This window comes from Trachemys scripta, chromosome 1, assembly GCF_013100865.1.
Source record: "Trachemys scripta elegans isolate TJP31775 chromosome 1, CAS_Tse_1.0, whole genome shotgun sequence".
Classification (NCBI taxonomy): domain Eukaryota; kingdom Metazoa; phylum Chordata; order Testudines; family Emydidae; genus Trachemys; species Trachemys scripta.
In genome coordinates this window covers 96383273-96527451 of record NC_048298.1, presented here as the reverse complement: position 1 = coordinate 96527451, position 144179 = coordinate 96383273, and the positions used below count along the sequence as shown (strand labels likewise).

Below are 144179 nucleotides of genomic sequence, written 5' to 3'. Positions count from 1 at the left end.
CACTCCTGCAGGTTTTTCCGCATTAAATGGGCGATCTGGTCCTATATCACACAGCCCTTTAAAATACAGCTACTTCAGGGGTGGATGGTAGCAACCAATCAGAGCAGATCACAGTACACACCAGGGATTGGAAAAGGAAAATTCTGGCCAAGGATGTCGGGGAAAACTTTCTTTTACAGGAAGTACATTTGGGTCTTTAAAAACAACAACGAGGAGTCTGGTGGCGCCTTAAAGACTAACAGATTTATTTGGGCATAAGCTTTAGTGGGTAAAAAAAACCACTTCTTCAGCTGCATGGAGACAGGCTTAGATGCTTCAGAATCAAGGTCTTTGTCCTTCAGAGCAGACAGGACTTTGGCTTTAAATGTCTCAGCGAGGAGTGAGTGTGAGAGAGAGAGATGCACATAGATGTACACATACACACACACACGGTACATTGCTTGGAACTACAGCTTATTTAAGTGAAAGTCTGGCACATTCTGAAAACGTAGCCCCTAGAAAGTGCAGGTGTGTTAGATGTTTTTTCTCATACCACTAACCTGCCCTTTCCAGACAGTATGTTAAAAAATCTATCAAGTTGCGTAAAAGGGAATCATACCGATTACAAGCAAAAGACTTGGTTCTCCTAGTCGACTAGTTTTACACTAGTGTAATTCCATGGGTTTTGCTGGAAAATACTTCCAATTTACACCCAACCATAAATGAAAGAAGAATTGGACCCAAAATGTTTACACAAAAACAAATATTTCAAGGCATCAGAATCAAATAGAGAAAAGAAATGAGAGGCTGTGAACAAGGGTGCAGTGCCTTCTGATGAGCCCTTGGTTACTTTTCACAAGCATCAGGAACAGTATCTTGGGGTATTGTCCAAATCCTGCCACTGTGGGACCCAGACACAGTTTCAGGATCTAAAGGCAGATGATTGACATGAACATTATTGATCAGTCAGTAGGGTGATGGTTAAAATAGAAAATCCAGTGATTTCTAAAGGAACAATCTAAGTTCGGGAAATTGCAAAGACATGTATATATTATTCAAAATCTGCTTTGCTTTTTAAGTTCTAGCTTAAAAGGGCAAGATTTGTTTTTAAAAGCATTGTTTCATGAGAAACTGTTGAACACACACCATCATGATCTCTGTCGTTCAGGTCCCTAACCAGGGTGCCATCTTTGACTCCTCCCTCTCCATCACCTCTCACTTCCAAGCCAAGTCCAAATGCTGCTGTTTCTAGCTAATCTGTATCTTTGTATATTGGTGCCCATCACCATAGTAACTTAGAGCCTTGTAAGAGTAAAAACATCCACAAATCTCTACCTTTCTTCATTCCCTCCCACAGAGAGGCCAGTTTAAGATTTTCTCCTGTGTGTAATTAAAGGGACACCATCTAACTTTCGGGACAAATTTGACAAAGTTGTGATGTGGGCAGTCATGAATTTTAAATGGCCGTTTTGCATAGTGACTTAGGCTTTATCCAGGCAGTAGCTGCACATTTCATCCCATGTTTCCTTTTAGGAAAAGCATTTCTGCCTTTAGATCGTCATGCCCCTCTGCAGAGCAGCAGCAGATTGTTGGAGGTTCATGGGATTTGGAGCAGGAATTGGTGACACAAAGTCAGGATATTTTCTTTGTCTAATTCGTTTATTTACAAACCACAGGAGTCCTCTTCTCGGAAGCAAGGGTGGTAAGGAGAAGCACACGGACAGCAGACAGAAACACCAGGCCTAGCATCTCTGCTCTCTCTCAAGAAATGTCTCTGTCTCTCTCACACAGATCCACAAGCCCAAACCATCTGCTTCTGTTTCTCTACAACTTCTACTATTCACTCCAGCTGCTTACGCACACATGGAGTCAGCCTCAACTTCTGTTGTGGCTGCATGGCTGGGAGTACCTGAGCCAAAGCCTCTCAGTACTCTCTTAGCATCCCTCTGGCTACCATTCTATAGAGCAGCTGTTTTCAAACTGGGGGTACATGTATCACTAGGGGTACACGAGCTCTTGTCAGGGGGCACGCGAGCAAAATCCGTAATGGCAAACAACACATTTTATTTAGTCAGACTTGGCAATCTAATCACAGGTATGTTATGACCCTATCTCAGATGGGGATATGCGGTAGACTACATTATTTGAAAAGGGTACGCAGCCTAAAAAGTTTGAAAACCACTGCTCTAGGGAATTCCTCCTACCTCAGTGACTTAATGGTGGGCCATGACAACACATTATATTTTATAATGATGTCATGCACTGGTGCAGAAAGAAGGCTAGTGGTCAGTCTTAGATCATCTAGCAGTGTGGTCTTCCTCCACATCTGTAAGAACAATAAATTTAGAGCCAAATTCTCTGCTGGTGTAAATCGGTATAATTCATGACGCTTCTCATCCATAAATCTTAACTGTTTCTGTCTATCCAGATTTCTTTTTGTCTTGATTCCTCTTCTCTGACACCCACATCATCCCTTCAGACCATTCAACATGGCGTTGATAAAATCATTTTCCTTGTTCATTAATCAATCTGATCATGTCAGCATCCCCTCCTTTGAATCGCTTCACTGCCTCCCTTTCTCCAATACACCAAGGTCAAACTACATGTCCTCGCCTTCCGTGCCCTCCATAAATACACCCCTCCACTTACCTGAGCTTGTAAGCGGAGGGTGGAAAAGGGTGTCTTAACTCCCACCCACTGTGACTAAGCAGCAGCTGCTAGTTGACTGCAGAGCTGTGTGAACCATTTATAACCGCACCCCAAACCATCAAGAAATCACCTACCAACTTCAGCCCAAGTTTGCCAAAAGAATCTTTATGGTCTGTGAATCTGGGCACATTTTCACAAAAACTCTGGCAAACTTTCTCTAGGAGAAGGCAGTGTCCTGGAGAGATGGATGGGTTCTGGTGAAAAACATAGCAAACTGTGGTCTGGTCTACACTACGGGGTTAGGTTGAATTTAGCCACGTTAGGTCGATTTAAAAATGACTGCATCCACACAACCAACCCCATTCCGTCGACCTAAAGAGCTCTTAAAATCGACTTCTGTACTCCTTCCCGGTGAGGGGAGTAGCACTAAAATCGACCTTGCTGGGTCAAATTTAGGTAGTGCTGATGCAAATCAACAGTATTGGCCTCCGGGAGCTATCCCAGAGTGCTCCATTGTGACTGCTCTGGACAGCATTTTGAACTCCGATGACTAGCCACGTACACAGGAAAAGCCCCGGGAACTTTTGAATTTCATTTCCTGTTTAGTCAGCATGGCGAACTCAGCAGCACAGGTGACCATGCAGTCCCCCCAGAATCGTAGAGCGTAGAATGTTTCTATGCTCCTCCTATCATCTCCGTCCCTGAGGTTATCGCAGATTAAAAGGCGAAAAAAAAGCACTCGCAATGACATGTTTTCCGAGCTCCTGGAGTCCTCCCACACTGCTAGGGCACAGCTTAATGCATGGAGGCATTCAGTGGCAGAGGCCAAGAAAGAATTAAGTGAGCGTGAAGAGCGGAGGCAGGACACAATGCTGAGGCTAATGGGGGAGCAAACGGACATGATGAAGCATCTGTTGTAGCTGCAGGAAAGCCAACAAGAGCACAGACCCCCGCTGCATCCACTGTATAACTGCCTACCCTCCTCCCCATGTTCCATAGCCTCCTCACCCAGACGCCCAAGAATGCAGGCGGGGAGGCTCCGGGCACCCAGACACTCCACTGCAGAGGATGGCCCAAACAACAGAAGGCTGTCATTCAAACAGTTTGATTTTTACTGTGGCTACAATAAGCAATGTGGCCTTGTCCTTCCCTCCTCCCCCACCCCACATGGGCTACCTTGTCTGTTATCTCATTTTTGTTTAATTAATAAAGAAAGAATGCATGGTTTCAAAACAATAGTTACTCTATTTCGAAGGGGGGAGGGAATTAAAATCAACAAAGGAGGTGGGTTTGCATCAAGGAGAAACACACACAACTGTCACACCAAAGCCTGGCCAGTCATGAAACTGGTTTTCAAAGCCTCTCTGATGCTCCTTGCTGTGCTCTTCTAATCGCCCTGGTGTCTGGCTGCTCAAAACCGGACGCCAGGCAATTTGTCTTAACCTCCCACCCCGCCATAAACATCTCCCCCTTACTCTCACAGATATTATGGAGCACACAGCAAGCTCAATAACAATGGGAATGTTGGTTGCGCTGAGATCTGACCAACAGTGCCAGCGAGCTTTTAAATGTCCAAAGGCATGTTCTCCCACCATTCTGCATTTGCTCAGCCTATAGTTGAATTGCTCCTTACTACCGTCCAGGCTTCATGAATGGATCCCCCGAGCAGGAGAGCACAATTGCAGCGTAAGTGGTGGACGAGGACGGTTAGCAGTTCTACTGCACCGTCTGCTGCCAGCAGCACCCAGGAGGACCAGAACGGATCCCCTGAGCTCGTCGCTGGGGAGCAGGAGAGCAGAGTTGCAGGAGAGCAGAGTTGCAGAGGAAGCGTGGGAGCCATACACCATGCCCTGGAGGTTGCTAGGAGCCGGGCAGGGAAGATGTTCCCAGAACCCCCGGCCAAGCTACATGTCCGACAAGGATGGGTACCAGTCCTACTGTACTGTCTGCTGCGAAGGCAAGGAGCTGCTGCTGTGTAGCAATGCCAGCGGCTGCAGGTGCTTCTGTGTCGAATGCTTGGAGGCCCAGGTGGGGCAAGGTACCTCGGCCAAGGCAAAAGAGCAAGAGCCCTGGAGCTGTTACATGTGTCAACCACAGAAGTGCTATGGTGTGTTACAGCACCGACCAGATTGGAATGTACGGCTGCAAGACTTCTTCATCAGTGACAAAGGACAGGAATATGATGCACCTAAAATCTAAAAAGGCCCGCACATTTCCCAGAGTTACTACCCTCGATAACAGAACGTCAATGATTGCATTGGCTACTTGGATCACAGCAGCCCCCACAGTAGACTTGCCCACAACAACAGCAGTGATGGTGAGCTGAGCGGGCTCCTTGCTTGCCGTGGTATAGCGTCTGCACGGTAACCCAGGAAAAAAGACGCAAACAATTGTCTGCCATTGCTTTCACAGAGGGAGGGGCAACTGACGACATGTACCCAAAACCACCCGCGACAATGTTTTTGCCCCATCAGGCATTGGGAGCTTAACCCAGAATTCCAATGGGCGGTGGAGACTGCGGGAACTGTGGGATAGCTACCCACAGTGCACCGCTCCGTAAGTCGATGCTAGCCATGGTAGTGAGGACGCACTCCTCTGACTTAATGTGCTTAGGGTGGACATACGCAATCGACTGCATAAAATCGATTTCTAAAAATCGACTTCTATAAATTTGACCTAATTTTATAGTGTAGACATACCCTGTGTGTTTTCAGTTGCATTTCCCTTTTGAACGTAAAACTCACTAGATCTGAATTAACATATACTAAAAACAAGAAACAGGTTTTACCATAACCTCAGTGAACCCAAACTGCTATGTGCATTTAGGCATTAGGTGCTCTGTGGCTCCTAACTCTCATTGGGGGTTCAACAGGTGTTAAGCACCTAAATATCTTTGAGGCTCTGGGGTCAGATGACTTGCCCAAGCTCACACAGGAAGTCTGTGGCAGAGCAGGGTCTCCCAAGTCTGAGGCAAATACCTTAACCGCTGGACCATCCTTCCTCTCAAGACAAAGGACATGTGCTCATTGACATCAGCTGATGATCTGATGCAGCATTTTGCTAAGGTGCCACCAAATGAGGTAGATCTAGGGCCATGCACTCTGCTGTCTTTGCTATTCACAACCCAGCGCTTCTTGCAAAACCACTGCTAAATGATGTGACCCTATTCGTGCCATGGAAAAAGGTTCTCACTGGATTAATAGTTGTTGGGGAAAATATGAACTGATTATACTTTAGACACCTAACCTAGATGGCAATAAATTCAGCGCAGAGTTTTAGCATTTTAAAAAAGAAATTTAATCTGAAGAGTGACAGCATATGCAAAGAATAAAACCAAAAGCTTACTAGCTAAATACTGAACTCATGAAGCACTACACTGCTCTGTGTTATTAGCAAGGTGCCAAAACTGATAGCAAACTGGATTATCTTCTTCACAGTGTGGCCTGGTTAGCACAAAGATAAATGACAACTTTTAACAATGCAAGTTGCAATTGCAGTGAATCATAGAATCATAGGACTGGAAGGGACCTCGAGAGGTCATCTAGTCCAGTCCCCTGCACTCATGGCAGGACTAAGTATTATCTAGACCATCCCTGACAAGTGTTAGTCTAACCTGCTCTTAAAAATCTCCAATGACGGAGATTCCACCACCTCCCTAGGCAATTTATTCTGGTGCTTAACCACCCTGACAGTTAGGAAGTTTACAGTGAAGCAATATAGAGATCACAGGCAGTTATTAATGGAATTACTTTGGGATATGAAGCTACAGTTAACATTCTCCAGCTGGACGTGTTACCTCTGGTTCTTCTTATCCAAATGGTCTATTAATAAATCGTTATGAAAAACACAAAGGCCTGATTCAGCAGTGCATTACTCCCGGCTGACAGCACTGTAACTCCCCGTTGACGTCAATGGAATAACACTCGGGAGGAACTGGAGTAACCCAGCAATGAATCAGGCGCATAGTCTCTAGCTATGCTCATCACCATGGCTTCTCACTGCAGTGGTATTTCTATCAGACTTCCTACCCAAATCCTCCAGCAGAATATCACTGAAGTCAAAAATCTGATGCTTTCATATTGGACTGCAGGCAGCTTACAGCTCCGATACACACACAAAAGTATTGTTACAGCTGATGACTTATCTTGAATTGGTTGCTATGTATTGTTTTGCAAAGCCACTGCTTCATGTCTGATTTGACAGCTTTGATGTGACATTTCTCGGATTTAGTCTGGTTTGTGTGTGTGTGACAGCCTACTTTAACCTCATGTGTCTGCCAGATCTTATACTGTACCTATAATTATACAGCTTTACCCATATTAGGCTAACTAAGCCTATCCCACCTTATGCACTATATTCCAAACAGTGACAAGTTTACTGAAAGGAGATTAAAGGCCTGGCATACTCACCAGAGACGCTGGGATCCATAGCAAAGGAATCAGCTGGATACTGTAGCAAGTAGTGTTTTTAAAAAGTGTGTGTTGGGAGTGGGGTGAGTTGAAATGGTTTTTATATATCTTAAGTCTGATCCTCTGAGGTTACATCACGCAAGGTCCTGAGTGCCTTCAGCTCCTATTGGGGCAGATTCATCCCTGTACCAGTAGTGATGGACAGAGATGAGGTGGTCTGCGTCTCCCCTATTCAGAGGCTGCAAGGGACCAGTTCATTCACCCAAGCATCCCTGTTGCAATAGCTCCACTGGGCCATTGCAGAAGTGCAGAATCACCACTGTGAGTGAAGGACTCCTCTGGCCACGTCCCTTCCTTTCTCCCACCCTGCCTGCTCCCTCCCCAGAATTGCTCCAGGACTACTGTGGAGATGATGCAGAGGTGGCAGAGTTGACTCTGCATCTGGGGTAGGGCTCCCATGCAAAGAGATGTTCCTCATGGCCAGGCTTAAACCTGCTTTGTTGGTGCTAAGGGACCCTAGAGCAACAATGGACCTTGCCCAGTGGCTTGAGTGATTGTTGAGAACTTTAAGGCACAAGGGTTTTGCCTTGTTCTTGCAGCTTGGCACTTAATTACTCCTTGAGTGACACTGTCGGGTCATGAATCCTTATCCATGAATAAGGACTGACGGTAGTGACTAAACCAACGCTGTGTTAGAGAAGAGCCTCATGATGCAATAGCACACATACAGTGGCTGTGCAGCTAAAATTGCTCTATCCATTAGGCGCTGTCAGTGGTACAACACAGGCCCACGCAGCAACTAAAGAGGCGAGGAATTCAGTGTTGTTTTTCTTCCCAAGGGAAACCCTTCCAGTAAATAACCAGCTTTCTTTGAAGACCATAAACAATGCCGGTGGATTTACACTTTTAGGGAAACCAAATCTATGTTTTTCCCCGTGCACTTTGTGGGAAAGGCCAGACAGGCCTGTGCATGTAGGGTGGGCCATATGTTTGACTAACTTTTTGGCCTTTCAGCGGAGACAAAGTTCGCACGTAGGTGCTGTGTTTGTCAAGGAATCAGACTTTACATAGCATTGTACAGCTTTCTCTGGTGTAAGTGCTGACGGTGGCCTTGCCAAACACCCTCCATGGTGACAAGGCAGGCTTGGCGTGTGTGTGTGTGTGTGTGTGTGTGTGTGTGTGTGTGTGTGTGTGTGTGTGTGTGTGAATTTTGTGCATGCACACGCAAAGGAGTTATTACTGCACGTTCGAGGTTAGCCAAATGGCTATGGAGTATGTTCTAGTCACAAGGGAGCATTTGCCCACCAGGTTGGCGGTGTTCTGTTATTTACACAGCTGAGGTAAAAGTTGTTCAAGAGGAAGGGTGGTGTCATGGGTAAGGATTTGGAGTGGGACTCCAGCTTCAATTCCTGGCTCAGCCACAGATTTCTATATGATTTTGGGCAAGTCACTTAATCTCTCTGTGCCTCAGCTCACCATTTGTTACACAGGGATGATAATAATACTTCCTGCTCCCTCCCCCTTTGTCTGTCTTGCTGATTTAAATTGTAAGCTCTCCAGAGCGGACCCTCGAGCAATGGGTTGGGCCTTCTGGGCGCTACCTTAATACAAATAATAAATAATCCACAAAGCTACTTAGGCATCTAAACCCAGCTGTAGGTACCTATGTCCTCCACTGTGATCCACAAAAATCCCATTGAACCCAGGAGGCACCTGAACTCACTTGGCCTCCTATGTTTTTCGAAGTAAGAGTTCCCTAGGTATCCGCCTCTGAGCATGTGCACTATTGCCTCACTCTAGCCATCCAGATGCCTGACTCCCATGTAGGCCTCAGAGCAATCCACAAACCGGGGGAAGACAGGCATTCAGCCGCCTAACTTGCCCACAGGACCCGATCCAGTAGGCACCTGCTGAGCATGCTGACTGGGTTGGGCCCCATTTGAAAGCACGGTGATGACGCCACTCTTATTTCTTCTCCTACAGTGGTTAAAGTGCTTAGCTGGGTGGTGGGCAACACAGGTTCAGTTCCCCCCCTTTTCAGCCTGAGGGGGAGAAAGGATGTGAACAAGGGTCTCCTACCTCTCAGGAGAGTGCTCTAACCACTGAGCTGTTCTGCTGTAGGGCTCCCACCATCTCACCTGTGGAAGCTGTTCCCCTGTGATTGGAGTAGGAGGATGGGCCCAGGGGTCACCCACCTCCCAAGTGAGTGCCCTAACCACTGGACTACAGAGTCATTCCCATGCCCTTTTTTCTGGACCCATTGATTGTTTAAGTGTTGAGCCACAGTGGAACAGCTTCAACAGGAGAGACTGAGGGAGCCCACCTCAGAATAGCCCAGAGCTCAGTGGTTACAGCACTCTGCTGGGAGGTGGGAAACTCCTGTTCAAATCCTTCTGGCAGAGAGGGGAGAACTGAACCTGGGTCACTGACATCCCAGGTGAGTGCTCTAACCACTGGGCTAAAAGCTATGAGGTGGGCAGTAACACCACTTCCTCCTCTGGCCATTTTGTGTGGAGTGAGGCAGGTGCTTAACTCACACCCACCAGAAACGATGTAGGCGCCTAAGCCAGACGAGAGGTTCCTGTCCATGGATCACTAGTGGAGCTAGGTGCCTCCCTGCTGCCTGAACTTAGGTGCCCATCTCTGAGAAAGGGGCAGGGCTTAGCACATTGGCATCTCCCCTGGGCTAGCTTAGGTGGCTCCCTGCCTAGCACTCTGGCTTTTGTGGATCATGTTTTAGGGCACCTATCTCTTCCCATTCATTGTATAGGGAGACTAGGCACTTTACTCAAGCTTTGTGGATCACAGTGTTTCTATGCAGAGCCGTTGGCCATTATCTTTGAAAACTCATGGCGATCGGGGGAGGTCCCGGATGACTGGAAAAAGGCTAATGTAGTGCCCATCTTTTAAAAAGGGAAGGAGGAGGATCCGGAGAACTACAGGCCAGTCAGCCTCACCTCAGTCCCTGGAAAAATCATGGAGCGGGTCCTCAAGGAATCAATTTTGAAGCACTTTGAGCAGAGGAAAGTGATCAGGAACAGTCAGCATAGATTCACCAAGGGCAAGTCATGCCTGACTAACCTAATTGCCTTCTATGAGGAGATAACTGGCTCTGTGGATGAGGGGAAAGCAGTGGATGTGTTTATCCTTGACTTTAGCAAAGCTTTTGATACAGTCTCCCACAGTATTCTTGCCAGCGAGTTAAAGAAGTATGGGCTGGATGAATGGACTATAAGGTGGATAGAAAGCTGGCTAGATCATCGGGCTCAACGGGTAGTGATCAATGGCTCCATGTCTAGTTGGCAGCCGGTATCAAGCGGAGTGCCCCAAGGGTCGGTCCTGGAGCCAATTTTGTTCAATATCTTCATTAATGATCTGGACGATAGCGTGGAATGCACTCTGAGCAAGTTTGAAGATGACACTAAACTGGGAGGAGTGGTAGATACGCTGGAGGGTAGGGATAGGATACCGAGGGACCCAGACAAATTAGAGAATTGGGCCAAAAGAAATCTGATGAGGTTCAACAAGGACAAGTGCAGAGTCCTGCACTTAGGACGGAAGAATCCCATGCACTGCTACAGACTAGGGACTGAGTGGCTAGGCAGCAGTTCTGTAGAAAAGGACCTTGGGGTTACAGTGCACGAGAAGCTGGATATAAGTCAACAGTTTGCCCTTGTTGCAAAGAAGGCTAATGGCATTTTGGGCTGTATAAATAGGAACGTTGCTAGCAGATCAAGGGACGTGATCATTCTCTTCTATTCGGCATTGGTGAGGCCTCATCTGGAGTACTGTGTCCAGTTTTGGGCCCCACACTACAAGAAGGATGTGGAAAAATTTGAAAGAATCCAGCAGAGGGCAACAAAAATGATTAGGGGGCTGGAGCACATGACTTATGAGGAGAGGCTGAGGGAACTGGGATTATTTAGTCTGCAGAAGAGAAGAATGAGGCGGGATTTGATAGCTGCTTTCAACTACCTAAAAGGGGGTTCCAAAGAGGATGGATCTAGACTGTTCTCAGTGGTAGCAGATGACAAAACAAGGAGTAATGGTCTCAAGTTGCAGTGGGGGAGGTTTAGGTTGGATATTAGGAAAAACTTTTTCACTAGGAGGATGGTGAAGCACTGGAATGGGTTACCTAGGGAGGTGGTGGAATCTCCTTCCTTAGAGGTTTTTAAGGTCAGGCTTGACAAAGCCCTGGCTGGGATGATTTAGTTGGGATTAGGTCCTGCTTTGAGCAGGGGGTTGGACTAGATGACCTCCTGAGGTCCCTTCCAACCCTGATATTCTATGATTCTATGATTTTTCTAGGCACCTAGAAGTTAGGCGTTGCAATGCTGAGCATCGCAGTGCCTAAGTCTCTTAATAGATTCCACCATAAGTGACCATCTGGGGTCATATCTGGACTTTCTCTGCCTTGTGCTGATTGGCTGTTTGCTCCAACCCTTCCCATCACCTCCCTTGCAGTCTTGACGTCTCAGATTCACTCTACTACTGCTCCTCTTCTCCCCACCCCTGCCCTCCACACCTTCATTGCCTTCCCTTTTCTTTCCATGAGCTGATGCCTTCCTAAACAAAAACCCACCCACCCTCCAAAAAATCATGAAACTAACAAGACATTTACTGCCATCACACTGTTCACTCTGTCTGTGTGTTCTACCCTCCCCCTCTCTCCCCGCATCTGTCTCACCAGTTTAGACAGTAGCTCTTCAAGGCAGGGACTGTCTACTATTCTGTGTTTGTACAGTACCTAGCACAGTGGGGCCCCATTTTTTGGTTGGCCCTCAGGCACGACTGTAATAAACATGATTGTTATTAATAATAATGTAATTATTTTGGGTGGGAACAAAAATTGTTTTAGCAAAGGGATTCTCTGCTTTGCCTTTGGTAGAATTTCACTGGAGCAGAAATACCTTTAATAAAGTATTGCCAAAATAGGAAGCATTGCAATACATGAATTGGCCCCATTAAGGCATCAGCATTCACCCCTAGGTTATTACACAATGGTTTCCAAGTTATGGCAGTATCTCCCTAGATTTGGTATAGGGAATAACCATGGTGTCACAGATGGCTGTTCAGGTAAATACTGACTTTTTAATAGAGACCACTTAACAAATTTGGCATATTTAATATATAAGAGATCCAATGCAGTTTTGTGTTTATAATGCCTCCTACTCACTTGTCCTGTGCACCAGCTAAATTCCATTTAAGACCTACATGTTGCTGTACCCAGAGGAATTTCACCTTAAGATGTGGTATCTGTATACTGATTTGGCTGGAAGCTTTTCAATTTGAGGCCTTAATTCAGTAAGGTACTAAGCATGTGTCTAAATTTAAGCACTTGACTAGTCTTGTTGAAGTCTGAGAATGCTGAATGAGGGCCTGACTTCACAGAGGTTTATTTGCCCCTTTTCAGTTGTTTTCCTCCTTCTCCTTCAATACAGTCTTATCCATATGGATAACTAAGGTTTCTATTTATTTTTGTCAAGCCTGTCTGCAGTTTGCTATCACAAAACGAACACCCCGGTCCTTATGGCACATACACATGACAGTTTAGCTAAAGAGATGCTGTCCTGCTGTGCCACCACTCCCAGAAGGAAGAGTTACTGCAGTAGCTCACAAATGTAAAGAGCTGAAACATGGAGCTAAATAACAACAGGAGAGTACAGTTAGATTCGGATTCACTTCCAAGCTATTATACAGCACTGTAGCCTGCTTTACTACTAGACAATTTCCCCCTGGGACATTAACAGTGTTACATACTAGAGTGGGGGCCTGTAGATTTTTAATGTCAGATGCTAGTAGTATGATGGCTGCCATCTTGGCTGAGACACTGGGCATTAAACCAGGGACCTCGAGCTAAAAGCAGTGAGGTAAAGCTCTCTAGGTAGTACTGTAATGCATTCAGATCCTCTGCAGATCAGCACAGGGCCTGGAGGAGCTGCACCATTTTAGGATGGGCATAAAAAAACCTGCACCCCAAACAGTATCCACTTATAAGTTCATAACTAATGTGTTGAATGGATGTTAATTCTCTGTTGACACCAGCAGGGAGGATCATTGCACAAAGGGGGCACCAAGAAAAGTTTCTAAAGAGGGAGTGAGTCAAAGTTTGGTATTTTGTAGTGCAGAGCTGACTTGAGTTTTCTGCTACATAGACTGGGGGGAGGGAAATTGAGGATTTACCCGACATATTGAGCTGGAGGAATCGCAGCCAGGAGCTGAAGCAAATGCCTCGATTGTGACATCCTGGCAAGAAACTTGTTCTAACAAGTATCTATTTTGAGAAGAGAAAAAAGACAAAAGTTGGCAAGAGTCACTCACAGCTCTGCACTTTACACGGATATTTTCTTATGCTCTCCAGGCCACAGGGACCTTACCATGCTTCTCTGACTACAGTTTTCTGTGCTCCAATGGAGCCTCCCTCTTGATCTTCAAGGCCCTCCTGAACACCCATAGCCCTCTCTCTAGCTTTGTGCCTTTGCCTTTCAACATTCTTTTGTGCTCAGTTTTCCTCCAGCCTTTGGCACTCCCCTATTCTGCTTTTTGTGGTATGGTTACGTTTGACTCTACTTCTCCAGTTGCAGCTGCCTCAAATCTCCTCTGAACTGTCTTTTCAACTCACATTATGGCCAAAGTGTGTTTCCTCAGGTATCTGAGCTGTCAGGTAATACTGACTTTCAGTCACTACTAACCAGATTCACCCTAGGGCCTGATTCTCATCTGCCTGGGCCCTCGTGGTCATTGAGACCTGGGCAAAGTGAATGCAACGTGTCTGTAATATGCTACCAAACTAAAACGGTGGCATTTAACACCCACCATGGACCACTATAAATCGCAACATAAGGCCCATTTGTCACCATTATCAGTCCCTTGAGTAATATTGCCTCCAAATATTTGCAAATATTTCATGCATTTCAGTTATTTCTATTTTCTCATGAATAAAGATTCTGGCCTAATTCTGCTCTTACTTACATCACTCCTGAATTGAGCTATTGCCAAACAGTGTTATTCCTGACTCCCCCAGTAGGAGAAGGAAATCATGCCCTGTGTTATCTATTCTAGATGTACTAAATAGCATCCTAAACTAATCTGGTATTAATGACATTTTATAAACCAGCCCAGAAAACAGACCATGTTTAATCTTGAATTTTTCAGGAAGATTATACTCAATGTGGCGATGTTTTTCACTTAATCTCTTAATGCTATCTAACATCAATGGAAATACTTGATGGCATTATCCCGAATCAAGGCTACGTGACTAAGGGAACTGAGGAAAATGCAAAGCAATTTAGCCTGCAGGAGCCGCGGTGCCTCTTGTCACTAGTTGCAGGTTTACTAAGGATTTGTCTTCACTACCGGGGAGATAGATGCTGTAGCAATTGATGCAGCAGGTGTCGATTTAGCGGGCCTAGTGAAGACCCACTAAATCGACCGCACGGCGCTCTCCAGTCACCCCAGTGCTCCCCGAAAGGAGTAAGGGAAGTCGACTGGCGAGCGTCTCCCATCAAAGCAGTGCAGTGGGGTAAGTTGACCTAAACTATGTCAACTCCAGCTGCGTTATTCATGTAGCTGGAGTAGCGTAACTTAGGTCGATTTACCCCAGTAGTGAAGACAAGTGTCACATTCTGGTTCAACCTGGCAACACATTTCCAAATGAAATAACTAATATGGGCGGTTTAGCACTGATACATTATTGACATTGATAATGTTTATACAGAAGACTTTTGACAGGCAAGAATCAGTTAACATTGTTACAAATCTCTGGTTTGTTGGTGGGATCATGCAAAAAAAAGTGACCTTCTCTCCCAAGGTCGTATAGCATACATTTAAAGTAGAACTGGATCTGGCCTAATTAAAATTCCCTCAGAGATCCCTAGACAACAGAATATAAATGGGAGGAGGGAGGAAAAGTAGGTAATTGTTTCCTCAGATAAAGGGCTTCAGACTGAGGAAGCCAGACAAACACTGAATTGCAGTGACCCAGAGCCAGCTATGTAGCGACACAGAGAACATCAAGTTCTAACAATGCAGCGCAGCCACATCTACGAAAGGAATCAGAAACCCAAACATCAGGCACTTGGCAAAACAGTATTAAGGAAGCTGCCAGGATATGTCCTAGTAGGTGCCACCAAAAATGCTAACTCACAAAACTGGATACCAGCCCGTCAATACTGATGGACATTGATGTAAACAAGGGCAAGTTATAGTCCTGTGGAAAAACACTTAGCCAGAGAGTTAGGCTCACCAGCTAAACAGATAAGTGATTCTGATTTTCCTCATGTAGTGGCAACTGGCCAATTATTCACAATAGGAAAAAAACCAAAATAAACCAGGTTAACTTCAATCAAATGTTATGCCCATCACAATAAGGGGAATCCGGATGTGCTGAGGAGAACTCCCTGATGAGCCCAGACAGGAAGAAACAAAATAATCACTCAGTGCTGTAGATCCGCTGTGGAAAGAGGCTCCCGGAGCCTTGCTAAATAAAGAACAGCAAAGTTCAGTCCCACAGGTCTGGAGTTATTAGATGGATGACCACTGATTCTGATTCTTGTAATTATAATGATTCCTTTTCCCACTGGAAGGGGTTAACAGGTCATTAGAGCTTTGCAACTGGTAGAAGATGATGACTTTACAGAACAGGGGTGATTCTAGCAAAATATTTTTCTGGTTCACCACTCAAAGTGTACTCTAGAAATTCAAGAATATCCAAATATCCTATCCAATCCTGGCTCTTTGGTCTGCCTCTACCCCTGTTTTGCTATAAATAATGGCAGCAATCATAGGGCCTGTGTCAAATAATATTCCCAAGTAATTCACTCAGACATTCAGCCCAGAAATTGCCTCTACCTTCTTCCCTATAGGCACCCTGAAATTTTGGTCTGGTCCACACTAACAAGTTAAGTCGATCCAGCTACTTCACTCAGGAGTGTGAAAAATCCACACCCTTGAGCAACATAGTTAAGCTGACCAAACCCCCAGCATAGACAAAGCTAGGTTGATAGAAGAATTCTTCCGTCTCTCGGAGAGGTGGATTACTTATGCTGACGGGAGAACCCCTCCAGTGGGGGAAAGTAGTGTCTAGACTGAAGCGCTACAGCAGGGCAGCTGTGCTGCTGTCGCGTTACAAGCCATGCATAGATTAGATAGACTGTGGCACTTATGCCATTGCCATCATGAGGAATGAGGAGCATTGGGGAAGTTATGCCTCAGGCAGACACAATCTCTTTTGGGCCTCTGCTTGGTGCAGTGAGGTGAGCAGTTCCATAGTGCACCAGCCTTCCTCCAGCCACTGCAGAAGGGGCAGGGGGTGTGCTATATGATCTCCTCTCCTCCTCATCTTTCCCTGCCCCTCTCGCCTCTCTCCCAGTGTCTTGCATCCCAGGGGGAGCAGAAGTGAGCAGTGCCTGTGCTCCCTAGTGTACAGAGGTGGCTGTTGTGCAGGGCTTCCTGCACCTTCTGAGCACCCTCAGAAAGGCCACTTGGAATGTGGACTATAAGGTGCCAGATTTTGATCTCAGTCAGACCTGTATAAAACCAGAATAAGTCCATGGATGACAACAGACCCTAGACCAGGGGTCGGCAACGTTTGGCACGCGGCTCGCCAGGGTAAGCACCCTGGTGGGCCGGGCCAGTTTATTTACCTGCTGATGGGGCAGGTTCGGCCAATCGTGGCCCCCACTGGCCGCGGTTCGCCGTCCCAGGCCAATGGGGGCGGCGGGAAGCGGCGCGGGCGAGGGATGTGCTGGCCGCAGCTTCCCACCGCCCCCATTGGCCCGGGATGGCAAACCGCGGCGAGTGGGGGCCGCGATTGGCCGAACATGCCCCGTCAGCAGGTAAATAAACTGGCCCGGCCCGCTAGGGTGCTTACCCTGGCGAGCCGCATGCTGAACGTTGCCGACCCCTGCCCTAGACAATTACCCTAGAATCAGCTTGGCCTTAAACTCAATGAATCTATTACACCTGTGTGATACAGAGCACAATCTGGCCCAAAGAAACCCCACTGTCAGATGCAGCTAACTTTCCATTCCTATAAATACGGATTCCCAACTGCTCATAGATTCAGAGAGTTGAAAGCCAGAAAGGGACCTTAGATCATCTAGTCTGACCTGTTGTAGATCACAGGCCATAGAATTTCACTCAGTTTCCCTTGTGCCCAATAATTTGTGTTGGGCTAAAGTCTATCTTCCAGAAGGGCATCCAATCTTGATCAGGAGACATCAAGAGATGGAGAATCTATCTTTTCTCTCAGTAATTTGTTCCAATGGTTACTGTTAAAAATGTGTGCCATGTTTTCCATTTGACTTTGTCTGACTGTAATTTCCAGCTATTGATTCTTATTATGCCTGTCCCCACTAGATTAAAGAGCCATTTAGTACCTGCTGTTTTCTCCCCATGAAGGTCCTTACACACTGTAATCAAGTCACCTATTGCTATTCTTTCTGATAAACTAAGCAGATTGAGCGTCTTCAGTCTCTCCCCATAAGGCATATGTTCCACCCTTAAATCATGTTTGTGGCTCTTTTATGCACTCGCTCCGATTTTTTTCAATATCCTTTTTAAAATATGAACACCAGAAACTGGACACAATGGTTCAGCATCCTGCTCTCAGGAAAGGTGAAGACTGGAGAAGATGAAGTGTCATCTGGAGGGGCCATGGCTCCTTTGCTGAATTTGGTTGGCTCTTGGCATAACAAGGATCCAAGAGCAGAATTTGGACCATAAAGAGTAACTAAATACTCCTAGTGCAACTGCATCATAATTACATGCTTCTGCTGAATACAGTGCTTAGTAATTACACACAGCAGGCCCAAAAATATCATTTAACACGTATGCAGGTTTTTAAGGCAAAAATAATGATGAATTTACTTGGTGATTATATAGTACTTACCACATACATATTATGCCAATGCATGATACTCACCATGTCATTAAATGGTCAATAGTTGCTCTGGAAGTAAAGAATACTTGTAAAATTGTTTCCTGTAAAAGAAAGCATCGTTAAAAAATCATTAACATCTTCCCCATGACATTTTTCCTAGGGATAAATATGCAAGTCTTCTAGTTTGACTTTAGGCAGCCAACCGTCTGCTGGAGACATGTTTTGTTTTTATTGTGGAAGCGTATCAAGATGTTGCTTTCAAACTCTCTATCTTAGCTTTCTGTGATGCTTCCTTCCATTCCTTCCCCTCTCTTGGCCTCTTATTCCCCTGACCCTAAAAATATAAAATAGAGACTGATTGTAAATTTTAGCCAAACCTAGAAAAAAATGACTCTGCTCCAGTTGCAGGCAATGGACATGGCAAAGTTTCCATTGACTTCAGTGGGCAAATTCTGCCAAGTTACACCTGTGAAAACGTGGCGTAACTCCACTGAAGTGACTAGCGTGGGTGGATATGGGTGGGTGTAAATGACAGCTGAATATGGTCATAGTGGCAGCAGGATCTACTCCTCTTTTTTTAAGCCAAGGCACATACCAAAAAAGACTGGGGTTCATAATCTATTAGGTTTCTCTTTAGCTTTGCTGACAGGTTATGTGAGCTGATTGGGCTGCGGTGTTATTAAGATACAAGGGGGCGAGGGGGTTACAATGAGGGGACACTAGGAACAATACAAATTCTTCAGATGATGTGGCTCTTCCAGTGCTTAATCTGTGCCAGGGAATGCCAGGGTTGAGCCCTGCCATCTTTAGGCTTGGCGGTTCATAGCCCTGGCTTGGCTTGCTGCATCAGTTCTGAATGTAAAATAATTGCTTGAACCCCAGCACCTCTTTCATGACAAATTAAGCACTGGACTCTTCTCGTGGTTTCTCAGATGGCCAAATTCAGCTCTCACTTACATTGATGTCCATCTAGATTAATTCCACTGAAGTCAGGGGACCATAAGAATTAAGGAGAAAGCTCCATCAGTCGCCATTGCTAGAAACGACAATCGGGGCTTGTGGTGTGATATAGAGACATTTAATTGGAAGTACAGGAAATTTGGAGTTCTAAATGTTTAGCTCTTCTTTTGTTTTGCAGTTTGGTTGTTTGGGTTGTTTGGCATTTTGGAAGTAGACTGACAAGGAAAACTGGGAAAAAAAGATGCATGCTCATGTGGCACAAGTTAAGCTACAAGAGTGGAAATGACCCATCTGCAGAGGAGCAGCAGAAGGCGCATGCATCACTTAAGTCCTCAAAATAGGGCTTTGTGCTGGTCTCCTGCACAGGTTTGTATTTCACTCTAATTCTTTTACATATCAAGGCCCCATCATGGGAATATCGAGGACAAAAAATAACCAACATTAAACTATTAATGGTCTGATCCAACATCCATTGTAGTCAGTGGAAAGACACTGACTTCCATGGGTTGGATCAGGTCCAAGAGTATAAATGAAACCTGTCAGTTTGAGATGGCTCCTTCTGTATCATATTCTGAGGTCAGAGTAAGAAGATGAATGACCTTTGAGAAGTGCAGAGAGCTCAGTGAACAGTATGGGAGGAAAAAGAAGATGCAAACACAGCACCTTCAACCACAGGATTACTTGCTGACTGGCAGGTGCAACAAGTATTTTAATAGCTACAGGGCTGAACCACATGAAATATTTCAAGTAACAAATGCCAGACCTCAAAATCTTGTGTGGATTGCATTCTTTCTTTAATAATAATAAGGTTTGCCTCCTTTGAAAGCCACACATTTTCATTAGCCATGGCTCTGAGGAAAACCACCCTTTTTCAGATGTTTCTCAGCTGATGGATTGCTTTGGGGGCGTGTCTTCTGAGGATCCGAGGGACATGGCTTCATCTTCCTTGCATGTCTCATTAGGCTATGCATACCTGTGTCTGAAGATGAATTAAAGAAATGGAGTCATTTAAAGTAGCCATGTCTGTAAAAAATACATCTCAATTGTAAGACAATGCATATAGTTCAGGGATTTGAATACAATCATTCTTCACGGGATTTTTTTTGTTCCGGTGGATGTAATACATTAAACTAGCTTCCTTGGAACCTCTATTTTTATATCTACATGACACATGCAGTTTTTCTGGAGCCAAATAAGGCTGCAGAATTATGCTTACTTGTATTCTGTTATCCAGCTGAGGAAAACCTAGTCTTTCTGGCCTGCTATACTTTTAATAGAACTAGTACCTAAAAATATTCTGCTGACCTGTTGGTTTAAGATGATTTCCCTATCATAACATCCTGGTCCTTTCTGCTCTCCTGAAGAGACCAAAGGCTATCTATTTTAAAATGGTAAAAAGGCCAAAAAAGAACCACTCCGATCTAGGTGCAAGCAAAGGAGGCAGGTCTGCTCTAAAAACAGGAGCAGCAAGAGAGATGGATGGTGACTCAAGGCTTGATTCTGCTCTCAGTTATACTGTGTAAATCAAGAGTAATTCCCTTGAGCCAGTGACATTGCCACCAGTTTTAAATGGTGCTCCTTCTTGATCAGTTCGAGGCTTGTCTGCCTTCCATCCAGAAGGATGGAAATTCTAGTGTGCTCTAGAGAGTCGCACACTAACTGGCCTGTGTGGACTGTGCCAGTGTGCGCTAGAAGTTCCCTAATGCACTGTAGAGGGGTTTTGTTAGGGTCGCCCCCCTCTGGGGCAGCTGGGAGCCAGGCCGCCTCACTACTGAGGTCCGCTGAGTCAGGGAACTAGCCGGGTGAGACAGGAAATAGTCAAGGGCTCAGGCCCTTAGGCAGGGGCTGAGCAAATAGTTCCAGAACAAGCCCGGGCCCTGGGTCAGGGCGGGGAGGTAAACAAGCAGTCTAGCGCTCAGGCCTCAGGCAGGGGCTGAGCAAATAGTTCAATATCAGACCCCAGGCCAGGGCGGGGCAATACACAATCTGGAGCTCAGGCCCTCAGGCAGGGGCTGAGCAAAATAGTTCAATATCAGGCCCAGGCCCTGGGTCAGGGCGGGGCAGCAAACAAACAGGGGCTCAGACCCTCAGGCAGGGGCTGAGCAAATAGTTCAGGAATAAGCCCAGGCCCTGGGTCAGGGCGGGGCAACACACAGTCTGGAGCTCAGGCCCTCATGCAGGGGCTGAGCAAACTAGTTCAGTATCAAAAACCCAGACTCTTGGTTCTAAGCATCTGGGGCAAGGGGGGGACTGCTACCTGTAAGTGGGGTGGCAGGGGGGATGCAGGCCCGCCCACTCCACTGCGTCCCAGCCCAGGGCCCTAACAGCAGCAGGCAGCCTGCTGCTATGTCAGTGGGGATCCTGGCCACAACACACTGACATCGGCTTTGGGTGTGCAGCAGCCAGACTAGGGTCGGCTGCCCCCGGGCTGCTTCCTACCTCCCCCTCTAGCGGTACATGCATCTGGTCAGTGTCCTCCAGGGAATCAAGGACCATGGGCTCCTCAGGGTACTCGGCGAGCAGTAGGCTTGGCAGCTCCTTTGGGTCACTTCTCTCCGTAGGGTGGACAGCTTCTCCGGGGTCTGGTCGTCATCAGGCCTTGACTGGTATGGCCAGTCCTCGAGTCGGTCACAGGCTGCAGGAGTCTCCCCAGTGGGAGCTAGGCCCCCAGCATCTGGCTTCTCTGGCAGCCAGGCAGCTTCTGAGACCTGGGATGCGGCTTTTATACTTCCGGTTCTGTGCTTTGACCTTTGGGGGGTGGGCGCAGGCTCCAGTGGCTCCGCCCACTTTGGCAACCAGAGGGGCTCATCCCTCTCTGGGGCGGCTGGGAGCCAGGCCACCTCACTACATGCACATTAATGTAGCCCTGTATGAAATGGGACTGCATTAATGCACATTAGGGAACTTTTAGTGTGCACCACAGGTCAGTTACTGCATAACACCTAGTACCCACCTGAATTTACACCACTCTAGTGTGGACTAATGCACATTGTAGATTAGCCCTAGACTAGCCTATGTGGGATCAATATGATTCAGTCATGACAATGGATTAGTTTTTCATCTGGTGTGAATCAGATTTAAAACAGGTGGGGATCTGGCTCAGTATATAGAAAGAGAATTGATAGAGACCAACAATATAAACAAGTTTGGATTTAGTTTGGGGATAAATCGAGAGTAATGAATTATATTTCTGTGGCACACAGTACATGCTATATATTGGCTACAAAAATTCAGAAACACTGAGCACTAGAGTTGGTTGACTCTAGTAAAAATGGGGGTGGGGAGTTGTTGTCAACAATTTTTTTGTGGAAAATCTTTGATGAAAATGAGCATTTTTTCCATTTACACCAAACATTTTCAATGAGGGAAAAAGTTGTTTCCCAACCAGTTCTCCTGAGTTCTCTCAGTTCCCAGTGCACAGGCGCTGACTCACCAGAGCCTTTAGGGTCTTCCAGGAGTAAACCCTGGAAAAGAGAGATATTGCTTGAAAATCACACAAGGAGCCTTGGCAACAGAACTCTCCCTAGTGGAAATCTTTAAAAGGGTCTAAACAATGTGCAAATTGTTGGGATCTATGCTGTAGTTAAAACAGTATAAAGCCATAGGAGATATTCTGCTGACTCTGTACTGTACTTTGTTCTGGCTAGACCCCCCACTTAGAATACTGGGCCACCTCATTGCAAAGCAGAGGTGTGATCAGACATCACTTATTGTCCACCGAGGAGTGGAAATGAAAACAGTTTAACATCTGCTACTCCTCACAGCAACAGAACAACTCAAGTGTGCAACTCAACTATCTAGCTTTTATACAAACAAAATATCACATCAGCATTTACAATATTATAAATCAAGGTTACAACCCCGAATGATGTTAGTCACACTATAAATAAAGATAGGTAAATCAGAAAAAACATCTAAGCTAAAAAACCCCCATGTCTATTTAAATTTATGCTGCTGCTAAAACAAAAGGGATGGGATTCAATGGGAACAGATGTTCCTTGCATGCTGTTGCCTCCACCCATGCATTTTAAACAATATTCAGATTAAATTGAGCATTCATAATGATATTTTTTTTCCTAATGCTTTTGTAAGGTCTGGCTCTTTCCCCCACGCCCCCATTCCCTGACATTTTTATCTCCCAGCTGCTAATTTCATAGATACTTCAGACTGTATCACTCACAGGCGGTCTAAAGTCTTGACTCCTCTTTTGGATTCTGTAGACATTAAAGCTGATACGGCCGACGCTTAGCTGGTTGGTTGTACTATGTCTTGAAAATTAAATCTTTAAACAGGCCGAGTTGGACTGTGCCTTTGAGAACAGAGCTAAGCAATAGCTGAGTCCAGAAGTTTCAATACACCCTCCTCTTCCCCCCCACCCACACACATACAAAGAGCGGCCCAGGAAGGCACTGTGGCTCAGACACACAATTCAATGATTCTCAGGAATAATTCTCTCTCTGCTTCTGTCTTGCTCCTTGGTGTATGTGTGCAGTAATTTGCTGCCAGCAGAAAATTAGGACACACACCCAACAGCTGCATTGGCTAGTGCATTGGGGGGCCAGAGCCAATGTTCCACCCACCCCCTGTGCTTTGGGGTTGGGAGTAGCATTCCCCCACTTACTCCTACAGTCCTGGACCAGAGGCATGGTAGCCCATGCAGGGATACAAGGGATGGCCCTACTACTGCTGACTCCACTGTTTGGCTGTGCAGTCCAAGTCACAGTACAGCCCTTAGAGAATATCATTCAACAAGTAAGAAGGAGGACACATAAGGTTTCATGGCCAAAGCCGCGTAAAGAGGCCTTGGGATAAATGACAATCAGGTCCTCATTTGCATAATAACTTTCATTACTACTATTCTATTATACACAGGTTCTTCTTATACTACCCTCATCACTGTAATAGCTAAACACCTTCCAACAGGGTATTCAGCAACATACTGACAAAGTGGGGATTTAAGGTAATAGGAACACCCTATTCTATACAGGTTCTTTTGCTGCACTCGACACCATAGTGCAGAGGCCCCAGACTGTGGAAGTGCCCCCTGGGAAGGCGCAGAGGAACATTCCGGGGGGGCACAGTGGGGCCCAGGCCAGCCCCCACAGGGGGCGAGGAGGGAGCACCACCAAGCCCCGCTCTGCTCTGCTATGGCCATGTCCCCAGCTCCAAGCCCCATGCCCAGTCCTACCCCCAGCCTCAGTCCTCGACCAGGGCCCGGCCACGGCTCCACACCCAGCCCTCTCCTGGCACTGGCCCCGCCCCCAGCCTCAGCACCTGGCCACAGCTCCGTTCCCAGACCTGCCCCCAGCCTCAGTCCCACTACCCCTGTCTGCAGGGGGTGAGGGGCGCAGAGCTGAACAGTTTGGGGACCACTGCCATAGTGTCTGACAACCTTCCAGTAATTCATCAAGTAACATGACTAACATCTGCCACGAGTTTGTCCAAGGAAAAAATACTTTGACTTTTTAAAATGTGTTTTAAAATAAAAATGCAGATGTTTTCGAAGGTGTAGAATCAAAAGGAAATGTGTGACTATATCTGGTTAGATGGCATAGTTACCAAGGGACCACATTTTCTATGGCATTTATATCCTGACAATCCCGTTACCTGCAATGCAGATGCATGTGTGAAACTGGGTGCAGAATTTGGGGGTGCCTGGGTGTAACTGTGGGGAGAATTTGCCCCAGTGATTTCCTCTGAACTTCATTGTTCACTGCTAAACTGCAATTGCCACTGAGTTCTCCTTCATTTTGAACTACCCCAAACAGTTACAGACATCGGCATGGGACTAGGCACCTGACAAGGGGTATTTTTTAAACTCCCTTTTTAAGAAGACAAAAGAATGTAGCAAGGGTTTGAATTGGGTTGGGTTTTCTGGATCTAATTATGCACCAAAGTCTGTAAAGTGCTCAGTATCTCCTGGGTTGTGCTGTGCAGCCTCCACTCCTATTCACTTCCGTGGGATTGAGGCCTCTCTTTGCTCCTTGTAGGATGTGGTCAGAACCTAGAGGCTAGGGGCCTATGGTTCTGATTCAGGAAAGCATTTAAGCATATACTTAACTGTAAGCATATCAAGTAATCCCATCCCTAGTCAGCAAAGCTTTTAAATCCTTGCTTAACTTGAAGGATGTGCTTAAGTCCTATTGATTTCAATGGGATGTAAGCATATACGTAAGCCCTTTGTTTAATCAAAGCCTATATGGTTAAACAATCCTAAATGTAAAAGATTTTTTCTTTATTTTACATTTCCAGTATCCCGTTCTAGTAACACAATTTGCCAGACATTTGTTTGGATTTGTTATTTTCAAGGCACAATTTTGTGCACTTTTCCCTCTGTCATTAAAGCAACAAGCCAAGCAAATAAATAAACAGCAATAGTTCTAGTGTTCTATACAGATTAGTGTTGCAGCTGGAGTGAAATTCTTTTTTGTTGTTCACCGTGTCAGTGAATTGTTCTTCTCCAGATGTTTTTTTCTGATAATTAGTGCTCCACAAAATTCATTGTGGCATTTAAAGCTGGAGCAGGGAGAGGATTCAGTTTTGTTGTGTGTAACAGAAGGAGTTTTGTGAACTAAGTTCATTTTCAGTTTTCCCAGATAAACACAAATCTTACGATTTAACTGTGGTCCTCATCCTGCAGTGCTGTATTCCTTCTTCACTCAAATATCCCACTGAAGTCTATGGGACTAATTGACTAAGAAAAGATTGCACAGTTGGACTCTATATATGTAACCTGCATTAAAAAATCAGTTTATGAAAATCCAAGCAAAAATCAAAACTTGCACCCAATCCTGCACCTTTTAAGTCAATAGAAGTTTTGCCACATAGTTTTGCCTCATACTGGGTCAGACCAATGGTCCATCTAGCCAATATCTTATTTTCTGACACTGGCCAGTACCAGATGTTCCAGAAGGAAAGAACAGAACAGGGCAATGTTGAGTGCTCCATCCCCTGTCGTGCAGTCCCAGTTTCTGACAGTTGGAGGCTTAAGGACACCTGGAGCACGGGATTGCATCCCTGACCATCTTGACTAATATGGTTCATGTACCTGTCCTCCATGAATTTATCTAATTCTTTTGTTTTTAACCTAGTTACACTTCCACCATCACAACATCCCCTGGCAACAACTGTCACGGGTTGACTGTGCATTGTGTAAAGTATTTCCTGTTGTTTGTTTTAAACCTGCTGGCTATTAATTTCATCAGGTGACCCCTGGTTCTTGTTCTGTGAAGGAGTAAATAACACTTCCCTATTCACTTTCTCCACACCAGTCATGATTTTATAGACTTCTATTATAACCTTCCCTTAAGTCATCTTTTTTCCAAGCTGAACAGTCCCAGTCTTTGCAATCTCTTCTCATATGGAAGCTGTTCCATACCACTAATCATTTTCATTGCCTTTCTCTGTACCTTTTCCAATTCCAATATATCATTTTTGAGGTGGGGCAACCAGAATTGCACACATTATTCAAGGTGTGGGCATACCATGGATTCTTCAAAGTGATATTCTGATATTTTCTGTTTTATTATCTATCCCTTTCTATTAGCGTTTTTGACTGCCACTGCACACTGAAGGTATGTTTTCAGAAAACTATCCACAATGACTCGAAGATCTCTTTCTTGAGTGATAACAGCTAATTTGGACCCCATCTTTTTGTATGTATAGTTAGGATTATTTTTCCATTGTGCATTATTATTTCATCTGCCATTTTGTCACCCAGTTTTGTCAGATCCCTTTGTAATTCTTCAGTCATTTTTGAATTTAACTATGTAGAGTAGTTTTGTATCATCTGCAAATTTTGCCACCTTACTCTTCACACCCTTTTCCATATCATTTATGGATGTGTTGAACAGCACAGGACTCAGTACAGATCCTTGTGAGGAGAGCTGTTTAACTCTCTATTGTGAAAACTGACCATTTATTCCTACCCTTTGCTTCCTATCTTTTAACCAGTTACTGATGCATGAGAGGACCTTCCCTCTTATCCCACAACTACGTAGTTTGCTTAAGAGCCTTTGATGAAGGACCTTGTCAAAGGCTTTCCGAAAGTCCGAGTACACTATATTGACTGCTTGTTAACTCGCTCAAAGAATTCTAATAGATTGGTGAGACTTGATTTCCCTTTACAAAAACCATGTTGTCTCTTCCTCAACAGACTGTGTTCATCTATGTATTTGATAAGTTTGTTGTTTATTATAGTTTCAACCAATTTGCCTGGTTCTGAAGTTAGGCTTGCTGGCCTATAATTGCCAGGATTGCCTCTAGGGCCTTTAAAAAAAAAATAGGCATTACATCAGCTACCCTCCAGTCATCTGAAACTGAGGCTGATTGAAGCAATAGGTTACATAGCACAGTTAGCAGTTCTACAATTTCATATATGAGTTCCTTCAGAACTCTTGGGTGAATACCATCTGGTCCTGGTGACTTATTACTGTTTAATTGATCAGTTAGTTCCAAAGTTTTCTACTGACACCTCAATCTGGGACAGTTCCTCAGATTTGTCACCTAAAAATAATGCCTCAGGTGTGGGGCTCCCCACCATATCCTTGAAGACCAATACAAAAAATTCATTTAGCTTTCTCCACAACTGCCTTGTTTTCCTTGACTACTGCTTTAGCATCTTGATTATCCAGTGGCTCCACTGACGGTTTGCTAGGCTTCCTGTTTCTGATGTACTTAAGAAAAATTGCTTTTAGTTTTTGTGTCCTTAGCTAGGTGTTCTTCAAATTTTTTCTTGGCTTGTCTTATTATTTGTTTACCCTTGACTTGCCAGAGTTTATGCTCCTTTCTATTTTCCTCACTAGGATTTGATTTCCAATTTTCAAATGATGCTTTTTTTTTTTTTACCTCTAGCCACCTCTTTTACTAGGCTTTTTAGTCAGGCTTGCATTCTTTGGTTCTCTTGCTGACTTTTTATTATTATTTGGGTTATACATTTAATTTGAACTTTTATGGTGGTGTTTTTAAATAGTTTCTGTGAAGTTTGTAGGCATTTAAGCCCTGTGACTGTTCCTTTTAATTTCTGTTTAACTCATTTCCTCATCGTTGTGTAGTTCCCCTTTTTGTAGTTAAATGCTATTGTGGTGGGTTTCTCTGGCATTTCTGTCCACACAAATACACACCCCACATGGATGCAAAATTTCATTGCATTATGGTCACTATTACCAAGCGATTCAGCTATATTCACCTCTTGGACCAGATCCTGTGCTCCACTTAGGACTGAATCAAGAATTGCCTCTCCTCTTGTGGGTTCCAGGACCAGCTGCTCCAAGAAGCGGTCATTAATGGTGTCTAAAAATGTTATCTCTGCATCCTGTCCTGAAGGGACATGTACCCAGTCAAATATGAAGATAGTGAAAGAAAGCATAGTCAAATAAAGCAAAAATCTTAAATCAAACTGTACCACGGATGGATGCTATGGAAAGAAATTCCATGCTTGAACAATAAAAATATAGCAGTAGGAATATACTACTGACCACGTGACCAGGATGGTGACAGTGATTGTGAAATGCTCAGGCAGATTAGAGAGGCTACAAAGGCAAGAAATACAATAATAATGGGGGATTTCAACTGATAGTGCCACTCCTCCACCAGTGCAATCTACTCTATCATTCCTATATACACTTCTACCCCGATATAACGCTGTCCTCGGGAGCCAAAAAATCTTACCGCGTTATAGGTGAAACCGCGTTATATCGAACTTGCTTTGATCCGCCGGAGTGCGCAGCCCTGCCCCCCCAGAGCACTGCTTTACCACATTATATTTGAATTTGTGTTATATTGGGTCGCGTTATATCGCGGTAGAGGTGTATTATGTACCCAGGTATCATCATGACCCATTGATTATCCTCATTCCATCAAGTTTCAGCAATGCCTATGATATCAATGTCTTCAGGCACTCTAGTTAACCCATCTTAGTATTTAGACTTCTAACATTTGGATATAAGCACTTGTATATATTGTCAATATTCCATTGTTTGCCTTCATGTGTGTGACGGGTTGGATCACAGAAACCCCCTTGGGGCTGCCAACTGATGTGCTAAGACTGCCCCTGCTTTCCTTGCCAGCTTGGGACTCCAGAACCCTGCCTGGTTGTGCCAGACACACTTGCTGGCCACAAACACAGACCCAGGTCTGAACCACGTTACACAAACTGCAAGCTTAACTGAAAGCAGCTTAAGAAGTGTTCCTGTCTCTAACACTCAGATGCCCAACTCCCAATGGGGTCCAAACCCCAAATAAATCCGTTTTACCCTGTATAAAGCTTATGCAGGGTAAACTCATAAATTGTTCGCCCTCTATAACACTGATAGAGAGATATGCACTGCTGTTTGCCTCCCCCACCCCCAGGTATTAATACATACTCTAGGTTAATTAATAAATACAAATGATTTTATTAAATATAAAAAGTAGGATTTAAGTGGTTCCAAGTAGTAACAGACAGAACAAAGTGAATTACCAAGCAAAATAAAATAAAACATGCAAGTCTATGCCTAATACAGTAAGAAAACTGAATACAGATAAAACCTCACCCTCAGATGTTTCAATAAGCTTCTATCACAGACTGGACACCTTCCTAGCTGGGCACAATCCTTTCCCCTTGTACAGCCTTTGTTCCAGCTCAGGTGGTAGTTAGGGGATTTCTTGTCATTGCCCCCATTTGTTTTGTTCCACCCATTTATAAATCTTTTGCATAAGGCAGGAATCCTTTGTCCCTCTCTGGGTTCCCACCCTCCCCTTCTCAATGGAAAAGCACCAGGTTAAAGATGGATTCCAATTCAGGTGACATGATCACATGTCACTGTAAGACTTCATTACCCACTTGACAGCACACACGTATATAGGAAGACTTACAAGTAAAACAGAGCCATCTACCGACAATTGTCCTGGTTAATGGGAGTCATCAAGATTCCAAACCACCATTACTGGCCCACACTTTGCATAATTACAATAGGTCCTCAGAGTTATATTTCATATCTCTAGTTTCAGATACAAGAATGATACATTCATACAAATAGGATGACCACACTCAGTAAATTATAAGCTTTGTAATGATACCTTACAAGAGACCTTTTGCATGAAGCATATTCCAGTTACATTATATTCACACTCATTAGCATATTTTCATAAAATCATATAGGGTGCAATGTCACAATGTGTTTTATTTAAATGGGATTTTTTTTTACATTTGACTGTTCCTCACTAACTCCAACCTGTACTTTACCAACTCATTTCCTATTCTCTTTACTAGGACATAGAGTTCCCCCTTTAATAAATTCATCCCTAAGGGATGTCTCCACTTGAACTGGGGGCTCCTCCACACCTGTCGGTTCCCCAAGCCCTAAGTTTAAAAACTCCTCTCCAACCTTTTTAATGATAAGTGCCAGCAAGCTGGTTCCATTTTGGTTTAGGGGGAGCCCATCCTTATAGGCTCCTCCTTTCCCAAAAGGTTCCCCAGTTCCCAATAAGCCTATATGCCTCCTCCCTACACAATTGTCTCATCCATGCCTTGATACCCAGCAGTTCTGCCTGTCTAACTGGCCCTTCATGTGGAACTGGAAGCATTTCAGAGAATGCCTCTATGGAGGTCCTGGACTTTAATCTCTTACCTAACAGCATACATTTGGCCACCAGGACCTCTCTCTTACTTTCCCTATGTCATTGGTACCTATATGTATCATAATCACTGGCTCTTCCCAGATCTGCAACCATCTGGCAGGCAATTTACCATGTAGTTCTCCCAGCCATCACAAACCCAGTTGTCTATATTTCTGTTAATCAGATCTCCCATTACTATTATCTGGCTTTTCCTAGTAATTGGGGTTCCCTCCCGAGAAGGGTTGTCCTCAATGCGAGGACATCATCTGGAAGGAAAATCCTGAGTATGCGATTCTTTCCCTGTGCTCCAGCTTGATACTCTCTTTCCCTGAGACTTTCAGCCTCCTTAACAGCATAGAGGCTGTCAGACAGGGAGTGGGATCTGCTCTATTGTGTCCCTGAAAGTCTCCTCTGTGTACCTCTATCTCCCTTAGCTCCTCCAGTTCAGTCACTCTGGCCTCAGCAGCCTGAACCATATCTCTCAGGGCCAAGAGCTGCTTGCACTGAATGCATACATACGCCACCTGCCCACAAGGCAGGTAATTGTACACGCTGCATTGAGTGTGCTAAACTGGAGAGCCCCTACTCTGCTGCGGGACTTTTGTCTGCATTATTTTTACTCTTGAAGGTTTGTTTGCTTGTTTTGGGGGGATGGATTTATTGGCCTAAGTTTACAGTATGTATGTTCGGTGTATCTGCCTCTCACACTCCCTCTCTAAAGTCCCTTGCAAAAAGGCTAGATCCTCTGGTCGTTTAGGAGCTGACTTTTTAAACCACTGTTCAACCTGAGTTAGCCCTGCCCCCTTGTCAATATAAGCAGAATCAGGACCTAAATAAGATGGCAAAATGCTTGACTGCTGTGCTGTCCATTGTGTGCAGCATATAACTTCAACAAACAGTAAGACTGCTTCATAATCATAATCATAAAATTTCAATTGGCCCAAATAAAATGAAATGAAAGCTAGAGAAGGCTGATATTGCCTAGCTTTGAAGAAATAAGTAGACTAGCACCTGAAAAACACAGGGAAGAACTTTAGGTTCAACTCATAAAACAAGTTTTGGGCTGCAGAATTCTTGCACAGCAGAAAGCATACAGATGTCCAGCTTATGCACCAGTTCTGTATGTAAGTGTTTCATTAGCCCTGCCCTTATTAATCCTCTGTTGTCTGTGCCCCTTTAGTAGAAACAACCTTATATTGAGAATTAGCCACATGAAAAAGGTGGGAAATGCATCCTAATTTCTCATTCATAAAAATGAATGGCTCTATTTACAAAAACATAGGATGATGTTGAAATTACAGGGAAACCAGAATACCATGACAAGCTCAGTGAGTTCAGCATTTACGGTGCTTACTCCATTGTCTCTTGTGAGCAGAGCAATGTCATGAATAAAGTCCTGGTACTGAGAGTTTTAAAGGGGAGGGGTGTGCCTCATCAGAAGTGCAAATTTAAGAGGAGATGAGAGCATTCTGAAGAATAAAGCCAAAAGAAGAGAGAAAGATGCACCAGGAACAAGAAACATTAAACCAGGTTTGGACTAGAGAAATTTAGTCCACCACAAGAGTGAAAATGAGACGGATTTACGGATTTTGGTGATCTTGAGGCAGTGGGATCAATTTGTACAGAAGAATAGAGGAAAACACACACAACTTACCACCAGGTGCTTCTTCCAGGAGTGCCTCTTGGAAGAGAGCACTCAGATACTTTAGAAATCAGCACATTATAAATGGATGGATGTGGATAGAGAGAGATCAGGCAGAAGAGAAGAGAAAAGTTTCCTTTTGGCTTGAGAGGATTTTTTTCTCTCTCTCTCTCTCCATGTAGTTGGTCAGCAACACAAAGCAACCTCTACAAGAGGAAGGATAGGCTTGAGGTTAGGCTCTGGGTTTGGACTCAGGAGATCTGAATTCCATTCCTGGCTTGGCCACAGACTTTCTGTGTGACCTTAGATAAATAAGGGATTTGAGGCACAGTGAGATTGTTTTATGTAACGGGATAGTTCTTTTTTTCTCCTCTCTGTCTTGTCTATTTTGACTGTGAACTCTCCAGAGTGCAAGCAAGGGTAGCTCCAGGTACCAGAGCAGCAAGCGCATGTCTGGGGTGGCAAGCCACGGGGGGCAGCCTGCTGCTCCCTGTGAGGGCGGCAGTCAGACTGCCTTCGGCGGCATGCCTGCGGGAGGTCCGCCGGTCCTGTGGACTCGGTGGCAATTCGGCAGCGGGTACGCCAAAGCTGCGGGACCGGCAGACCTCCCGCAGAAATGCCGCCGAATCGGCGTGACCAGCGGACTGCCCGCAGGCACGCTGCCAAAAGCCGCCTGACTGCTGTGCTTCGGGCGGCAAAAGACATAGAGCCGCCCCTGGGTGCAAGCACTATCCCTCTATATATATGGACAGCACCTCCCTGATCTCAGGTAGGGGATCTCTAGCTGCTTCTGCTCCTGCAATATAAATAACAATACTGTCTCTGAAATCAATGAGAGTTTTGCTCTTGGCTTGGATGGGAGCAGGACCAGACACCAGTTATATTTATGACAATACAAGTGATATCATTTAGAGCAAAATTTTCAAAGGGCCTCTAGAATTTGCTTGCAGTATTTGAAAGCTCATCTGTTGCCACAAAAACACTTCAGGCCTTGTCTACACTACGAGAGTAGTTCGATTTTACTTAAATCGAATATTTGGAATCGATATTGCAAAGTCGAACGTGTGTGTCCACACTAAGGACAGTAATTCGACTTTGTGAGTCCACACTAACGGGGAAAGCGTCGACATTGGAAGCGGTGCACTGTGGGCAGCTATCCCACAGTTCCCGCAGTCCCCGCTGCCCATTGGAATTCTGGGTCGAGCCAGCAATGCCTTCTGGGTAAAAAAATGTGTCGAGGGTGCTTTTGGGTAACTGTCGTCATCCATCCATCACTCACTCCCGCCCTCCCTCCCTCCCTGAAAGCGCCGGCGGGAAATCATTTCGCGCACTTTTCAAGTCATTGACAGCGCGGACGCCACAGCACTGTGAGCATGGAGCCCGCTGCAACCATCGCTGCAGTTGTGGCCGCTCTCAACGCCTCGCAGCTTATCATACAGGTTGCCCTGAGGCAGATGCAGAAAAGTCAGGCGAGGAGGCTACGTCAACGCGGTGATGGCCTGAAGTCTGAGAGTAGCACAGACCTCTCAGAAAGCAGGGGACCCAGCGCCGAGGACATCACGGTGGCAATGGGTCATGTTGATGCCGTGGAACGGCGATTCTGGGCCCGGGAAACAAGCACTGAGTGGTGGGACCGCATAGTGCTGCAGGTCTGGGATGAATCACAGTGGCTGCGAAACTTCCGCATGCGGAAGGGAACTTTCCTTGAACTTTGTGAGTTGCTGTCCCCTGCCCTGAAGCGCAATGACACCCGGATGCGACCAGCCCTGACTGTCCAGAAGCGAGTGGCCATAGCCCTCTGGAAGCTTGCAACGCCTGACTGCTACCGGTCAGTCGCGAGCCAGTTTGGGGTGGGCAAATCTACCGTGGGGGTTGTTGTGATGCAAGTAGCCAAGGCAATCGTTGATGTACTGCTGCCAAAGGTAGTGACCCTGGGAAACTTGGAGGCGATCATAGATGGCTTCGCAGCGATGGGATTCCCAAACTGCGGTGGGGCCATAGATGGAACTCACATCCCTATCCTGGCACCGGACCACCAGGCCAGCCAGTACATTAACAGAAAGGGCTACTTTTCCATGGTGCTGCAAGCACTGGTGGACCACAGGGGACGTTTTACCAACATCTACGTGGGATGGCCGGGCAAGGTTCATGACGCTCGTGTTTTCAGGAACTCTGGTCTGTTTAGACGGCTGCAGCAAGGTATTTACTTCCCGGACCACAAAATAACTGTTGGGGATGTGGAGATGCCTATAGTCATCCTCGGGGACCCAGCCTACCCGCTAATGCCCTGGCTCATGAAGCCCTATACAGGTGCCCTGGACACTGAAAAAGAACTCTTCAACTACCGGCTGAGCAAGTGCAGAATGGTGGTGGAGTGTGCTTTTGGACGTCTCAAGGGGAGATGGAGAAGCTTGCTGACTCGCTGTGATCTCAGCGAAACCAATATCCCCATTGTTATAGCAGCTTGCTGTGTGCTCCACAATCTCTGTGAGAGCAAGGGGGAGACCTTTATGGCGGGGTGGGAGGTTGAGGAAATTAGCCTGGCTGCTGATTACTCACAGCCAGACAGCCGGGCGATTAGAAGAGACCAGCGGGAAGCGCTGTGCATCCGGGAGGCTTTGAAAGCAAAGTTCCTGAGTGAGCAGGGTAACCTGTGACTTTCTAATTTTGTGTACAGAGAAGCCTTCACCCCACTTCCAACACACGTTTCAAAATAAAAATAGTTCAACTTTGTTAAAGCACACCGTTTTCTTTAATACTGTTTTCGCGGGAATTTTTAAAAACTGGGACGCAGACTGTGGTGCGGAGCGGGTGTAGTGTAGTCGCGCGAATGCAGCTTCTAAACTCAAGGACTGACAGGCTCCGCTGCGGTGGGATGGTTCTTTCAACGGAGCCTGTCACCCCTCCTGATAGGGACTGTGTGTATGGGGGGTCTATGTGACTTTGTGGCAGGGGGGGGACGGTTACAGATCCCCTGCTGTGTGGCTCTGTGATCCTGCCTAAGGACCGCCGCTTAAGATCTCTAACTGCCCTCCCCTGCCACAAAGTCACAGAGCAACCCACCCCCCACCACATAACATGAAAAGAACCTCCCAGACTAACCAGGGTAAGTAGTCACTGCATCACTGCACTATGTATGTGCCTTGCTGCTGTGCCTGCCCCCGACTATGTACCCTGCCAAAGGTGACTGTCCTGTCCAATTACCAACCCCCTTTCCCCCCCTCCTCCAAAAGAACATGATGGAAACAGTAGTTAACAGAAACATATTTTTTATTATCAACTACACATGGGACTGGGAAGTGAAACTTGGACGGGGGCTTGTGTCAGGCGGGAAGGAAAGTACTTGTCAAACTTTGGGGAATGAGAGCCTTCTGCTGCTCGAGCTCTCTGCAGGGGTGGAGTGAGAGTTAGCAGGGACTCTGCCGCCTCTCCTTCTGTGCACTTTGGGTGAAGGGAGTATGGGACTTGGTGGCGGGGGAGGGCGGTTAGAGATGGACTGCAGCGGGGCTCTGTCCTCCTGCCTCCGTTCCTGCAGAACATCCACAAGGCGCCGGAGCGTGTCCGTTTGCTCCCTCAGTAGTCCAAGCAGGGTTTGAGTCGCCTGCTGGTCTTCCTGACGCCACCTCTCCTCCCGATCCATGTTTGCTTGGTGCATTCGGGTCAAGTTTTCCCGCCACTGGGTCTGCTGTGCTGCCTGGGCTCGGGAGCAGGCTATAAGCTCTGAGAACATGTCCTCCCGTGTCCTCTTCTTCTTATGCCTAATCCTCCCTAGCCTCTGGGAGTGTGATGACAGGCTAGGTTGTGAGACAGTCGCAGATGGGGCTGTGGGAATGGGAAAAAGGGAGTGAATTCCTCAGAAAGCTAAATGTACTTGTGAACAAAGAACATAGTCTTTCTCTGTGAACAGGACCATGCACAGCACCTATCACATGCGCACTCAGCACAAGGTCGAATTCTCGGCCTTCGCATTCAGTGTCTGGGGTTTTGCAGAGCACTTTCGAGAACCCTGTCAGGACAACGGAATTGCTCTTGCACGCAGACATGGTAAGCCGTAGATTCGTGGCAGCTTAAAACTTTAATATTAGCAATGGCCTCATTTCACATTGAAATCAATGTCGGTCCCTGCTGCCAGCAATCCGGCAAGCAGGAAGTCTGCTCCTGTCCCACACCCTCGCGGCTGTCCCCGGGAACGATCCCTTTCGGCTGACCCTCTCCCGCCTCCACCGCGTGGCTGCAAACCAGCGGTTACAGTTCTGTAAAGGAACGGTAAAGCAGTCCCAACACTAACATTCCCCTACCTCATTCAAAGCAGGTCGTCATGAGCGACATCACCCTCATGAGGATCTCTGAGAGCGACAGACAGAGAATGCTCCGGGAAAGCCTTCAAAGACCAGGGCCGTATGCCGCCATGCTGTGCCAAGCAATGATTCCGGAGTACTTGCTAGTCTCGTGGCGCGGCAACGTGTCCTACAACGGAGGACCCAATAAGGCCGCTCTCCCCAAGAACCTAATGCAGCGGATTTCAAATTACCTGCAGGAGAGCTTCCTTGAGATGTCCCCGGAGGATTTCTGCTCCATCCCCGGACATATAGACCGCATCTTACTGTAGCTGCAGTAGCAGGGACTAAACAGTAGAGCGGCTTGGGCAGGACAATCATGCAAAACCGGACATTGCTAGATTTTTTTCAAATAGTTGCACTGCCCATGACTGAACCGTTAAGTTAATCAAACTAATCATGAGAAACCCATTTTTTAAATTGTTAATAATCATGTTCTGTTACAAATAAATGTTTAGATGTTTACAACACTTACTGGATGATCCTTCACCAGATTCTGTGTCCGGGGTAACGGCTGGGGAGGGTTGGTAGGGGATCTCTGTAAGGGTGATGAAGAGATCCTGGCTGTCGGGGAAATCAGCGTTGTGAGCGCTGTCGACTGCCTCGTCCTCCTCATCTCCTTCCTCATCTTCCCCGTCCACTAACATGTCCGAGGATCCGGCCGTGGACACTATCCCATCCTCAGAGTCCACAGTCAGTGGTGGGGTAGTGGTGGCGGCCGCACCGAGGATGGAATGCAGTGCCTCGTAGAAACGGGATGTCTGGGGATGGGATCCGGAGCGTCCGTTTGCCTCTTTGGTCTTCTGGTAGCCTTGCCTCAGCTCCTTGATTTTCACGCGGCACTGCGTTACATCCCGGCTGTATCCTCTCTCTGCCATGTCTTTAGAGATCTTCTCATAGATCTTTGCATTCCGTCTTTTGGATCGCAGCTCGGAAAGCACGGACTCATCGCCCCACACAGCGATGAGATCCAAGACTTCCCGATCAGTCCATGCTGGGGCCCTCTTTCTATTCTGAGATTGCACTGCCATCAGTGCTGGAGAGCTCTGCATCGTTGCCAGTGCTGCTGAGCTCGCCACGATGTCCAGACAGGAAATGAGATTCAAACTGGCCAGACAGGAAAAGGAATTCCAATTCAAATTTTCCCGGGGCTTTTCCTGTGTGGCAGTTCAGAACATCCGAGCTCTTACTGCTGTCCAGAGCGTCAACAGAGTGGTGCACTGTGGGATAGCTCCTGGAGCTATTAGCGTCGATTTCCATCCACACCTAGCCTAATTCGACATGGCCATGTCGAATTTAGCGCTACTCCCCTCGTCGGGGAGGAGTACAGAAGTCGAATTAAAGAGACCTCTATGTCGAACTAAATACCTTCGCGGTGTGGACAGGTGCAGGGTTAATTCGATGTAACGGCGCTAACTTCGACATAAACGTCTAGTGTAGACCAGGCCTTACACTTGCCCACCTTGCACAACGGATTATTATGCAGGACAGGTATTACGTTTGCAAACAAGTGCAGCTGCAAATATTGAGGACACATTACAGACACCCCAACCAACCTGTGTTTGTTTAGAGGCACTTTGAAAATATGGAACTTGAAATACCTTTAGCGATGCCTCACTGTGTAATCCACAGTCATTATTAGGAGTGTGCTACTATTTTTGAACATACTAAAATCTGACATCATGTCCATGAGGAGTCCATGGAATTAATTTTAAACAATAGCAAAAAAAAAAGACCTGAAAACTTCAAATCATGAGTGAAAGTGGATGCCAGGTTTTTTGCGTGCCAAACGTACAGAAAATGCAATTCACTATTTTCATAGGCATGGGTTTTCCTGAGTGGAATTTCCATGAAAACAGTTATTCCAAATTATACTCCGGGCATTTTTTACAGAAAGATCCACTTTCCTTGCAGTCATCTCTTTTTTTTAACACCAAACTCAACCACAAAGCAAACCATCCATCCCCACAGCCTAAACTACCTGCGTTTAATATTTATTTAAGATGCTGAAATCTGCTAAGCCACTTCCCCCAGTCAACCTCACCTGCTACAGGTGTGTTTCGTTCCTCTCATCTGCTGAAGTAACAATGTCACCCAAACGCTGGGTTTTGTTGGGTGGCGGGTTTGGCTTTTAAAACAAGAACAAAAATGCAGCTTCTAAAATCAACTAGCATGTATATGGAAAAGCTTAAGAATGAGATTTTAATATTTCTGAACAGTTAACACAGATATGTTAACCAGTTTTTCCCCTCACTAAACACGAAGATCCAGCATTTTTTATATTCACTCCTTTGTGGGGGGGGACGGGGAAATCCTTCAGCTCCATGTGTTTTCACAAATGAGACATATTATCCTCTCCCTGCCTTCCAGGAAGAGGAGGGAGTGACTGGTGTGAGAACAGCTCACTTTTCAAGTGTACTGTAGTGTTAACACATATACAGCAATGTTGTCTAGTGATCTGATCACACACCTGGGAACCAAGCACTCCTGCATATTAACCCCAGCTCTGCCACTTACTTCCTTTGTTGCCTTGAATGAGTCACTTGCAGGGCCTAATTTTCAGAAATGCTGAACACCCTCAAATCCTGTTGAAGTATGTGGGAGCACCTCCAAAAATCAGGCACCTTAACTTTTCTGTCATATCTGTAAAATGTGGCTGATGACACTTCCCTTCTTCACAGAATTGTTGTGACTGGATTATGTAGTGCTCATGAAGTGTGAGGTAAAGCCCTAAGTAGTAGTATTACTATTAACAGAGGACAGTTTTTATGCAATACCAGTCCCAAGGCAGAACACATTAATGTCTGCAAATGATTCACTCAAACACGTGTGGCCATGAAATATACTGATGGTTTACACAGGACTGTGCTGGCACTTGATGACGGAACTTCAGTGTGCATCGGAGACACAACTATAAATAAACCTCCATACCATACTGCAGAACCAGCTTTCATTCTCACCTGGGTCCTTCCGAGGACCCAGGAGTAACAAGCTTTTGGGATTGTACTTCTACGTCCGAGTCACTTTCTACTGCAGTTGGCGGTTCCATTTCACCTCTGGTGAGCTGAGAACATCCTTAACTGTGCACCAAACCTTGCAGCGGTCGTTAGCACGTCTCCTGTTTTAATAATCCACATTCAATAGCCTGACATTCTGCACAGCTTACAGCATGTCTCAGAAGCAGCTGACTTCCTTAAGTACTGAAGCAGGGTACCTTACATAACCTTGGTGAAGGAAACACCAACATTTCCCCCTCACCGCCTTTGTTTTCGGTTGCTAATCTAGGAAACACACGTCCTTTCTATTTACTGAGAAAATAATTAATACGAACCTCGTTGTGCCTGGATCCCACTGCTCCTCGCTATTAAAATGGAAACCCTTGTGCTGCAGACATGGCTAGGCTGCTAGAGCACTTAAGCAACACACCGTGAGTTGCCACCATTTACTACGTGCAATTGTTTCTATGAGACCTAATAGTTCTACCATTGTTATTATAACACTGTGCACTAATATAAATGAGCCTGTAAATGGGGAGGCAGATAAACTAAAACCATTATAATCACAGCCTGGGTTGTAAATCACAGGCCAGCGTGTTGTGCTGTGGTTTGACTGAGAGCCAGGCAATAGTCAAATAATCAAACTGCAGATGTCGGGATAGCAAATTTAAACAGTGGCAAAGAGCCAAGCAAGGGCGGGGGGAGGCAGGGCTTTGCACAATGCAGGAATTCCCCCTTTCCCCTTTGTTGTTAACTGGGGTCTATGAAATAACCAGACATGTTAACCAATGATAGCATTGTTCCTTGGAAGTGTGTGTGCCAGCAGGGGCTCATGGGCTCAGCCAACCTCATTCAGCGCAGCACTAAATATCTGCAATAGTACTAATAATTAGCAGGAGTTTCCTGGCTTCTGAAGTTCCCCCCTCCCTCCCTCTGCAAATGGTGAGTTAGAGCTTCGGCCCTGAGTGAGAGGAATCCAGGTGTTTCAAAGAGTTTGAAAATGCTGGCCGAATTCCGATGTCCTTAACATGGGCGTAAATCCAAAGGAACTTCACAGATTTCGGTGCAGTCACCCCCAAATGTATGCTCGTGTCACTAACATCCGAATCAGGCCCTCGACTTTGAACAAAACACCCTCCTGTGTTGTTCTAACCTTGCTCTGATTTTCCCTTTGCCCCATTGCTTATTTCTGTCTCTGTGTTCTTATTTAATGACCACAACAATCCTGAGTAATCTAAAGTCTCTAACCACACAGCCCGGAACACAGCTACAATTCAGCGCCTAAGGCTACCCATTAATAGCCTTGTGACAATTAATTAGTGCCTTATGCTGAGGGTGGTGCCAAGCTGCACGGTCCCACTCCCCTCCCCTCTCTGCACCCTAACCCCAACAAGCATCAGGGGGTACTGTGCCTCAGAGAGCCCTGTGTCCTACTGGCTCTTTTTGGGATGGCAATTAGCAGGGAGAAGGCCCTGTCTGTGAGTGCTCAGAGGCTGCACTTTTATTTGGTCCCTGAGCAGTTGACACCAAGGAGGGAAGGTTCCTGGCACCCACATTCTCACAGCTGGCACATTTCTGTGCAGAAGCCAGCTAGAATCTGGCCTGAATTGTGTTGTCCATTGAGAGAATAGTGATTGTTGTTACATTGGTGTGGGGTTAGGCAATGAGAACCCTGAGAGAAAGGAAGTGAAGGACCAGAAGTGGCACTGCAGGAATTATAAGCTGCATGTTCAGACAGTAAATGTGTTTAGCTGAGGACATGAGGGGGAAATTCACCCTGTGCAAAGGACCAGCACAAGGCCTATGCAAAATTTAAGCCCAATAGGGCCTTGTGCTGGATACAATAAATATCACTTTATCTTTTTTCATCACCTGGCAAACCTGAGAACTCACGCGCTACGTGAACCTAGCCATTACCCTCCATAACGGTCTCAGAATGTAAACGGGGATGAGGAGTCCAAAAAAACAAACAAATGGAGGCGGAGATGACCAGAAGTATGAATGAAATCCATAACAAGGGGGGGACCAGACTGGAAAAGTAGGCTTGAAAGGCAGGGCAGGGGAGCTACCTCCTTAGCAGGTGTCGATCGTCTTAGCACCACTAAAAGTCAGTGCATTTGAGCTGAGAATTCTTGCAATGATTGTGACTGTGGTAACAATGACAGGACACTCCTGAATGCTCGGGCTGTGTTCACTGTTTCCACAGTTGTGAGAGATGCAATGTGGTTGCTTTTCACTTCCAGTCAGAAGCCAGACTCTGTATCAGTAGTATATAAACAAAGGAAGTATGTTTTCATTTGGCGAATATACAACCCCAAGCCACTGCCCCATGACATTTGAAGTGATATTATAAGCTTCTTTTAGGAAAGTACATTTCCATTTGTTTCTCTGACAACCCAAGGCAAACAAAATGGCTGGATTTCAGTTTTCTATTTAATACACATCAGCACGCTGTCATGGGAGGTGACAGGAGGGCAGTAAAATATGAGAGCCTCCTTCATGTTATTTTAAAATGACCATGGAGGAATTTTTGTAACTGTTTTGTTTTTTTCCAAATGTAACATTTAAAGGCTGTCAGCGAGTGGTAAGAGCAGTCGCTCATCAGGCACCATGGAAATGTTTTGCTGAAGCAAGTAGCAGATACTATCGTGCAGGAGATAAGAGTGGCCTGGCTGGAGATAGTCATGACCTGAGTTTGCCAGCGGTAGATGAAGAGTTGATGGATAACAAATTGGTTTATAATTATATTCTAGAACTCTCTCCTTCCCCAGACTGTGATGCTGACACAGCAGCAGTGAATGGTACTGTCATTTCCCTGAAATTCAGAGATTCATGCCACCAGCAGGACAGTTTCCCCTTCCTGCTCTGGAAGTGTTTGCAGCTGAAGTGTCCTGAAGGTTATGTGAACTCTCCCTACTCCAGCTCCAAGCACAAGGACCATAGGCATTGGGTGGCTAGGGCCAGACGGGGGCACTGCTCCCCCCACCCCAAATTTATGTCTGCTGCAGAAGTGCAGTGCTCCCAGAGTGGTCTGGAGCATTGCTCCTGCATCTGCAATACAGGACAGAGCTACACTCCAGCACTTCATAAATACCCACAGCGAGTTTCTTGCCTGCCAGCTCTGCTCTGCTCCCAGCCTCCCCTCCTCCCCCCACACACAAACACCTGCCAATTCTGTCTGGGACTTGTAGTCCAGCTGGGGGGCTGGGCTCCCTGCCTCTGTGCCACTGGCTCTGGGCTCTGCACAATACAGCTCCCACAAGGCCAGGAGGGAGGCTAGGGCAATGCACTGGAGAAGCAGCGATGTGTGCAAGCCAGGCCTGCTGTGTCAATATCAACAGCAGCTGCCGGAGTTTCAAGGGTATCGGCTTGGCCCAGTTGGTATCAATACCTTTGCAAATTGCTCCCTCCTTCCAACAGGCTCCTTCTGGACACCCAGGACTACCCCTGCCCCTCCCACGCTCTGCTAAATCACAGGGAATTATTTATCCCATCCCACTCCTCAAAATAAATGCCTTATCTGCCACTCCTTTTATATGCACAATGTACTTCGTTTGGTTTGGCACTAAATGAACTAACTAGCCCTAACCTTGGCTCTAAGAAAGAAGAATGGCTCCAACCAAATACATGGAGGTTAGCTGAAGAGAGGAAAGAGTTAAAGAAGAGAATTCATCGAGAAGGAGACAGCAGTAAAAGAGATATTCTCAAACAAAAATATGTGGGCAAAGACAAGGAAGTTAAAAAATTATCCAGAAGAGATAAGAGAGAATGGACAGAAAATAAAGCAAGGGAAGCTGAGGAGATGTACAAGAGAGGGGAATTCCAAAAAGCTCTTTCAAATATCTAAACAGCTGACATCACAATTCTCAACTGTTGTGGCATTATGAAGGCTCAGGATGATACAGTTTTAACCACAGAGGAAGGACAGAAAGCCCAGTTGGATGGAACATTTTCAGGCGGTGCTCAGCCAGTCAGAATACTAACACACATTGAGAGATGTGAAGCATTGGCTGACTTTATCCCTAGAAGTAATAGCCTTTGCTGAAGTAGCTAAGACCATAAACCAACTGAAGAGTGGAAAAGCAGCAGGCTATGATAAGATTGATGCTGAAATGTTAAAAGCTGGAGAGGAAGTGATGGTCAATTACATAGGCAGGTTGTACAGGTTGGTTGGTGGAAAGGAGAGCTGTCCTAAAGATTGGAGAAGAGGTGTTATCTGCAAAATTCCTAAAAAGAGGAGCCACTTCTATCTGTACCTGGAAAAGGGTTTTGCACTATCATTTTGAATAGGATGAAAACTGCTGTTGATAAAGGACTCAGAGAAGAACAGGCTGGATTTCAAGCTGGTAGGTCATGTTCAGACCAGATTTTCACTCTGAGAAGACTTATTGTGAGAGGCTCAAAATACCAGTGGAAGATGAACATAACATAAGAACATAAGAATGGCCGTACTGGGTCAGACCAAAGGTCCATCTAGCCCAATATCCTGTCTATGGACAGTGGCCAATGCCAGGTGCCCCAGAGGGAGTGAACCTAACAGGCAATGATCAAGTGATCTCTCTCCTCTGCTCTCTCTCTGCCATCCATCTCCACCCTCTGACAAACAGAGGCTAGGGACACCCTTCCTTACCCATCCTGGCTAATATCCATTAATGGACTTAACCTCCATGAATTTATCCAGTTCTCTTTTAAACACTGTTATAGTCCTAGCCTTCACAACCTCCTCAGGCAAGGAGTTCCACAAGTTGACTGTGTGCTGTGTGAAGAAGAACTTCCTTTTATTTGTTTTAAACCTGCTGCCCATTAATTTCATTTGGTGGCCCCTAGTTCTTGTATTATGAGAATAAGTAAATAACTTTTCCTTATTTACTTTCTCTACATCATTCATGATTTTATATACCTCTATCGTATCCCCCTTCGTTTCCTCTTTTCCAAGCTGAAAAGTCCTAGCCTCTTTAATCTCTCCTCATATGGGACCCGTTCCAAACCCCAAATCATTTTAGTTGCCCTTCTCTGAACCTTTTCTAATGCCAGTATATCTTTTTTGAGATGAGGAGACCACATCTGTATGCAGTATTCAAGATGTGGGTGTACCATGGATTTATACAAGGGCAATAAGATACTCTCCATCTTATTTTCTATCCCCTTTTTAATGATTCCTAACATCCTGTTTGCTTTTTTGACCACCGCTGCACACTGTGTGGATGTCTTCAGAGAACTATCCACGATGACTCCAAGATCTTTTTCCTGATTCGTTGTAGCTAAATTAGCCCCCATCATATTGTATGTATAGTTGGGGTTATTTCTTCCAGTGTGCATTACTTTACATTTATCCTCTAAATTTCATTTGCCATTTTGTTGCCCAATCACTTAGTTTTGTGAGATCTTTTTGAAGTTCTTCACAGTCTGCTTTGGTCTTAACTATCCTGAGCAGTTTAGTATCATCTGCAAACTTTGCCACCACACTTTTTGCCCCTTTCTCCAGATCATTTATGAATAAGTTGAATAGTTGATGGTTTTTAACTTGCTTGATTTTATGAAAGCGTTTGATAGCATCCACAGAGAAGCCCCCTGGAAGCTCCTGGGACACTATGGAATTCCAGCAAAGACTGCTAATTTGATAAAAATGTGTATGATGAGTCTGCATGCTGCATCAGGACAGGGAGTGGACAGCCAGAGTGGTTTAAGATTTAAGATACCAGTGCAAGGCAATGTTGTGTGCTATCCCCACTTCTCCTCCACATTGTCATAGGCTTCCTGATGAGAACAGCGATGGTTGTTGTCAAGGACATTGGTTCTGTGTGGGCTGCAAGACTTAGATTTTGCAGATGATATAGTTATATTGGATACCAGCTTGGATGGAATGAAAAGACTCTTTATGAGCAGAAACTGCTAAAGTGGAACTTTGTATCAGTACGCAGAAGACCAAGACCAGGGAGGTAGGAGAGAAGGCTGTCAACACAGGTAGACATGTGATTGATGGAGAAGAGCACAAACAAGTTGATAACTTCATCTCTCTTGGAAGTACAATATCTGCTAGTGGTCAGCTCACTAATGAAGTGAAGGCAAGAATCAGTAAATCCAGTGGATCATTTCACTGTTTGTCAAACATCTGGAAGAATGAGAAGAGGCATCTACACACTTAAATGAGAATGTTCAACACTATTGTCCACCTCACTCTACTATATGACTCAGAAATGTCACAGATAGTGAATGTATACAACAGGAAGCTGAATGCATTCAACCACTGCTCGTTAAGAAGAATATTGGGAATTCATTGGACAGAATGTGGAACCAATGTGGAAGCACTGCACTGCAGGTGTCAGCAGACTGTGGACTCAGTAATTAGACACAGATGGCTACAGTGGTCTGGCCATGTCATCAGACTACCTTGTGGCAGAAGCACAAAGTACATCTTAGGCTGGATTCCACCTGGAGGGAAAAGAGGGCATGGAAGACAAATGAATGACCTATCACAGGATAAGCGAAAATGATGCTACCATCATAGAGAGAACTTATGATGGAGCCAAACATCTTGCTCTGGACAGACAGCAGTGAGGAAAGTGGGTTGCCTCAGGTGCCACTAGGCAGAGCTGATTCTAAGTAAAGAAATCTCGGTCCAGCCCCTTGGGACAAAAGTCGCCACTGTGGGGGTGAGTGCAGGTTGGGTTCGCTTTCCAATGCCCCACCCCCTGCGGCCTGCCCTCCATACCGGGCCTGGATAGAGACAGCAACCCCCCACATACACTGGGGAGTAGGGCCTGATACTCCCAAAGAGTGAGCTCTTCCCGCACACACACAGGGGTGGGGACCTACCCCCACTCTGTGCACCTAGCATCCCCCAACCCCCATGAAGATAATTTTCCTCAGCTGCTTAGGGTGAGGATACTGGCAAGGTGTTGTTTTAAAAAGCCCATTAGCAGATTGAAACCCGTTTACGGATTGTTCTCACCATATGAGGAGGCTGAAAGCCTCCTCCTTTCTGCCCTTTCTTCTTCTTCCTTTCTTTAAAAAAAATGTGTCTCTGAGACAGAGAGCTGATTCCGCCTGAAATTCCTGCTACAGCAAATACAACGTGAGAGCAGGAAACTGTGCCACTCAGAGCACTTCCTGTAAATGACGACTTTGATTTACACTGACTATAGATCCTCTCTCCTGGATTCCAAATTCCATGAGCCTTTCCTGCCTTTTCAGTCCAGCATACCATTTTTAAAACTGCCATTCTTTTGATCTCAGGCTTACCGTAAACCAGTGTTGCTCAGAGGAAACTTGTAGAGAAAATTCTACGTCCTCTCATGCATTCCTGCATTGCTTACTTGGTGAACAGAATTTTTTCTGGTATGTGATTCAGCCAAGCTTCCTCTGGTTGTCATCCAAAAGATAAAAACAACGCAACCTTGCATCGCTGATACATTGTGCTATGTGTGATATGAAAGACCTATTATTCTTTTGCTACATATAGGTGCTTTGCTGTAATGTACATAGATTAAATCAGTTCTGAAGGTCACAATGAACATTAAAAAATCATTAAAGAAATTGCAAGATTGTAACAAGCAACTTGGTGAATAATCAGATCATCCTGCTGGGAATGCTGATGACTGTACATAAAGGAAATTTCACCGTGAGGCTTATAAATTTAGTTGACTAAAGTAAGAACAAAAATACTAGACAGACTCAGCTTGATTCACCACGGTGTCACTCCAATTTATTAACACAATAGAGTTACGCCAGCATAAAAGTGGGGTAGCGCACTGGTAAATCGGGTCCATTTTGTTTTTAAAGGCTCAAGACTTGTTGCCATTGACTTCAGTAAAAACAAAGATTAGGTTGTACGTATACCCACCGGTGCCATACTCTAACTGTGCAAAAGGTGAATATGGTAGCTGATGCACCTGGAAAAATTATATGCTTGCGTTTCTGGTATACAAGTTGCACCCACTTATAGTGAACTCAGATTGAGTGACGGTCCACAGATGAACTGGAATAAAAGTCCAATATTGTTTTAGTGTGTGGCAGTGCAGTCATTTCAAGTCCATATATAGTGAAACTCTTCTTATTAGTTCAATTATTCTGTGAAAAGAGTGACTTCATCGCAGGAGAGGTCTTCTGTACTTGCTGCTATGAAAGCTGAGCTCTAAAGCTTCTGTAATAAAAATATCACTGAGAAGACTGTTTAAGATCCCATGCTATTGACAGTACCATAAACATTAGAGAAGGAAATGACCTGGTAGGTTATCTGTCCCATCACCCTGTTGATGCAGAGTTACTCTCTGTGGTGTATTGTTGTGGGTGTTGGCTAGTCTACTGCTAAATAGGGTGTCTACCAATTTCCTTGGGAAATTATTCTGTGGTTTGATTAGACCTTCCCAGGATTCTTTTCCTAATACCCAGCCTAAATTTTCCTTTACTCAGCTTCATCCTAAACCATTCCTCTCCCCACTTGGTGTGATTTGCATCCTTCAGATACTTCTAGACAGTTATTATACCCACCCCCCTTCAATTGTCATTTAGCCAAGTTAAACATAGTCAGCTCTTTTAATCTTTCTTCATAAATCCAATTTGCTTTCTTGAAATCTAATCCCCTTCTATTTCAATGTGCTATCCACCCATTCCTGGGAATGAAGAAGTCAAATACTTTATGGTTAATTCCATCAGCTATCCCCACTACTGACAGGAAGGAATCATTGTGAGGTTGTGAAGCAGATCCGGGATAGCTTCTATTCTGGTTGAATCCCCTGCTCTCTGGATCATGACCATGGCCTCAATGACCATCAAATTTTGGGATCTCTTTGAAGGTTAAAGTCATTGGAAATTTCTGAAGCTGAAACCCTATGCATCACTTTGCAAACTAACTCTGGAGGGTAACAAATTAGCCATTTTAATTCTTATTTTATATTCTGTGATATATAATAATAATATCTAGTTCTTAAATGTCAAAGCACTTTACAAACAAGGTTGGTGTCATTATCTCCACTTTGTAGAGGGGGAAACTGAGGCACTTCCCAAAGTCACCTAGCAGGCCAGTGGCAAAACCAGGAATGGAGTTCAGATCTCCCGAGTCCCAGTCCAGTGATCTGTTCCCTTGGACACATTATCTCAAAGACAGCAGTGTAACCAACATAGAGTACACTTGAGTGTTTTTTCACTTGCCTGCTGTGAAGGTATGTTAACATATAGGGTAAAATTTGACTTTCAAATGGGACTAGGATCCTAAGTGACTTAGGAGCTTATGAAAATGTTACCTACATTGTGATTGGTTTTCAATGAGTGACGCAAGCACCAATGTGGGACAGAACTTGTTCACATAGCTGGAAGAACATTTGTTATGCTTTCCCAGCACCAAATTTCATATAGCCTAAGGGCAGGCCTGTGTAAATAAGAAGCAAACATCCACTCCTGTGTGTTGTCAGCCACACGGGGTCAGGGGTTTGTTAAACTACATTTTTGCACCAAGCTAAGAGGTGTGTCAAGGAACATCCCTTTACTTATCTAGTTGTTGTTCATAGAGTTAACATATGTCACCAGATCATCAGATGGCATAAACTGGGAGAGGAAGGATGGCCTACAACTTGAGAGACTTGAGTGCAAGAATCTGATCTGCTACAAATTCTTTGTGTTACTTTGGGCAAGTCATTTAGCCTCTCAGAGACTCAGGTGGAGATAACACTCCCCTACCTCACAGGGATAATGTTTGGCTAAATATACAAAGGCACAGTACACTGAGACACTCGGATAGTGTGGCCAAAATAGATATGTACCTAAAATAGATAGATAGATAGATAAACTGGTGTAACTTTATTAATATCAGTCATGGGAGCTGGTTCATGACCTTTATGTAGATCATTGGAGGATACTAGAGCCAGAGGTGGCAGAGAAGGTATACCAACCCTGCTACTGACCTCTTGGTGAGATCTTGGGCAAGTCACTTAACCCCCTCTGTGCTTGACTTTCCATGTGTAGAAGGGCACAGTGATGCTTCCCTGCCTTTGTAAAGCATTTTGGAATTCTTAGATGAGAGAGGCAATATAAATCCAACTATTCTAATCACCAAACCTGTTTGTAAATTTCTCCTCAAGCTACAACAACTTTGTGGTACCGATAATGCTTTCCACCTCAGACCTGTTCCATAGGAGCTTTATTGTACAGATAAGGGAACACATTTAGGCGGAGATTTTCAAAACTGCCTTAGAGATTTGGATACTCAGTCTTCAAGGTATCTCTGAATAGATCAGCTTCGTATACTGGTGATAAACCATTGAAACAACTTACTAAAGGATGTGGTGGAGTCGCCATCCATTGGAAGCTTTAAATCCAGAGCAGATGACTTTGTAAAAGAGTTGCTGGAGCTCAACCAGAAGTTGATTCAGGAATCACTTGATAACATTCTATGTCTTGTGTTAGACAGGAGGGGCAGACTAGAGGTTCTTCCTTTCTGCCCTTAAAAGTATTTTAATAACCCAGAGTAATGGGGTTTACAAACCCCTCCCTAAGTCTGAGGCAGGGGATGTGCTGGAGCAGGACTGGGCCAGGAAAGTTCTGCCCTTCAGGCACAGCCGAGCATATTCCTGGGGCAAGGAGCAGTATTAAAAGAGCTCCAGCCACCCAGGCAGGGGGAGGAGAGAAGACATTTCCAGGAGGGGCACTGTCCTGAGACAGGAGGAGAAGAAGGAGCTCTTACCAAGACTGTGAGTCTTCCCTCTGTTCCTTTGAGACATCATCCCAGAGGGAGGGAGAACCACATGTGGGCCACCAGAAGGTCATGTGCATCAGCCCCGAGGTTCTGGGGGTTTGAAGCAAAGCACTATAATCGAACAGCAGCCACTTCCCAGGCTGAGACACTGGGAGGGGTAGGAGGTGGGCCAAGCACAGGCCAACCCATGCTGTCATATTGTCAGAGCCCTGAGCCTGGACACCACACACACCCCCCTATTCCCCTACCCCAGCCCTGGAATGGGCAAGACGAGCTGTTTCCAGTCAAGAAAGCTGACCCAGCTGCTCCCTGTTGAGGGGGTCCGTGACACACTGAACTGAAAGAGAATCTAGAGCAGCAGCCCCTGACTAGTAAATCTGCTGACTGAACAATCTTGCTACACCCACTTACATAACTGTATGTGGATAGTTTTTATATATTTTACATTGGGTGTTGGCCTCATTCAAGTGCAACACCTAAGAGAAAATGTCTAGAGAAGAACCAGGCTAGTTAGAACAGCTCTTGGGGAAAGCTGCAAATAATGAGGGAAAATCCCCAGTGCACATGATCTGAGTATACACCTTTTCCCATTTTTATTTCCTCGGGCCAGCATTTTTTGTTCATCTAGTATTTATTTACATGTTGCTGAATCTCCATCTAACTGCAGTTGCAGAGTGAGTGATCAGGAGAGCTGGTTGAAGGTTTTTGAAATTTTAGATGACATTTTTTCATGAAAAAATTCAAAAAAACTGTGAAAAATGTTTTCCGTTTTTCGACCAGCTCTGGTGATTGTATTGTTTTAATGGCATGTTTGATAAGGATGGGGAAAATACCTAATTTTGATCCATTCTTTTCTTTTTGCAAAAGCACTGATAGTGACGGCATTCCAAGCTGCTTGTGTTGGGTTCTTACACAAATGACATAATGGGCAGTCAGGTGATTCCATGATGATCCATCATGTTCTATCTACCAAGTACTGTGGCTGGTCTGTGAGTATTCATAGTCAACTAGACAGTATCAGGGGGTAGCCGTGTTAGTCTGTATCTACAAAAACAACGAAGAGTCTGGTGGCACCTTAAAGACTAACAGATTTATTTGGGCATAAGCTTTCGTGAGTAAAAACCTCACTTCTTCGGATGTTTCAACTAGACAGGCATTCCTATTGTGAGGACCTCCCGCAGGTTGCTTGGCTTAGAACACAATGAGCTCATAAGGATACACATGCGCAGCTGTTGGGGTAAGATCACAGTCCCAAGTTAATGGAAATACAATGGAGGGAACATTCTCTATATCTATCACAGTCCCAAATATCTCAAACAGCTGGGGAAAACAAAATTCTATCAGATTTCTAACTCTTTCTCTGGTCATGATATCTTTCCTATGAGATCTGGCCGACACTGTACCCTCTAGTCACCAAGAGAAACCTACAAGTCTACAGGAGATGTCTGGAGTAGTGACCAGTGACTTCAGTTAGAATTGTGCTTGGGGACTGCAGAGTTTGCCTCATTATTATTTAGACAGTGTCATAAGTGTACATGATGTTTCACAACCAAGCACAATATCAGGTCCCTACCCCAAGGAGTCTAAAATCTATATGATATTTTACATAGCCGGGAATGACAAGCAAACTAAGAAAACGTGGTCTAGATTAAATTACTATAAGGTGGGTGCACAACTGATTGACAGCGAACCATTCATAACTACTCTCCAGGTACATTTTTTCAAACTGGGAGGGCAGATCTAGTGGGGTCCAGCAGGGGTCAGTTGTGGGTCTGTTACTATTCAACATTTTCATTAATGACTAGGATTATAAAGTGGAGAGTATTACAAAATTTGCAGATGACACTAAACTGGGAGGGGTTGCAAGCACTTTGGGGGACAGGATTAGAATTCAAAATAACTTTGACAAATTGGGGAAACAGGTCTGAATACAACAAGATGAAATTCAGTGCATTGTACTTCATTTAGGAGGGAAAAAAATCAAATGCACAAATACAAAATGGGGAATAACTGGCTAGGTGGAAGTACTGCAGAAAGTACTGCAGGATTTGGAGATTATAGTGGACCACAAATTGAATACGAGTCAACAGTGTGATTCAGTCGTCCCCCCCCAAAAAATATATATATTCTGGGGTGTATTAACAGGAGTGCCATATGTAAGACATGGTAAGTAATTGTCCTGCTATACTTGGCACTGGTGAAGCCTCAACTGGAGTATTGTGTCCAGTTCTGGGTGCCACACTTTAAGAAAGATGTGAACAAATTTCAGAGTCCAGAGGAGAGCAACAAAAATGATAAGTTTTAGAAAACCTGTCATACGAGGAAAGGTTAAAAATCAGTGGGCATTTTTAGTCTTGACAAAAGAAGACTGAGGGGGACCTGATCACAGTCTTCAAATATGTTAAGGCCTGTTATACAGAGGACGAGGATCAACTAGTCTCAATGTCTACTGAAGATAGGACAAGAAGTAATGGGCTTAATCTGCAAAAATGGAGATGTAGGTTAGATATTAGGAAAAACTTTCTAACTATAAGGGTAGTTAAACTCTGGAATAGCTTCAAGGGAGGTTGTAGAATCCCCATCATTGGACATTTTTAAAAACAGGTTGGACAAACTCCTGCCATGGATGGGCTAGGTTTACTTGGTCCAGCCACAGCACAGGGGGCTGGATGTGATGACCTCTTGAGGTACTTTCCAGCCCTACATTTCTGTGATTCTATGACAAAAAACATGAGAGGCCAGGGGGGTCTGGGAAAGTGCAGCTCTCAACAGTGAATATCAAGTACATCATATTATGAATTCATTTTGTTAGCTCATCTTTGCCTTTGGGGAAAAAATGTAGGATCACATTACAAGGGTTTGTGGATGGAGAGAAGGCCAGGCTGGAATGGAAGGTTGACTGAAAAAGTGAGTCTTCAGGAAGAATTTGTGGGTGAGAGAAGCAACACAGATTCTAGGGAGTGGAGGAGTGGCACACTGGCTGTGGAGGCTACTGCTGGTCTGTCTCCAAAAGTGGCCACCAAGTGGCTTGTCTGTTGCTGCTCTGTGACCTGGAGAAGGGAGATACATCTCCTTGGCCATGAGGAAATCCTCATTCCACAACCCAGCAACTTTGACTGCTCCTGGATTCCAGTGTTTGGCCTCCTGACTTCAAAGAAAGTTGCATGCTTCTAGCCAAGGGCAAAATTTGCCCTATGTTAGGGGAGCCAAGGTGTACAAACCAATGGATTTGATGACCAACTAAAGCCAGATTCTGACCCAATTATCGCCTGTGCATCCCTGTTAATTAAGTTGACTTCAGTGGGATTAAGCTGGAAGTTAGTGAGGAAAGAACTTGGTCCGAAAGTAAGAGCCATCAATTAGACAATGAAAAGCAGCAGGCAAGCCCTTAATAACAAGAACAAAATTAAGGAACTAGTGTTACAAAGAAACCACAAAATGGATACCAGTAGCTATGAAGTACAACAGGTGTAAACAAAAGCCTACCGAAGGGACAAAGCAGCAAAAAAAAAAAAAAAAAAAAAAATCTGTAAGGCTACTGTGTGTGCAGAGATCCTGAGTGGGGAGCGAGGTTGGAAAAGAGCATTCTCCTAGAAGTGGACTGACACAGGCTGATAATTTTGACAAAGCTCCTAACATCTGATGAAATGTGACAGTGGCTGATGGGCACAGCGACACCCTCAGGAATGTAGAAGCTGAGAAAAAAGTAATCGGTAAAACTAACCATTTTTATTTGCCCTCTAGCTTTATGTCCTTTCTTTTCAGTTTGCTTTGCTTGGGCACTTTAAAAAAAAAACGAAACAGATTAAAGGTCACCTTACATTTTTCTAAAGTTTAAACTATGAGCAGAGGAGATTTTCAGTGTCACTTAGGAAAGAAAAATCTTCATGTAAAACCTGATTTGACGGCCCATTTTGAGTTGCAGCTGCAATCATACCGGATAACATGCAAATGAAAACACGCACAGTAGTTAATTCTGGGTAAGAGCCAAACAACAATAGCAGCTTTGATATTGGTATTGTTCATATTGTCTCTAAACATACCTATACCATACTTCTAAGATACAGTTATAATTAAAATGTCCTTATTTTGCAGTTTCCAAGGAAGGCAGTGGTGTATTTTCTGCATGCAATAAGCCCCATGTAGCACACCTCACACATTTTCATCAGTCTGAATTTAAGACAAAGACTTGACTTTTGAAGTCTTAACAGGGAAACTCCTCCAAAAATCGGGGAGGAGGTGGATTTTCCTAAGCACTGCTCTCTCTGTCGGCGCTAGAGCACCAACTGTGGATGCACTCCACCGACACAAGGAGTGTTGTGTGAACATGCACAAGCGATATAATTACAGTGGTTTATGAATGTCAACGTCAGTTAAATTGACTTAACTATAGTGTGGATATGGCCTAAGGTTCCTAAATACCTTTGAGGATCTGCCCCTTACACTGCTCTCATCAAGGTCAATGGAAGCTTTACCACTGACTTCAGAAGAAGCAATTAGACCACTACTGGGTACTTTTGAAAATCCCTCCTTTGGTTTATCTATTAATAGCACAATCATTGGTAGGACTGACCTCCTGAGGGCCATTTCTCCACTGAAAGAAATATTCAAAATAGAACATAGCAAGGCAAAACTACACTAGCTCTTGTTTTCCCTGGATGTTTGGGATTTGCTGAAAGACAGATCTGTAGTATTCCTCGGTCAATTCCAGAAAGCCACTTCTAAACAGTGTTTGCCAGACTCTTCGTTTATGTTTAAAAAAAGTGAAACTCTTCTCTCGCTCTTCCTATTTTAATCTTTGATATAGCTTATGAATAGCATTTCGTTGTAAGCTAGAAAACATGGCCCAGATTTAGCAAGGTACTTAAGCCTGTGCCTAACTTTAATCAGGTGAAGAGTCCCACTGGCTTTGAAGAGGATCTACTTGTGTTAAAGTTAGGCACCCGCTTAAGTACCTCACTGAATAAGGGCCCACCTGAGAAAGAGAAGATGGAGACTTCATAAGAAGCCTGACATAGTGAAAAGATCTGTAGCTGTTGAGTTTGGAACTTTAAATGCAGTCACATTTTTTCCTTTTTTTTAAAGGACACATCAGCTCTGGGTCAGCAACAGAACTCTACTTTATAAAGTAGTGGTTCTGCAGGGAGACAGACTAAACTTGGCACCTACCTTCCCAGTGTTCTTATAATAGACCTAAGTTATGATACATTATTTATTCTAGACAAAGCCACACAAAATAGCAGTCTTTAACAGGGGGCAGCCTTAATTTTGTAGGTGCTAGAAAATAAAATATACCCTGAAAGGAATCTACCATGGCCAAGATGTACAAAAGCAACTAGTGCTTTAGGGTCCTTTGATTTTTGGATGTCCAACATAAGACACCTTAAAGGGATCCCGATTTTCAGAAAGTACTGAGTCACTCACTCTCTGAAAATCAAGCCCCTTATAGGTTTCTCAATTGGACATCCAAGAATTGTGGCATGTAAAAATCAGTAGCCATTTTTGAAAGTCTTGGCTCATACCTATAAAGACTCTATTTTACTAATGAATAGGTCTGCAACAAAAACATGTTTGTCCTGCTGAAAGACAGTGCCTGTGATCACCTCTAAGAAGCCCACATTTCGTTATTTTTTGTCATTCTTCCCCACTCCTCAAAGCAAATTGATATGACCTTTTAACACTAGTTTATTTCTTCTCTGCTTGGTCTGAACAAAGGCTTTCTATTTCACATGGATCTGAATGCAAAGTGGATATTTTTGTGATGAAAGGTCAAACCTTTCTTTTGAACTTTGCAGTGCATGAGCTAATTGTAGCATCACTGCGGATTTTGCTGTCATTTCAGAAATCAACCAATGAAACGTTATACTAGGGGTGTGTACCCAAGTAGAGCTGAGAGAATAATTTAGAGTGGGTAATTTACTGAATTAATGTAGCCTCTTTGTCTGCTTTCAGGATGTTGGGGATCCAAATGCAATTTCCTCCAGTTTATTTGGGTTTTGAATTGCTTGAAAGTTTTTCTGTGGATTTTTTATACTATGAATTGATCATGAACAATTCGCTACTAACTATTCACTACTCAAAAATTGAGCTGCTTGGAAAAGTTGTGATTGCCCACATTAGTCACATGGTATTGTTTCAGTTCCCCAATAGGATGAGCATAACTTTAATAACTTTAGTGGCCTTGAAGCAGCTATTGACTGGGGCTTTGAATCTCTCTGGGAAAAGGAGCAGTTTAAGAAGTGGAGGCAGATGAACAGGATTAGGGCACGTTAAGACATTTTTAACCCTTTTCCTTCTGCAGTCCCACAGGCCTTGTCCAAGGTATGACTCCTAAGAAAATCAAACTCTTGTAAGATTTAATGGCTGGGTGCAGAGTTTTAATTTAATGTTGTCTCATCCACATTCATTAAATGTAATCAATTATGTATGTGCAGTTCTACTTACACAGGATGAGGTCGGACCCTTGGCTGCCTCTATGCAAGGATACTGGTGAGGGGTGTTGTGGCTCCCTGCTGGGTTAATAAGCAGCGTCCCATCCCATTTAAAATAGACTAAGTGCTTTATTGCATTTACTTGTCTGTAATTTTATGTCAGCACCACAAAGATCAGCAGAAAGTAATTGCATGTGCGTGCATGGTCCTAATTGTGAAGAGTGCAAGTCTCATCAGTGATGTGCTGCCAATACTTTAACAGGGAGCTCCCACAAAAATGTTCCTTCCCCCCTACTCCCCAGCTCAGCTTGTGCTATACCCTGTATACCAGGAATATTTCCTTTCCCAGGAAAATTGTTTTAGCATTTCTGCCATTTCAAGCAATTTGGTCCATTCCAGAGGCAAACATGCTCTTCAAAAGTATTTTTAGACTATCTCTGGCAAGGGTGACTTAGGAGAATTTCGAGAGGAGAGGAAGGCTGCCAAAGAGCAAAATCATCCAAACCATCCCTTCATTTGAGTGGCAGAATTTTAACAAGAGGCTCCCTGGAGTCTCCAAAAGCCCCTTTCAGCACACTACTGCTTCCAAGCCCTGTCTCACTTGGGCCAAGGTTCTGGTGAGGGATTTGGAGAACCCAGCCTGCTTCTGCTCTGAGCAGTGTCCCACATCCTGTAAACTATTGCACTTCTGGTGCCAATAGCCCAAGTGTGTGAATGAGGAGGACCCAGGTGAATGCTCTCAAACTTTAGAATGGGAAACTTGGCAGGGAAAGCCCATGGCCCTGGGAAAGCCCCCTTCCATTCCTCCAAGGAACTGAAGATGTAGGCCTCCATTCTGTGAACACATATTTCACTTCATGCACTGTGAGCCATCCCAGTGACTTCAGTAGTGGTTCCTGTTGCTCTCAGTGCATGATCAATGGCAGTGTGGGCATAAGTCTTTGCAGGATTAGGGCATTAATTTGATATGTTTCAAAAACTGCATTTTGTACTGGTGCAGTCTTGGTTTGCAGTCAACGCTTCGCTGAGCAGATACAGCATAGGTAGAAGTGTCGTGAGTTTCCCCCAGCTCTGGCCTATAGGGACCATCTCTACGCATGGGAAAGTAGTCTCAAGACCATCTAAGCCTGAGTGCCTCCACTGAAATCACCAGGAGGGGTTCTGATTGGGAGGGAGGTTATCATATGGATTCTTGTCCACTAGGAACTTAGCTGAGGCCACCAGTTCATTCCTACAGAACACCGAACAGTCTTGGAATGATGACTTTGGACCGCTAGCAATCTGGCAATCATTTGAACTGGAATTGCAGAGGTGAAAGGCTCTGCATCCCATTACCAGTACCCTCAGCCACCCAGTCCTGCTACTTGAAAGAGATTTATCATGATTTTTCTTATGCACCTGAAAAATTACTTAACTATCCAAAATCTTGGTGGAGGGAACTTATATAACCTACTGGAGCTCTCCTCCACTCTACTGTATAAATAATGTGAAGTGTTCCGCGAAGGATTCCTGAGCAGAGATGAGGTCTGTGACGCTGGCAGACCAGGTGCCAGCTCATGCCAAGGCCCTAGGCCTCCCTGAAACTGACAAATGCATATCTGGAAACCAGTCTGGCTCACCTGTGGGTTAGTATAGTTAAAATGAATATTAGTGTTATAAGAATGTGTTTAGTTTGTAGACTTTATGGAATGCCTGTAGGATACTGCATGTATTAATCCTACTTATATCTGTATCCCATGCTATAAGGTAATACTTAAGTGTTTGCTCTATAACTGTAAAATGTTTGTTATGAAACTCTATAATTCACAAAACAGGAAAAAATACACCTAATGCAAAATTCTGGATTGCTACAGAAGGTGTTATCTCCTGCCCCTCAGGAAGGACTATTGAATCCAAATGGGCCTTTGTGGAACAAAGACTTTGTTGATTGCTCCCCCTACTCATCCACAGTGAGGTTATGTGTGGAAGTGCTCATCCCATCAGCTTGGACTCTAGGGAGGGGAGGAATAAAAAATCTCTGACCAGAAGGAAATAGGGTCTTTTTATGCTGTTTGGACTCTATGGGACAAAGTTTCCGAAATATAAGCAGGAGATCCCCAAGATTAACCTGACTTTGCCCTCATGGACATATAGAGCTGGCATATTTCAGCTGCTCTGTCACCATCTGAAACCTAAGACTGCAACTTATTTGTGTGTGTGTGTTTATCTGTTTTAACCTTGTAAATAACTTTCACTTCTCTTTCCTAGTTAATACACCTTTAGTTAGTTTATTACATGATTGGCTACAAGTGTTGTCTTTGGGGTGAGAACTAAGGTGCAAATTGACCTGGGGTAAGTGACAGGACCTCTGGGACTGGGAATAACCTGAATATTTTGTGATCTGTGGTGTCAAGTGACCATCTATCACAGAGTCAAGCTTGCCTGGATGGCAAACTAGATTGGAATGCCCAAGGGGACTGTCTGTAACTCCATCTTAAGCCTGTATAGTGCCTGAGGAGTTTACACTTGGTTGGTGAAATCTAATTATAGAACTCACAACCAGTTGGGATTTGTGCCCTCTTCTTAAGAGTCTGCTCTGAGGCTAGTACTCATGTATTACTCGACAGTGTGACAGAGTCCACCTTTCAAGGAAGAGGAAGAGTATCTTTGGATGCAGACTGGCTAACCTAGCAAGGCAGGCTTTAAACTAGGTTTGATGAGGGCAGGAGCCAAAAGCCCACAGGTATGTCCAAAATATGGACACCTGGGTGAAGGGTCAGAATCTGGGGCGGAACATGGGCAATCGCAGCAAAAACAAAGGAGAGACAAAGAGGTAATATAGGAGCGAAATCTAATGAACATCTTAGATGTCTATATAATAATGCAAGAAGTATGGGGAATAAACAGGAAGAACTAAAAAGTAGTGAATGATCACAATTATGACGTAACTGTCATCACAGAAACTTGGTGGGATAGTTTACATGACTGGAATATTGATATAGAAGGGTACAGCTTGTTCAGAAGGACAGGCAGGAAAAAAAGGGAGGAGGTCTTGCTTTGTATATCAAAGATGTATACACTTGCACTGAAGCTGAGATAAAAGTGGGAGGCAGACCTGTTGAAAGTCTCTGGGTAAGGATAATAGGGGTAAAAAACAAGATTGATGTCATGGTAGGTGTCTACTATAGACCAGCTAACCAGGAAGAAGAGGTGGAGGTGGCTTTTTTTTAAACTAACAATATCATCCAAAGCATGGGACGTGGTGGTCATGGGGGACTTCAACTACCCAGAGGTCTGTTGGGAAAATAATACAGCAGGGCACAGATTATCCAAATTCTTTAATTGTATAGGAGACTTTTTATTACAGAAGGTGTAGAAAGGGAGTAGGGGAGAGGCTGTCCTCGATTTGATTCTGACAAAAAGGGAGGAACTGGTTGAGAATCTGAAGATGGAAGGCAGCTTGGGTGACAATGAAATGACAAGTTCGCGATGCTAAGGAATGGTTGGAGGGAAAACAGTAGAATAAAGACAATGGACTTCAAGAAGGCAGACTTCACCAAACTCAGAGAATCAGTAGGTAAGATCCCATGGGAAGCAAGTCTAAGGGAAAAGGAGTTCAGGAGAGTTGTCTCTTTAAAAACCTGCCCTTATTAAGAGAACAAGGGCAAATTATCCCAGTGCATAGGCAAGATAGAAGGCATAGTAAGAGATCACCCTCGCTTAACCAGGAGATCTTCAACAATCTGAAACTCAAAAAAGTCATATAAGCAGTGGAAACTAGGTCAGATTATGAAGGAAGAATATTAAAAACAAAAACCACAAACGTCTAGGGACAAGATTAGAAAGGTCAACACAAAAAATGAGATTAAACTAGCTAGGGACATAAAGGGTAACAAGAAAACATATTACAAGTACATTTGAAGAAAGAGGAAGACCAAGGACAGGGTCGGCACATTATTCAATGAGGAGGGAAAGCCAATAACAGATAATGCAGCAATGGCAGATGTGTTAAATGCCTTTTTATTTTCAGTTTTTACCAAAAAAGCAATGATTGGATGACTAACATAATGAACATCAGTATAAATAGAGTAGGAACCAAGGCTGAAATAGGAAAAGAACAAGTTAAGAATTACTTGGACAAGTTAGATGTCTTCAAGTCAGCAAGGCCTGATAAAATATATCCTACAATACATAAGGAACTGGCTGAAGAGATCTCTGAGCCATTAGTGGATATCTTTGAGAACTTGTGGAGGATGGGCGAGATCTCAGAGGACTGGAAAATGGCAAATATAATCACTGTCTATAAAAAGGGAAACAAGGACAACACAGGGAATTATAAACTAATCAGCTTAATGCCGGTACTTGGAAAGATAATGGGAGCAAATAATTAATTTGTAAGCATCTAGAAGAAAATAAGATAAGTAACAGTCAACATGGATTTGTCAAGAACAAATGTCAACCCAGCCTAACATCCTTCTCTGCCAGGGTAACCAGTCTTGTGAATGGGGGGGAAGCAGTTGATGTGGTATACCTTGACTTTAGTAAGGCTTTTGATACCAAAAAACTAGAGAAATATAGCCACCTAGACAATCCTACTATAAGGTGGGCGTGCAACTGATTGGAAAAGTGTACTAAGAGTAGTCATCAGTGGGTCACAATCCAGCTGGAAGGGCATATCAAGTGGGATCCCTCAGGGATCTGTCCTGGGTCCGATTCTATTCAATATCTTGATAATTGAATCAAGATTCAATTGATTTTGATAATGGCATAGAGAGTACACATATAAAGTTTGCGGACGATACCAAGCTGGGAGGGGTTGCGGGTGCTTTGGAGGATAGGATTAGAATTCAAAATGATCTGGACAAACTGGAGAAATGGTCTGAAGTAAATAGGATGAAATTCAAATGCAAAGTACTCCACTTAGGAAGGAACAATCAATTGCACAAATACAAAATGGGAAATAACTGCCTAGGAAGGAATGCTGCAGAAAAGGATCTGGGGGTCATAGTGGATCACAAGCTAAATATGAATCAACAATGATACTTTTGCAAAAAAAGTGATCATCATTCTGGGATGTATTAGCAGGAGTGTTGTAAGCAAGACACAAGAAGTAATGCTTCCACTCTACTCAGCATTGATAAGGGTTCAACTGTAGTGTCTCCAGTTCTGGGACCCACACTTTGGGAAAGATGTGGCCAAATTGGCAGAGGACAGCAACAAAAATGATTAAAGGTCTAGAATGCATGGCCTCAGAGGAAAGTCCTGCACTTAGGACGGAAGAATCCCATTCACTGTTACAGACTAGGGACCGAATGGCTAGGCAGCAGTTCTGCAGAAAAGGACCTAGGGGTTACAGTGGACGAGAAGCTGGATATGAGTCAACAGTGTGCCCTTGTTGCCAAGAAGGCTAACGACATTTTCGGCTGTATAAGTAGGGGCATTGCCAGCAGATCGAGGGAGGTGATTATTCCCCTCTATTCGACATTGGTGAGGCCTCATCTGGAATACTGTGTCCAGTTTTGGACCCCACACTACAAGAAGGATGTGGAAAAATTGGAAAGAGTCCAGCAGGGGGCAACAAAAATTATTAGGGTGCTGGAGTACATGACTTATGAGGAGAGGCTGAGGGAACTGGGATTGTTTAGTCTGCAGAAGAGAAGAATGAGGGGGGATTTGATAGCTGCTTTCAACTACCTGAAAGGGGGTTCCAAAGAGGATGGATCTACACTGTTCTCAGTGGTACCAGATGACAAAACAAGGAGTAATGGTTTCAGGTTGCAGTGGAGGAGGTTTAGGTTGGATATTAGGAAATACTTTTTCACTAAGAGGGTGGTGAAGCACTGGAATGGGTTACCTAGGGAGGTGGTGGAATCTCCTTCCTTAGAGGTTTTTAAGGTCAGGCTTGACAAAGTCCTGGCTAGGGTGATTTAGTTGGGAATTGGTCCTGCTTTGAGCAGGGGGTTGGACTAGATGACCTCCTTAGGTCCCTTCCAACCCTGATATTCTATTATTAGGAAAATTGTTTCTGTTTAGTCTGGAGAAGAGAAGACTTAGGGGCGGACATGATAGTCTTCAAGTAAATAGAAGGCTCTTATAAAGAGGAGGGTGATAAACTGTTCTCCTTAACCACTGAGGACAGGACAAGAAGCAATGGGCTTAAATTGCAGCAAGGGAGGTTTAGGTTAAACATTAGGAAGAACTTCCTAACTAAAAGGGTAGTTAAGCACTGGAACAAATTACCTAGGGAGGTTGTGGAATCTCCATCATTGGAGGATTTTAAGAACAGCTAAAATATCACATGCAGGGCCGGCACTTCCATTTAGGCAACCTAGGCGGTTGCCTAGGGCGCCAGGATTTGGGGGAGGGCGGCATTTTGCCACCCTTGACGGCAATTCTGCGGCAGGAGGGTCCTTCCGCGCTCCGGGTCTTCGGCAGCAATTCAGCGGCAGATCCTTCACTCACTCCGGGACCTGCTGCCGAAGTGCCCCAAAGACCGGGAGCGCAGAAGGACACCCCCCCCCCCGCCGCAGTATTGCCGATGACGACCGGGAGCGCGGAAGGACCCCCGCCTAGGGTGCCAAAAACCCTGGTGCCACTCCTGATCACGTCAGGGATCTTCTAGATAGTCCTACCTCAGTGCAGGGGACTGGACTAGCTGACCTATTGAGGTACTGTCCAGTGCTACATTTTTATGAGTCAGTGAAATTAAGGCCAACATTTCTCAAAGTGGTCACTGAGTTTGGGTACCTCAGTTTTGGCTGTCCTGTCCGACACACTTGGGACTTGATTTTCAGAGGTGCTGAGCCCTGCAGCTCTGACTGAAATCAAGAGGACCAGAAGGTGTTCAACACTCTGAAAATCAGGTCCAAGTTGTCTCAAACTGGACACCCAGAAACTGAGGTACCCAAAACAAGCGATCACTTGTGAAAATTTCGACCTATAGATGGGAATTTGCCAACCAACTCTTAGGGCATGCCCTGCTCCCATTCAACCCAAAAGACTTTTTACAATAGTATAATTATTATTGATATTTTAGGGCCAGATCCTCAGCTTGTGCAAATCAGCATAGCTCTATTGATGTCAATGGAGTGATGCCAATTTACCTCAGCGGGGGCACTCAATCACTACCCATTGCATTTACCACTGTGACATAAATTGCTCCTGGAAGTACAGGTGGAAGCTTCATACTATTGTATGGTTGGAGTAAGCCTGCAAACTACATGCAGCACCAGGTTATATTGGAACTTTGCAAACCATCTCCTCCCAGTGAGGCAGCAAGTTCTGCTGAAGAAGACTTCTGATTTACCTAGCAAGATCTGGTGCATGTCACTAAAGGAAACAGGGAACATAAAAAAAATTCAGCCTATCCAGGCTTCTTTCTTTGGTAAATCCCAGTGCACACAGAATGCTGTCATATGGCTAGTTCCAGCAAGCTTTCCCAGCAGGCCTTTACATGCAGTTACGGCATCTTGCAAACAAACAAACAAAAATTTCCTGGCATCTGGTTTCAATTTGTTCTCCTTTTGTTTCTATTTACAGTATGCCTTGTCCTATTATCTCTGAGGCTGAAAGTTGGAATGGGGGTGTGGGAGGTTAATAAACTGTATCATTGCAGTGCAATAGAATAAACTGTCTCCAGTCGCTCCTGCTTTCACTTACTAGCCAGTTCTCTTCTGGCAGCTCCTTGCTCAACTTTCTGTATTTTCCAAATGCAACAGTTTTGTCCCTATGTATGAAAAGAACATAGTTTTTCTAAGTGGACTCCTGCTGAGGATTGTAGAATCTCATAATAACTTCTGCAGAATTAGATTGTTGGTCTGTCTATCATTGCTGTCTAGCTTTTTAATTGCTCCTCCACGTGGTCTCATTTTTGGTAGAGAACAAGCCACTATTAGTGCAAGGTGTCTTCCAATTGTCCTCCCTAAGTTCAACATCCAGAAAGAAAAATTACCTGATACTGGCCACCAGAAATTGAGCCAAACTTGGCAGAGCAAAACGCTGCCATAGGCTAATGGTCTAAAGAGATGCCAGTTACTGAATCAATACCACAGCCATCCTGAGTACCCAAAAAGAATGTAGTTAGTAAAAGCCAGCCCAACATATGACAGGTGTCACTGAGTCCATGTTGGAAAACTAAAGGCTATAACAAGCTAGGTTTAAATAGAGAGGGAATGCCATTACTTGTGTAAATGATATAGTGTAATACACAGGGGGCGAGAGCCAAAAGAGAAGGGCAGCTAATGCCAAATTTTTCAAATAGCCTCTGCTATTGGATGCTTTAGTTTTGGATGTTCAACGTGGGCATGAACTTCAGAGGGGCAGAGCACCTAGTGTTGCTATTGGATGCTCCGTGGAATGAGCAGGGGGTTCAGTCTCATTATCCATGTAACCAGTCCCCAGAGGCACTCAGCTATGAGCAACGAGACCGATATAAGTACCTAGAGAGAGCTGGCGTTCGTGAAGGCTCCATCCTGTATTGGATAAAATGGCATCTTTAAATGTCAGCTCACGGAGCATGTATATGCATATGCAAATAGGAATGAGTATAATGTCCTTTATGCCAACGATATGCAGGATTATGTATGCCCTGCTGATATGTATGTCAACTATTGTATGTACTGAGGGAAAGTCGATACAATGTTTTAAAAAGGAGAATAGATCCTGATGGCCAGAAATAGAGCTAGGGAGGGAATCCAGAAAAGCTCTGGCCCAACCCAAGTTCAACTAGTTAGTTATTCATGACAAAGTTGTCTTGATTTGAGGCAGAAGCAGACAGCCCCTCATGGAGTACTAGAGCCAGTACATAGCTAGATAGTGAATGTCATTGTTCAAGGGAAGAAGTATCAGTAATTCTTCTATGTAACACCCTGAAATGGGGACTGCTGAAGATGTCAGGGGAGCCTGGGATGACACAATCAAACACATAGTTGTTCAAGAATTGTCATCCATCTGTAGTGATGGACCTGCACTTTTGCAACATTGCCTACAGAAACTATCTTTGCACATTAAAGAAGCACATTTGAACCACCAAGATATGTGTCTGCCTAAACTGAGTAGTCTTGCTATATATGTAGCCCAGGCCTTATTTGCCCCTCACGCTCTTTGGGGTGTGTTACATCCTCACTTGTGGGTCCATCATTTAGGCCCTGATCCTGAAAAAGCTTAGACACATGTTTACACTTTACTCATGTGAGTTGTCCTCTAGATGTTGGTAAGTAGTGACACTGAAATCATTGGGACTACACACATGAGCAGAGTTATGCACTCACTTTTGAGGCTCAGGGTGTTAGACTCTAAATTCCTCAGGGCAAGGACCTGTGCATACTAGGACACTCCAAGCATGGCTATGGACTCTATAAAATAAACAATAATCATGGGCACTTTGCCTGTGTGTTACGTATCTCCCAGGGCAGTAATTCCCTTCTCCTATCTTATCCACTCAGTGAAATGCCAATAGATATTTGGAAGCAATCTGATCCAGTAGATGAGGACTGGGACGAGTTGACCTGGGTTTTTATTCCTGGCTAAATCACAGATTTACTGCATGACCTTCAGCAAGTCACTCATCTTTTGTGACTCCATTTCCCCAGTTTTAAAATGGGGCTAAAATACCCATCTTTGTGAAGTGTACATGCTTGGAGATCTATAAACACACTTGCAATTAGTACTAAATGCTCTTCGCTTCCTTGCCCCACGGCCAAGCTGTTTAGATTTTGTCTTCCAAAAGTCAATAATTTAAAAAAAAAGTTGCCTAAACTTCCCTTTTTTTAGTGTGTGTGTGGCAGGGGGAACGGGGAAGGGAGGGAATCCAGACAAGGCTTCCCAAGTGCTGTCACAGCATAGTCTGCTTTCCTCTCATCATAACCACCTCCCCCACCACTTTATCGGTAAGGAGGCTCCAAGGCATGCCCTCTCCCTCACCACACAATTTAGTCCTTATCAGCATCAGGTACATTAATGTTATGACTGACTCTGAATATGCACTTAATACTTTCCTGTGTCAATTACTGTAAAGCTGGCTTAATTACTCCCTTTGTAGTGTAGTAATGTATGTTTGCTTTGGTGTTCTATTGGTTTGTGGTCACTATTACCCTGCTCTGTTGGGTAGTGTTGTGTTACTTAAGTCCTGCACCGAAATTCCTGAGTTCTAACCAGATCAGGGTAGAATTAATTAGAGAATGAATTCACATGGCACCCAAACCTCCTGTAAGTAAAAAACAAAAAAGGCACCTGGACTGACTAACTCAAGCAAGAGGTTTATGCAGCCTCACTCAGAGCCAATGGCAGGCCATTACCACCATTCCCTTTATTGAAATAGGTCCTTGACACCAATGGGAGACCCAGTCTCCGGCTTCCCTCACTGTGACCCCATATTGCCAAGACAAAACACCAAGATTTAATCTCTTAGCATCAAAAGCCTCCAATTTTCAAGTGGACTCCAACCAATTAAATCAAAAGGAAACTCCCTTTTTGTCTTCCACCAGCTGACTGCTCGGGTTCGGCCTGCTGAAAGCCGTATGACTAAAACCACAGCACATCTGATAGCAACATATGGCTGATAACCTTTTGTCCAAACAGGCCTTCAATTACATCAGCAGGAAGATTTAAAATAATAATACATTTCCTTCCCTGACCAGGGAGGGGAAGGGACTAGTGTTGGGGGTGTTGCTTGGCATAAATAAATTTGCTGTTGCCTGGCTGTGAGACAGCCTGTTCTGCCCTCACCTGCAACATACCTGGCTCATGGATCTCAATCTCGAAGAAAGAAGATCCCAGTTAGCTATTCTTCTCTGTGCTATTTTAATATAGATGAAAACCATGGCTTGTTCATGCCAAATCTCTCTTAGGGTATGTCTACACTACCTGCCAGATCGGCAGGTGGCGCTTGATCCAGTGGGGATCGATTTATCACATCTAGTCTAGATACAATAAATCAACCCCCAAGCGCTCTTCCGTTGACTCCTGTTCTCCAGTGCTGCGAGAGGCGCAGGCAGAGTCGATGGGGGAGCAGCAGCAGTCGACTCACCGCGGTGAAGACACCACGGTAAGTTAATCTAAGTACGTCGACTTCAACTATGTTATTCACATAGCTGAAGTTGTGTAACTTAGATCAATGCCCCCCCCCACCCCTCAGTGTAGACCAGGGCTCAGCATGCAAGTCTCAGTGGCCACCCATATTCTCTTCAAATACACAAATAAGCCAAAAGCTTTGAGTAAACAACTCAGTACAGTTTGCTGGAGATGCTGCTGTATTTTTGCATGAGAAGTTCATTGGTATTTGGCCACAGTTGATCTATATTTATTTAAAGAGAAAAAAAATCTTACATTCAGTTCATTTTATTTTTATTTAATAAAAAACAGTATCAGGTTAAAAATACAAACACTTTGGGTGATTATCCAGCGTTTTCCCTGTGTGCCTTCTAAAGCCAACCAATGAGTGGAAAACAAAACAAAACCATTTTGGCTGCAGCTGTAAAATAATGTTGCACCAATTAAATTACACCAAATATATTATTATACCTTTTTGAAATGGCTTTCAGACCAATAAATAAAAAAAGACAAATTCAAATAAAAAAGAAGTCAACTTTGTATTACAAAAAAATTAAATAAAAATCACAACACTAATAATAATGTGCAGTCAAGTTTTTTTTTTCTATTCTTCTAGGAATGATAACATGCCAGTAAATCCCTACATGACATTTCCAGTTTGGCAGCAAGCAGTCAATCATTCATTCACATTTGTACACAAGATGGCAGGCCTGGGCAAAAATCTAAGGAGATCTGAGCCTTTGGGGTGCTTCTCAGTTCCTCACAACAGCAAGCTGAGGTCCGTCTCCTTCATCTTGAAACCTGTATAAATCATTTACCCATTTAGAGCCAGATTCAAAGCTGGTATCAGTCAGTGTAGGTCTACTGAAGTCAAACGCCATTAGGTCAAGGGAAGTAGGCTGATTTACACCAGCTCAGGGTCTGGCATCTTAAACTCTAGGGCATATAGTTAAAAGAACATCGTTTGCCCAAGGCTGCAAAGCTCACCTGAATTGCTGAACCCATGTGGTCTCTAGTTCACATTTCCCTAAAATGGAATATGGCAAACCTGTCAACTTTGCACCCCTCAAAATAGTACATGGATTTTTGAAGAGGCAGAAACAACACATGTAAACCCTTGGGAGGACAGGCTGCCTCACTATCATACTGAAACCCCCCTTCTCAAGAGAACAGTGAGCATTTGCTTTGTGTGAGAACACCACCACGGATGCCTTTTACACCTGGGCTGAATTTTGGCCAAGTGTCTCCTGGAGGAAAAAACCTCTCCATTGAAACAGAGAAGGCGATTCAGGAAATTAAAACTCACCCACCTTTATGCCTGTTAATCCTGCTGATTTTAAGGAGGAGCTGACAGAGTGAAGTACTGTGACACACAAAATAAGGAGTTTGCAAGCTGGGAAGCAATGAGCAATAAAGCAGCTCTTTGTTCGATCTTAAATCTATTCACATTGCTATTCTGGATTCTCCGCTAATGCAAATGGAACTTGGTACTATTTCTCTATGGCTTTTAGGATTTTAGAGCATGCCCAGAGAGAGTGGGCCAAATTCTGCTCCCAGCTGAAGTCTTGGGGTAAAGATGAGAGCAGAATTTGGCCCATTAACCTCCAGTTGTTTGTGTGTTTGGACTGTTAGGGCTGTAGCCAATTTGACCTCACAGGCCAAATTCTGCCCCCAGTCACACCAGTGCAGCCCCAATGAAGCCCAGGGCCATATGTTCATGTAAATGAGATCTGAAACTGGCCATATGACTCCAGTTTGCCCAGGCCTGTCAAACGCATAGTGCCTTGCTAACTGAGGCTTACATTCAGGTAATCCAGTAGACCCAAGTGGTACCTTTATGGGAGTTGAAGCCTTAAGTCTGGATATTTAGATATATCCAAGGAAACATATACATTTTTCTCCTTTTCAGACTACCACTGCTCATGCAGTACCAATTACAAATAGAGATAGATATCTGCATTTTTACAACAAATCCCTTGTCGAGTCTACTGTTCTCATTCCAGCACTCATAGTCAAATTCTTTCTGTTCCACTACTACCTACTTCAAAGCATTCTTATTTGGAAAAAGGCACATTCTCACTGATTCTCAGTCCTCTGTCCATTTACTACATGCTACAACCTTTTCTTAAGCTAACATTCTAGAAGCAAACTATTCTCCACTCTCAGATACATGCTAATAAGCAAGGTGGCACCATTTGCTGACAGTGAAAGTGACTGAAATCTGGATTTTGTGTTTAATTAACCCTTGAGAGAATGTGATAAACACACCCCCTTCCTAGGCATTTGTTTGGCTGGCAATCTGGAAAATGTCACAAACCTAGTAAATATGTTGGGGGTGGGGAGCAGAAATCAACTAGCCATTTGCAATGTACAACTTTTTCTAGCTCATACTATGGTTTCAGTTCTTGTATTTTTTCACTATTAGTACTGATAGTCAGATACGAATCTGTGCTCCTTGCTAGTGAGGAGAATGACATGGTAGCTGGAAAATGTGAATCTGTAGCCACATGCCTCAAATTTTCTAGGCACACCACACAAAGGGTGACTATTTAAAACTACCCTTCCTATAGCACATTCAGAGACATTTAAAGCCAAAAGGGACCATTGTGAACATCTACTCTGGCCTCCAGCATAACACAGGCCATAGATATTTCACCCAGTAATTCCTGCATCAAGTCAAATAACTTCAGGATGAACTAGAGTATATCTTTTAGAAAGACATCCAATATTGAGAAAGATTTAAGTGATGAAGAATCCACCACCTCCCTTGGTAAAGTTGCTCTACTAGTTAACTACCCTCACTATTAAAAATACCTGCCTTATTTCCAATTTGAATTTATCTACGTTATGCCTTTGTCTGCCAGATCCTGGTGGTGGTGGTATTATTTATTTCTTTGTACGATCACAGCACTTAGAAATTCTAATCATGGACCAGGATCCCACTGTGCTAGGCACTGTATGTTTGCATCCCATATGAATATTTTCTTTGGGCAACTAGGTAATACTTTAATAAAGCAAACTAAAAGAGTTTGCATAATGCTTAAAAGAAGACTTTGGGGTTTTTACATATGTCATGATTTTCAGCTGAGAATGCGCATTCAACCCATTTTGATGATCCTACCACTGTCAGCAAATTGGTAACCAGGCTAACTCCATCATAAAGGTACACGTGACAACTCCCTTCCCTTCCCACCCTCTCCACTGTGCTAGTTGAGCTTGTTGCAGATCTCCAGAGCTTTCTTGTAGACCTGAGTCACATCATCCATGTCCGTGAGAAGGGAAAAACTGCTGTCCCCCAGCCGATTTCGATAACGTTTCAAATGCTGTGGGCGTGGGCGGTTCTGGAGTCCTTCAAAATCTTGGATCTGGAGGAAGTTTTCAGCAGAGACACAGCTCCGTATCCTTTGCCTGTTTGGCCTGCTCTCTTGCAAATCTAGCAAGTCAAAGGAGTCACTGGACAAAATACTGTCATCACTAATCACACTAGAAGGGCGACTGTAACTTCGAGATAATCTATCACCAGGCAGGACCCCTTCTTCCATGGCTTCCACCATCGGTGTTTCAGGACTGACCAAAGCAGAGTCAATGCTGCTGGTGGAATACTTGCTGTTGTGTTTTAAGATGCCCTTACGTCTATAGGAATGGCTATGAGACCCAATTCTTGATGTTTCAGTGATGCCTGGGGAAGTGTCACTGTTTTCTGTCTCATCCTTATTGTCCAACAATTCAGAAGATTCACTTCGTTCTGGAGAAGAGTAGTAGCCAGACTCTCTCTGCTGAGTCTTCTTTAAGATTCCTTTTTTTGGCATGAGGGAAGACGCTTTAGTGCCGTATTTGCTTGCTATTTCTCCCTCCATGGCACTCTTAATGACAACACCAGTCCTACACAGTTCTTGCTCTATCTTAAAAGCGGAGGGTAAGGCTGGGTTGACCACTCCTTCAATGAATCCTGCACTGTGAGACCGATGCTCACTGTTGCTCCTTTTCTTCAAGATTCCTTTGGGCCTCTTGGAGGTTGGTTTGGATGCATTCTCAGCCCCTCCTTCCTGGATCGATTGCACAATGTCATTTTCCTTCTTTGATTTTTTCAGGGACCTCTGTCGCTCCAGTGTAACTTCGGAACCTTTGGGTTTGGAAAGGCACTTCATTTTGGTATCAGTCTCTGGCTGGAGACCCGTCGAACGGTGATGCCAATCAATAAACCTAGCCAGCAGCGGGGACTCTGATTCTCTCAAGGCATCACAGTCACAAACGCTGCTCTTGTAGCCCCAATTAACCCACCAGTGATTGGCTATGTCTTCGATGGTTGCTCGGCGCTCAGGATTCACCATCAGCATCCACCTGATCAGACCACGAGCATCTACGGTCAAAGAATGACATTTAAAATAGTCAAAATAGAGACATCTTTGTTTTTTCATTTTAAAATGGAAATATGGGCAAGACAGATTAATAGAAATTATGCTTCTCAAAACAGGTGAAGTGAACGTGCTATGTGGGAAGACTTTGACCATCAATTCAACTTCAGGAAATGAAATTAAGTGCTATTTCATATCTGAAGCCACATGATACACCCAAGCAAATGTAACACTGGCTTTTCAAGTAGATGAGTGTTTTTCCTTATTAGTGAAGGAATCTAGTGTAGGCACTGAACTTTACATCAACCCAGATTAGTATAAGCCTTAGAGGAAACCAAAAGGGCACTCAGGTAGTTCAAATTATGTATATTATTAATTTTGTATCTTTGGTTTTTTTAAGAAAAGAGGGGGAGAGAAAGTAAAATGCAATTATAATATAGTCTTTTATGTATTTTTAAAGATAAATTTCCACAAAGCAAATTAGGTAGGAATAACCAAGAGGGAGAATATGAAAAATGGTGGCAAACAAATGATGAAAAATAAATGCCTAGTGAAATTTATTGATAGATTCATAGATTTCATGGTCAGGGACCATTATGATTATGTAGCTGGACTAGAATGTTTTGGTGCCTTTCTATCAGGGTTCTAATCATGGTGGCATTCCCTTGTGTAATATTAATTGTGAACATATTGGTATTAAATTCAGACTTCAGAATGGGTTTTTGGGCCAAGTGGTTGCTTCCCCTATTCAACTTCTCTCTGCTTTTGATATATATCACACAATGTAGTTAGACTAGAAGACTGATCTGTATCAGGACCTTGTATCAGTTTACAGCTTGTCTGAACAATTTCGCTTGCAATAGCTAACAGACTTTCCACTGTCATAGATCTAGTTAAAAGACCCGGTTAAAGCTTCCATAAGGCAATAAAATCTATCTGCTGTAAAACTTTCATTTCAAAAGGGCTTTTGGTAAGGGCTCTATCCAGATGGGAACTGATGGCAGATGATGTTTTGAGAGGGGATGGGAGATCCTTTTACTTGTCATTCTAAAGTGACACACCAGAAAATGCTGGTAGAGGCCAAGTCAGCCAGCCATTCTGAACTCCGATCATCTCACTGCATTACACCAGCTCTTTTTTTATACCTGAGGGCTGTGTTGGCTCACGATATTCTCCGCTGCTGATCTGCCTGATCAGATTTTTGTGATCAAAGCCATCAAAGGGCATCGTTCCATAAACCAGAGTGTAAAGCAATACACCAAGGGCCCAGCTGTCGACCTAAAAATACATAGACAAGAAGCGTAAAGGCTAGAAAAGCTGATCCCTGCAGTCTTCCAGACCATTAGCACCACAAAAGCAACGGAACATCCAGCTGTGCTTGGTTACCAGCATGCAGGTATTTAACAGCTGACAAAGTGTAAGCAAAGCAAATGAAAGTAACAGAAGGCAGCTTGAATACTTCCAACCTTGGAGAGGCCCAACATAGTCTATGTGTGAGATACTATCAGGACAGAACTAATGTTCATGCTCATTATTACCAAATACAGATCGTACATGTGCCACCAACACAAGATTAATTTTAATTTCATTTTCCTTCTCCCGTGCCCCCTTACCTCTGGGCCTCGATAGGGTCTTCCATTAACAATTTCTGGGGAAGCATACAGTGGGCTCCCACAAAAGGTCTGCAGAAACTTGTCTTTGTGATAGAGGTTGGAAAGACCAAAGTCTGCAATCTGTAAAGACAAAAGGGGTCTGTAGTACTGACATTTACCTTATGAAAAGATAGGGATGGAGTGAGATCTACTGCTTAAATCTTCAGGATTAGGCACCAGGACTCTTGGTTTCTATTCACAGCTCAATCACTGGTTCCCTGGACGGCCATCAGTAAGTCATTTAATCCTGGATACCTCACATAACTTTGCAAGGATAACTGGAAGAACCTGGACCTTACTATCCGCTGGTTGCCCTGCACCATGTGTAGTCATTGACACCAGTGCAAAGTGAGCATAAAGTGCTACCATTCTGATGTGGCTGCACTGGTCTAAAAGCCTACACAAGGTGTAGGCAAACTGAGAGTCAGGCCCTTAGAACTCAACAGGAGAAGTGAGGCAGTGGTGTCCTGGGGACCCGGGGATAAGATTACAGAAGGAAGTGGCACCTGAAGTCATTTGGAGCCAATTATAGTAGGGGGAGAAAGAGTAACACACTGTCTAACCTTTCCAGGTTCAATAGGCTTTGATCAATTACGCCATTATGGATTTGAATGGTCAACCAAACCAGTGTGCCCTCTGTAAGGCAATAAACAGAAGTCCATTCTGAATTGGAAACAATGGACCCAAATCCTGCATTCCTAAAAATGCCCCTTGAGATTGTTGGGACATTTATTTATTTCTTCTAGTCCAGCAGCTCTCAACGAGGGGTCCGGGGCCCCCTGGGGGGCCACAAGCAGGTTTCAGGGGGTCCACCAAGCAGGACCAGTGTTAGACTCACTGAAGCCCAGGGCAGAGAGCTGAAGCCCAGGGCCCTGAGCTCTGCCACGTGGGGCTGAAGTTGAAGCCTGAGCAAATGAGCTTTGTGGGGCCCCCTATGGCATGGGGCCCCAGGCAATTGCCCTGCTTGCTATCCTCTAGTGCCAGTCCTGGCTTTTATATGCAGAAAATCAGTGGTGGTGGCACAGGTGAGCCATGGAGTTTTTATAGCTTATTTGGGGGGGAAGGGGGGGCTCAGAAAGAAAAAGGTTGAGAACCCCTGGTCTAGTCTCTGCTCTTGTTCTTATCAAACAAAAGTTGAGGATTGTGAGACTGTGGCATAAAAACTCTCACATCCCTTACATTTTCATTGTTTCCCCAGCACAAGGCAACATAGCTCAGTTTCATCTTGTTTTTGACCCAAATGTCTGTGTCATAGAGATCCACATTTTTATTAATGTACACTATTGACACAAAAATGATGGCTCACAAAACTTAGAATTGGTAATATTCACAGTAGCTTTCTGTGCAGTTACCCCAGAAGCCACACTGCAGCTGCAGGCACAGTCAAGCTGTCCCTTCACGGGACAAATCCTGCTCACCATACTATCGTGGCTTCAATGGGACTATCATGTGAGTCGGGGTGTGGCTTCCTTTGAGATCCTGGGGGGAGAGTAGCTTGCCAACCCATATGAGGTTCTGTAGAGGGGGTGGATGATCATCTAGGATTATGTTACTAGGAATTACATTGCTGGAGCTTTGCTGAGTTTAAATGCCTTGATAGACATTTTTTTCTTATTTAGTTGTTATTTAAATTACATTATAAAAATTAATCCAACACAGTAGCAGGGTAGCAGAAGCTGCTTCCTCTTCCCCTTCTGCAAATCTCTGGGAAAAGGCTGAGCCTCCCACCATAGTAGAAAAACAGTGTAGCAAAAAATGGGGCAGAGGGTTGGGCCCATAAAATGCAAAAGACCATTCAGCCAGCAGAAGATGGTTTAGGGGTGCAGTGGAGTGGAGCTGATAAACACACACAATAATGGCTGCCAGGGATGCAAGAAGGGTAGAAAGCATGCAGAGAATACATGAGACAAGTATGACAACTTGTATCATGGTTCCTGCCATGATAATAGATGGCCTAAACAAAAAACAATACAAAAAACAAATAAACAGAACGATAAATTGGGTTTGCCCCTGTTTTTGCATCTTTATGATGTATAAAGGAAGCTTCAAAAGTATTTTTCAGACCAAAAAGAAAAATACTAAAAAGGAAGGAGTTTTCTATTGAGGTTTTTTTTTTTCCACCTTATAAATGCGGGCCTTTTCTACCATGAAGAACTAGTGATATTATGACATCATAAAAGACAAAAAAGCAAAAACAGAATACTGTAATCAGAAGGCAAAGAGGATTTTTTTTCAGCATTTAAAACTTTTTGTCGTTGTTTGCTCTTGCTAACATCTACATAACTGCAATGTATAATCAGCATTTAGGAAAAAAGAGGTTCTTGTTAAACTTTTTTGACACCCCTCACTCTTTTGCCTTTCTCTGAGACACCCCCCACCTCCAATGTTCTGCCGCAAAACTAGGGAATGCCAGACTAAAAACCAAAAATAAGCAGCAGGGTGGAGGAGAACTTCCAGGTTTTCTTTATATATCATAAAGAAAAAAACGGGAGCCATGTCCATTTTTTGCTTAAATCCTTGGTCACCTTTAAAATCCTATTTATCCCATTTCAAGCTCCCACCTCTAATATTTTGCTGGGGTGCATATGTGTGTGAGAGTCCTGCAGATATTTGCAGCTCCTAAAGTAGACCTGAAGGAGTAGCTGATTTCTTTCCATTAATAGTACTTTATCCCATTCCAGTATAATTATTATAATTTGAATTTATTCAATATCCCAACTAGTGCATTATCAATCTGTTGTAGCAAATTCAACCCTTAAATAAGTATGTTTTGTAAAATCTTCACTGGATGGCTGGAATACCATTGAATGGGGTGTACTACTGCAATCTGCAGACATATTCTCATGGCTCAAATTGCATTTAATTGCCCTAAATTCCACTTTCTTATCAAGTCACTCTGACTGGCTTGCAGGAAGTTGGTTTTAAGTCTTATGAAGTGTGTCCTGTCAATCAGAAGAAGAGTGGAACCAATTCAGTGTTAAAACTTTCCTGCTAGTCCCTGAGCTTTGGTTTAGTTCAGGATACAGCTAAGACAGGGGCAGACACTGCACAGTATGCTTCCTTAAGAAAATACATTCCCTTAAGGCCATGGAATGTATAAAATGTGTGTATATGTGCATTGACATATATAGGGCTACACATACCACTCTTCACACCAAGGAACTCCTAGACTTGGACATTCATGTTTTCATTTTGGCCATTCAGGAAAAGGGTATTTATATTACAATCCACTCCCATACTCACAGACTGATATTTATCAGATTTTCCCGTAAAAACTGTCGTGCCCCCCAAAACAAGATTAATAGAAGCCAAGATTACTTCATGTTCTTGGCACTTAAATGGAGCTAAAGCATTAAGTCAAAAAACCTTCAAAATTGGGAAGTGCTGGCAGCAGGCTTTTCTTCCCTTAGCTTTAGGAGGTGCATGTTACATGTTTACTGTTAACTACAATAACCTAGATGTAATTTATTGGTTGGTTATATGTATGGATTGTAAATTCCATGAAGTGTGCATTCATTTAAAGAACTTGGGCCAGGTCTTCAGTAGGTATAAATTAGCTTGGCTCCACTGACTTCAATGGAGCTATTCTGATTTACATCACATGAGGATCTGGCTCTTTGTATTTCAAAGCAGACTAAAAATATATTTGGTCCATTAAAGCAGATGAATGACTGAAGAATTTACATGCTAGGGGTGAAATTTTCAAGAATTACATGTATCTACTGTGAACAAACTGCCTGTTCTGCATATATGTAATCCCCATGGGTTACCAGCACTTATTCTGGCTTGTTTCCATTTTAAGGCCCAACCGAAGGTGCAGTTAGCAGCTTCTTGTCACTACTACTTACATTTTTCTCTCCTGCTGTCACTCTGTGTCATTTTAAGTTTATCATATCAACAGGAGTTTTGGTCTTTTGGTGCTGCCTTAGCCCTACTGTCTTTCTAGCCATTGATTGCACAGGCATGTATGGGGCATGATTGTGAAAGAGGGTGACCCCCTTCCTCTTGGTACAAAAGGCATTGGTGGGAGACTGCAATTCAGTTGAGCTGAGGGGAGCAGCATAAGGGGTAGCTGATTGGGAGGATCTATGTATGCAGTGTTGTTGCAGCCATGTTGGTCCCAAGATATTAGAGAGACAAAGTGGGTGAGGATCTATCGTTTATTGGATCAACTTTTGTTGGTGAGAGAGACAAATTTTGAGCTAGACAGAGCTGAAGAAGACCTCTGTGTAATTCAAAAGTTTATCTGACTCCTCAACAGAAGTTGATCCAATAAAAGATAGATCCTCACAAGGTGGGTGAGCTCATTCGACATACAGAGACTCTTAGTTTCCAGCATTCCACACAATGTTTCAAATTAATGAGAGCTGGAGGAGCAGCAGTGAGAGGGAGGAAGCTCTTATTTGGACCAAGGTCGGAAGCCCAAAGTAGTAATAAATTCATTTTAAAGTAAATTGTATTGCTAGCAGCTGGGAAGTGAGTCAGGACAGGGAGAGGCTAATATTTGTTGCACGATCCCACGCTTCATTACCACATGACTTAAACTGACTATTGCTTTATGTATATTGCACGGTATACAATGCAATAAAGATTGTAATATTTTTTCAACATAGCAGACTGTGCTGACTTGGGGAATCCTGGGAGGGATCAACTCATGAGATTCCACCCCATTTTTCTGCTCCAGGATAAAGATGGTCAATATCCTGGGAGAACCATTTTTGAGCATGGACCCGTGACTCTGTTCCAGAGGCAGGGAAGTTCAGTGGTCAATCTGCTAGTAACACAAATCAGACAGGTTTCATCATTATCAGTTTCCTTTCTTAGTTTAAAAAATGTTTTTTCTTTCCTGACATAACAGACTGTCCATATTTGTTATAATCATTTACTGGAACTGATGTAGTGTCTAAGAGCCTCATTCATGGATCTGGACTACCGCTGTGCTAGGTGATGTCAGCACCATTACTGACATGCAGAATAGTAACACTCTGGGTCCAAATAACACCGTGATTCAGTTCAGAGGTCTTAGCATCATCATACTTTGCAGAGTTATATGATTTATCCATTGAGATTCTGTGCTAAGGCACAATTTACCAAGAAACTGATTATGCAGCCATTTGCTCCAAAAATGCAACATAATACTGATGGCTTAGGACATTAAGTACTAAGCTATAGGACTGCAATGGTCAGTTCTAAGCCAAAACTAGTATGGTGGTTTTTCTTTACTTCCAAAGGATCTGAGCACACAATCCTTCTCATGAGTGACTGAAACAAGACATTATTTATGATTTAATATATAACAGCTCCCCCCATTTCAGGGAGTGTTCAAGAAATGGTTTTCAGGGAACACCACCACCATAGAAAGTCCTTTGGTAATCTAACCATGTAACTTAGATTAGAGGCCCCTACGCACTCTGATCTGTGGAACAGTGGGGATCTTCCCAACTGTCTGGATTCCAATGATGCTACATTTGTCAATCTTCAAACATTGATTCTTCCTGTTTGTTGTACTTCAGTCCATGACTCTTTCAAGTTTCCAGAGACTTTACTGGCTAATTAAACTCGAAAACCCAATTATCTCTATGCACACTGTTCATCTGCCTCATGACTTAAATTTAATCAGATCAAATTTAAGGATGGCTCCAAAGTTGGCAGGATATCAAATAGAAATAAAATGACTAAGTGAATCCTTGAGCTCAGAGGGTAATTTCTAATAGATGAAATGTTCTTCACTTCCCATCCTAAAAGCACTATAGAGTGCTACTCTACATTGTTCTGATTTCTTATAATGACATTTATTAGATGTTAGCTGTTAACATAGTGGATGAATAGTACAATTGTGTAATCTGTACTATATGTGTCACTAGTTATTTGAAAAGTTTATACTTTGCAACCCAGTGAACAAAGTGGTTCCTTTTTATATACATTTCTTACAACCAATCAGTAAAATTTGTGAAGGGCTTTGGGATCTACTGGCAAAATAAAAAATATAAATATTAGTTCATGAGGATGGGCATTTTAGAAAGACAGAAAACTATAAGTCTCATCCCATTTTAGTAGATGTGTTTCCACTGAGCATTCAAAACCAGCCACCCCTTCCTAAAGCCCCAAACTGCACATTTCTTTCTTTCTGCATAAAGCATGTATAAATATTTTCAGAATCAGGGCCTGTTAGAGTTACTCAACTGAAAATAAATAATTTACAGCTCCAGATGTGTTTCCTTGCCAACAAACACTGTTTATGAAACAGGAAAAAAAGGGGGAAATAAAACCCTGTGTCACTAACATAGAAACCACAATAACAAATTCTAACCCCGAAGTATCAAGGCAAATAGCAGCAGTCTGTTTAATATCAAGTACTGGAAGTAGTTCTCAATGTGGTAGGTAAGGTACAAAAAACCCTCCCTCAGAAGAATCCAAATTCAAACACCATTGATAGTGGGATTGTGAAATATAAACCGTTTCCAAATCCCAATCCTTAAACCTCAAGAGCTTCTTTGTTTAAATATAGGCATCATGAGAAAGGAAGACAGCTTATAGCCACCTGTGTGTATATCATGCCCATGCACATTTGCACATATAGAGATGTGCATTACTTTTAGCAAAGGAATGAGTGAGGAAGAACTGAAAATATGCAAAAGGCACACACACGGTAGGCTAAGCAGAATTTAATCCAACAAAGGGGGGTCCTTGAGAAAACAGTCTATGAATACCCCAAGTTGTTCTTTACTGGGAGCTGTAGGAAATGTGTAATTATTAAAAGATTCATCAGCTACCAATATTTCTTCAGGTATTCTATGAACACAAGATTTATGTTAAAGTACCACTGCAGTATTTGACATGTCTAGAGCCCCAGGGTGAAATCCCAGCCACAAGTTTTTCCACTGACGCTAGTGGGGCTAGGATTTCACCCCCATCCTGCAAACCCTTGCTCACAAGAGCAGTCCTGGCTCATACCCATCAAAGTCAACAGGATGCTTCATGTGGGTGAGGACTTGCAGGATCAGGCCCCTAGTTACTTTCTGACTAGCATCTTCCAAAAATAGCACCAACCACTGTAGTATCTGAGAAAAAAAGTCTGTGATTTTGAAGTGCTTTGATCACGCTGAGTTTGGGTATTATTCACCTCTCACTGGGGTTTAAATCAGGATTCAGTCCCTTGAAATCAGAAGAGTTGAAGTGGTATAAAACAGACATAAAGAGGGAATCAGGCCTTTTGTCTTGATGCAATTTCCTACAGGCTTGAGAAAATGACTGGTTTGCATGTGATGAACGCAGCCCATTCCATTTAACAAATTCCCCAAATTCTTCTTCTCTCTCTCAAGAAATCTGTGATGAGCTGGGAAGATAGTTTGGTACGTAATGCCGAAAGAGAGGCCATCCTGCATGCAGAAGCCTGGACTACATACAATGTCCTAGAAAGGCTATTTTTTGTTTTCAGTGCTATTAAAAGGCGCAGTGGGGCTGCCAGCATTGGTGACACTGTTGGCGCATAATGGGAGAGATTGACTCTAGCACTACAACCCTAACGTTAACAACAAACATTCAAGTGTCGCATAGGACGTGCCCTCTGTAAAATGCTATTTTTAGAAACTGCATATTTATGTGTCTTTAATCCACCCGTTGAGCCAAAGTAGCTTCTGTCATCAGTTTTACACAGATGGTACCTACCATATGCTATTGTCTATTTCCATTTCCATTGTGCATACATTTAAAATGAATAGGATCTCTTAGTATGATGCACAAAAGACAGAGCAGGGAGCACGGTGGCTATCAGTGGAGAGACAGGACAGAGAACTGACAAAGACAAAACTTGAGCTGTTGGGATAGTTGGCTGTGTAGATGGTTTCCTGATTGCTTCATTTTCTTAATTAAGCCATAAGGCACAACAGCCAGTGGGTAGTATCTATCATCTGCCTCTCTGTTTGTCCATAGATCTATACACCTAACCAATCTATGCTGCATCAGGAGGGGACAGTGACTGTATGCCTCATGAGTGTGAACTGACACCAAGCTGAAGGTGAAACATATTCACCATCTAGGAACTTCACTAACCTCCCAAGTAATGTGCATTACTTATCTTGTCTTATGGCTATTATTAAAAAAAAAAAGAAGAAGAAGAAGAAGAAAGGAAAGAAGGTCATTCCCATGCTTTCACTGGGGATTACTGACATGGATATGACATCACTGATCACCAGTCAGAAAGCTACATTTGTGTCTGGAGTTCTAAGGCCATTTCCTAATGAAGCACATGTGCTTTTCTAGGTTTATTTTGAAACTCTATTTGCTTATTTTCCAGACGTGATCAAAAGGACATTCGGAGTGTTCTGTAGGAGGCACTTGAACCCTCTAGGCTAAGAAAGTTTTTTCGAGCCTTAGCAGCAGCCAGCAATAATACCATTTGTAATGTAAACTGTACCGCTTGAAACACTCTGCTGTCTTCCACTGGCAAATTAATATTGCTTTGGGAACTGAGCCCCTTGGGTGGCGAGAAGGGTTTCCCCCCAGAATTATCCAAAACTCCATTTAGCACTTCAAACTAACCATACACAGTACTCTTTCTCCTCAACTTCCCACCCGCTCAGTTACTTGCCAGTTGCTGTTGCTATAATACTGGATCCAATCACACCTCGGCTAAAAATTGCTATGGAACTTGCAAAGCCATTCAGAGAAGAGGACAGAAAGAACCTTACCTTAATGTTAAAATTGTCGTCAAGAAGGATGTTTTCCAGTTTTAAATCCCTATGGACAACACCATTCTAAAATGAAAAACAAAAGGGTGGGGGGGGGATATTGGACAGGTTAAAGAACTGAACCATCAGGGTGGTCTTTGTATCTACATTTCAAGGCTGAGTTTGCTGTCATAACACTCACGGCCCAGTGACTAGTGACAGGAGATGTATTAGTCACTTGCTGTGTGGTTAAGAGAAGAATGACTGGAATCTGTCCTCCCACAAAGCCTGTAAAACAGCAGGGGGATTCTTTTCGGAACTTAATTCCAACTCCTATCCTACCCCCACTGTGTGAAAGCAATATATTCTTCCCAGGCACCAGAAAACAGAATCTGTCAATGACATTAGTCCTTAGAAAAGCTCTAATTCCTCCAGTGTGCAGCTGTTTGGGCAAGGGGAGTTATAACCCTAAAAGACAGCTACTGCCTGCAAATGTTAGGCATGGAAATTAACAAGAAGGATTTAAGTCTTAGCATCTTATTCCTAAAGTTCTGAAAACTAACCCTGCACAAAAGACTGTGATGGATTTTCTGTGCTGGGCACTGAGGACTTTGCAAACCTCCCTTACTTAGCAGAATTTAAAGGGAGATTAAAATGTTTTAAAATTCTAACAAAAAGGCTGCACTAGCTGCTTATTGGCTTTAGTCTGGTGCAAATTTTAGCTCTATACCTCCATGGCCCATAGGAGGAAGGATAGCCCAATGGTTGGGGCACTCGCCTGGGAGACCCAAGTTCAATTCCTTGTTCTGCTACAGACCTCCTGTGTGATGTTGGGCAAGTCACTTAACCTCTCTGTACCTCAGTTCCCCATCTGTAAAAATGGGGGTGATAATGCTTCCCTGCCTCAACAGGTTCCGGAGAGGAGATGGGCACTGCTGAGATAAAAGCAACACCCATTGAAATGTCATGAATGTAACATCCCTACGACTGCATCAGTCACAGGGTATGTGGACAACCAGGGCCCGTAAGGGAGGATGAAGGGCCCATGAAGTTAATCAGCCTGAAGCTTGTTTTTCATGACTTAAATTGTCCTTCAGAAGCATGCCAAGAAGGATAAAGACAACAACAAGGGGAATCCTTCTGCTGCTCCTATTATATCTGGAGGAGTTACTTTTGGATAACTTAAATGACTCCATGACAAGTATTCTCACTTTCTTCCCCTCTCAAAAGAGTTCCCTTGTTCTGATGTAGTATATTTACACCTCTACTCTGCTTTTTTTTAAATTGTATATACTGTACCTTATTCTCCTGTCAAAAATTGTTCTGAATTCAAATTACAGGAAAACTGTCAATCCTTTTCTATTGACTGTGTCACTAACAGTGGTCTTTCTTCTACAGAAAGCTAGTGGAGAATTCGGTCACATAAGGAGAACATTTTCAAAGGCTCAAATGGGAGTTAGGCTTGGTGTAAGGGACTTAGCTGGTGGAAATGGGCCCAGGTGAGGATATGGCCTTTAGTCTCTAAACATGGATGGTGAACTAGTGAAATATTTGCACTTGTGATATCTTGCTGTACACATAAAATACTGCACCTGGACCCTCCCACTTTTGCAGCTGAACATTTTTACCTCACTGGTTCTTTTATGCATGAGAGTCACTGTTAAAGCCTCAAATAGTTAGGTTAACACCAAATGCTGTGCTCACCTTGTGACAGTAATGTACAGCGGAGACAATCTGCCGGAAGAAGTGTCTCGTCTCCCTCTCGCTCAGCCTCCGCCTCTCGCTGATGTAATCATACAACTCCCCTTTGCTTGCATACTCCATGATTATCACAATCTTATCTTTATTTTCAAACACTGCAGAGGCAATAAAAAAAAGATAATAAACTGTTCATTTGATAGATTTTAAATTGACACTTAAAAGGGGGAAGAGACTAAAAGTGATTTGGGGTATGTGATGCACCATCACTGGAGCATGGAGAGGTTTCCAATTTACTGCCACCAACATGCTTGGCAAAGGTATGAGCTACTCAAGTGCATTGGTTCTAAACTTGAAGGTCACAACCCTAAGGGGATCATGAACAGGTCAAGGGAAGAAGGGTTGTAACTACCCTCACCGTCTCTACAGCTAGATGGGAGGGGGATCCTGACACTGTAATATGGGGTATGAATAAGACCACTAGGCTCTACCAGTCTGAGCAAAATACTAGCACCAGGAACTCCTGAGTTCTAATCCCAGGTCTGACAATGACATCCTATATCCTTGTGAAACACACTTCACCAGTCTTCAAGATTGGTATTGCACATCTTTTGAAGAACCTAAATTATCTGGCATGCTAGAGAAACAAGGCAGAACTGAAATGCAAGTGATGAGCCCACAGAACTACCTTCATGCCCAGACATCTTCCGTGATCCATTACTGCACCAGATTCAATCCTTGCCTAAGTTATCTTTTCAAATGCTTATCCAAACAAATCATGTAACTCCAGGAGCTGCCTAGGGAGAGAGGCTGGTTCACAGGGCTAGGAGTTCGGAATTCCTGGCATTAGAGTGCCAGCTCTGACCCTAAGTTTCATTGTGGCCTTGATCTTTTGCTTAGGGACAAATTCTCAACTCATGGGCACTGATGTAAATCCCAGAATAACTCCAGTAAAGACAGAAGCAATATCCATCTCAGACGGGTGTCATAAAGATTAGTTACTGCTTGTAGAGGCACAGTGTAAAGCACTCATCATTACTATGATTATTCAAAAATACAGATAACTTAAGACACATAAATTAAGTATTAGTTAAACAACAATAAAGAATAGGTCTGAGCTCTTTGCTGCAGGCATAATTAAAGGACCTGTGATAAAGGCAAAGGGGCTTAATGTTCTACACTTGTTCATATTATAAATCTTTACTGCTACTAGGTATCATTTTGGTCAGTTAAAGCAAGCTTTTCCCCTACTTTTACTATTGTGTACTCACAGTGCCATTGAACAGCCATTAAGATAAAAGGGCCTGATTCTGTTTCCCTGCACCATGTGTCATCAATTACAGCAATGCAAAATGAGTGTAAAGCCATTCTGGTTTGTCAATGAAGAATCAGGCCCAAAAAGTTCTAGGAGTCATATCTTTAACCAGAGTTCTGCAAACAGGTTTCTATTTATTTCCAGTAGTAATACAGTCCAGACCCCTCCGTCACACTATCAATCTGTTGCCTTCCTGGTCTGAAAGAAGTCTTTTGTAACCATGACTCATAATATGCTTAGAGACTGTTGGATATGTGATTTTATAAATCAAACAATATATAAATAACCAGTTAGGTCTTAAATGTGTCAAATTCATGAAAAATTATTTTACTGCCTATATTTACCATCAATATTTCATATGTTTGATGTTTTTCATTAGAATTGAAAACAGCCATGCTAGCACACATTTAAAGGCCACTTCAAAGGGGTTTTGAAGTTATACTGTTAACTTTTATTAGAGACATTACAGTAGTGAGCCAGGGCCCCATTGCACTAGGTGCTGTACAAACACAGACAGACAAAGACCTGGCTCTTGTCCTAAGGAACACACCCTCCTCCACTTGTTTAAATTGGTGAAATCAGTGGAACAATGCCAGATTCCATCAACTGAAGTTCTGGCCTTAAGGGTTTATGTATACTGTACAAATACTTTAATTTAACAATTGTATTACATATTTAACATACAAGGGGAGTCTGGGATGTCTGCAGGGGGGTTCATTTCCTTACTGTTGCCTGTCCTCCTCCCAGGAAGAGGCTATGCCTGTGACTGACTTTTACTATCACAATTCTAGGTATTATTAATTATTACTTAATTGTGTGAGCGCACTATTCTGAACTTCAGTGGAAGGGCTGGCTGCTCAGCACCTACAGGCCTCCCCACAACAGCTCTCACACATACCGTGTGCGTATGTGTGTGTGTGGGGGGGGAGGGGTTGGCTATCAAATATTTGTGACTATTCAACTTTCTGTAAAGGCAAATGCACGGCTACTGATAAGAACTCCAGAAAGCTTATCTTCATGGACATAAAAGTTTACAAAGGACTAGATTGTGCCTTTAGTGATCAGCTCTATATTGGGTGTGAGTTAGGAGCTGCCACTCAGCCCTGGGAGTTACCAGAGGGATTCTGGCTGACTCAGCTAGGACTCCTCCTGGGGCCTTGGGAAAGGTGAAAACAGGAGCTCTGCCATCCTTCGAAAGTGTCCTGTGTGCGCTTCTCTCTAGGCACATCCAGCTCCTTTGGCTGGTACAGAACAGGCACATGGCCATAGTTCTGCTTTCACCCATTCTTCCCTGCCTCCTCTGGGTGAACGCCACTTTGATGCTAGCCTCAAGCAATGCCTGTGCTCACTATCCTACAAGTGGGGGTTTGTGCCACCTTTGTCTCTTGTGCACCTGTGTAAGGCCAACTGCAGTCTGGCCCACAGTGTGTACTATCACACCTGTATGTTCACTGTAGTACGTGACATGACTGCTCCTTCAGAGCTCAATCCTGCAAGGTCCTGTGCTGTGTGCCATCGACTGCCACTAACTCCACTGGGAGTTCATGAAAAATAAACATTTAAACTAACAAAACAGGTCGTGACCAGTTTCAAATTGCCACACTACTTTGGCTGATACATAAAATTTCCTCTGACTCTGACAATCTACTGTACAGACAGGAAACATGGTACCTGGCCTAGATAACCACAGTTCACTTTAGAATGTATTGAATTTCCTTTTATTTCATACTATAGAGGCAACTTGCTGAGGCAAGACCATGCTGGCAGTGAAACTTCCGCCAGAGTAACGAGGTTACAGGGAGTCTTCCAAACCAGTGCTTTTCTGGACCCACACAACTGGAATGTTGTCTTCCAACATGGCCATTAGTGTTTTAAGGAACATACTTCAGCTTTTGCAGCTCCGTGTGAAGCAGCAGCTCCCAACACACAGATAGTTTTTATTCTTGGGCTTTGTCTCTTGTCCCCTCACACCTTGTCATTAAATTCTACAAGCCAAAGCCTCTCTGCAGTTCTTTCTAAATCCCCCTAAGCTTCAGCAAAATGGCTCTGATAAAAGGGAAAGGGAACTGCCAGATAAAATTGGCCACTGACTTGTCTGCTGGCCTTACAGTACCCTGAAGCATAGACTCCTGCCAGTGATTACATCCTACATGCATCCTCATTAACAATAACCTTCGGAAATTGGAAGAGCTGTCTCTGGATGGATTATACTACAATATCCTCTCCAAGAATGATAGACTGATAGTCTCTGGAAAGGACTCAACATAATATGTGTTCTATACAAAAGCGTTCTGACGTGTTATTGATACAGCATTAATGAGTGCACCCATATCTCTAAGCACAGAGACAGTTGCTAACTAATCACTATTCAGCCCAGGAAGGGGGAAAGGAATAATTCTTTACGCTTAGATAATACACTAAAAATACATGAATTCGACATTTTGAATCAGAAGTCAATTCACAAACAGCTATTGAAAAGCGTACCAGGCTTTATTGTGTACTCTATGTACAATTTAACTGGCCAAATTCACCACTGGTATAAGTGGGCCAAGCTCCACTGATCTCCATGGAGTTTCACTCACAACAAAAGTGAATTCTGCCCATGTATGTGCAAGGATACAATGGGGCTTAATTAATCCCAATGGGCTTGCAAATGTTTCTGACTAATGATATTGAATCAAACAGATTGTTTTGCATATATGCTGCTTGAGGGCTAGCAGCTCTGAGTAGGGGGTGGTTTGTAGCTGCACTGCCTCCAGAATGCATTGTGGGCTTAGGATTAGGGTTTGTGAGCAGCCAGCTAGCATGTGTCTGAGAGCCATGCACAGGGCGATGGCCCCTCTTCCACTCTGCTGTTCTTGGGGTGGCTTGCACTCCCAAGGGGAGTTAGCAGACAGAATGCTGAGCCCAGGAGAATGTTAACCATGTCATGGGGCACAAGTGGAAAGAATCCTTTTGTCTTTGGACACCCTCCACTCATGACTGAGGATGTCACAAAAGCTGTTTGATGCCACTAAACATGGTAACTTCCTGGTGTCCCATGACTGATGATAGTATTCTTTTGATACATGGATTTATTGAAGTTGTGCCTTAGGAACTCAACCATTTAAGTTTTGTCAAATTTTCCTTTATATTTAGAAATTTCTAATTCCATGACCAAATTTCCCTCGCGGCTAAAATTTGACATCCAGTTTGAGTCTTGGTCCAAGACTATTTCCCTACAATTACATAGAAGCATATACAGACAGTCTTTGGTTTGAGAAAGGCACCTTATTATTTATATAACATTTTAAGTGCTTTCTATTCTCTTCTAACAAGCAGAGCTTATATTTTAAAAGCTAAATTTAGAAAATACTAAATCTCTACTATGAATTTTTGCCTTTGGGGGGAAAAATATATTGGATCCAATCAATATATGAGCATTTCAATACCTAGCGTCCTGGATTCACTACACTGTCTTCTGAAGGATGCATTGATGAGTATTATTTATCTCCATGAAGGAAACTTTTCATAGGGACGTTACCCTTTGACTTACATTGAAACTGTAGAAGCTCTCTCAACATAACCAAAACTGAATGAGCACAGAATAGGCAGAAGTACATCTCTGCACTGTGGCATCAGTACAACAAGGAGTCCCCACTACAACACAGAGGAAACCCTTCAAGCACAGATTCCCTGGCATACAGACCTTTCCATCCCACCTGGGACATCCCTGCATTCATCCTTGGCCCCATGCCCTCCACATCTTTACTCACATCTCAGCCCCTCACATCCTTATTCTCTCCCTGCATGCTGATGCAGATTTCAATGCTCTAATTTCTACATAAAAATTAATACCAGTTTTAGAACAATCACCAACACATATTACCTATTTGCATAAGTTCTCCTGAACATTACAGAAAAGCTTAGCACCTCCTTGGCCCCATACCCCATTTGCAGCCTGCCACAGTATTTTATTGCTTACATACACCAATACACAGTCCTGTACAGTGTAATGAAAGCCACACCTACCCTACATTAATCACCAAAACACCTGAGCACATACCCAATAAACAGGGGTGTACAATGGTTGCTCAGGATGAGGGTGGAGATGGGGGTAAAAAGGACATAGCTAGATTGAGAAGGGAAAGTAATGAGCGGAATGGAAATGCATGGCTTTGTTGCTTATTTCCTGACTTTCTAGGGTTCACATGAGTGGGATATGCAATCTGAACTCAGAGATAAAGAGTCCAACATTAAACATTCACTGAAAGTAGTGTTTGTATGGGAATATCTAACTATCTATTTACATGTATCCTCAAACATGATATAACATACTCTGTGTGTGTGTGTGTGTGTGTGTGTGTGTGTGTGTACACATATGCACCAAATGTAGTTTTAGAAATATATGCCCCAAGGGGAAGGGAGGAGGGCATTAACTAAATGCTGGATTTATTTACTGCAAATAATAATGAGGTAATAAATATGCTACCCTGTTAACACCTGGGCTGTGACTTGCAAGCTGATGATGGACTGATTGCCTCTGCATAACTCCTGTGAATGTTTGGTGCACATTGTGTTTTCATTGTGTTTGATTTATTATCTGCCATCCTCTGCCATTCTGAAGCTCGCTCCACTTCTGAAGTACTTCTGCTGCAGCTGGCAATTTCAAGGAAGTGGGTTTAGCCAGGAAAGATTGCTCCAGGAACTCTCCATGGCTTGCTAATGAGGAGGCCAGTTCATGAAAGGCTGCCCTGGACTGCTCCTCAACTGCTGATGAGGGTCACGGAGCATGAAAGGTTATTTATGCATAACAGCAGTGGGACAGCTACGCATAAGTCCCTGAGGGAAACAATGCAAGCAGGGCAAGTTAATCAAGAGCAAGAAACGGAGAGTTGTCAATATCAACACTTGTTATAGGACAGAAAGAAGAAATACTTGTTAGAACCTGTTTATCATTTTTATTTTTGAGCCACTGACTTTGCATGTATTTAGTTCCAACACCTTGTAGGCTGGGTGATGTTGGGAGAGATGTAGCAAGGCCCCAGGAAGTGGTGGAGGGAGCGCCACAGTAGGTGGGGGAAAGGGCCATGGTAATGTATCGGGAGGTGGAGGGAGCACTGCAGTAATGTATAAGGAGGGCGGGGGAAAGTGCTACAGTAATGTATCAGGAGGGGGTGGGAGCACTGGAGTAACATGTCAGGAGAGACAAACTATGTATCAGGAGGTGGAAGGAGCACTGCAGTAATGTATCACGAGGTGAGGAGAATTATTTTTCACTGAGCTATACATTTGTTTCAGTCTTCCCACTCCAAAGAGCCTTTCCTAAATGTATGAGCAGAATTGTGCACAACCAGCAAAAGGTGCTTACGTTCAAATACTCAAATATGTGTTGCAGCTTCTCGTTCTCTCTTTTTTAATTTTCCTGTTAATTTTGTTAGTTAAGAAGAAAGCTCCACGTTTCTGGGCAGGTAATTGAAATCAAATCCCTTGGCTTGGGAGCTCATTGAAGAATACAAACATAAAACTGGACATATACTTCACTTCTCACTACCAAAGATATATTTGAGCCGAAGTACATTTTGTAACGTCAACAATCGTTCTCCATCACACTCTGTGCTACTATAGCAATAATTCCTGGATGTAATCTTTCTACTTAACTATATTTAGAGGGCTTGAAATGATGAACTCAGCTTCTATTCAGAGCTTTACAACTCCCAGATAGGACTGGCAGTGCAGAGACCGCTCTCTGCTCAGAGCACTGGGAGTCTATTACACCCAAAGTGAGTAATATTCCCCTCTAGGAACACAAGAGTTACACTTCCACAGAAACCGTATGGGCTAAATTCTGCTATTGGATGAACACACTTCACTATCCATTTAAAGAAATGGGAGTTACACAAAAGTGTACCTGAGGCCTTGGCTACACTGGCAATTCACAGTGCTGCACTTGCTGTGCTTAGGGGTGTGAAAAAACACCCTCCCTGAGCGCAGCGCTGTAAAGTGCCAGTGTAATCAGCACCTGCAGCGCTGCAAGCTATTCCCCTCAGAGAGGTGGAGTACTTGCAGCGCGACTACACTCGCGCTTCACAGCGCTGCCACGGCAGCGCTGTGAATCCGCAAGTGTAGCCAAGGCCTGAGGGTAGAATATAGCCCTAGATATGTGAAACACACAGGAATATGTCTTTTCAAAGACTGGTCAAAAGGATTCAGTGATGTTGTGGACATCTTTTTATTAGGATAATTTGCCTTGGACTTGTTTGACACCTCATTTCAAAAAATACCCGGATCCCTTTGTTTCTGTGTTTACAGAATGCTAATTCAGATTGGGCAGGAGTTTGTTTGTTTGTTTGTTTTAAATGGACTACCTCCTCATGGGCTGATTCCTTTTGTTTTATATGTAACTCTGGAGTAAGAATTTTAGTTTGTTGGTTTAAGAGGGGCAGCCAATCTCCCTTCCACTGGAACCATTTGAATTCTCCTCATGCCTTTGCTCTCTATCAGAGCAATCTCCTAAATTAGTTCCAGTATGTTGACATTCCTTCCATCTGGTGTCTTTCCATTCCGCGGTATTTTTATTACTCTCCTAACAGCCGCAGACAGAAGTACCTTTCCTCTGCTACAAAGTGTTCTTTTATTAAAGGTCAGCCAAATCAAAAGAACAGGCAAGTTTATCTTTAATTTTAGGCACACGGGCTGGAATAACCTTTTCATTCAATAAAATCATTTAAAGCCCAATTAGCACACTCATGTTATAAAGGACAAATTATTCCTCAGAAAGACACTTGAATAATGGGAAATAACTTCTTCCTAAGGATTATAGCCTAACATATCTCATCAGTTCATGACTCTTTGGAAAAACAATGTGTAGCTCTTTGTTCTAAAGCCCCAAATCAGTATCTTCAAGATGTTATTTACTAGTTTATTGTTATATAATTTTTAAAAATAAAGTACATAGTGGGCTTGAGTAGCCTTCCTCTTTCAGGGTCCAATTCAGCAAAGAATTTATGCACATGTTTAACTTTAAACATAAGCTTAATTACCATTGAAGTCAATGGGATTTAAAGCATATGCTTTAAAGTTAAGCATGTTCTAAACTGCTTTCCTAAATCACAGCTGCATACAGTGGAAATGCAATGCATTTCTTCTTAAATTAAAGGAATGTAGTTAAGATCCTGTGATAATCATTTTAAATCAGTCTGTGGGTTAAAAATTAATCCCCACTGAGTGGATTAAATCAAAATGAGAACCATACTCCTTGCTGATATCCATTTTCTGTATACATGGATGAGGAAACATAGAATTGGATGTTTCACCATTTAAAAAGAAGCTGAGAAAAATGTGAGAATCACTAAATCAGCGATAACGTTTAATCTCTCTGTTACACTATTTTATCCCAATTTTGCCCGAGTGAAGAACAGACTTGCTAATTACATTTTTAAATTATGATTACTTTGTAACCTCAGACAAGCAAGCTTATGCCATGAGGTGGCAGTTAGAAATTGTTTTTATTTTTTAAACATAATGTAGCTTGAGATTATGTCAGAATGTGATTTGAAATTGCCAGTGTTCTCAGGAACCTGAGGGTTCATCTCACAAGTGGTGTTGTTTAGGTGTTAAACCATACTGAATGCAAGGAAATTCATGTGGTGGAGTATGATAACCTAGGAGTTAAGTTTGTTTATACTTGTTTCATTACTAATCACTAGACTATAGAAAAATTGCTTTATATTCTTGGATGTTATCAAAAGAAAACAATGGAAATAATATACTTGAAGGTCAAAAAGCTATATAAATAGAGGAAGCCAATTAGCAATGTGGTTAAATGGTGTCACCATTGAAATACTTTCCCTTGGTTAAATTAAAAAAAAAAAAAATCTCAGTTTTCTAGTTTTTATCATTCATGTTAAGCACCCAATCCCGCATGTGCTTCACACTACAGGACACCTATTGACTTTACTGAGTTCTCCACACAGAGGCTCACATGATCAGGCATTCGGATCCATTTTGAGTCTGTCTGTAAAAATGCAGGGTGGAATTGACTGACAATGACTGAAAAGTAACCCATCATTTTCTGTTACTTTGCAGAAGCACAATACAAAATGTTAGATTTAACATGTATTTGTAAATAAAACAACTATTATAACTAGGCAAAATACACCGTCTTTGTAAATATATGTTGGATTTAAAAGGTTTTACATTGAAGTTAAAAGGTTTAAAAGAACTAAACTAATTTCCTGATTAGCAAAGGTAGGAAACTTAATTCAAGTCAGTTTACATTTGTAATTTACACTTTGTGGAGATGTGTGAAGAATCTTTTTATTCTCTTTTTTATTAATCAATAAAATGCAATTGCAAAGACCTAAGGAAATCTGTTTTTTAAGGAAAATGCAATTTTAGTACTGTGATGTTTTAAAGGAGCTTGACCCTTCAAGGTGCTGAGTGCCTTGGATCCAACCCAGCAAAGCACTTAATACATGTTTTACTTTATGTACAGGAGTAATAATGCTATTGACTTCAATAGGCTTTGTATTGGGCTCATAATATTATATTTCAATAGGGAAAATCTTTATTAAATCATTTCCACAGTGTTTGCAAACAATGTGTTTACTTTTCTTAAAGTAACTTGTCCTTTCCATAAATGGAGGAACTTCTCTGTTTGTATTTACTGAAACCTGGGACAACACCCGGGACACGCAATGGAAACTCTTACACAAACACTGTACTTCACCACATAGAGACCCATGGGCCTGATTCCGTGCATCCATGTGTATAACTTTACACCCATGAACAGTTTTACACATGTGTAAGTGTTTACAGGATTGGGCCCTATACGCTCCCCATGTTTTAACTTTTATAAAGTAAAGTATTGCCAGATGGGATGTTTTTTGCAGTCAGGCTACCCAGGGAATAATATGTTTACTCTCGAAGGCTTTAGCTACCAAGTCCGGGAGTTTGCAAGGGGGGGGGAAGAAGGAGGAGGGCTTTGCTTTTTGAGTTAAAATTTATGCCCTGAAATCAGAACACTTCTGGCAAAGTCAACTTCATCTATTCAGTCCTTTTCAAGGAATTTAAAGTCACTCGAAAGAACACTTCCCTTCCAGCTGCACTCTAAAGATTGCCAATTACAGTCTTGCTTGAGAGGATGGAATTTCTTCTGACTCAGAACTGGAGGTCTACCTCTTGCAAATAGTGCATGAGATAAATTCATTTTGATTTGGGTACAAAAAGTATTATTAAACCAGAAAGCCTGTTTATATGCATTTGGATTTGCTTAGCATTAAAAACCAATGGCTTACGTTTACACTGAGTTGACAAATTCAGAGGTTAATCACCTTTAGCCAACAAGGTCAAGAGGATACCAAAACATGGATCCCATTTCAGAAAAACACGTGTTTGTAAGTACAATTCAAATATCTTTTAAAGATCTTCCAGACAGAGAGAGCAATACTCATTCTAGCCAGACTCAGTGCAGCCCTGCACCTCTGCTTATGGATTTTAGGGAGTTTGATGGCAGTTCAAATCTCTTCTTGAATACCCACAGCAAAAGATAAATTATAAATAGACAACAGAGAACTAAAAATAATCTTTATATATAACAATATAACTATAATCATGTTTATGGCTCATTCATGAAGATGGCTTTGTAATCTCGGCCCTGATGCAGCAAGCTACAGTACCTGCCTAATCTCAAACATGGAAGTAGTCCCATTAACTTCTTTGGAACTACCTCTTATTCTTAAAGTGAGGCACATGAAGAGCTATCTTTCTGAATTGGGATCCTAATAATTCTGCAGTATGTAACTATTCCCCTGGTGAATATGGCTCTGTCTCAGCTGGTTTGCCCTGCACTTCAATACCCATGGTATGATGTTGGCTGTTGGAGAATATTTCTTTTGGCCTCCTGGAGTTGGTGAAGCTACAGCTCCCATGTCTCTGTTCCCAGTGCTACATGATTGATTTTATAATGGATAGGATCACACTGTCCATCTGAATTCCCATTGCCCATCTCCACAGGCCATGACTGAAATACCGAGGATCATGCCAGACTGCTCTAGCTTCTAGATAATTATTTTGTTTCAATAACAGAGTAGCTATTTCACCAGGGATAGAAGCAAACAGTAATGTAATGAACACCCTGAAAACCTCTAAAGACCAGAGGAAAGCTGTCTCCAGCTTCCGTGTAGAAAAGCGTCACTCATGCTTAAGGAATCACAACAGAATAAACAGCACGGGATCTCACTGAAGGTAACACTGTCATGTGCCATATGCACTTTCACTGGGGAGGAAGGGGTGAAAAACCCTGAACTAAAAACCTGTCTTGGTTCTGCTGCGGGAAGGGATCATCTTCAGCTAGAGTCAAGGAACTGAGGGTTGTGGGGGAAGGTTTTGCTTCAAGGTAACTTTAAGTTATTTTCTACTTTTTTTAAATCTTTCTAACTCTTTAAAATATTTTAACTCAGTAAAATTATTTAAAGCAGAGCAGGGGACATAAGAAGGGCACTTGGTCAAAGCACTGTAGCATACCTAATTTTTTTAGTTCCAGTGCACACTGGAAATAACTTTTGCTCCATTTGCAACCCACATGCTGACACAGCATCCCTCCCCTTTTCTGTTCCCAGACCCTGTTATGCGTTTATTCCATAAAAAGACAGATGAATTCATCTCCTTTCAAGTAAAAGAACATGCTTTTGAATAACTCAATATGTGATATTGTAACATTATTCCAAGCCAGACCTTGTTTTAATCAGTCAGATCAACTCTCAGAATGGAGTTGCCATATACCTATCATCACCTAGCGTGTACAGTGGGTGTGTAGAGTTAATACTTAGGGCCAAATTCAGGTGCCTTTTCCCAATATAAGCATGTGAGAAAAGAAGAGTGACTAACTGGGGCAAAGCTCCCTCAACACCTTTGGAGTTTGCACTCTACAGGTCCTCTGTGGCTCCATTCCTACTCAGGACCAGAGAGCATGTACACTTCCTAACCTGTTCAGGTCTGGCCAGGACGTCACAGCCTAAGGAAGGAAGAAGGAGGAGCTTCCACTAGAGGCCACTATTCTATTTTAAAAAAGGCTCCCCAGAGTCAGTAGCATCCCTGGAGCCAGGAACTATCAGCTGGAGAAAGCAACCAGCCCCACTGCCATATGCTGCAGGGAAGGGCGCTAGGGAGCAGGAATGCAGAGCACAAGGGCAGGAGTTGGGACTGGACTGGGAGACAGGAGTGATGAGCTAGTGACTGGGTTGGGAGCAAGGGTTGAGAAGTCAGTGGGAAGCTGAACCTTGGATTCAGGGAGAAACGGGGCCTGGGAAGACAGCCAGCAAGAGGGGCTGGCGGCAATGAAGGAAACAGGGTGTAGGGAGACTGAGCCTGACCAGGTGGGCTCCAGGGAAGTTAAAGAAATGAACTATGTGGGGAATGTTTGGGGGTTTCAAAGAGTTTAAGACCAGAAGGGATGATCAGATCATCTAGTTTGACTTCCCTATGTGGTTGAGGGGCATGAACTGAAATTGATTTTATATTGGTGGAGAGAGGAAATGAATTGGAATGGGAGGGGGGAAATGAAATTGATTTTCTGGTTTGGGACAGGGAGGATTGGATGGTTTGTGTGACAGCTCTCCTCACACTCAGACAGAAGCATTTCAGCCACACATTAACAACTTCCCCCATGCAAGGAATTCCTGTGGTTGCTAGAGAGGTGGTGTACATTTGCAAAGTAGAGTATGATTTGAAGGGGAATTGGTGCACAAAACTGTCTCTCTACTAAGAGATGGTATAAGACCTAATCTAAAAGCATATGAAAACTAGGTCTGAGAAAACAAATAGTACAGATGGTGAAAAGAATCGCAGTCACTAACCTTCAAATATAGTGATGATATGAGGATGGCTGAGGGATGACATGATTTCAATCTCCCGTCTGATGTGAACCATATCTTGTTCATCCTTAATTTTGTCCTTACGAATGGATTTTATTGCAACCTATAAATTCAGGAAATCGAGCATTACTCTTAGAACTGAACAGATGCAAATAATCTATTAGGAGAGTTCAGAAAATAAATACAGATGTTAGATGCTGGCAGAATGTGGAATGACCAAAACAAAGTTTTCAAATACATACCCCATGCCCCCTCCACTTCATTACAACACTGCATATACACTCTCATTACCGTAGTAAATCACATTAAGTTTTGAGACTTTTATTTGTACGGCCTTATCCTTCAAAAAAGGATGGGTGTTTTCAAAAGGACTCAGCGTTGGCCTAAATCTGAGGTCAATGGTAAAGCCCCCCATTGATTTCAATGAGAACAGCATTTGGCCAGAGTTGATTGTTTTTGACAATCTCGCACAAAAGCTTTAGCCCATTCCCATTAGAAATCCTATTAGTTTTTCAGAGAAAGATGCTGAAATTTTAGGGTACTGATAACAAAATATATTGGGCCAAGCTAACACAATGAGCATGATATTAATACAACTTATTACATGATGAGCTACAATACAAGTCCTAAGTCCTGAGCAGGCCTAAGTAAAAAATAAAGAAATCCTTAATATTTGCAGCCACTACCTTGAAAATTGCTCTTGTATAAATCCTGTACTTTCATGTCCTATACAGCACTTATGCAATCACTCCAAAACCATATCCTTCCTGCATCCTTCCTCAATCAGCCACCTTTCACAAGCACATCGTGTGACTGGGTATCTTTCCAAAAAGCAGGGTGGGAACAGAGGAAGTGATAGGCAAACTTGCAGCACAATTTCAGATTCAAAAAGCCCTTGCAAGTGTGTGAGATGCCTGTGAAAGAGAGGATTTATATGAGCAAGCTCATAAATAATTGCTGAGGTCAGATCATGCTACAAAAGAAAAGCATAAATCAACAATGGGAAGACCCTGATAGGGGGAATGTGCAATTTGAATTATAGCAAATGGCAACACTGACTTTATGATCACAGATCCTTGTGTCCTGGTTTTAAAAAAAAAAGCCATTTGGGGTAAGTAATAAATTACCAGCTAGTTTAAAATCAAACATTAGCCTTTTGTCTAACATCATCATCCTCCAGTGCTCCTCCAATGACCTTGTTCCTACTACGGAGACCACCCTTTTGTGGGTGAATAACACTTTTGTTATTCCACAAGCTTATTATAACATGGAACTTTCCTGAGAAAACATTTTGTCTTGTGAAAAAGTATTTGGGTTTACAGTGCTCCAGTCTATTGTGAAACACTGTTTGCGTGCATCAATAATTGGAAATGGCATTATTGGTGCCTTTTTAATTATTATAATGTATAGCATCAAGGACATTGGCAGGAAAGGGAAAAATATAAAAGAATATTAACATGAACTGTGCTTAAATGGGAACTACGGAGTCCCCAAATTGGGAAGGCATCCCTATTCGGCAAAAACTTAAGCACATGCTTAACTTTAAGCATGAACCTAAATCCCTCTGAAGTCAATAGGACTTAAACTCATGCTTAACTTTAAGCATGTGCTTAAATGCTATTCTGATACAAGGCCTGAGTGAACAACAGAACACAGCAGGCAGTAAAGGATGACTGAAGTCATATATCTAAAAGCTAAACAATTCTTTTCTGCTTCTTGGCCCAAACATTTGGGATAGAAGTTTAAAAAGTAACAGTGCAAAGCAATGTTTTCATATAGGATTCACACCTTTCTAGTAAAGGTAACAAGAAGAAGTCCTCATCAGAGGAATTCTAAGCAGAGGGCTAAAGTCTGCTAGTGTTAGCTGCAACACATGATTTTTCTCTCTTTCCATTTTTCTGCACTTGGATAGGCTGTAAGTGCATACCTTGTTTACAAGGAGGATGTGGGTGGCTCTTGGAGCAGCACATGCATTCCTGAAAGTAAATTTAGACATGGGTAAAAACATGCCTTTTATTATAAGACAGCCTTGCACTTGGCTCTCAAGAAGAATTTAAGAAGGATTTTATTGTCAAGCATATAACAGGTAGCAAATTCTTCACCATCCGGGGTCTGGAAAGGAATAATGGCATCCAGGAGAGCATGACAGCCTGCCAGCATCCTAACTCTATACTTGACAAACAGGAAAATTAGCTCTCATAAGTAGTTTCTATTTTAAACATGGAAGTATATGCTTTTTATATGAAAAATACATAACAGTGATTCACATAGAATCATAGGACTGGAAGGGACCTCGAGAGGTCATCTAGTCCAGTCCCCTGCATTCATGGCAGGACTAAGGGTATGTTTTCACTACCGGCCGGATCAGCGGGCAGCGATTGAGCCAGTGGGGATTGATTTATCATGTCTAGTCTAGACACGATAAATCGATCCCCGAGTGCTCTCCCGTCGATTCCTGTACTCCAGCTCGGCGAGAGGCGCAGACAGAGTCGATGGGGGAGCGGCAGCAGTCAACTCACCGTAGTGAAGACACCGCGGTACGTAGATCTAAGTATGTAGACTTCAACTACGTTATTCACGTAGCTGAAGTTGAGTAACTTAGATCGATCCCTCCCCAGTGTAGACCAAGCCTAAGTATTATGGTTGCATATAGACATTAAAATGTATCTTTGAACTTGCCTTGGAATACAGTCTTTGAACTTGCCTTGGAGATGTGTTGCCTGTGGCTAAATTTTTCATAAGCACCTAAGTGACTTAGAAGCCTAAATCCAATTTCCAAAGGAGTCTTAGGCACGTAGAAGCCTGTCTCGTTGAATATCACTTTCTTTCTTTCCTAAGTGCTTGTCACTTTTGAAAATGGGAATGGATAGACTCAACATCACAAAGACTAGCAATCGTGTCGGCAATCTCATCTTAAAGACCAAGTATTGACTGGGCCTGGATACTGATCTTTCCCCCACAGAGGCGGTACCCAAGTCTAGACTGCACACTTCAGACTTGCAGTGTTCAGAAGCTTATATTGGAATCCATGGTGTTGCTTTTTTATGGATAGAGGAAACTTCACTCTCCAAAGCTGTCACTTTCACCAGTACCAAATTCACACAGATAGGGTCAGATTGTCAGCTGGTATGAACTGGCACAGTTCCATTGACTTGAAAGAATCAACACAGATGAGGATCTGGCCCAACATCTTTCAGTTCTATTGTTTTTGAAGTATTTTATTGAAACATGTTCAATGGTTTCTCTTAAGTGCCATGAGGGCATTTTAGGAAATTATTGTACATGTCACTGTTTTGGTCTCAGTGAACAAAACAAGATCTCTATCTGCTTGTTATAGTATCAAAATGTAAAACAAGTCTCTTCTAAGCACTCTAAATGCTGCTAATGGATTTCTGTTTGACATTTATTTTATACAAAAATACGTTCAGGAAAAAAGCAGCCTTTCTAAAATGTGTTTACTCTTTTAGCACTAGAGGTATTGAAGGCTTCATTTATCAGAATCTTAATTATGAGACTGATGCCAGAGACTGTACATGAGGAACCTGAACAATTTAGACCTAAGAAGTTATCTTAATAGAAAAATACATTTTAAAAAGCACTAAATTTGTTCATCCTGCAGGTGCCCTTCTTTGAAAGCAACAGATCTGTTCTGTTCATCATCACAACATATTAAGTGTCAAAGTACATGACATTTGGTAAGATAAAATACAATATGCATTTTATGCCAACCTTATCAACAGCTCATGACAACCCAGTTCCAGATCTGACTGCAGAGGAAGTGTGATTAGCCCTTATGGTAATCCCAGAAAACAGTACATGATTCTTACCGCACTTTTTCTTTGTGTTTTGCTGATTTTAAAACACCTCTAGCTTTATATCTCAGAATATGAAATTATGGTATTTTTGGTAACTTTACTAGCAGAGCAGTTTAGTTTTTCCCAGCCTCCTGAACTGATGAGATGTGTCGGGTAACTAAGAACCCTAGTTGTAGACAGAATAACATACCTGGTTCATAATAGAGAGATATAAAGTCTTTCATTCCTGTGTTACAGGTTCAAGATCAATAGAGACAAAGGCCCTGAACTTGCAAACACTTACGCATATGGTATGGGCCATCCCTAAGGGAGTGCGGGGTCTGGGGCAGAAGTGATGAATCTGTCACTTCCGGGAACGACTGCACCAGCCAATCGCACCAGCCCATGGGGCTCCCCCAAAGCATGGGGCCAGAGCAGTCGCCCCCAATTCGCCATACCCAAGCGCCGGCTCTGCATATGGTTAACTTGATGCACGTGGAACTACTCACATGGGCAAAGTTAAGCCATGTGCATTTTCAGAACTGGGTCCAAAAGTAGTTGCCACAAGATGGCTTCTTTGGGGACCACAATAGGATCTGAGGACCACAATAGTTCATTTCCTCGAGGACAGATGTCCATTGCACATGTGCACACAAAAGGATCACAAGTAGCACTAACTAGAATCTTTGTCAGTCACATACTGAGGCCAAGGATTATTATGGGCATAGAATGTGAACTTCCCTTTCAGCCCTACAATTGGTCAGGATTGAGTTCATTCGTGGAGAGGAGCTGGGAAAATCAACACTCCCCTCTTCTGAGGATAGCCAGAAGTAAACAGAGTAAATCCTGCACTCTTCAGAAACACAAAGTAATAACAGAGACAAAAACATCTAACCAACAGTGAACCTTTTTTCAGGGAAGTAGCTAACTCCGGTCTTAAGAGTTAATAATTTGCCCACTCTCTGCTGATCTACTGACAGGAAAAGAAAATGTACCTAAAAGTATAACTTTAAAGTAGAAACTTCTGCACTGTGGAGGTCTAAAGTAGAAACTTCTGCACTGTGGAGGTCACCCACTTTGACTCAGTTCAGTGATGTGCAATGTTAAGAGTTAAGCAGCGTGGGTGAGGTGCATTTGGAAATGAAGCTTTCAATTAAAAAAACCCACAACACCACACTTTACTGTTTAAACATTTTGGGTTATATTGTCACTAACCCTCACATGGCCCTGCAGGGCAATATGGTCTCCTCAACAGTCCGGTGCAATTGTGCCACCGGTGATCACATCATGACACTGGGTCCTGTCACCCATTGTTCCCTCTCCAATAAACACACAGGCAAAGATGGGGCAGAGCCGTGGAGGCACTCCTCCATGCAATGGCTAGCAGAGTTGGATGGGCATGAAGTGCGGGGAAGTAAGTTAGTCCCTTTGCAGGGCTACAATAAATTACCTGTCTGACTTTGCTGGAAAGAGGATTTATACTCGCTCTCTGGGCCTGCCTGGGGGATGGTGGAGAATTTCCCAAGTATGTTTCATACTTATTTGGCTTTTGTTTGTTGCAAATACTTTGTATCAAGTTATATTTCATAGATGGTTCGTGACAGTTACAAAGGTTTCTGTACGTTCAGTGCTATCTTCATGAGAAATGTTTCACTTCTTCCAGACTTCTGGGCAAAGCAAAATGGTTGGAATTTTCCATAAAGATACAGTAAAAGCGTTGTGCACAGCAAAATATGACATATTATAAACACTTGGTAAAGTGTACAAGTAGGTAGTAGGTGTCCACCTCCTGGGCACTCATTCAGTTCCCAGTAGATATGTACGTTTGTGGGACCAATCTGGCCATCAGGTTATTGGCAGGTGAGGGTGGAGATTAAGCCGTACAGACTTAATCTTGAACAATAAAGCAATATTTTCATGAAAGAATAAAACAGTTCCTTTTGTCTGTTTCTAACTGATTTTTAAAGACAATGTGCCAAATTCTGACTCATTTCCCCCTGGGATTGCACGAATGTAAACAAAGACAGAATTTGCTCTATGGCATAGATTTATAGATTTTTAAGGCCAGAAGGAGCCATTATGATTATCTAGCCAGTCCTCCTGCATAACAGGCCATAGAATCTCCCCCAGTAATTTCTCTATACAATATGTTCAGTTTGGCTGATAGTTTTCTTATCTTCTATTCTGTAGAATATTTTTGTGTTTGAAAAATAAACAAAGAAAGATCCATCTGTGTGCTCACAAGCTGTTCCATTTCACTGTGGAGGCTGGGAATTTTAAGCTGATTCAACCTTAGACGTACCAGTTAGGCTGTGGAGCAAATTCCAATTTGTTACTGCAACAGCATTCTAAGAGTGCAGGGAAAATGACATCAGGAGAGAATGCAGTCCCCTGAGGGAGGAAGACCAACTACTGTCACTAGGAAATATGTTAAAAATGCAGCTTAAAAAAGTGATTTAAAGCAGAATAGGGTTTGCTTCTTTTTTTGGGTCTGTGTGTGGAGGGGTGGGGGGTGTTTTAAAGCATACACAGGCCACCACTTCCTCAAATCTTTGACCAGAGGGGATCATCACTGTGTGATGGGAAGTAGTCAGGTCCAGCCAGGTCTGTGGTTCTGTTTCCCCTCCTCTGGACTTCATGGAAGATGTAGGTCAAGAGCCAGTACTGACTGCCAGATGCTGGGACTGGATGACAGGGGATGGATCACTTGATGATTGCCCTGTTCTGTTCACTCCCTTGGAAGCCCCTGGCATTAGCCACTGTCAGATGACAGGATACTGGGCTAGTTTACTCTTGGGGGAATTCTGTTCTACTGGGTGTGCTATGCATATTTTTATTTTTTTGCATAGAAAAAAAAAAAGCTTCTGTTGAAATGTTGCTGCAGTTCTGCCTTTTTCCCACCAGAGGGCACTGTGGTGATAGAACACAGCAGCAGCTTCCAGCCAGCTAGGGAAGAGAAAAAGTCTGCCCTATTTGCAGCTCCTGTCAGGCCAGGTCAGGAGACAGGGGCTATGGGGAGACAGACAGCCTGGGACTGCTGGGGGGGGTCAGACAGGGACTCATAAGGGCTAGTAGGGGAGGACAGACTGGGACAGGAGCTGAAAGGGAGTGAAGGCACAGAGCCACGGGGGGAGGGAGGTGCAGGGCCACATGGTGATTGGGGAAAAGGGTGCAGAACTACATAGGGACAGAAGGTGTCTGAGTGGTGGCACAGAAACACATGGGGACGGGGGAAGGAGTACAGGGACACATAGGGACAGGGCAGTGGCTGGGTGGGGGCACAGAGGCACATGGGGGATGAGGAGGGGGCACAGGGACACATGGGGGTGGGGTGGCTGAATGGGAGCACAGGGACACATGTGGACAGGGGTGCAAGGACAGATGGGGGTGCAGGGACACATGGGGACAGGGGTGAAGAAGAAGTGCCTGACTGAATGGGAGAGGCTAGGGATCAGCCAGGGTCTGCATGGGGGAAGCTCCCTAATAATCCCTCCTTGCCCCGCCCCAAACTTATTCCATACTTTTTCCACCCATACCCAACAGCCCTCCAAGTTCACACCTAGGCTCCTTCCCAGCAATTTACTTCCCTCTCCCTGGGCTCCTCTGTTACCCCTGACTCCCCCAAGCCTTTGCACTGCTTCTGAGGGGCGTGGGAAATACGGTTCTGTATTGTAGTTTAAATGTATTCTTACTCAGAGTTCTGTATTAATATGCCTATTAAGGAATCTATTTGTCAAAAAACATTTCCTGAATCTTTTTTGTTGTCTGTATTGTTATAGACATACTTGCAGACAGGTATTTTGAAATAAATGACCAAAAATAGTTGAAACTGGTGTTGAAATAATTGAAATTATATTGTGTTATTTTGACAAAGAAAATATGCAGAATTTTGCAGAATCTGAAAATATTGTGTGCATAATTTTTAATTTTTTGTTGCAGAATTTTTAACTTTTTGGCACAGAATCCTTCCAGGAGTACTAGGTTGGACCACTGGTCTGACCCAGTATGGCTGTTCTTGTGTTCTATGTGTGGAGTTATAGATTGGGTGGACCAAATGCAAGGAGTGGCAGGATGAGGTAGACCAGGAGTAGAGCCAGTGTTTGTTGGAGGGGGAGGGAGCAGGAGACATGTTCCTCCCTCAGTCCTATGGAGCAGAGCCAGAAAAAATAATAAAGGTTGGGACTGTATTATATTTTTCATGGAGCCTCCCCTCCTTCCCCGGGCAGTCACGGGGCAGCTGCAGTCGATTGGGGTGGAAGGGGCCCTTGCAAGTGTGATTCCATTGGAGTTGCTCTGCCAGGGTCCAGGGAGGCACCAGGGATCAGAGCTAGGTAAAGGGCTCTTTTAGATCTGCTAGGCTTGGGGGCAGATCCCATGGGTTATTCCATAGGGAAGGTGAACAATCAGGAAAGAACTCCACAAGGGCATCCTTGTGGAGATTTCCTCTCCTAGAGCCCCCTCCTGTGTGTATTTCCATACTCCTGGGCCATACTCCTGCTCTTAGCCGGAGATGGAGAAGTACAGCTCTCTTAGCAATCTGATTTCAAGCTATATTCAATATAAACGGAAAACTGTTTACAAGAGGCTTCTGCAGAGACATAGAAAACATTTCATGTGCTGAGTGGAAAGTCAAATAAAAAGGCATTATATGAGTTGCTGTAAAATTAGTGCCTGGCCTTGTACGTTGGACTGATACATCTCAGAGTGTTCTCCTTTTGCAGGGCAGAGAGACTGAGGTCATCACAATACCATCATCTTGGAGAATGTTACTTTTCAGATCCTGCAAGCTAAATCATCTCCATGGAGATACTGCCTGGGAGACAATCATGCGGCAAATTCCTAATTAATTATTTATAAACTACCCAACTCCATTGTTTAGTAGATTGGCAAACTGTGTCATAATCAGGGAAGTTGCTTAAATGCTTTCCTCTAAGCAAGCAATGGTGCAATCTGTACCCAATGGAACCCTGCGGATTTAAACCTCAGGGATTTTGCTTTTTTTTTTTTTTATTTGCGTGTTTGTTCATGTCATTACATGGATGTTTCCAAAGACAAATGCTGCTGTGTGAGAGCCAGCAGCTGCATCAACAAGCACATAAGGGCAAGCATGCACGTGCCAACCAAAGGTTATGTAGGCACCTTTGATTTCGCTCTCTTAAAAGGCGAGGTAACTTTTACAGCAAACTCATTCAGTATGGTAAAAACAGAACATCTGTAACCATCTGCTTCAATCTTCTACATCCCAATGTGTCATATAAAAAAGATTCTATTTTCCAAATCTGAAGCTGATTTACTGCTACCATATCTCTGCCTGTCGAGAAACTCTCTCCTGCTCAGGCACTGGAAGTCCTGGGTCTAGATGATAAATGTCAAATCAAAATTTGATTTGCATAAGATGAGACATTGTGTGCCTGTGCCTTTCGAGAGAGCCAGGATACTTTTATCTGTGTTTTACTTCTTCGTTTCCAATTTTGTTGGCTGTAAATGCCATTATCATATCATGAGTGGTGACTCAGCAACAGAAGAGGAGTTAGTGATTCAGAAATATTAGGTTGATTTTCATTGCCTTTAGCATGCCTCCTTTATTCACAGACTCAGAAAACTGCCTGTGTAACCAGGTATGAGCACTAGAAGCAATCAGAACAAGAGATTTATGCTGTACATATACAAAGTGGGTGACAGGAGGCATATTGTGCAACACCCTTCCTCCCCTTCTGCCCTCATCCTTGTCCATGGTATATGTTAACAGGATTTATGTGCGTATTTCCTGAGTAATGCCCTGCTGGAAAATTTACATCCCTTCATTGTTTGGTACCTGTTGTCCTCAGTCTGCTGTGTAAATGCAGCTTGGCATATTTTTACTGTGCATCCTCTAATAAAATTCTCTGGGCAGACCCATTCTTTTGGCATTCGGAAGGAGCTCAGCCTTGTCTTTTCATTATTTCCAACTGGAAATGACAGCTCTGCATCAACCATTTCAAGATTGATTTACCCTCAGAAATAAAAGGCAATTCATCTGGTCTGGCATAAATCTTCTTCCCAACAGGACTTAAAATATGGGTTAGCAATTTGGTTACTCATGTTCCAACTCTGTGCAGTGGATCTTGGAAAAGGGCAACTGGAGGGCTCAGTCAATGAGCAAGAAAACCTTCTATTTCTAGATTATTGCTTGTTCAAATCCAGTCTAAATCAGTTACCATCTGATAGCTCTTAAATTTGGTAGTCTCAATCCAGTTGCCACAGAAGCTTTCACATCCCAAAACCAACATATAAATTGATGGACCTTACAACTCTAAAGAAAGCCACCTTCCCCATTTAAATATGGCAATAATACAATTCCATATTGCAGTAATTATGTTCAAAATAAGAATAAATATATCATAAACATTCTTAGGACTTAAGTGTTATCCAATTTTTCAAACACTGGATCAACATTAATCCATCCTCTCGATATCCACCCACGTTATATCAGTTATAATATACCACTGCAGTTCCAGAAACACTCCACTCTGGCACAATCAACAGTGAAGCAAGTTTACCATGGTATCTACAGAATACACAGTTCCAGTCATTTTCCTTTTTTTCCCTTGAACTCTGTAATGTCCATCCCACCTCATTCACAAAGACTCCATCTCCCCAGGAAGGAGTGATGGAGAGCAATGATAGTTCAGGAACTAGGGAAGAAGATTGCTGTTACTTTCTCGAAGTGGAATTGCGTAGGGAGCTACTGAAGAGTAGAGATCCACAGGTCCATAATTGGAATTAAAATAAAAACTGTCTTACAACCTTAACTACACAGTCACTCTTCCTTAAGAAATGTTAACCAATACTGAATGCCATTTTCATTGAAAGGATAAAAACTGCATTTATATTAACTTCTAGTGAAGTTGCCAAGCAGATGTTTATTTTTGGCTTCCACATTTACTAAAGCCAAATGCAACAAGGAATTGGGATTCCACAATGTCTAACTGCTTTCCTTCCAGGTTACAATTTTGTTGGAACCAAAAAAAAGCTGACTTTACTTATAAGCAGGAAAAAAACCTAGTAGCATCTGTTTCAATGTCTGTTTATATCATAGTTTGAATAAGGTTACAATTGTGAAATCTTTGTTACTGATCAGCTTCCAAACACAGCACAGCACCATCCAGAACATGTGCAAGGGAGGAAAACTTACTGCAAGTGTCTCATGTGCCAGTCCTTTAAGGTCTGCGAGTCCACGTGCAGAATGTTTATTACTAATTTAAAATACTGGCAAATCAGGGAAAAGGGGAGTGAAATAATTCACAAGTCCCATGATTACTGTGCTCGGTTTTGCATGGTTACTAAAGATTCCTCCTCCAAATCCTGGAAGACAGTTTTCAAAATTAATTTTGCAGCTTGATTTCTCAGCTGCCATAGCCAATGATACAATGAAAAATGCCAAACTGAAGCAGTAGAAAGGATCTTTAGTGATTCAGTAGGCAACATCTTCATTGTGAATCGGTCTTGAAACATAGTGTTACAGGGCACACTGCCTTCGGAGGTGCTGATTTGGGTGAAATGTAAAAGCAAGATGCTGGTCACTTGTGGTCATCTAAAAAATCCCTTACACTTTTCTCAATCATAAGGGTCCTAGCCTTGGTGTTGTGACAAAACTCCAGTTTGAATATATTCTCCTTGTCTACTATTCCCCCTCCCCAAATTTAAACTGGTAAATATTATTCACATCCTCTTAGAAACTTGCATCCTGTTGTTGTGTGTGTTAAACAGTTGCAACAATGTACTTAATCAGTTAGAAAAGTTTGTAACATATTGGCATATGTTTAGGTGAAAGATGATATGAACAAGTCATGGGGACCCACGCTCTGGGAACGATGAGTGAGAATGGAGAGAGATTTGTGGATTTGTGTGCACTAAACAACCAGGTCATAGGAGGTAGCATCTTTCCTCACAAGCGGATCCACAAGAGTACCTGGGTATCGCCAGCAGGCACGATAGAAAACCAGATCGATCATGTCTGTATTAGTAAGAAGTTCAGAAGATCTTTGCAGGACGTTAGAGTTAGAAGAAGAGCAGACGTAGCGTCCGACTATCACTTAGCGGTGGCCAGACTGAAGCTGAAGAAGAACTGGATAGACGCGTCAGATAGAAGAGCGAAGTACAACGTCAGCCTTTTGAAGGACCATAACATCAAGGAAGATTTTGGACTGACACTGAAGAATAAGTTTTCAGTACTACAGGATCGGTCTGAGGAAGAGGAAGACAGTGTATCCAACAGATGGCAGAAAGTGAGAGAGACGCTTAGGTCAGCATGCCAGGAAGTGCTTGGAATCAAGAAATACCAGCAGAAAGAGTGGATCACAGCAGAGACCTTGACTAAGATAGAAGATAGAAAGAAGAAGAAGGCAGTAGTTAATAACAGCAGGACTAGAGCAGCAAAGGCTAAAGAGCAAGAAGAGTATGCTGAAGCCCATGGAGTAGTGAAGAGGAATATTAGGAAGGATAAGAGAGATTATGTGGATGGACTGGCAGCAGAAGCGGAACAGGCAGCATACAACGGTAATATGAAACAGCTGTATGACATCACAAAGTGACTGTCTGGAAAGTTCAGCAAGCCAGAACGTCCTGTCAAAGACAAGCAGGGAAAGTCTATAACAGAAATAGAACAACAGATGAATAGATGGGCGGAGCACTTTGAGGAACTCCTAAATAGACCAGCTCCACTAAATCCACCAGACATTGACCCAGCCAACGAAGACCTTCCAATCAATTGTGATAGACCTACCAGAGATGAGATCAGAAAAGCCATCACTATGATGAAGAACAGGAAGGCGGCTGGACCTGACAATATTGCAGCAGAGGCCCTGAAAGTAGATCTGGATGCTTCAGTGGAAATGCTGTACCCCCTTTTTGAGAAGATATGGGAAGAAGAAGTGATTCCGGCAGACTGGAAAGAGGGATACCTTATTAAAATCCCCAAGAAAGGAGACCTCAGCAATTGTGCCAACTACAGAGGAATCACACTTCTGTCGGTGCCAGGGAAGGTCTTCAACCGAGTTCTCTTAGAGAGAATGAAGGATGCCATCGATCCACAGCTACGAGATGAGCAGGCAGATTTCCGGCAAAATAGATCATGCACGGACCAGACAGCAACGCTCCGCATCATAGTCGAGCAGTCTATGGAATGGAACTCCCCGTTGTACATCAACTTCGTTGACTATGAGAAAGCATTCAATAGCGTGGATCGAGAGACTCTCTGGAAGCTCCTTCGGCACTATGGCATCCCAGTAAAGGTGGTTAACTTGATTAAAAACTTATATGATGGCATACACTGTAGAGTGATCCATGGAGGGCAGCTTACAAACAGCTTCCAGGTGCAAACCGGAGTCAGACAAGGATGTTTTGTTGTCACCATTTCTCTTTCTCCTTGTCATTGATTGGATTATGAAGACATCCACTTATGAGCACAGGAACGGAATCCAGTGGACGTTGTGGACCCAGCTTGATGACCTGGACTTTGCCGACAACCTTGCACTCCTTTCGCATAGCAAACAGCAGATGCAAGAGAAGACTAACATAGTGGCAGCCACGTCATCACAGGTTGGCCTCAACATCCACAAGGACAAGACCAAGATCCTCAAGATTAACTCCATCAGTAATGACCCAGTCACACTGAATGGAAGCCCTCTGGAAGAAGTGCAGTCCTTCACCTACCTAGGCAGCATCATCGACCAACAGGGTGGCACAAATGCAGACATCAAAGCAAGGATCAGTAAGGCAAGAGCAGCTTTCTTACAGCTCAAGAACATCTGGAGCTCCAGAGAGCTGTCTTTGGCAACAAAGATTAGACTGTTCAAGTCCAATGTGAAATCAGTCTTATTGTATGGAGCTGAAACCTGGAGGACAACTAAAACAACCACCAGGAAGATCCAGACCTTCATAAATAGTTGCCTTAGAAGGATTCTCCAGATCCGCTGGCCAGACACCATCAGCAACATCTACCTCTTGGAGAGGACCCGTCAACTTCCAGCAGAGGAAGAAATTATAAGGAGAAGGTGGGGCTGGATAGGACACACGCTACACAAGTAGCCAACCAACATCACTAGACAGGCATTGCGGTGGAACCCCCAAGGCAAGCGGAAAAAAGGCCTTCCAAGAAACACCTGGCGACGCGACCTTCAGGCTGATAGCATAAAAATGGGCTATACCTGGAACCAACTAGAGCAAATGGCCCAGGATAGAGGACTCTGGAGATCTGTGTTTGGCGGCCCATACCCCGATTGGGGTGACGGACGTGAATGAGTGAGTGAGTGAGGTGAAAGACGCTAGATAAATGACACACATAAAACAAGAGAAGGGTTTTGGATGATTTTAAAACTCTTTCTTACAATTAACTAGAATTTTCCAAGGACCTACTTGCAGGTACATTTTCCTTTCAAACATAAGGTCCAGTTGATGATGATATGGATTGACAAGTTTAACACTGCCTACATTAAGGGAACTCTTCACCCTATTTTCTCTCTCTACTGTATATTGCCACTAAGATAATTAAACTTATCTTAATAATAAGGCCCATTACATGGGCACGTGCATGCTAATAAAAATACTTGGCTTTCTCTGACAGAGCTCTAACAAAGGAGTAATCTACAAAGCATTCTCTCAAAATAAAGACAGTAGGGGAGAAGCACTGCATGTTTCTCTAAACAATCAAAATCTAGCTCCCATTGAAGCAGTAGGAGTTTTGCCCTTGACTTCAATGGGAGCAGGACCAACCCACTCCCTGAAGACACTACTGAGGGAAGAGGTCTGCCATCCTCCCCTCAGTATGTCACAGAGAGGGGGAAATGTCTATTGGCCACACCCCTAATGCACTAAAGATGGCCTGCAGCAGCCTAAGGTTTGCCATAAGGCCCCACAGCAGGTAGAGTGGTGTGAGAAGATAATGGACCAAAGGCCTGTCATGGGGTGTACAGACCCCATGCTGGCTTGGCAACCAATGAGTTAATGCAGGAACTACCAGCCAACACTGATTGGCAGCCTCACAGCAGCTGGAAGAATAAAAGAGCTGAGAAGCACAGGGGTGAGGTGGCTGCCAGAGGAAGAAGCAGACTAGAGAAAGTAGGTCCTGCCAGCAAGCTGGTGAGAAGCTGTCCCAGAAGGGCAACACCCCAGAGAAGGGATGACCAGCACCACAGGCTGCAGAAACCAATAGAACTAAGGGAGGTAGGATGGAGCTCAGGGTACAGCAGAAGAATTGTTGAGGGTTGATTCTGCCTGCCAGGGTTGAGGGCCCTGAGCTGGAACCACAATTGATGGGTGGGCTTGGGTTCTCCAACTTATCCCTTAACAGAAACTTAAGAACCAAAGGGGGTTCCAGACCTCTTGAGGACAAGGTACAGCTAACCCCTGCCAAACATAAGGAGAAGCCCATATACTCCAGTGAGAGAGAATTTAATGTCATTGCCTGCAGAGTAGGACTACAGAGATTCAGACAAGAAGGGGGGACTGACTGCCTTGCTGAACTGAACAGACTCTGTGCAACAATCTGTCTGACCAAAGGGAGGTGCTGACACAATAGGGCATCAGCTCATAGGGCCTCTATACCCTGTTTCCCCGAAAATAAGACAGTGTCTTATATTAATTTTTGCTCCCAAAGATGCGCTAGGTCTTATTTTCAGGGGATGTCTTATTTTTCAGAAATGAAAAATGCCTTATTATCGGTGGATGCCTTATTATCGGGGAGGTCTTATTATCGGGGGGATGCCTTATATTACAACGAGAGGCAAAACTGTAAGTAGGCCTTATTTTCGGAGGATGTCTTATTTTCGGGGAAACAGGGTAGATTCAGAGAAGCATCAGGACTGCTGTTTGCTCATCAAACCACAGACTTTTGGGGGTTCTCCTCTCCATCATTAATGAGAGGTAATTTTATAGTATAAATGTGGGGAGGGGAAGAGGGGTTATGTGCTCATGCATACACTTTAACAATGCTCATCCTGGGTTTTATGTGGATTTTGTTTTATTCCCCCAGCACTGTTGGTCTTAGAAGCAGGATGAGAGTTAATTAAAAGGGAAAAGAGATTATTATTTCAGTCTGAGCACCACAGCATGAAGAGGTTTTCTTTGCAAAGTTTATTTTTAAAGAATCCATATTCCTGGGTTATGACTGTGCTAATCAAGGCCCAGACCTGTATTTCTTGAGCATCTAAAATTTCCAGTTAGGTCAATGGGAGTTTTGGGTGTGTAGGAAATTCAGGCTTTATGTTTGCCAATTGTGGGCAGCAATTATGATACAAGGGGTGGTGTACTATACAGGGAATATGATATAATGTGCACAAAGGTATGTAATGAAGAGGGAGGGGCAGGGGCTTCAGTTTATCACACAGGAGTATCAACTCTGAGGCCCTGATGGCTAAATTATAATTTCTAAAATGGACCAGGCTGCAAATACAATCCTCTATTGGGGGCCTAGTAATCCACAGTCCCCCATCCTGTTTGGAGAACTGACCCTGGAAAATATTTTCAAATGTTGGCAACTTTGTCAGTTAAACCTCACCCAGTTTCCTTTTGTTCTAGGTCTGCAGATCATTCTGTAATACTAAACTCTCCTCTCGTTTTTGTAATAATTGTACTTTGGTTTCATCTTGTTTGGCCTGAATGGTATTAATTTAATTGCCCTTTTTGGTTATGGACCATCCTGGAAATTATTACAGAGTTCCATGGAATTATTACAGAGGGAAGAAGGGAATTGCTAACATTATTTTTCCATCCGTCTCTGATTTCTGAGAAATATCTGTATCCCTGAAAGCAGAGGGACCTGCTGCTGCTCCTTTCTATTTATCAAAAGTAAATGAGAGGGGCCAACCTAATGGCTCGGTGGAAAGGGTAATACAGAAACAACCCTGCTCAGGGTCTCCTGGGCCAGTAGTGCTGGAGTGGACAAAGATGTGATAGGGAGGGTGAAGAATGAATTGTCCTATCACAAGATCTAGCAGCTGGTTACCAAGCAATTTTGCAGCCACAGAGAAGGGTACCTATTCTCCCTGTTCAGAAATCAAGGTGGTGGTTCTGAACAGTTGGGGGAGAATTAAATTTGAAAAAGAGGCAACCCAGAACAAAGGAATGGGTAAAAAAACCTTTGGCAATGAACTCACTCGGACTGTGTAATTTCACTCAGACTATAGCCCCCACCCCCATCACACGTACACCCCCTTTTCCTGGCAGCTGCCTTAGCCAGAGTCAATTGAACAAGGGAGAGTCAGTGCTCAGATTTCTGGGATCCTTTTGCCAAAAAATTAGGTAGAGCACCAGCAGCAACACAGGCTTCCCACTTCACCCTGCCAGTGACCTTAACACAGACTTGGATGTACCACCGTCCCCAGAGTGGAGAACAATTCCCTCTCATGCTACTTGGTCCAGAATTTCATCCCAGCAAATACCACAAATCATGTCATACTGCGTAGAACTATTTAAGTGGTGCTGTGCAATGTGAATTGCTGTCCATGAGGGACTGAGCTAGCGACTGCCTAAGCCATTTTATTTAACTTTTTACTTAAACTACCCTGAAGGAGGAGGTTGCATTGCTACTCTGGAACTTAGAACCACTTTCATCTCATTTGAGCCAGGCATTCCTTTGCTAAGTGGCAGAAATAATTTAATTTTTAAAACAAATCCTAAATAAAAACATTTGTGACATTTTCTACATAAATTATTGGCTCCAAGTCCTAGAAATAGACTAATCCTGACTTAGCTAAAATAAAACCAAATACATTACATTCAGTGGAATTACACCAGCAATTAAGTCCTTTTTTTAGCCTCTGGATAAAACCATGCATTGTATTAAATTATGTGTTTTCCTGGTTTTGCATTTTTACATTCCTAAAAAAACAAGAATGCGCATGGCTACCACTAGAATACTGATAACTTCCAGCTCAATCCTATATTAATTTGTGCAAGCACTGCATTAACCTCTCAATTGCATCAGATAATCCATGACAAGGATTAACAGAGCTGCCTTGTTGAAAATGAAGCAATCTTAGCCCTCCTTTTACTGTGACTGCTTTCTGAAGTGTGCTTTAATGTGCATGCCATAGCTCAGAATGAGCCAACATTTAAATTAGCTTATATAATAGGCTGTTAAAGTGTCATAGAGGGCTTTGTTGGGCAGATAATGAGAAGAATTTGGGTGTACAGTGAAACAAAGACACAGCTGCCTGTGCCAAACATCCAGTTTATGGCAATACTTCATACAAATTATTCCCTATAACAACTGAACTGTCATATCCTACAACCACATCCCAGGCAACCTCCCAACTGAGCTCACTAAGGCTGCAGTCTGATGTGCTGTACACACAAACACCAGTAATACCCAGATGTTCTCTATGTAAAACATTTGGTTTGAAACACAGAGCACTTCTTTCCAAAAAGCCATTACATTTGTTTAATGGACTCATACTGTTCAACTAAAATATCCTGGAGCAGACATTTGACTGCAATTCTACTCTATGAGCCCCATCTGCAAAAAAGAGAAAAAGCAAATGAGAATGCTTTACATGATTTATGCTGCCTTTATGATCAGCCAGTTCATAAAACACAAGCTCTGTTCTACAGACAATAACACAGATTGCTTTCAAGTGTGTCGTTTAGCCCTTGCCTGCATTAAACAAATACATCAACTGAAACAAAGGGCCAAAATTCTTCAGCTTACAACAGAGCTAGTGTAACCAAGAGCAGAATTTGGCCCAAAGACGTCACAAGGAATGTGATTTTCTGTTTTACATTCAGGGAGAGTGAATAATGATCGCCAGTAACGTTCATGGCTACACAGTTTTCTTCGCATGTGAGGAAGGCTGGAAGGAGGGAGGTTAAAGTACATAATGAAATTCTTTTCTCTAATGAATTCTTCCATGGTAATATTCACTCCACAATGAAGCATTTCATGGTCCTGTTAGAACACATTTTTATAATGAAACGCTAGACAGGATGAACTGAGACTATACTTATTTCACTGAAATAAAGAGATGCATAGAAAACTCTTGGATTATACTCGGAATAAGACTGTTGCTGAAAAAGAGGGCCAGCCAATCACTTGGCTGCCAATATGTTGCACAATTTTTTGCTGAAGGCCCTTGTTCATTATGAGTCTTAACTACTTAAGCTGATAATGGGGTAGGGTCTGGCCATGAAGAAGAGGAGACAGTCCGTGGGTGGAAGAAAAGATAACATCTACAGTGCTCATGGGCTACAACTACAGCCTCAAAGGAAGATACTCACTTTACTTGTCACAGAGGAAGTGCAGCCTTTTCCTGGGATGTATGAAGCTGCCATATATAGTCAAGTACAAGAAGGCTAGGCTTATGATTAAGGCACTGGAGTGACACTTGGGAGATTGGGCTTCTGTTTCTGGCTCTGCCACAAATTTCTTGTGTGACCTTGGGCAAGTCACTTAATCTCTCATTGCCTGAGGCCTTGTCTTCACTAGGAAGGGTTTGTCAGTATAGCTAAACCAGTATCATTATACCATCAAACCCTCCTAATGGAGACACAGCTTATTCCAGAAAAAAAAAAAAACAAACAAAAAAACCTTGACAGTATAGCTCAGTCCAGTTCCCTCAAATGAAATAAGCTATACCAGCAAATAGACTTTTTTTTGCCAGTATAACTGTGTTTACAGTAGGGCTTTTGCTGACATAAGCTGTGTTGGTTAAGGGTATGATTTTATTTTTTCATAATCCTAACTGATATAGCTCTGCTGGCAAAACTTTTCAGTATAAACCAGACCTCATTTCCCCTCTGTAACATGGGAGAAATAATTCTTCCTATCTCAAAGGGATGTAGCAAGGCTATGTCAATGGCTGTGGGGGTGCTCCGACATTATGGTGATGACAAGCACCACAGAAAAAGCCGATAAATAAAAATGAATGAGGAAAAGTTGAGTTATATAAAGAAAAGGCCGCTCAGGATAAAGAAATGGATAAACATCCTATTACTTATATGTAGACAAGGTTCAAATATTCTTTGCTTGTGGGAGGGAGGTGAGTACCCCCCTCATGTACACCCTTATCTGGATTAATTAAGGCCAACTAAAGCTCATTCTCAGATGACTGGGACCAACGAACCATAAAAATAGACGTAACGTCAAACAAACAAATATTTAGCTAACCACTGTTATCACAATAGAGTTATTAAATGTTTTTACCCATTGGTGTAGGTCCAGCTGTACTGCTTTCTAATGTATTTTAAATACTCTTGTGGTAAGGTAGTAGTACTGTATTTTAGCTGGTATTTTTACAGGCTATAATATTTCATATCGGTACGCAACTACTTCAAGCCTCAGGGAGTGCAGTGTTAGTCAACCTACCCTCCTGCTGAGCACTCAGCTACCAAGGAGGTTTCACTCTTCAGTATTCTCCCGATGGTCACTTTTTCCTAGGCCAAAATGTTCCACTTGGAACAACAAACCACAGAACACTGCTAAGGTGATTATGAGGTAAGTCTTCATTTCAAATTTAACTACAGATGCAAGGGTTCTAAATTCCAGGACTACACTATTTAAAGCATGTCATTCCTTATGACAAACATAATTAAAAGCCCCAATATGGAACCAAAATGTATGATGACTTTATGTCGCAAAGCCCAGCAAAAACAAAACAAAAATTCCAAATGTGTATGATAGTGGGTTGTTTTTTTGAACAAATGATGCACAGTCATTTTTCTTTGTTAATCTTTTGCTTAAATATGGATAATCTTTTGTATCAATAATAAGCAAACCAGTTATTTTCAATTCAGATCATTAGCAAACACTGATCCTAAAGTTCATACTGCCTTGCAGAGATGTTTTTATCTAACCCTCATTGCTAGATTATGAAGCAGGTTCTACAAGGAAAATATTCAGATTCATTTTTAAATTAAACAAATCTCCTCCATAATATTCACTGTATTTGGAAGTGTCCTCTAGCATGTCCATCATTAGGATTGTGGCAAGATTGATAGTTATAGTAGGGATTAGATCCCTTTTCTGTGTATGGGAAATATATTCTGGAGGCATCAGTAGCAACTCCATTGTCAAAATTGCACTGTGATTTCCACCTAAAGCAGGACCAAAATCTCTCTGCTCTGTATCTTAATGACTGAATTTAGTCTCCAACTTTGGCAGAATAATCCTTCGTAGGACAAACAAATGTTCTATTTTTTTCAGTCAAGTATGTACAAATCACTATGTCTGTGCCAAGACATCGGTGCTTAAAAACACCCTGCCCCCTCCACCCCCATAAACACTGCTGACTCAGCTCTCCAACACACTGAAACACTCGCACCATGGGGAGTCTTTCAAGCACCAGTGCCTCAGCTCAGACACTTGGCTCCGCCAGTGCTCCTGCCTGAGCTCTCCAATATGCCAGCAGCAGTGCCAAGGTAACTAAGGGCCTCTATGCCAAAATACCAACACATTAAGGGCTTACCAAGTGCTGCTGACTTGGTCTACCAGATAGCCAAGGCAACAGGCCTGAAGGAGCCCCTTTAAGCACTGATGCCTCATCACAGAGACAGTGGGATCCCTAGTCACTCTCCTGCCCCCCATCAAATCTCCAATCACCATCAAGCTCCCCCACATCCCACCTCATGTCCTCCCTGGTTCCCCAGTGCACTATAAAACTGCCCCACTGGAAGTGAGGAGGTGGTGAATGGTCCATTTAAGGAGACCATGAAAGGCTGAGCAGGGATGTGGGAGAGAACATGGAAGGTGAACAAAATGTGGGGTGTGCAGTGGGCAACGGGGTTGTGGAGGGAGGAGTGCTGTGGTGCTGATGTTGCTGAAGTCATGTGGACAAGGAACAACTGTTGTAGGTTGTGAGGGATGACTGAGGAATTACTTAATGGAAGATTAACTCTTTATTAAAAAAAGCTTTTGGTCTTGGATAGAAGGATGATGGTCATGTGATCATTTTCGCCAAGGAATGGACTAGTGGCCATGAAATAAGCTACAACCCATGGAATGAACTGCATTTAATTTGCAATTTTGAGTTTACCTACAGTTGGCTCACGAATCTAATTCCACCAGGACTGCTCCTAACATTCCAATCCTGTCAAGCACTTTTCCCACATCAGCCATTTTTTTTAAATAAAAGGAACTAACCATAAAAATATTTTATTCCTTTCCTCCGTGTGTCAGAACAGGACTTGAAAAAAATCACACTCAAGCAAGATCCAGGACTAGTATTCAATCCTGGACCAGTGGCAGTTACAAGGTCTGATATCTTGGGAACAATCAAAGCTAGTAGCAGTGCTATTTGTCCTTGGAGAGCAGGGATATTACAAATATCAATAATCCATATTAGTTTAATGGCGTGACTTGGGGATTGTTAATTTGTACACATGGTGATAGGTATAAAAATTATATTTAGTTGCAATCAGAAATTAGACAGCACCACAGCAAGGGACGACTGCATTCAGGCATTTTTTCCCCATTTGAACATGTAGTTAAAGGTGATGGAAGGGCCTCTACATGAATTAAACATCTGGTATTTTTGGTGTGAGTCCAGGATGTTTGATCAGTATGGCCAGACGCTATACTCTCATGGAATACCTCACCCAGCCCCCTAGTGTTCAAAGGTCTAGGATCTTCTAATTTATACAATGTACAATGTTGTCTGTGCAGACATGGTGATAAATATAATCTGTTTAAAAAGCAGATACTTCTCAAATCATAACTCACAGATGCTTAAAGACTTTCATGTGGGTAAGACAAATGAGAGCCACAGTGCCTGATTCTATAGCCAGGGAGTACAGGAAGCAACAGCAGGAGAACACTATTGAAAGCCTGGATACACTTATGGTTTTAGTGAATTGGTCATCAAATATAACAACACACAGATGCAGTTTTTACCTTGCTCTGTAGTTTTTTCACTGTTGGCCATATATCTAGCAAAATGTGGAAACAGTTTTTGGTTTCGTTTGTTAAATAGACACACATGGTATCCCTGTCTGCTAAAAGATGCATCAACCAATATAATTTGCATATCTAGTATTACATTTCTGATTGGTCCATATATGGAGTATAGTTGGCGTTGCAAAGAAGTGTGTCTCAAACAAAGAAGTATAACAAGAATATTTTTTTAAAGAATCAGGTGCATGCCCTGATAATGTAGGGCCAAATTCTGCTTTCTGGGGGGAAAGAACAAGAGAAAAATGTCAGCAGATCTGTGTGCGCTATAAGGGCACTAGAATGTTTCCCACATTCTCCCTCCTTTGATTTTCATGGATCTGTGCATGTGGATCTGGCTGTAGCCAAGGTTTACCAAATACTGTCAGTGTTTTTTAACCCATGTATGCTTTCTCCTCTGGTATTTTGTGGCTACCACCTGCTACTTATTGGTTCTCCAATCCAGCAAAGACCTTCTAGTTATTTATTTACCAAAAAAAAATTGACTCACATAGTAATTGTGATTAGAATTCTATAATGAATAAACAATATTTATCAGGAACTGTAAATTCCAAATAGCTTTATCCAACACAGATGAGCTCAAACTAGAATATGTATGAAAGCACTCTCCACATGTCATACTGTAATTGTGATTCTTAGGCAAAGATAAAAATCACACAAAGCCTAACACCATAATACATTTGATCAATATGTACCAAGAGATATTTTGTAGTTTCCATTCTGTTGTGTTCTCACACACAACAGAAACCATTTGTAATAAAACTTAGTACTTATAGCATTTTTTTAACTGAGAGCTGCTTTATAAACACTAGGACAAATTCTATCACGACTTTCACTTCAGTGAGATTGCATGGGGTGTAAATCAGGGCCGAATTTGGCCCATAAATTAACACAACTTCTCTGTGTGGCAAAGTAGCAGCATCCCTATTTTATAGATTGACAAGCTAAGGCACAGAGAAGTTAACTGAATTGCCCCAAATCACACAGCAAGTCAGTGGAAGAGCTAGAAATAGGATCCCAGAGCCTAGAAATCCATTCACTTGTTTATAGATCCAAAGTCCTCCAGTAAATGCCACCCACTCGATGTCCACCCAAGAATCAGAGTAAACATCTGACTCTGACTGAGCTAAAAGATTTGTGAAAACTATCATATTCAGACAACTACAAGTCCTTACTGGCAACTCATTGATGCACTTTTACAGAATATTTATTTCACCAAATTAACTTGCTTCTACGTTTTTCAGCCATTAAGTTATTTTTAGCTAGGAGCACCCCTTTTGATGTAATCACTCTCTAGTTTGAGGATCTGGAGAGCTGTGCTTTAGGAAGGATGGCAGAATACAGGACAATCAATTTCTATTTCAATCCCTGAAACTCAACCTCTTCCTGCACATTTCAGATACTCAAGTATGTATGTGAGGGTTGGATGTAGCCACTTGACACTTACCTCATGATACTTCACTGTAATAAATTTGTGGTACTTTCTATGAAGGACTTTAAGTAAAAATAAATTATACACCATTGGATTTAATTAGGAAATATTTACACCACTGTTTTAGAACAAAGTTACATAATAAGTAGGGATGGAACAAAACAACAAAAATCAGTCCCCAAATCCAGTTTGCTTAGGCTTATTATAGGCAGTGCAGGTAGCAATTCCCATAGTTAAGGTTGCCTGCCACTTTCTGTTATAAGGCTCTGTTTTCAGTTGCTTATATCTTTGACAAATTTTAATTGTTTGGACTGCCAATTTTCCATGCTGGGATCTGCCTCAGGATGAATATTGCTGGAAAGTTTTAGCGGTTCAACCATTTCCAAGAAGGAGGTTATGAAAAATGTTGTTTTGCCCTTATTAAAAAAAAAAAAGTCTTATAACTTTTTCACTAAGCTCTAATGCCTCCATGCTTTGGAGCAGGAACTAGAAATTTAGCAAGGGGTCTCCCTGGTGTCAGGAATGTAGCTTCTCTCATCTCCATGGAAACTTGCCCAAATTTATCAAAAGTCATAAGCCGCTGAAAAATCTCAGTTTGCATATGCTCAATAGAGTGTTTTTACAGTTTGAAGCTAAATTCGCCAAAGATTCCATCTGCACAGAGCATGCTGCAACCCTCTCACAGCTCCTGTGCGGTGACTGGAGCGTGTATGCACTGTCTTCACAGAAAGACTGAGCATGCTCCATCCTGACACTGCAGGAGCTCAGACCTTCCCTGCAATTGCTTCATGCAACTGTTAGGTCCCACTGTGGCACCAGGCACAGGAACTGAGAGCAGGAAGACTCTCTCTCCTGTACTCTCAATGCTCCCCCAGCTTGTTCCCCGTCAGTACAGAAGAGAAGAGTGCAGCTTGACTGGAATGCAGATAGTGAGTTTTCACAACAAAATTTTTGGTGGTCTCTAAGTGCGGCCACCAACTCTTGCTGGTGGCCGCCCTGACAAATTTTCCTAAAATACTTAATTAACTTTAGGAAAAACAAATAAATATGCACATATACTTGTCCAAATCATTGTAATTTATTTATGCAGGGTTGTTTTTTTTTTCAGATTGGCCCCCGCTGCCCCGCCCCCCATGGATGTCCCTGACCCCTGCCACTTCCACCCCACCCACCCCACATTGCCCCAAGCTCCCTTCTGTGGCCTCACACCCCAGGCTCATCCCGCTCCTTGCCTCTTTACCATGGTGCCTGGTAAGATCAGCCTTGCTAAAGCCCAGAGCCAAGTGGGAGAAAGACTGCTCTAGGAACGAATCAGGGTTGAGTAGTAAAGGGGGTTGTCTGTGGGACCCCTGCCTCATTTGTTGCAGAAGTTAGAAGGTACGTAGTGAAAGAGGCAGGGAACTGCAAGAAAAGAAATGATGATCTCATGGCTAAGGCACTTGAATGCTGCCTTGGGGAACTGGATTCTATCCCTGCCTCTCCCACAGAGTTCCTGTGTGATGCTGGGCAAGTCAATTAAGCCAAAAAAATTACAGGTGGCCACTGTGTGTTCCTCATTTTCTGGGTGCTTGACCTGAGGTGTTAGGGTCTGATTTGCAGAAGTGCTGAGCGCTCACAACAGCAACAGAAATCTGCAGGAGCTCTACTCTAAACATACAAAGTGCTATAAAATGCTAAGTACTCTGAAAAAGTCAGGTTCCAGCATCTCAAAGTGGGCATCCAAAGTATGTTGACACTTTTGGATTTAATCTCTGCTCCTCACTTCCCCATGCATAAAATGGGAATAATAATCATATCACTTCACATCACAGCAGTGTTCCAAAGACACATTAATTAATGTTCGTCATGAACTAAGTTACTACAATGAGAGCACTACAGAAAAATTATAAGGAAATTTATAATTCTGTATTTGGTTTGAATAATGTGTAGTAAATAATGCATGGGGCCACACATGAACAATGAGAATAAAAATAAATACCTCTAACCCGATATAACACGAATTCGGATATAACGCGGTAAAGCAGCAGCACTCCGGGGGAGCGGGGGAGGCTGCGCACTCCGGCGGATCAAAGCAAGTTCAATATAACGCAGTTTCACCTAGAACGCGGTAAGATTTTTTGGCTCCCGAGGACAATGTTATATCGGGGTAGAGGTGTATTGAACAACTGTCCATTCACTGTATGAGGGAGGAGTCCTGTGGATAAAACAGGACGTGATCACATAATTAAAATAAAGCATACAAGAGAGTTGAATTAAGGTTCCACAGACAACTATACCCCTGACATTTCCTAACTTTTGAGTGCTTGACTTTTCAACATTAACTTGCTTTTAATGTATGTTTTTTTTCCCTCTGGCTGTAATGGATTACTGATCTACCCCTAAAGGGCTCAATTATGGGTTGTCTGACAGACACTTTATATAATTTGCTGATGTAAAAGTTACATAAACTGGACCTGCCATAAAGTGGTTCCCCACTTGCCACAGAGCTCTACTGGAACTGCACTGCACCAGACCCTTCTCAGTTCCCCATGTATGGGGCATGCCGGAAGACAGAATGAAGAGTGGGTGCTGCTATTCTCAGTCTGCAGCCACTGCAACCAGAGCATATTGTCCGTTAGAGCAGCCCTATAGCCCTCAGGACTGGGCAGAATGTTGACTGGACCAAGAATACTGGAAGGCTTTAAAGTGGTGCACAACCCCGTTACTCCCACCCTTCTATTCCTACACTGAGATCAACTCAGCAGAATGGAGAATCGGGGCACTACTCCTTGTGATCTGAACAACTGCTCTTCTCTTGTTAATTGGGACATACTCCACTTAAAATTTTTTGTTGTAATCAAACAAATGTATGTCTTACAAATAAGACCCTAATTATTAAAATGACCAAACTTAAAAAAAAAATCCCATTTACTTGTCACTACTTGTCACTATTACTATTATGTTTTCTACTTCCCTCTGTCAGGGCAATGACAGTCAATGAAGCCAGTTTCCCTTTGTTTACACTATTTCACTTTCAGGTTCTCAAAAGCAATGTTTGAGTTTCCAACACTACAGGGAAATGCTGATTTGTTTTGAAACAAGGTTTTTTCATTGGAATTTTTTCAACTGTGCCAATGTTTCTATTGATCTAAAATTTTGCAAGAGATTGCTTTTATACAATGTAAATTTGCAGCCAAATTGAATTTGGCATTGTCCCTATGACTGAGAGCTGCATGGTGCACTTCTATACAGAAAAGTAAATAAGATGTAAACACCTGTACCAATATGCATGAAATTCCTGTGTTTTATGTTGTGCTACAACTTGTCATCAGTTCTCAGAATAATATGCCTGTCTTAGGGGTAGGGAGAGAAGAGTAATGTTGTTTGCCCTCTGTTGGCCAGGAGGAAGATAAAAGCCCTGACTCTCAGGAGGGGACCAGAGAAAAAAATTCCCTGCTGCTGCTCCCACTCCCCTAGCCCACTCTTGGGCACTGCAGAAAGAAAAATCTGTCGAGTGAGTTGAGGGGGACAGAGAGGGCAGAGACTGGGTGCTTGGAGAGTGAGCACGTGAAAAATTGTTACATATAATATGCAGTGTTATTAAAAATTGGGATATTGGGGTATGGAGCGGGGACTGAATGATGACACAAGAGGGAACCCCTAAATAAGTGGACCCGCAGGGGCTCTGGATGTGCCTCCTTTAAAAAAAATCCAGTTCTGCTTTGCTTTGAGTGCATCATGCAATGTAACAGGCTTTCATCTGGATTCTTGCCAATTTTCACAATACTAAACCTTCTTTTGCCGATATTAACCAAAACATGCACCGTATCAACAGAATATCATTTACTGGCTTATATGTAATCCCAGAATAAAATTACATAAAGATGGAATTAAGGTTGAAAGGACCTATCAGCCATTTAGGATAATTATCCCAAAAGCAAGCATTTCCTAGCATGAGCATCTTGCAGCATTTCCTTTCATTATGCACCATGCACTGTACAGGCACATATGACCATTACCTAGCATGCCTTGCACTTATACGATTGTAACTATGGATTCCTTGGCTAACCAGTACTGATTATAGTACATGAGCAAAGTTTTGTTCTACTGCTTTCATGTGCAAGAGGACAAGTGGAGAAAACACCTACAGGAATTTCAATGTACATACTATTTCACAGACTTTCTATATCCTCTTTTCACCCTTATACTTATTGGAACTTTCACTTAAGATATCATAAGGTGTGAATTTTATACCCAACCAATACTAAATAAGGAAATCTTGTTTGGAAAACAGGGTGCCCCAAAATATCATATTGGGGTATTAATTTCTCTGTTTCATGCAACACATAACATTGTATGTAGTAACTAGTACACATTCAAATAAGTTGTTTTAAGCAACAAACTAAATATATCATACAATCCACCTAGCAGTTTTACTTTCAGAACACTTTGTGAAGATGTTTCAATGCAAAATGGTAAAAAAAAAAAAAAGAGATAAACTAAATACACATAACCTGTTAAATCAAAGCCAAATACTATTCCTACTGAAGTCAATACAGACTTGCTGTTGACTTCAGTTGGGGCAGGATTGAGCCATTTATGTATATAGGACTCAATTCTCCTCTCATGCTGGTTTTGTACTGATGTTACTCCATTGCCTTCTGTGGTGTTACTTCTCATTTACAGCAATGTGAGATCAGAATCAGACTCTTAGCCTTTCAAACCTGCCGAATGACTTTGTTGTTAAGTTGTTTATTACAGTTAGAAACAACTGAATGCAAAATTCAAAGACTTACATTTTATATGAAAGTCTGGCTATTCATGCAATAATCTTTAGCAAAACGCTGTATAGCTAAATTGCTTGTTGGCTAATAAAAAATGTTAAAGGCCAAATATGTTAGCGCAGATCACTTGGATAGGGCTAATAACTGGGAATGTCATGTTGTTTCCAAGGTTCAGGTTTGCAATCTGTTGCCATACAGCTTGAACTATTTACATACTGCTGAGTGAAAAAAAGATGATTGGAAGCAAACAGCCAGGTTAGAGAATGACCTTGGGACTCTTGAAACCTAGCTTCTGGTTATTGGACAATTTGTGCTTAAGACATAATGGAATGGTGCCTGCCACACTGCTCTCCGTGCATCCCCTGCTGGTCACAGTATGAATCTATTCAAGCCTTTTCAATGATGCCATAAATGCTGATGACTAATGAGAATAGAAGGGAAGAAAGAAAAAAGAATGAAAAAAAGTTGAATGAAAACCCTGTGCCTCTCCTGACCCAGCCCCCTTTTGCTGCATTCTCCTCTTGTGGGTGAAGTGGTCTGTGAGAGAAATTACTGCTCGAAGTACGGGAGTCAGGGGGAAAACTGGGGGAAAAAAGGTCATTTCTATTAACTTCATGTCTGGTTGGGTTCAGGGCCACTAGCTCTAATTCTTTAGAACAGACAAAATGCAGATATTTTACATGTGCTCAATCAGGAGAGTTCAGGCAAAAACATTACATTGTAATTGAATGTATCTTAATTAATAAAAAATAAATGCCATGTGGCAAGAATTATGTTTTACAATATAAAATTAAGCTATAATATACTCCAGAAAGTATTCTAGATACCGGTAAATAGATTGTATGCAATATTTTTATTTCATTTAAGAATCCAGCTGTACTGTGATTTTCACCCTTTCTCCCTATTTCCCCAAGCTTTGCTACCTCAGCCACATAGATTCAATTCAGACTGAAATTTGAAAAACTGCATCTCTTTTCAGAAGAGTTTTCCCCTAAACAAATTGGATTAAAGCCCATTCAACATCTTTCTTTAAGTTATTCAAGTTTAAAAAATAGATGTTTGTTACTTTTTGCAACTAAAAACATCTCCATAATAGAGATCATTAGCTTCTGTTAGTCTGAAATTTTAGACCAGCCAAGACAGCAAACATTAAAAATCTTGTACTTGAAGTGAGCATGTGCAGAAATGTTCATCTCTGGTTTCTCTTTAGCCAGCCTCCAAATGAGCTAGTAAAATGAAAGAACACATAATGTAATTGTACAGCTTGGTTGAAACTCTCATTTTAACTGTTGACACACAGATCTAGTTGTAAAGTAAATGTCCCTTGTTAAAGCCACCTCACTGGCAGTTTCTGTTTCTTCCTTCGGGTATGTGCTAGGTTTGCAGACAACCAAAACAAAAACAGCAATTAAAGAAAACTTGTATCTCACTAGGGCAATGTCTTGCTTTTGTACAAAGTCTGCTGAAAATCAGTCTACCTCAAATGAAATATATGTTAAGATGTCTTCAGAAAAGCATCGATGTCTCTGAGCAAGCAATCCCTAATGCACTCGCTGCATCTTGTACCATCACCCTACTACTGGAGATGTATTTCAATTGAAAAACAAATGGCAATGTGTGTGTTACTTCAGATGCATTACAAGAGCCCATCTGTATGATGCTGAAGGCGATGTTGGAGGACTTGCTGGACTCCAGTTATTACAGGGTGGCCTCAAGGCTGTGTTAGGTCTTGAGCCATCCCACAAAACTGAGCCATGAACTGGACTGTAAAAATCAATGGGGCTGAATTGCAGTCCCAGCATTTTTAGGTGTCAGCCAAGTTCAGATCACAAAAGTTAACTGCAAGAAATCACTGCAATGTATCACTTAAAAATAACAATTAATATTCTGACACCATTCTGAAGGTCACTTCAAACACAGAAAGGGAACACAACAAGCTTCACTGCACTATACATTTCCACCCTTAGAAATAAAGATAAGGTTACTGGTGATGATGGCCACATCTGTGAAGGCCAACACAAATACACATTTTATTCCAATCATAAATATCATTTGGCACCAGGTAAATATGCCCAACTATATAAATACCCCACATGCTTCATCATAAGTAATTGGCTGGAGTCAAAACACTGGTTCCAAAGGCACTTGAAGACTATTCAGATCTAGTTTCAAACTCCATAACTAGCTGTATAATGTAGAACCCCAAAGAGCTGGGTTCATAGTCTCCCATACAATGGGGAAATTTCAGCTCGAAGCTTTGTGGCTTGGGCACCTCTTGAATGCCACATTTTCCTTTCTACCTCCTCTGAGTTAATGGTCAGGGGACTGGTCTCTAACGAGCTCCTGGGATGATGCACCCGAGGAGCGGTGTTCTCTCTGGGAAGCTATAAGAAAAACAGCTCAGGCTGCCTTACCACTCTGCCAGAAAACCTCTCGATGGCCCTCTTGACTTTGCCATAAGTGCCCTTGCCCAGGGTCTCCTGCAGCTCGTAGCGGTGCTTCAGGTTGTGCTTGTGGTGATGCCTCTTCACCCCTTGCTGTTTCCTCAGCTCCGGCGCCGCTGTCACCTCGGAGGATGGAGCCTCTTCCGCGGGCTCCTCCAGGGCCGCGGCTCCCTTGCCGGCGCCCGGCTGGGAGCCGCAGGAGAGGCAGCGCTGGGGAGAGGGGCCGCGGCCAGCATCCAGCTCAGAGCCCTCCATCTCCGGCGGCGGCGACACGGCGCGGGGGGCACTCGCGGGAGCGCAGCTGCCGCCTCTCCGCTCTCCCCACATCTGCTGTGCACCAGCCCTTGCGCCACTGGGGTGGGGATCCGCAGCGCCCCCTCCCCCTCCTCCTCACCCCACTCTCCGGCTGCTGAGGCACATTTGGCACTCGGGGAACAGGCGCCGCTGCAGCCCCGCTTGGCAAGTCCCCCCACCCCACCCCACTCCGCCCCCCGGGAAGAAGCGACGCCCAGGAGCTCCCCCGCTCCGCCCCGGCAAGCCCCCGCTGGCGGGGATCCCCTGGCTGGAGCTGTTCTGGGCAGCCCCCTCCTGGCCGGTGGCCCCGGGCTGGGAAGCGGTTCTGGGGGTGGCGGGGAGACGAGTTCCGTCTTTGTGCTACAGCAGCGGCCGCCGCCGAGGAGACGGCCCCGCCTGGCCCCTCACTCAGCCGGGCTGCCCGGCCGGGGGGTGTCGGTATTTACAGCCCGCGGGCCCGGCGCTGGCTGTCCCTGCCGCCGGCCCCGCCGCACATGTGCGACTGGAAGGTGCCCTTCTGCTCCGGGCTATATTTGGTGGCGGAGGGTGCCCGGGCTGGGGCTGGAGCCAGCGGCGGGGCTAGGCGGCCGAGCCGCTCTCTCCGTGCAGAGCAGGCGCCGGAGTCGCCTCCTCATGTTCCCTTCAGCCCGGCCCTGGCTGTGGCGAGCAGCCGCTTTGCCGCGGCCGTGAGCGGAAGCCACAGTCCCTCCTCCGCCCCAGCTCCGCACATGCCCCGGGCAGTCCGCCGCCTGCCTCGCTCGCCTCCCTGCGGGCTTGGCTTGGCTTGGGCAGGCAGCGCCTAGCGGATTTGCAGCCGGGAGCCGCCCCTCTCCAGTGCAGGCGCTGAACGGGGGGCGGGAAGCAGGCAGCCAGGGGTGGGGGGCGGTGGCCAGCTTCGCAGGTCACAAAGCGGGACTCACGCTGCTTGCAGGGTGCGGTTGGCAATGCCCAGCCAGCCACTCAGCTCACAGCCCAGCAGCCGGCATGAAGCGAGGCAAGGACAAAAGCATGGCACAAAAGGGAGTCAGCTGCAACCTGCTGCTAAGGAAACTGAGATGAGGGGGCAGATGGACAGATACCAGGACAGACAGATAGGACAACGGAGGAACAGACAGATGCCACAGGCGGGGAGTGGGACAATAGAAGATCCCATGGACAGAGAGATACCGTAAAGGTGGATAGACAGGATGCTTTTATTTTCACTTTTATATAAGGATCTCTAAGAGAGCCTGTGCTTTAAAGAGGCAAACACATGCACATACAATTTAAACCAGTGGTTCTCAAACTTTTGTACTGGTGACCCCTTTCACATAGCAAGCCTCTGAGTGTGACTCCCCCCTTATAAATTAAAACCATGTTCGTATATATTTAACACCATTATAAATGCTGGAGGCAAAGCGGGGTTTGGAGTGGAGGCTGACAGCTTGTGACCCCCATGTAATAACCTCGTGACCCCCTGAGGGGTCCCATCCCCCTGTTTGAGAACCCCTGATTTAAACAGACTTACACCAAAGCATGCATATGTGTTCAAATTTGACACTGCAAAAACTTGTGCGTGCACAGGTATTGGGTTATTTAAAATGTGCACACCAATGTCAGAATTTTTATAGCACGTGTTAGTGCTTGCACCTGCGAAGTGCAGGCATAAAAGGTGTGCATGCAACAATTTTGTGTGTACAAATGCACACTCACAGACTGGATAGAGGCCCCTTAGAAAATGTACCCATTTATGTCTAGAAAGTGTTTCCAAAAAACTATTATATTCCCCAGTATCCTAACAGCTCTGTAAGATTTCTGTGTAATTAGAACTTTTAGAAAAACACTGGGCACACCCATCAGCTTTCTGCATTGGCATCGTGCAGCACATATAATCCCTCTTATGATCCAGGCTAGTGTTTTTCACCTTTAAGAAAAATCTTTGGTTTCTGTGCCCAAATTTTCCATGCAATCCAGAGCCAACCTTTGGGCCTGCAGAGCCCTCATCCCTGGTTTGGGGCACTTAGAAATGTAAAGGAGAAAATCAACTTTCTTTTCTTTTCTTTTCTTTTCTTTTTAAGTAAGTTTCTAGTCCTTTCCCTTGCAAAGATAGCCTAGAAAACGTAAATCAAAATAGATATGTCAACTGATTGCCAGGGTTGAAATTTTATCACTTATCTTTCCTAAAAAATTGCATATCCCCTGAAGCCCAGGAGTGGGTTGGGGGCACCTCCTGCTTTTAGCAGAGGAGTGGGAGCTGTGTTGCCCCCTTACTTTATCCTCTGTTCAGCATGACTAGTTTGCTGCGCAGATACAAAGACCCAGGCCTCTCTGAGGTTACTGGCTCAGCATTTTCATCTTGCTGGCTGACAATAAGGCACAGTCCTTTTTGAGGTTACCAGCTAAGTACCTCTACTTTGCTAGAATAATCACAAGGCACAGGCCTTTTGAATTTGCTGGTTCAGTAGCATTGTCTTGCTAAATTGGTGTCAATGTCTGTACCTTTGTGAGGTCACTAACTCAACTCTTCTTGCTTGCTGGGATGATGTTAAGGCACAGCTCTCTGTGCATGCACTGGCTTCGCTTGTGTAATTGGCTAGGCTAATGCAAAAGCTCAGGACGCTAGCTCAGCAGTGTTAGAATGCTGGGATGATGTCTAGGCATAGGGCTCTGTGAGGTTTCTTGATCAGCACCTCCAGCTTGCTGGGCTTATGTGAGAGCTTAGCTTTCTGTGAAGTCTGCCGATGCACCTCTAGCTTGCCGAGATAATGACAAGAAACGGGTCTTGGTGATGTTAATGATTCTGTACCCGTAGTTTAATGGACTGATGTGAAAGCACGGGTCTCTATGAGGTTATTGGCTCTGCAGCTTCATCTTAGGAGCAAAGGAATTGCCAGACTGGATCAGACCTGAGGTCCACCTAGTTCAGTATCCTGTCTCTGACAATAGCCTGTACCAGATGCTTCAGAGGAAAGTGTAAGAACCCCACAGCAGGCAGATGTGGAATAATGTGCTGCCTCTCATTGGGTCTCAGCCTCATCTCTAATGGTTAGAGACTGGTTTAAGCCCTGACACATGAGGTTTAATATCCCTTCCACAAAATTTATTATTAACAACAATAATTGTATGTTCTTGAAATCCATATAAATGCCCAGTCTCTTTTGGAATCTTAAATTCTTGGCCTCATCAACTTCAGGTGGTAATTAGTCTAATCACACATTACACAAAATGTATTTCCTTTTATCATTTTTTAAATTTCCCACCTTTTATTTAATTGAACAGCCCTTTGTTCCTGTGCTATGAGACAGGGAGAACAGAAGCCCCTGATCTACCTTCTGTAGATGAGTCATTTTATGGATTTTTATCATGTCCCTTCTTATTTCTCTCCTTTCCAAGGTGAACAATTCCAATCTTTTCAATCTCTCTTCATAAGAGAGTTTTTCTATGCCCTAGATCATTCTTATCAACATTCTTTTAACCCCTTCTAGTGCAGAAGGCTGATGGTAAAGAACAGGCCTTTTTGAGGTTTCTGGCTCAACACTTCATGTTGCTTGTCTAATATCTAGTAAAAGGACTTGTGAGCTCACTGGCTCAGGACCTCTAGCTTTCTTGGCCGACGATAAGGCTGAGCCCTCTGTGAGGTCACTAGCTCACTGACTTTAACATACTGGGCAAACGTGAACGCACAAATCTCTGTGAGATCACTAGCTCAACACCAATGGTAAAGAAGATCAATATAGCAGAGGAAACTCACAGTTGTGATGATGGTATGTTTTGAATATTGACATCATGTGGAATAGTGACATTGCATCATCTGGTGTGATGGGACATGGCAAAGAGAACGGGAGCAAAATAAATAGAAGTATCTGACTGGAGTCCATATCTCTGAGCAGGCCCTTAGCCAACCAAACAGATGTGCATGTGCAGGGGCTCTGTGCAGGGGAACCCTTGTGCTCCAATCCACCCTCGATACCCTGCCTGGATGCCCCACTATGGAGTGCCAGGAGAGGAGAGGCAACTGACAGGACCATTACCCTAGATTCTTTCTATAGGAAGGGGGAGGCCAGAGACAAGGTCTCCCTTTTCCTCTGGAGGCAGGAAGAGGGAGAGGAGGAGAGTGCAGAATCTCCCTTTTTCCTGCTCTGCCCCCTGGCCAACAGGGGCAGAGATCTGCCTGTAGAAATAAGGAAGCAGGTAGAGGACTGACTCCCAGCAGGAAACAATTCATCCCATCATTTGTCACGTCCGTGCTGTACCACCCACAGGCAGTAAAAGCTCCACAATTTCTCTCGCCAGCCACCAGCTCCTCCTGCTGCTCCCACTTCAGATTCTCCAACTTGCTGAGTCCTCACTTCATTTGCCAGTGAAGAATCAAGAGGAGAGGGGATGGCTGAGCTCCCACAAGATCAGGAGAGGGAAAGAAAGGGAATGGGAACACACCCTCTTCTTTGAGCAGAGAAGGAGGAGCTGTGTTTCTAACTGGAATCCCTAGGAAGATGAAAATTCAATGGCCTGTGTTATTCAGGTCAGACCATAATGGTCTCTTCTGGCTTTAAAATCTATCAATGTACAGGGTTCCTCTCACACAAAATTTTAAGTAAAATAAGGTAGCTAAGTCAGAGAGGAACTTCAAGCAAATCCTATTTCTGGGGCTGTGCATAGTGGCCTGGACATGAGCTGGTTATGTTTGAGAGGGTGTGGGAAGAAGTGAAAAATTGTTTTGCATGCCTGCCCCAAAATTCTTGGCCAACTTGGTGCAACCTCATTTGAAGCGGAATGGACCAAGATATGTATTTCTGGCATAGTTTGAAGGAAAATAAGTTAATAACAAAGTTTAGAAAAATTGGGTCAGGTTCTCTCCTGCATCCAGCTTTGCTGAGTGCAAGAGAGAGGGCAGGCTATTAGGGAGTGGTTACAACTCTCTGACTGTTCTGCCCTGTGCAGCTCCAGCCCTGGCTCTGCTAAAAGTTACAGCAGTCTAGGGCTTGTCTGCCAGCTGAAAATTGCTAGAGGCAGGCAAATAGCACTCCAGGCATACCTCCTCCCACCACTGGCATGCTTCTTAGGGCAGGCTGGCATAGGAACTAGCTATGCCAGTCTCAGACTGACTGGGTGAATTCTTAGCTAGCTAGTTACAGGGCAGTATCCAGAGCCTTTGCATATCTTGAGCAGCACAGAGGGGCCAATTTCAGGGGAGAGAATCTGCCCATTGCATTTTGGTCATGGAGGGTTATTAATCTTCACAAGAAAATGTTCTCTTTGACCTGCCCATAAGCATACACCATAATCACACTTATATGACTTCATATGTCATCAGTAATTGTTATTTATTCTGAATGGGCAGATACAAAATGTAATAATACTCCAAACTAAAACTCCAAATTAAAAAATGTCTTTTCTTAATCGCATAATTAGATGCAGTATATACAGTCATAAATACTAGTCTCTGCTTTAAATTTCCATCCTATTGAACAAAAAGCTAGAGGGGCATTGAACAAATCAGATATGTAAATTAGAGATAAGATATGGTGTACTGAATCTATCCACATGTAATAGCAATGACGATGGAGAATATGCCTTTCTATCATGGAATAAATATATAAAATGAGAGACAGGAAGGTACCCGCAAAAGATGAAAAATATCACAATGTGACAATATTTCCTTTCTGTTGTGGAATTATTGTCAGCTTTATGGTCAATTTTATATTTATGTCATTGTCAAAATCGAAAGTAATGAAGTAACAGGAAATCACTGTTCAGCAGCAGCTGGTGTGAGGATACTGCCAGAGCCAGGTCATAGGCAGCCTGTGGGCATGCGGTGAGCTGCTTAGTATCTGGACCGTGGAGTCAAAGATCAGTCTGGGGCAGCCCATCTCAAAACCACAGAGTCAGAGTCCATTACTAAATTGAGAATGTGAGGCGAGAATCCAGGTCAGGCCAAACCAGGATCTTGCACCAGGGTCAGCAATGGTCCTACACCAAAGACATTATACCAAGGTCAGGGTCAGGAGCCAGGCCAAAGTTGAGAATCTGGGATTCAGGTGAGTTACAACAAGTGGGATCTGAGGCATTGCTAGACAAACCCCAGAAAGGGCTTTCTGATTTATATGGAGTGTGCCAGCCAGTAGGGGAATCACAGATTGCTGTCACTCATCCCCTTTAGGGCACGACCTCCTGCAGGGCTTAGCCTCTCAGTATTTCTCAAAGGCAACCCTACCTGGTGGTGGTAATGAGGAAGCGGTGGTAATGAGGAAGCGGTGTGTGCCCCAGACCCTGCTTCTAGGCCTATGGGTTGTTACAGATACTGAGAAAGGAAAGAAATAAAATGGATGTAGAAGATAATCTGAAATTAATGCCTGGTTTAGACACTTCAGATATTCCTGATTATTCAGATAATTATGATTCTGAGACAAAAATATGGATTCTGCATGATTTTGGCCCTCTGTATCTACAGAAACCAAGAGAGAGTTTTTCCACGTTTGATATTATGTTATGTAACATCTCCTTGTTCTCAAATGGCCCAGTCCTCACCTTCGCACGAATGGAGATCTCGCCATTAACTTCAAAGGGGGTAGGATCAGGGCCCAAATTTGCAAGAAAACAATAGACAACACCCATAAAAGCTTCTATACAAAACGAATATTCTTTAGTGCCTTATAAAATTAAAGAGATTAGCATTTAAGAACTATAATGGGAAAAGAGGAAATGTAATGAGATAAATTCCTTTATACTGTCAGCCAAGTGGGACAAGGACAGTCTAGCCTAGTTGTCAGAGCAGGCATCAGAGGTAGTTGCTGGAGCAGGCATCAAGCACCAAGGACTAGATTCGGAGTCAGTAGTCAAGACACTGGAATCAAACTAGAAGGCTGGAACAGGATACCAGAGTCAAGACAGAGATCAGGAACTGGAGCAAACAGAGGCAGGAAGAACAAGGTAACACAGGAGCAGTCACAGTGGTGAAAATGAGCATTGAGCAGCCAGTAAGCTGCCGCTGGCTTAAGAGCTGTTGTGCTGGTCCCTCCAGCCAATCAGGTGGTGTGGCCAATCGGGCAGCCTGCTGCAGGCTAGCTGTGCTGATGAGGATGCTACTGCAGTCATTGATTCCTGACATTCATCCAGGAGAGGATTTGGTAGTTCTGTAATGCTAATGGACCAACTTCTGCTCTTAATGGAAGACTTAAGTAGAGTTATTCCACATTTACACTGGTGTGAGAGCAGAATTTGGCCCCAAATCTATCTGAGGGTTTTAGACTGCCACCCATTATCGTAGTATCTGAGAGCCTTCTTTGTAAAATCAAAAGCATAGCAAAGAAGTAGAAACACTACTTGGGGGTGCATTTTTTTCTTTTTTAAGGTTTGGGAGGTGGTGTATCTGGGGTTTTAGACTGTTAATTTCCTTTGGTTTTTGTGTGTCAGGGTTTACTGGGTAGAAAGAGGTGTCAGTGTTGTTTCATTCTTATGGTGGAAAGGCCTACGGTTTTGCAGCATTTCCTAAAGATGGTCAGACTCTGGATTAGGCTGATCTCCTCTGGGAGTTTCTTCCATAGCCAGATCCCCTGGATCAAGCATGCTTTGTGCCCAAGTCTCACGCATCTCATCCTGGGCTTTGTGATCGGCATTGTCCTAGAGGAGTGCAGCTGCCACAATGGTTCATGAATTGAAATTCAGTCTTTGATGCAGCTGGGGTGGGATCCATCACTTGCTTTGAACGTTATGACCAAAGCATTACACTAGCATTGGAAGCTGACTGGGACCCAGTGAAAGGACTTGGGCATGGGCCTGATGTGCTCACAGCAGCCTAACCATAAAGAAGGCAGGCAGCCACGTTCAGCATCAACACTGTGGGTCTGAAGTCTTCTAACAGACCCCAGGAGCTTACAGGAAGACACAGCCTAGACAAGAGCCAAACTTCTGGAGCAGCATAAGGAGATGCATACTATTAAAAATAAAAGTGTTGGAGTTTATTTATTTATTTATTTATTAGAAAATAGGGGGAATCTTACCCAATGGGCATATTATTGCTGTTCTACCATTCTGCATGTTAACCTACCCTTGCAGAATGGCCAATGGACACTAACACTACAAAGACCTATCAGTGGTAGTTGTGAATGCTCAATACCTCTGAAAATCATCCCACTTATTTTAGTACCTAACTTTAGATACTCAAATTTGAAAATGTTGGCCTAATGGCTTTCCACCTAATGTTTAAATCCTCTCACAAAAACACAGCATGTGGGTGGAATTATACATCAGATGCATAGGTTTTGATGTTTAATTCCTCTCATGTATTTCAGTGGGAGGAAATAAACATCAGAACTCAAAGCCATTTCCTACTAATTCTACTTTTCAACACCACGTGTTTTCCAATTATGTACATTATGTACCTTGCAGACCTGTTAAGTAAGTAGGTGTAATTTGTACATAATCACTTGTCTGGCCACAATCACAGTTAATATCTATGAAGCCGTAGGTATTATTATTACGGGAACTCATGGATACAATACAATATTAGACAAGGATGTGTGTATACCAAAATTGATGGGCTGGTCTTCTACCGCTCAATCCTGCAAGATGCTGAGCACTGTGGTCCTGATCCACAAAAATACTTAACCATGTGATTAAAGTTAATGAGACCATTCATATGCTTAAAGTTAAGCACCTGCTCATGAATCATAGAGTTTAAGGCCAGAAGGGACCACTACATCATCCAATCTGCCTGCCTGCACATAACAGGCCACTAAACACCACTCAGGTCTACATTTAGGCAAATAACCTGGGTTAGACTAAAATATTACTAAATTATTTTTGCTGGTTCAGGCTAGAGCTCACCACCAAGCTGAATCAAGCCCCTAAAGAGTTACATATATGCCAACGTGAATATTCTTAATAGGGAAACCTAGCAACACACCTTCATCCTCCATTTAAATACATTCTAATAGATGGATTTTTGGTAGGATGAAATGAAAACAGGGAAACCTGTTTCACTAAGTAACAGAGAATATCTCTTGGAGGCAGAGGTAATTGGCATCTGTCTCCTGTTGCAGCTTACAGTAACTCCTCACTTAATGTTGTAATTATGTTCCTGAAAAATGCTACTTTAAGTGAAACAATGTTAAACTAATCCAATTTTCCCATAAGATTTAATGCAAATACAGGTGGTTAGGTTCCAAGGAAATGTTTTGGGGGCAGACAAAAGGCATTATATACTGTACAGTACTGTACTGTACTGTGGTTGGGAAGTGCCCCGGGCTTACCCCACACAGGCACAGCCCGCTGCAGGCAAGGACACTAGGAAGCACTTTTGCAGCAGCACCGGCAGCTTTCCCAGAGAAGAACAGGCGCCGACTTTGCTGGGACTGCTCCAGGCCCGCCTCTTCCTGTCCCCGCTACACTCCAGGCCCAATTCTTCCCACCCCCACTCCACCTCCTCTCCGGAGCATGCCACATCCCCACTCCTTCGCCCCTGAAAGTCCTAAGCGCCGCCAAACAGCTCTTTAGCGGTGTTTAGGATTTTCTGGGAGAGAGGGGGAGGAGTGGAGACGTGGCGCTTCCCCACTCCTCCCCCTCCATCCCAGAAAGGCCTAAGCGCCGCCAAACAGCTGTTTGGCAGTGGGGGAAGCGCTGGGAGGGAGGGGAAGGAGGCGGAGAAGAGGAACTTGTGCAATGCTCCCTTGTAAAGCCACTGCTCTTCCACAGAATCTTACAAGCAGTGGACAGAGCAGGCAGCCAAATGATGTTATAAGGGAGCATTGCACAACTTTAAACGAGCATGTTCTCTAATTGAGCAGCGACATAACTTTGAAACAACATTAAGTGGGAGGACGTTAAGTGAGGAGTTAGTGTACTGTGTATTATCTGCCCTGACAGGTCATCCTATCCTGCCACTTAACTTCTTTATATAAATACTTCATAAAAATGATGAGATTCAAGATGTAATGCTGATATTCTTTATAACAATGTGTGTGTGTGTATGTATATATGTGTGTGTGTATATATATAGTGTAAGGATCTATGGGCTTAGAACCCAGCTCTCTAGCGCCTGGGACAGTATCTATTCCCATACCATCATCTGCAGGCTATGTTGTGTTTTTAGCCTAGGAACGCTGTAGAGCTGAGACACCACTGGCCATACCACTCAAAGGAACCAGATCACTAGCACCCTGTGGCCTTCTGATTGGCCCACTATTTAACCCTGGAGGGTGGCCCTGGAAGTTGGCTGGTAACCATGCAGAAATCTGGTTTGCTGTGATGCCACACCTCACCTTGCTGTCTGATTGCCAGTCTCTGACCCCAGCCTGACTCTTGCCTCCTGATTCCAGCCTGTTAACTATCTCTGGTCTCTGACCCTGACTCTTGCCTGTTGATCCCAGCTTTAGCAATTACTCTGATCCCTGTTGTTGAATGTAGCCTTCTGGCTGTCTATGACTTGTGGACTCCAGCCCCGCTGTGACTGCTTGGCCAGACTGCCTACACCTGGGTCTCTTAGACGGTGCTTCTATTAGCTATGTCTCAACTGGAATGTTTTGTACTTTTGCCAATAAAGTAATATTTCAGTGAAATAATAAATGCCTGATCACAGAGATTTATGGGCAGTGAAAGACCACTGACGCTGAGGAGGAGTGGTTATGGGAAGAGGCTGCTGGGAGGCAGGAAGGTTTCTTGGCTATTTATGCGATGACTTAAGAACATAAGAACATAAGAACGGCCGTACCGGGTCAGACCAAAGGTCCATCTAGCTCAGTATCCTGTCTACCGACAGGTTTCAGAGTAGCAGCCGTGTTAGTCTGTATCCGCAAAAAGAAGAGACTTTTTGTCTACCGACAGTGACCAATGCCAGGTGCCCCAGAGGGAGTGAACCTAACAGGCAATGATCAAGTGATCTCTGTCCTGCCATCCATCTCCATCCTCTGACAGACAGAGGCTAGGGACACCATTCCTTACCCGTCCTGGCTAATAGCCATTAATGGACTTAACCACCATGAATTTATCCAGTTCTCTTTTAAACTCTGTTATAGTCCTAGCCTTCACAACCTCCTCAGGTAAGGAGTTCCATAAGTTAACTGTGCGCTGCATGAAGAAGAACTTCCTTTTATTTGTTTTAAACCTGCTGCCTATTAATTTAATTTGATGACCCCTAGTTCTTGTGTTATGGGAATAAGTAAATAACTTTTCCTTATTCACTTTCTCCACATCACTCATGATTTTATATACCTCTATCATATCCCCCCTTAGTCTCCTCTTTTCCAAGCTGAAGAGTCCTAGCCTCTTTAATCTCTCCTCATATGGGACCCGTTCCAAACCCTTAATCATTTTAGTTGCCCTTTTCTGAACCTTTTCTAGTGCCAGTATATCTTTTTTGAGATGAGGAGACCACATCTGTACGCAGTATTCGAGATGAGGGTGTACCATCGATTTATATAAGGGCAATAAAATATTCTCAGTCTTATTCTCTATCCCCTTTTTAATGATTCCTAACATCCTGTTTGCTTTTTTGACCGCCTCTGCACACTGCATGGACATTTTCAGAGAACTATCCACGATGACTCCAAGATCTTTTTCCTGACTTGTTGTAGCTAAATTAGCCCCCAACATATTGTATGTATAGTTGGGGTTATTTTTTCCAATGTGCATTACTTTACTTTTATCCACATTAAATTTCATTTGCCATTTTGTTGCCCAATCACTTAGTTTTGTGAGATCTTTTTGAAGTTCTTCACAGTCTGCTTTGGTCTTAACTATCTTTAGCAGTTTAGTATCATCTGCAAACTTTGCCACCTCACTGTTTACCCCTTTCTCCAGATCATTTATGAATAAGTTGAATAGGATCGATCCAAGGACTGATCCTTGGGGAACACCACTAGTTACCCCTCTCCATTCTGAGAATTTACCATTAATTCCTACCCTTTGTTCCCTGTCTTTTAACCAGTTCTCAGTCCATGAAAGGACCTTCCCTTTTATCCCATGGCAGCTTAATTTACTTAAGAGCCTTTGGCGAGGGACCTTGTCAAAGGCTTTCTAGAAATCTAAGTACACTATGTCCACTGGATCCCCCTTGTCCATATGTTTGTTGACCCCTTCAAAGAATTCTAATAGATTAGTAAGACACAATTTCCTTTTACAGAAACCATGTTGACTATTGCTCAATAGTTTATGTTTTTCTATGCGTCGGACAATTTTATTCTTAACTATTGTTTCGACTAATTTGCCTGGTACAGACGTTAGACTTACCGGTCTGTAATTGCCGGGATCACCTCTAGAGCCCTTTTTAAATATTGGCATTACATTAGCTAAGTTCCAGTCATTGGGTACAGAAGCCGATTTAAAGGACAGGTTACAAACCTTAGTTAACAGTTCTGCAACTTCACATTTGAGTTCTTTCAGAACTCTTGGGTGAATGCCATCTGGTCCCGGTGACTTGTTAATGTTAAGTTTATTAATTAATTCCAAAACCTCCTCTCGTGACACTTCAATCCTCAGTTTTGTCACCTACAAAAGCCAGCTCAGGTTTGGGAATCTCCCTAACATCCTCAGCCGTGAAGACTGAAGCAAAGAATCCATTTAGTTTCTCCGCAATTAGTTTATCGTCTTTAAGTGCTCCTTTTGTATCTCGATCATCAAGGGTCCCCACTGGTTGTTTAGCAGGCTTCCTGCTTCTGATGTACTTAAAAACATTTTGTTATTACCTTTGGAATTTTTGGCTAGACGTTCTTCAAACTCCTCTTTGGCTTTTCTTATTACATTCTTGCACTTAATTTGGCAGTGTTTATGCTCCTTTCTATTTGCCTCACTAGGATTTGACTTCCACTTTTTAAAGGAAGTCTTTGTATCTCTCACTGCTTCTTTTACATGGTTGTTAAGCCACGGTGGCTCTTTTTTAGATCTTTTACTGTGTTTCTTAATTTGGGGTATACATTGAAGTTGGGCCTCTATTATGGTGTCTTTAAAAAGCGCCCATGCAGCTTGCAGGGATTTCACTTTAGTCACTGTACCTTTTAACTTCTGTTTAACTAACCCCCTCATTTTTGCATAGTTCCCCCTTTTGAAATTAAATGCCACAGTGTTGGGCTGTTGAGATGTTCTTCCCACCACAGGGATGTTGAATGCTATTGTATTATGGTCACTATTTCCAAGCGGTCCTGCTATAGTTATACCTCTTGGACCAGCTCCTGCACTCCACTCAGGACTAAATCTAGAATTGCCTCTCCCCTTGTGGGTTCCCGTACCAGCTGCTCCATGAAGCAGTCATTTAAAGTATCAAGAAATTTTGTCTCTGCATTTCATCCTGAAGTGAAATGTTCCCAGTCAATATGGGGATAATTGAAATCCCCCACTATTATTGAGTTCTTAATTTTGATAGCCTCTCTAATTTCCCTTAGCATTTCATCATCACTATCACCGTCCTGGTCAGTTGGTCGATAATAGATCCCTAATGTTATATTCTTATTACAGCATGAAGTTTCTATCCATAGAGATTCTATGGAACATGCGGATTTGCTTAAGATTTTTTCTTCATTTGATTGTACATTTTCTTTCACATATAGTGCCACTCCCCCCCCTGCACGACCTGTTCTGTCCTTCCGATATATTTTGTACCCCGGAATGATTGTGTCCCATTGATTGCTCTCAGTCCACCAGGTTTCTGTGATGCCTATTATATCAATATCCTCCTTTATCACAAGGCACTCTAGTTCACCCATCTTATTATTTAGACTTCTAGCATTTGTGTACAAGCACTTTAAAAACTTGTCACTGTTTATTTGTCTGCCCTTTTCTGATGTGTCAGATTCTTTTTTATGTGAATGTTTATCATCTGATCTGGCCCCTACTTTATCCTCTTCCATTCTCTGCTTCTGACTATAACCTGGAGATTTTCTATCATTAGACTGTCCCCTAAGAGAAGTCTCTGTCCGATCCATATGCTCCTCTCAGCAGTTGGCTTTCCCCCATCTCCTAGTTTAAAAACTGCACTACAACCTTTTTAATGTTTAGTGCCAGCAGTCTGGTTCCACTTTGGTTTAGGTCGAGCCCATCCTTCCTGTATAGGCTCCCCCCATTCCAGAAGTTTCCCCAGTTCCTAATGAATGTAAACCCCTCTTCTCTACACCATCGTCTCATCCATGCATTGAGACTCTGAAGCTCTGCCTGCCTACCTGGCCCTGCGCGTGGAACTGGGAGCATTTCTGAGAATGCCACCATAGAGGTCCTGGATTTCAGTCTCTTCCCTAGCAGCCTAAATTTGGCCTCCAGGACATCTCTCCTACCCTTCCCTACGTCATTGTTACCTACATGTACCACGACCACCGGCTCCTCCCCAGCACTACACATAAGTCTGTCTAGATGCCTCGAGAGATCTGCAACCTTTGCACCAGGCAGGCAAGTCACCATACGGTTCTCCCGGTCATCACAAACCCAGCTATCTACCTTTCTAATGATCAAATCTCCCAATACTAATACCTGCCTTTTCCTAGCAACTGGAGTTCCCTCCCCTGGAGAGGTAACCTCAGTGCGAGAGGCAACCCCAGCACCGTCTGGAAGGAGGGTCCCAACTATGGGAAGGTTTCCCTCTGCTCCCGTTGACTGCTCTGCTTCCCTGGGCCTTTCATCCTCCTCAACAGCGCAGGCGCTGTCTGACCGGAGGTGGGACAATTCTACAGTGTCCCGGAAAGCCTCATCAACATACCTCTCTGCCTCCCTTAGCTCCTCCAGTTCTGCCACCCTTGGCTCCAAAGTCCGTACGTGGTCTCTGGGGGCCAGGAGCTCCTTGCATCGAATGCACACATACGCCACCCGTCCACAGGGCAGGTAATCATACATGCTACACTCAGTGCAATAAACTGGATAGCCTCCACTCTGCAGCTGGGCTTCTGCCTGCATTGTCTCCTAGTTAATGAAGGGGTTGTTTAAAGCAAGAAGTTTTGAATGTAGTTTGGTTTATAGGTTTTAAGGGGAATAAAGGGTATAAGATAGAACCGGCAAGGGACCCGCGCTCCCTTCCTGCTCCCCTTCGAAACTTCCTTGCGAAACTCCCTGTTTGCAAAAGCTCCCTGGTCACTTGTGCATTGCTTTATAAAGCCCTGGCCTGGGTGAATGCCCCGCCCACTGATTAAGGTTCAACCAATTACCAGAGGCTTCTAGCCTTCAGACCTTCCTTTGAAGCTCACAGCTTCGAACTGCCAGCCACAGCACACAGTCCTTCAAAAAAACAAACAAACAGACTGACAAACACAAGCTCAGCACACAGCAAGTAACCCCCAAACACAAACAAACCTACACTACAGACAGTCACTTACCCCAAGGGTCCTGTATTTGCTCCTCCTTCACCTGGAGAACTCCCTTCCAAAACTCCGTTTGCAGCCTCTGTTCGCAAAAGCTGTAATGGTGCCCATGGAAGGTGGAGCCTAACTCCATGAGA

The 144179-nt window shown here is 43.4% G+C and overlaps 1 protein-coding gene across 3 annotated transcripts; it reads right to left on the bottom strand.

Annotated features, from left to right (window-relative positions):
• Positions 1 to 67878: 67878 nt before the first annotated feature.
• On the bottom strand, positions 67879 to 128879 carry NUAK1 (NUAK family kinase 1). 3 transcript variants are annotated; one of them, XM_034778328.1, is made up of 8 exons: positions 128468 to 128586; positions 127218 to 127279; positions 97128 to 97248; positions 83982 to 84133; positions 82299 to 82364; positions 73570 to 73689; positions 73102 to 73234; positions 67879 to 71961 (listed from the first exon to the last, which is right to left on the bottom strand). In XM_034778328.1, exons 3-8 carry the CDS (start codon positions 97198 to 97200, stop codon positions 70808 to 70810), a joined length of 1698 nt encoding a protein of 565 aa, XP_034634219.1. In that variant the 5' UTR covers positions 97201 to 97248; positions 127218 to 127279; positions 128468 to 128586; the 3' UTR covers positions 67879 to 70807. The 3 variants fall into 3 exon arrangements, with proteins under 3 accessions (XP_034634219.1, XP_034634201.1, XP_034634210.1); XM_034778310.1 differs by lacking the exon at positions 127218 to 127279 and having other exon boundaries at positions 128468 to 128879; XM_034778319.1 differs by lacking the exons at positions 73570 to 73689; positions 127218 to 127279 and having other exon boundaries at positions 128468 to 128879.
• Positions 128880 to 144179: the final 15300 nt, after the last annotated feature.

Bases quoted from the DNA above. Each gene is read 5' to 3' on its own strand.
- NUAK1 (XM_034778310.1), bottom strand. From the start codon at position 128,824: ATGTGGGGAGAGCGGAGAGGCGGCAGCTGCGCTCCCGCGAGTGCCCCC. The intron at 84,134-97,127 runs GTTAGTGACTGC...TTGCCTCTGCAG, and splicing joins TATCATCACTATATTTGAAG to TGTTTGAAAATAAAGATAAG. The intron at 71,962-73,101 runs GTATAAAAAAAG...CTTTGACCGTAG, and splicing joins TGAGCCAACACAGCCCTCAG to ATGCTCGTGGTCTGATCAGG.